This window comes from Saimiri boliviensis, chromosome 6 (genome assembly GCF_048565385.1).
Source record: "Saimiri boliviensis isolate mSaiBol1 chromosome 6, mSaiBol1.pri, whole genome shotgun sequence".
NCBI lineage: Eukaryota > Metazoa > Chordata > Mammalia > Primates > Cebidae > Saimiri > Saimiri boliviensis.
In genome coordinates this window covers 75,951,704-76,094,238 of record NC_133454.1, presented here as the reverse complement: position 1 = coordinate 76,094,238, position 142,535 = coordinate 75,951,704, and the positions used below count along the sequence as shown (strand labels likewise).

Sequence of the window (142,535 nt, the reverse complement as noted above, 5' to 3'; positions counted from 1 at the left end):
ATAGTGCTGAATTAGGATCTTATTTTCCCCTGCTCACATTGTTTATGATTATGGCACCAGGCAGTAGAAACACAGGTGTCTACTCCTGAGTCATGGACCTGACCTGCTGAGACCCCACAAGCCTTCTCCAATGCTCTTCGCCATGGAATATGACCAGTCTTTTTCCTGGATCCCATTCATTTTCTAACCTTGCAAAGATCCAAGTTTGCTTTTTTTTGGTAGGGCCTCCAGGCTTCACCAGATAGTACTCTAATCTGATTTCCTGAGGAAACTTCAAATCTCAATAAGTTCAAGAGAAATTTCTATTTTTCCTTTAAGGATTCACTTTTCAATCTTTGAAAGTACAGTACAATCTGAACATTTCATTTTTCTGCCTCCATAAATTTTTTTATTATAGATGGAGTTGTGTAAGTACATGGTTGCCTCAATATCATTTTTCTTTTTTTTGAGACGGAGTCTTTCTCTGTCGCCTAGGATGGAGGGCCGTGGCATGATCTTGGCTCGCTGTAACCTTCGCCTCCTGGGTTCAAGCGATTCTCCTGCCTCAGACTCCCGAGTAGCTGGGACTGCGCGTGCCACCACACCCGGCTCATTTTTTGCATTTTTAGTAGAGATGGGGTTTCACCGTGTTAGCCAGGATGGTCTCAATCGCCTGACCTCATGATCTGCCTGCCTCAGCCTCCAAAAGTGCTGGGATTACAGGTGTGAGCCACCGCACCTGGCCACCCCAGTATCTTTTTTTTTTTTTTTTTTTTTTTTTTTGAGACGGAGTTTCGCCCTTGTTACCCAGGCTGGAGTGCAATGGCGCGATCTCGGCTCACACAACCTCCGCCTCCTGGGCTCAGGCAATTCTCCTGCCTCAGCCTCCTGAGTAGCTGGGATTACAGGCACGTGCCACCATGCCCAGCTAACACCCCAGTATCTTTTACAAATTTTAGTGTGGAAGTATATATGAGTAAATTTTTTTCTTTTTCTTTTCTGTCCCTCTCTCCTTCCTCCCCTTCCTCCCTTCCCTCTCTCCCTTCCTTCTTTTCTTCTTTCTTCTTTCCTTCTCTTTCCTTTCTTCATTCTTCAAATCATCTTTAGCCCACATCAATTGGATGGTTTCAGCTACTTAATCACTCCTCCTCCTGCATTAGTTTCCTAACCAAATCAATCTCTGACAGATCTACTTAATTGGTGACGTGACTCCAAGGCCAGTTCTTCCCTTCTGGTCTCTTTTGCTAGGTCCAGGCACTACAGCAGTCTTCTGCATTCTTTATGGGGCGGGAGTGCCTTGCTTGCTGCTCTTTAGCCCATTCCTTATGTGACTTAAATGCCACTTGCTGACAAAAAGAGTATCTTAAACCCTAATCCTACCTATGACAATTAATATTTCCTTCATCCAAATCCACACAATACCAAGGAGCCAAGATTAAGCTGCAGTTCCTGTAGACAGGCAAGTTGAATGCAGGCAGTTTACACTGATTTTACACAGTATACTATCTCTGCAGGACTCAATGGATTATTGTGATATGATCAAACTTAACTGCATAGGGGTCTTAGTGCCAAAAAGCTGAGATACCGTTCTTAAGAACCTAGTCTTCTAGTCTCAGGAATCATTCTCACCTTTGGATTGAGTAAGCTTTTAGACCTATTAAAACATTTTAACTTTTTCAAATTCTTCTCTACTGCCATCACTAGCTGGCTTAACAAATGAACTGCTGTACGTATCGTTTGGTCCTGAGCAGTTTTCTGTCCTGCTTCTAAAATCCACTGCATCCAAACAAGATGAGAAATAATCAGTAGGGTAATTTGCGTTGTGCAATATTGCTAAACCGTGTCAATTACCGTAAAATGGCATGGGGTGGAAGAGCCAATGCTGTTCTTTGCCTAGGGTAGACTCACTTCTTTTCCTTCCTTAGTTGAATTGATTAGCAACTATCTGTTCTCTAGATACGAAACACATGATATTTTTCAAATACAATCTCTTAACTAAATACCATGTAACTAATGTACATGTGTCTAAATCTTATGAATCAAATTATTTCCCAATTGTGGTAGATACTGAATGGCTAATAATGACTTCTTTTCCCTTGGGCTCAGCCCCATATATGAAGGAGGATGTCTGTGCCAAGATAAAAGAAGTTGCAGGACTCTGGCTATATACAATAGTCTGTAAGTCACCACCCATCTGGAATTACTGACCATGGAATCATGGCCAAGCCCCTCTTCAGCAGTTCATTCTCTCTTAATCCAAATGAGAGGTAGGGCACACAATCCCCCAATGATTTGCCCTGTCCTTTATTATATGGGTGATAAAATATATTCCTGGATTAGAGGCTTTCGTTGAGACATGCAATATTAGCTCAAGGTGGAGGGCCGCAGTCCTCTGGTGGTGGCTTCTTAGTAATTTGCCTAAGAATGCAAACTCAAACCCAGGCAAGGCTTCCCTGCTGGCAGAGCCCATTGAATTCCTCAGATTACAGAAAGACACTCAATGGAGTCTATTTAGTAATTCCAGACTTTTTTGGCTTCTTGGAATGTCCCAGGGCATTTTTCCAGAAGGAGCTCAAACTCCTACATCCTGACAATTGACTTCAGCAGTAATTACATGCTTCACCGTCTGAGTTTTGCTAACCTTGTTCTCATTTCAGGGGTCTGGTGCTCTGATGCACGCACCCTTGGCCTTGGCCAAAACAGACATCCATGACACATTGATGGATTTACTGGCTTTTAAATTGTTTTTTCTATCCCTAATCTTTTTGGTAGGTGTCTATATATGTACTAGTTTTCTAGGTCGGCCATAACAAGTTACCACACATTAAGTGGTATTTTGTCAAAGTCCAGGAGGGCAGTAGTAAAAATCAGTGTGGTAGAGCCACTTACTCTTGGAAGGCTCTGAGGGAGAATCCATTCTATGCCTCTCTCTTAGCTTCTGGTCCTTGGTATTCCTTGGCTTGTGGCTGCCCTCCAGTCTCTTCCTTTATTTTCACAGCATTGTCCTTTCTGTGTCTCTGTGGCTTCTCCTTTACTTATAAGTACACCAGGCATTTGATTTAGAATAATCTCATATCAAGATTCTTAACTTAATTGTATCTGCAAAGATGTAATTATATCTGCAAAGGTCATATTTGCAGGTACTAGGCGTTGGGACGTGGACATATCTTTTGGGGGACACTATTTGCTATTGTTTAAATGTGCCTACCAAATTTCATGTGTTAGAAACTTAATCTCCAAATTCACATGTTGATTGGAAGTGGGGCCTTTGGGAGGTACTTAGGATTAGGTAAGGTCAACAGGGTGGGGTCCCCAAAAATAGGAATGGTAGGTTTATAAGAAAAGAGACCTGAGCTGACATGCACACTCTTGCCTTCTCACCATATGACACCTTCACCATGCTATGATGCAGCAAAAAGGCTCTCACCAGATGCCAGAACTGAGCTGTCAGACTTCCCAGCCTCCAGAACCATGAGCTAAATAAACCTCTTTATAAATTACCCAGCCTGTGATATTCAGTTATAGCAACGGAAAATGGACTAAGACACTATTCAACACACTAAAATATGAGATACAAAAATAGTTCATTTGAGTGAATGATATGCCTGTTTCTTGCTATAAAAGGCATCCCTAACTAAGCCTATTGGTCACAATACACCATTCCAAGATCTTCCATCCATTTGGAAATTTTGATTTCTGGAGTCAGTACAAATTCACTTCCTGATGCCCGAAACTTATAGCCATTGTAATTGCCAGTGACACAGAACTCCCTCATTGTGTAGAATGGCCTTACCTCTTCCGTGGACAGGATGTCTCTGACAAAGGGTGGAAGGTAGTACCTGTATACTGAGGCACATTGCCTGTTAAATGAGTGGTTCTGTCTGTGCCTTACATTGTTAATTTTGATTTAAAGGTTAGTCCCTGGAGGATGCACCAGTTTTTCTGGGTAGACGAAAGTGAGGGTCCTGGTCAGAGATGTTTCTTTTATAATGAGCTCACATAGACATCGCTCATCCTTTCTTAGATTTGGAGTTTTCTATTTAATAATCAAAGACTGTTAAGCTACATTGCTATGTGAGACAAAGGGTTCCAGTTCATAAAACCACTCAGCAACCTCTGCTGAGTCTCTCCACTAGTACTATTACTCCCCTCCAGTAATAAGCCAGCAACTGTTTTTTCAAAAGCAGTGTAATTCTCAGCTGCTAAAAGCATTCCTTAGTCAAAAATCCTAAATACTTATGCTATATTTTCCCTTAAAGGATCTGCCCTCCTCCTTCCCTGACAAATCATCTTGGGTGGAAGATGTAGAAGTAACAGAGACCTCAGGGTCTCATCTTTCTTTCTGATTTGTAGGACCCAAGGGATAGAAATGTCCATACTGTGGCTTGTAACTTGCCAGGGTTAGTCACTGAGGCTCCTCCCAATCCTTCTGAAAGTTTGTAGCCTTTTGGGTGACCCAGGATATAGAGTGTGTGAGAATACCAAGGTGAAGCATATGCTGACTCTAACACCTCCCACTATTCTTTGTTGCAGGAGGAGGTGTTACACATGTTTCACTACCTGTCATGAGTTTAAGCACTACTATTCTAGACAATCCCTGTCTGCTGGATTTCTGGTGGATGGTCTCTGAACCCCGTGGCACAGACTCATCCCCTTGGGTATGATGTTAAGAATGGTAGTGTCAGCCGGGCACGGTGGCTCAAGCTTGTAATCCCAGCACTTTGGGAGGCCGAGGTGGGTGGATCACGAGGTCAAGAGATCGAGACCATCCTGGACAACATGGTGAAACCCCGTCTCTACTAAAAATACAAAAAATTAGCTGGGCATGGTGGCGTGTGCCTGTAATCCCAGCTACTCAGGAGGCTGAGGCAGGAGAATTGCCTGAACCCAGGAGGTGGAGGTTGTGGTGAGCCGAGATCGCGCCATTGCACTCCAACCTGGGTAACAAGAGCAAAACTCCATCTCAAAAAAAAAAAGAAAAAAGAATGGTAGTGCCTTTTGTCACTTTTGTTTTAGGGAATCTTGGCAACTTCACATAGTGGGGCACCTGGCAACTGAAGGAAGAAGGAAAATAACGATGCAGAATGATGCCATCTAAGGCACTATGATCTGATCTGCCTTTTTCAGAGATTTCCTTAAAGTAAAAGGAACACCCAGCTGTTCTTTTTTTTTTTTTTTTTTTTTGAGACGGAGTTTCGCTCTTGTTACCCAGGCTGGAGTGCAATGGCGCGATCTCGGCTCACCGCAACCTCCGCCTCCTGGGTTCAGGCAATTCTCCTGCTTCAGCCTCCCGAGTAGCTGGGATTACAGGCATGCACCACCATGCCCAGCTAATTTTTGTATTTTTAGTAGAGACGGGGTTTCACCTTGTTGACCAGGATGGTCTCGATCTCTTGACCTCGTGATCCACCCGTCTCGGCCTCCCAAAGTGCTGGGATTACAGGTGTGAGCCACTGCGCCCGGCCTCCAGCTGTTCTTAATATAGGTAGAGATAGAGGGCCACCCTTAAGCAGATATTTGTTAGGCAGATATATTTCAGGCAGCCCCAGGCCTGATGAAAGGCGTAGTGGATTTTTTCCCCCTTAATACAGCCAACTCTTCCTTATAATATGCCGTGCTCTGAGGAGGAGATGGGCCAGTATATAAATGGGCCCCTTGACAGGCAGGATGGGCAATACCTTTTAGTGTTTTAAAGCATTCATTAGCTCAACTACCATAGTATTCCATTAATTTTTGCAAGACTCATTATATCTGGGAAACTATTGGTTTAATTGTCTATGTTCTACTGGGCGTCTTCAGGTTTTATTAACTTTGTCTACAGAGACGCTAATACTTTCATATAATTGGGGAGGTCATTTGCAGAGGCATCCTGGGTAATGGGATACTGTGATACTGATGTTGATTAATCAATGGTGTTACTAGTTTTCCAGAGCTACCAAAACAAAAAATCACAAACACAGTAGCTTAAAACAACAGAAATTTGTTGGGCATGGTGACTTAGGCCTGTAATCTCAGCACTTTGGGAGGTCAAGGCAGGTGGATCACCAGAGGTCAGGAGTTTGAGACCAGGCTGGCCAATGTGGTGAAACCCCGTCTTGTCTCTACTAAAAATACAAAAATTAGCCAGGTATGGTGGCAGGCACCTGTAGTCCCAGCTCTTCAGGAGGCTGAGGCAGGAGAATCTCTCTTTTTTTTTTTTTTAGAGATGGAGTTTCACCATGTTGGCCAGGATGGTCTTGAACTCCTGACCTCGTGATCCACCCATCTTGGCCTTCCAAAGTGCTGGGATTACAGGCATGAGCCACCGCGCCCGGTCCAGGAGAATCTCTTGAACCTGGGAAGTGGAGACTGCAGTGAGCCGAGATCATGCCATTGCACTCCAGCCTGGATGACAACAGCAAGACTCCATCTCAAAAGAAAGAAAAACAAACAAACACAACCCCCGCCCCCAAAACCCCAAAATTTATTCTGTCATGGTTCTGGGGGGCAGAAGTCTGAAATCAAGGTGTTGGCAGGGGCATGTTCCTTCTGAAGCTCCTAGGGAAGTATCCTCCCTTGCCTCTTTCAGTTTCTGGGTCATTCCTTGGTTTGTGGCAGCATAACTCCAATCTCCACCTCTGCCGTCACATGGTGTTCTCCCTGGGTATCTCTTCTCTCTCTCATAAGGACACTAGTCATATTGAATTAAGGGCCTACTATACTCCATTATGGCCTCATCTTACTTACATTAGCAAGACTCTATTTCCAAGTGAGGTCATATTCATAGGCACCAGGGGTTAGAACTTAAATGTATCTTTTTGGAAACATAGCAACTTGTGGCTATAAGCTTCCACTTTTCATGTCCATACCATAAGGTATGAGGGAGTAGGTACCAGCCACACCCCTAGTTTAGAGAATAGAAATTTTTAAGACCACTGCCTTAGAGGTATTAAACAACTTTTTAATTGGGAGGCCATCAGGCTGAGATGGCTCCAGAACTTTTTGATTCCTACATAAACAAAGCAAAGCTCAATGTAAACAGTGGAAAGAAACTAGGGACCTTACCAATCAGGAATCACCAACTAACCTCTAACTAATCAAATACATTTTCTTTGTCCTACTTCCATGTTCAGCCTATAAAAGCTCACTGCCCACACTGCTGCAGCTGAGCTCTCTGAACCTCTTTTGGTCTTGAGTGTTGCCTAATTTAGGAATCGTTTTTAGCTCAGATAAACTCTAAAAATTTTAAGGTTCCTGAGTTTATCTTTGAACAGAGGGCATCATTCTGCATCTTTGCTTTCTTCTTTTCTTACCCTGCTTGGAAACTGCAATATAGCTCTTCCTTGGCTCTATTATCAAGATCACTCTACTAAAATTTCTGTCAATCTCTGCTTTATTGACTCAGGCATTCTTCTGGTTGGCCCCAAGTTATTTTTACTTACCTCATGGGCTTCCATTTTCCACTCTCAGCCAGTTCATATGGCTTTTAAATTAGAGGTGTTGGGGAGACTGGGAGAACCATCACTGGTTCTATTGCTAAGCTTAAGGTCCTCTTGTTCCACATATCCAGAGAAGGAGTTAGTGCTATAGGAGATAGAAAAAAATTATTTAGGCAGAGAGTGAGGGTAAAAGAGTCCTCAGCAGAATTTCCCTTTTAACAAAAAGCAGCCCCCAAATTGTTTCTTTTTTAAAAAAGAATGCCTGAAAAATTGAGCTGCAAACTCGATTTTAGATAAGCAAGCTGGAAGCTTGCATGGGTGAATGCTGGCAGCTGTGTCAATAGAAAAGGGCTACTCTGGGGCCAGATACGTTCAACATGGAGGCTCCATCTTCTTTTTTCTTTGTCACCACGTGTACAGCAAAGAAACAGGCAATATGGCACTGGCCAGGTAGAGAACCTATCCGCAAAATAAAAGATTAGGGTGGGGGTGGCCACCTTTTTGTGCCCTATACAAATGGCATACCTAGCCCTAACCAGTTTTTCCCACTCTATGCAAATGGCACACCTGGTCCAACCGATCTTTCGTACCCTATGTAAATGAGACACTGCCTCCTTTTTTAAAAAATTTATTTGTTTATTTATTTGAGACGGAGTCTCTCTCTGTCACCAGGCTGGAGTGCAGTGGGGCAATCTCGACTCACTCAACCTCTGCTTCCCAGGTTCAAGGGATTCCCCTGCCTCAGCCTCCCCAGTAGCTGGGACTACAGGCACGTGCCACCACCCTGGCTATTTTTTTTTTTTTTTTTTTTTTTGAGACTGAGAGACACTCCCTCCTTAAGCTCACCTGTAAAATCCCTTGCATTTTACAGCGGAACCAGCAACTCATTTCTCCGGGATCCCTGTCTGCTGCAGAGAGCTCTTCTCTTTCTTTTGCCTATTCAACTTCTGCTCTGAACCTCGCTCTTTGGGTGTTTGTGTCCTAGTTTTCCATAGCTGTGAGACAACAAATCTCAGGTATTTACTCCACACAACGATGCCACTTCATTATCAGGTTTTAAAAAAAAAATCTGTCTAAGTACTTCTTACTCCCAAATGCACTGAACTCCCTTAGTCTCATTCCTCAGGGCTGGTGATTCTTTCACAGGCTTCCTGTAATATTAATATCCATTCCTAGTAGTACCCAGATTTTTGTACAGATAGCCACTTTTCCGCCCATACCACCTTAATACTCCTGGGGAAGCTGAATCTACTCTACTTCAGAAAGGGATCTAATTTGTCAAAAGACAATTATTAGTTTTATTGTCAGTGATTGGTTAGGGAACACAGGCCTGAACCCATCGACGCATAATATTTTTGTAGCCATAAAATTTGGATATGGAAAAGCCATGTAACCCAATGGAAGGCAAGTGTAAAAACTCTGGGAGGCTTCTGGGAAATACACGTCCTAAATTTTAAGCTAGTACCTTCTTTCTATTAGATCTTGTGCAGAGTTGTGAGGCCTGGAATGAATTGGAATGAAGCTGTGTGTATGTGGGTGCAGACACAAGGGTAGGGGGTGTGTGGGGGATGTGGGGAGCGTGAGAGGTGGGGGATGGGGCTCATAGTTGAGCATTTGAGAGAACTGTAGAGAATCAGATTTGGAGCTGTGAATGACTCACACTTAATCACCACTCTACCAATGGTCTTTTTCAATTATGTTTGAATTGGGTTTCCTGTTACTAAGTACTGTTTGAATTCAGCTATTGTTCCCTCAGTCTGAAAGCATTTTAACTGGTACATCCCTGATGGATCTCTCTGGGTAAACGTTTTTTCACTGGAAGAGATGGTGATTCCCACCAGGTTCCCAGAGAGCTTATTTTCTCTAGTATTAAGGAAAGGGGTCACACCTATGACTTTGTATTTGTAGAAACCAGCCATGAATTTAGCATCACCAGATTTCTGGTATTAGCTGCCCACTGTTTGGGGCACTTCAGGCCCATGTAACTATTTCCAGAGTGACACAAGTTTCTTCCACAGTTGTTATCAAACGGCCCTCACAGGTTCAGGGACAAGAGGAAGAGGGAGAGATCAGGATTAATGGATTACTTGGATTTGTGAGATGGTTTGCCAAGTATTGCTAAAAACAAGGCATGGGATTTTCTTTTTCTTTTTTTCTTCTTCCTTCTTTTTTTTTCTTTTTTGAGATGGAGTCTTGCTCTGTTCTCCAGGCTGGAGTGTAGTGGCACAATCTCGACTCACTGTAACCTCTGCCTCCCTGGTTCAAGCAATTCTCCTGCCTCAGCCCTCCCAAGTGGCTGGGATTACAGGCACGTAACACAAAACCTTGCTAATTTTTGTATTTTTAGTAGAGATGGGGTTGTGCCATGTTGCCCAGGCTAATTTCGAACTGTTTGCCTCACGTAATCCTCCCCGCTTGGCCTCCCAAAGTGCTGGAATTACAAGCATGAGCCACCGCGCCCAGCTAAGGCTTGGGATTTTTCCAACTACTGACACTACAAATTCACAATCCGTATCATTAACTGGATCCTCCATGCCCACTCTTTCCCTCTATACCAGCAATTCAAATCTTTACTTTCCGCAGTTCCACAGAATACAAGAAACAACATGGTGAAACCCTGTCTCTACTAAAAGTACAAAAAAATTAGACGTGCGTAGTGGCGGGCGCCTGTCATCTCAGCTACTCTGGAGGCTGAGGCCGGAGAATCACTTGAACCTGGGAGGCGGAGGTTGCAGTGAGCCGAGATCCTGCCACTGCACTGCAAGGCAGCCTGGGAGACAGAGTAAGACTCCGTCTCAAAAAAAAAAAAAAAAAGAAAAAAGAAAAAGAAAATCACCAACTAACCTCCACCAAAGCAAAGACCAGTGCCTACTCTAACCTTTTTAAGGGTTTTAAAGGAAGAGGTGTCCTGCCTGTCCTCCAAGCTTGAGTGCTGAAGCCAGGGGCGGCTGAAATTTACCGGTGAAACCCAAAGAAAGAGAGGGCAGAGAACTAGAGAAAGAAAACAGGGTAATGCTACCCAAGAGGACGAAATAGAGAAGCAGGAAACGAAGCCTGCGGCTAAACACTGGTGATGACTGTTAGGAAAATACCAGAGGATGCCCCGCCCGCCAGCCCACAATGCGCAGCCTGTCCAGTCACAAAGCGGGGCCTCGGGCCTTGACAGTTTGGTCTGTAAGCAGAACGTTCCAGGGCTTCCCTGTCACCTGTGTCCGGTCCGGGGTCCATTAAAATACAGTCTTCAGCGGTGTGGGAGGCCGAGAGTGGGCGGATAACAGAGGCCTCTCTGGTTATCTCTATGCCGTGCCAACATAGTTTCTGTACCCACTAAGATGCATGAAATAAAAATGTCCGTGTCTCGCCCTCTGCGGTGGAGAGACGTCCCAGAAACAGTCACACCAGGGAATTGGAGCGAGGGAGGGTAACTCAAACTCAGAATGAGAGGGTTTGCAGGGGACCGGTCTGGAGAAAACCTGCTTCCCAGCGGGTCTCCGGAGAGGCGAAGTGTAAGGGGAAGCTCTTCCAAAAGACCCCCGCTGCCTACAGCCCCACGCCCCCGCGCCCTCCCGCCGCGCCAGAAGGCCAACTCCGCCCGCCTGAGTCACAGCTGGAGTTGGGGAGGAGTCAGGGGAAGGCGGCCCCAGCCCTTAGCGCAGCCTTTGGTTGCAGGCAGAGCAGAGCGGTCAGGGATCATGGGGGAGAGTGCGTTGGAGCCAGGGCCTGTGCCCGAGGCGCCGGCTGGGGGTCCCGTGCACGCCGTGACGGTGGTGACCCTGCTGGAGAAGCTGGCCTCCATGCTGGAGACGCTGCGGGAGCGGCAGGGAGGCCTGGCTCGAAGGCAGGGAGGCCTGGCGGGGTCCGTGCGCCGCATCCAGAGCGGCCTGGGCGCTCTCAGTCGCAGCCACGACACCACCAGCAACACCTTGGCGCAGCTGCTGGCCAAGGCGGAGCGCGTGAGCTCGCATGCCAACGCCGCCCAAGAGCGCGCGGTGCGCCGCGCAGCCCAGGTGCAGCGGCTGGAGGCCAACCACGGGCTGCTGGTGGCGCGTGGGAAGCTCCACGTTCTGCTTTTCAAGGTCAGTGACCTCAAACGGTCCCCTATCCGGGGCCTTTTCCTGCCTTTGGGCCACCAGCTGGGGGCTCCCCGCTTCCATCTACCTTCCTCACCCACATTCCTAACCCCTCCCGCCGCTGTTGCTGTGGAACGCACTCCCAGAGCCGCACCCGCTTCCCAAAACCCAGCCCCATCCCTCCCTCTCACGCCTGAGCCCCGCCTGGCCAATCCAACCCCGCCCTGCTTTCTCTCAGGCCACGTCCGCAGAATTTGTTCTAAGTCCCAGCCCATCCCTGAAATAACGGTGGTTGGAAGGGCATTCCGTGACTGTGGGCACCATCCTCCTCTCGCCCCTCTCCGGGCCTCACCTACTTTACAAAGTTTTGCAGTTGGCACGCAGCTTTCCCCCTCCTTCCCTTCCCTCTTCTGCCTCCTCCCACCCCGACTCTGCGGGGGTAAAAGGTTTCCCTTGTGTAATTAAGGAGTGAGTTTCGGGCTGCTGGGGGTAAGGGACTGCCAGGATCAGTGCTGTGTCCGTCACATGCAGGAGGAGGGTGAAATCCCAGCTACCGCTTTCCAGAAGGCACCAGAGCCCTTGGGCCCGGCGGACCAGTCGGAGCTGGGCCCGGAGCAGCCCGAGGCCGAAGCTGGAGAGAGCTCCGACGACGAGCCGGTGGAGTCCAGGGCCCAGCGGCTGCGGCGCACCGGATTGCAGAAGGTACAGAGCCTACGAAGGGCCCTTTCGGGCCGGAAAGGCCCTGCGGCGCCACCATCCACGCCGGTCAAGCCTCCTCGCCTTGGGCCTGGCCGGAACGCTGAAGCCCAGCCGACACTGGAGCCCAAGCTGGAGCCGGAGCCCAAGCTGGAGCCAGAGCCTCCGCAGGACACTGAGGAAGATCCCGGGAGACCTGGGGCTGCCAGAGAAGCTCTGCTCCAAATAGAGAGTGCAGCCTGAGGGCTGGTGTTGCCTGCCTCCCTTGTGGCTGTGCCTTGTCCCAAAATAAATCCTTTCAGAATATAGCACTCGCGCCCTAATAAGGAGAGAATCCTGCATCCGCGGAGGCGGGCGCTCTGGCCCTCCCTTCCTTAAGCCCAGTCCTGTGTCCTCTGAAAGAGGTGCAGCCCCTCACACCTGCTTGTGCTCACCATCAATAAAAGTAATTTCACCCGATCCAGACTCCGTGAGAAGGGATGGGGAAAGGGGTTGGATGTGGGAAGGCAGATCAAGGAATAAGACAAATGTTGGGACCTGGAATCATTGTATGATTTTTCCAGTTCCACGGAGCCCTGGGTTTTAGACTCCAGTGGCGCATGGAAATATCCTTGTGACCACTTGCTCCTTAAACACTTTCCTCACGGGAACACATAGTTGCCTTTTTTAATTTTTAATTTTTTTTTAGCATCTAGTACAGTCTTTGCTGGAGGTGCTTACTCAGTGTCAACTAATGGGTTTCCTCTTAGTCTTTTCTTCCTTTAGCACCTCTTAGAAGTTGGGTTTTCCAGGATTTCTTTCTTGGCCCTCTTTTCAATGTGGGTACTTTTTGGTTGTCATCCATGCCTACGTCTCCCCTACCAGCTACATACACCCCATAACATTGTCTTGAGCTGCTGTTGAAAAATACTTCAGAAGTAGCAAGTATTGGGCCGGGCGCGGTGGCTCAAGCTTGTAATCCCAGCACTTTGGGAGGCCGAGGCGGGTGGATCACGAGGTCAAGAGATCGAGACCATCCTGGTCAACATGGTGAAACCCCATCTCTACTAAAAATACAAAAAATTAGCTGGGCATGGTGGTGCGTGCCTGTAATCCCAGCTACTCAGGAGGCGGAGGCAGGAGAATTGCCTGAACCCAGGAGGTGGAGGTTGCGGTGAGCCAGGATCGCGCCATTGCATTCCAGCCTGGGTAACAAGAGCGAAACTCCGTCTCCAAAAAAAAAAAAAAAAAAAAAACAATAACTAGCAAGTATCTTCTACTTTTTAAATTCCATTTCATTCAACAGCTATTTGCTGAACATCTACTATGTGGCAGGTCCTACTAGGTATGGTTCAGAATATTTCTCCCTCTTGTGTGTTCTTTACCAATGAATGGTACCATCATCCACAGAGAAACTTGGGAGGCCTTGTTGGCTCAAGGACTCTCTGTCATCCCCCTCCTACATGGAAACAGCTTTTCTATTGATTTTACCTCTTCAGTCTGTCTGCTTTCCTAATACAGCTGCTGCCTTATTTCAGGCTTTTCACTTGACCAGTGTTTGAACTGCCAATCTCATCACAACATTGTCCTGATTCAAAACATCATTGTCCTGATTCAAATATTTCAGTGTCTCCCCAGTATCTTCAGAATAAAGACCAAGCTCTTTATAATTATTTTCAAGGCCCTTTGTGATCTGGTCCTTGCCTATTTTTGTAGCCTCATCTCTCACCACTCCCCTCAGTGAGTCACACTGAGCTCTGTGCTCTCACTCTTATCCCTGCCGTCCTGCCAAACTCAGGAAAGCACACCTGTTTCAGGGCCAGGTGTTTCTCTTCCTTCTTTCAAAGCACCACTCGCACGCTTCTATTGCTAACTGCACTGATTGCGAGGGTTTATGGTTATACCTCGCAATCCACTCTACTAGACTGTGGCTTTCCTGCAGTAGGGACAGTTTCATTCATTTCTGTATTTCTCACACCAAATACTGTACCTGGCACATGGTAGACCTTCTCAAGGGGCTGAGAGTTCCTTGCAGCAGTAAAGCAAGAATGTCACAGGAGGGACTGGGCACAGTAGCTCACAGCTGTAATTTTAGCACTTTGGGAGGCTGAGGTAGGTGGATCACTTGACCTCTGGAGTTCGAATCCAGCCTTGGCAAAATGATGAAACCCAATCTCTACCAAACACACAAAAATTAGCTGGATGTGGTGGCTTGTGCCTGTAGTCCCAGCTACTTGGAGGGTGGGAGGATCACTTGAGCCCAGGAGGCAGAGATTGCAGTGAGCCGAGATCATGTCACTGCACTCCAGCCTGGGTGACGGAGTGAGACCCGGTTTCAAAAAAAAAAAAAGGAAGGGAAAAAACCCCCAAAACTAGAAGTGGGACTGGTGGGGTGGTTAAGGATGAGGAACACAGTCACCTACTCCTTCATTCAGCCACTATCATATAACATTTTCAATACCTACTTTGTTCCAGGCCTTATGCTAGGTCTCATGAACACCTTCAGGGAGCTCAGGATTTGGAGAGAGATATCAACACTGATTGTAATGAATGATAGTTACATGTAAGTTGTTTTGAGAGCAAATGGGGAAGGGGCATGACCCAACCTGAAGGAGGAAAAGTGGGAGATAGATAAAGAATTGTTCTTGGAAATGGTAAATAGTGAATGGAAAACAGGAATGGTAAGGGGCAGCAGAGGTCAGTGGTGGGTAGATTGGGTTCTCTGTTCCCTTATCTATAAAATGAGATAATTATAGCTCCCTATTTGGGCTGTTGCAAATATTAAGTGACATAAATCAAGTGCCCAGCACAGTGCTGGAGTAGTTTTTGCTCCATAGCTTCAGGTATATGGTTCATTTGTCCACTCATTCAACAAATATTTATTGAACTCTTAGAGTCATCCAGGTACTATTTTAAAATCTGAGGATACTGCCATGCGTGGTGGCTCACATCTGCAATCCCAGCACTTTGGGAGGCTTAGGCGGGCAGATGGCTTGAGTCCAGGAATTTGAGACCAGCCTGGCCAACACGGTGAAACCCCATCTGTACTAAAAATACACGAAAAGTTAGCCAGGTGTGGTGGTGCACACTACATTAGCTACTTGGCAGGCTGAGGCACAAGAATCACTTAAGCCTGGGATGCAGAGGCTGCAGTGAGCAGATTGTGCCACTGCACTCCAGCCTGGGCCACAGGGCAACACTCTGTCTCAAAAAATAAAAATAAAAATAAAAATAAAAAAATAAAGTAAATAAATCTGAGGATATAGTTACACGTAAGAAAGACAGGATCCATACCCGTGTAAAGTTAAATTCCAATAGGAAGAGACAGATAATAAATAAAATGTAAGCCAGATAAAAACAAGTAAACACATGAACCACAAGGGCATTCTGATTGTGAGCTCTGAAGAAGATAAAACAGACTAAGGATACAGATAAGGTTTTGTGGGGGTGCTCTTTAAATAAGGACGTTGGGGGTTAATATTGGGACCAGAGTTACACATATGAATTACTCCTTGACACTTGAGTTTGAGTGGTGTCACATTTTTATTTTCATGGGTTCAATAAGAATAATTTAAGCCCTCACCTGCCTGCCATGTTGTTGGGAAGTTGATGATTAGTAATTTTAGTTATCTTTCCATTTTCGAGATTGTGCAGTACCTGGGGGCTCACACCATCTCTCAGTCTTTGCATGTCTCACCTGCCCTTGCTCCTTCTGGCCACACGATGTCACTGTTGGGGAGCCAGTGTCCTAGTTGGTGCCTCTAATCGCCCCAAGGTCGGCCTGTCCAGCAAAATGCTGGGGACAGTTGGGGGTAGAGGAGGTATGGGGGGCAGGAGTCCTTCCATGGAGGACAGCTCTGCAGTAGCTCCATTTCATCTGGGGAAGTTCAGTGCTTCTCCTGCAGGCTCCCAACTCTGGTGCTCAGATTGTACCGCTTTCAAGGTGTGGCCATCTCAATGGGACTGGTATGAGCAGGCTCAATTCTTTCTCCTCAAGGAAAAATTCTTGTTTTTCCAAATTCCTGGAAATCTGCTTGATTTTCCCCTTTCGACCCACAATTACAATTAAGAACCTAAGTGTGCATTTTCCATATAAAACATCTTGACCCCTAGAAACCCAAAGGCTTGACTAATTTTGTAAGGGAAGGGAATATTACTTTTTATTTCTTCCTGAGTTGTCTATAGCAGCAAATAATAGTATCTAGTTAAAACAAAATTAGTTCAATTTGTTTATTTATTTATTTCTCTTCTTTTCTCTCTTTCTTTCTTTTCTTTCTCTTAGATGGAGTCTTGCTCTGTTGCCAGATTGGAGTGCAGTGGTGCTATCTTGGCTCACTGCAACCTCTGCCTCCCAGGCTCAAGCAATTCTCCTGCCTCAGCCTCCCGAGTTGCTGCGACTATAGGCGTGCACCACCATGCCCAGCTAATTTTTTGTATTTTTAGTAGAGATGGGGTTTCACAGTGTTAGTCAGGATGGTCTCAATCTCTTGACCCCTGCCCACCTCTGTCTCCCAAAGTGCTGGGATTACAGGTGTGAGCCATCTTGCCTGGCCTCAATTTCTTTTTCTTTTCTTTTCTTTTTCTTTTTTTTTTTTTTTGAGACGGAGTTTCACTCTTGTTACCCAGGCTGGAGTGCAATGGCACGATCTCGGTTCACCGCAACCTCCGCCTCCTGGGTTCAAGCAATTCTCCTGCCTCAGCCTCCTGATCAGCTGGGATTACAGGCATGTGCCAAAATGCCTGGCTAATTTTGTATTTTTAGTAGAGATGGGGTTTCTCCATGTTGGTCAGGCTGGTCTTGAACTCCTGACCTCAGGTGATCTGCCCACCTTGGCCTCCCAAAGTGCTGGGATTACAGGTGTGAGCCATTGTGCCCAGCCATCAGTTTAATTGTTTTACCCTAATTTTTAAATATCTCTAAGTCTGGCTGGTCAAAATGTATTTTAATACTCTCTAACTTAAAAAAATTACAAAAGCCGGGCACGGTGGCTCAAGCCTGTAATCCCAGCACTTTGGGAGGCCGAGACGGGTGGATCACGAGGTCAAGAGATCGAGACCATCCTGGTCAACAAGGTGAAACCCCGTCTCTACTAAAAAATACAAAAAAAATTAGCTGGGCATGGTGGTGTGTGCCTGTAATCCCAGCTACTCAGGAGGCTGAGGCAGGAGAATTGCTTGAACCCAGGAGGCGGAGGTTGCGGTGAGCCGAGATCGCGCCATTGCACTCCAGCCTGGGTAACAAGAGTGAAACTCTGTCTCAAAAAAAAAAAAAAAAAATTACAAATGTACCCTTCTTATGTTTGTTTGCCATTTGAAATTATTAACATCTGTTTTGACCAAAGCTCTAAATGTTTGATTCAGGTAACTTAATCATTATTCCATAATTTTATAAAGCTTATTTTAAAGGTATATATCTTATTTTTTTTAGTATGTTGTCCCTTCTCCCACCTCTTATTTTTAGAATAGTTATGAATTCATGGCTCTTTTTAAAGATTCAATTGGTACCAATTGCTGGCTGGTAGGCTTTCTCCTGATGCTTACCTGTCACTTCTTGGTATATGGGAGCTCTTTTCACCATGCTTTTTTTTTGGCTATGATTTGAGTGTGTCTCCAAAATTTCACGTGTTGAAAATGTAGTCCCCATTGCAACAGTGTTGAAAGGGACATGAGGCCTAACGGGATTTGTTTAGGTCATGAGGGCTCTGACCTGTCAACCTAAATAACGAATGAAGAGGAAGTCTCTCCAGAAGAAATGATGTTTATTTGAGAATGGGTGTTAGAGTGGAAATATGTACATCTTCCACAGGAAATCACGTGTATATTGAGGGAGGTAAAGGAAGACAAAGTTTTTTAAAGAAAAAATGAGTTGATTATATAATCATTTTGAGATAATTATTGTTGATTACAAGAATTAATAACAAAGGTGGTTTCAGTCCAAGATTGGACAGAGTTGCTAGGCAGATGTCTACCCAGAAGTATTTTTTTTTTTATGTGTAAGGTTCTGATGGCTTTTGTGATGGTTGTGGTTTTTCAAAGTCTTTTGTGATATCAAGAATTTATGCACAAGAACACCTCCTTCCTAGCCTTCTTCAGCTCTATTTGTCAGGATTTTTAATACAAGTGACTCTATTTTGATTTTGACAATTTTCACAGCCCTCATCAATGGATTAATTCTGCTATAAAAAGTGCTTGTGGGAGTGGTCTTACCTCTTTCTGCCTTCCACCATGTGAGGACATAAGAAGAAGGCCCTCACTAAATGCCAGTACTTTGATCTTGGACTTTCTAGGCTCCAAAACTGTGAGAAATAAATTTCTGTTCTTTATAAATTACTGAATCTCAGGTATTCTGTTATAGAAGCACAAAACAGACTAAGCTTTTTGGTCTTTTTTTTTTTCCTTAAATACCTGAATCATCTATGAAGATATTCTTATTTTCTTGTTACAACAGTCTATTCCAGACTTATCTTGATTTTCTAATATTTGGCCCAAGTTATCTGCTGATACCTTCTGTGGCAAATCAGCATAAGAGACCCAAGTCTGAGTATCAAGTAGATTGTTTCCCATGCTTCCATTGCAGGCAAGGTGATGTCAACGGCTGCTTGAAATGTTCTTATGACAATGAAAGTCTTTTAGAGTCATGGGTTAATTCTGATTTTTTTTTTTCTTTTTAATTGAGACAGAGTCTCACTTTGTCACCCAGTGGAGTATAGTGGTGTGGTCTCGGCTTACTGCTACCTCTACGTCCTGGGTTCAAGTGATTCTCCTGCCTCAGCCTCCCAAGTAGCTGGGATTACGGGTGCACACCAGGATGACTGGCTAATTTTTGTATTTTTAGTAGAGGTGAGGTTTTGCTCTGTTGGTTGGTCTTGAACTCCTGAACTCAAGTGATCCGCCCACCTCAGCCTCCCAAACTGTTGGGATTACAGGTGTGAGCCACCACTCCCAGCATTATTCTGATGTTTTTTATTTAACTTCAAATTCTTCCTTACTTTAATTATTTCGGGTTATTTTTCTTTTTTCAAAATAACTATTGTTAACTCTAATACAACGTCCTTTCATAATCTTTGATAAGCCAGTATTAGATATTCTCAGATTAAACCATTTGCTTATTATATTCTTGTTTAAAACATTAGAAACTTGTTATTTCTTTTTAAAAACACAATTTTACTTTACCCAAGCATATTATAAAAGAATGCCCATTTTGAGGCCAGGCGCGGTGACTCAGGCCTGTAATCCCAGCACTTTGGGAGGCCGAGGAGGGTGGATCACGAGGTCAAGAGATCTAGACTATCCTCGTCAACATGGTGAAACCCTGTCTCTACTAAAAATACAAAAAATTAGCTGGGCATGGTGGCGCATGCCTGTAATCCCAGCTACTCAGGAAGCTGAGGCAGGAGAATTGCCTGAACCCAGGAGGCGGAGGTTGTGGTGAGCCGAGATCGTGCCATTGCACTCTAACCTGGGTAATGAGCGAAACTCCGTCCCCCACACCGAAAAAAAAAAAAAAAGAATGCCCATGTTGGTCTTTAGGAAGAACTAATGTACTCCACAACATGGTAAAAATGCATAAGAATGCATGAGTGTGGCCGGGCGCGATGGCTCAAGCCTGTAATCTCAGCACTTTGGGAGGCCGAGACGGGTGGATCACGAGGTCGAGAGATTGAGATCATCCTGGTCAACATGGTGAAACCCCGTCTCTACTAAAAATACAAAAAATTAGCTGGGCATGGTAGTGCGTGCCTGTAATCCCAGCTACTCAGGAGGCTGAGGCAGGAGAATTGCCTGAACCCAGGAGGCGGAGGTTGCGGTGAGCCGCCGAGATTGCGCCATTGCACTCCAGCCTGGGTAACAAGAGTGAAACTCCGTCTCAAAAAAAAAAAAAAAAAAAAAAAAAGAATGCATGAGTGTAGTAAATACTGTGTGTAGTATAAACAGGTATTATTTCCCCTCCTATCGTTTAAGAAATTTAAATTGATTTTATAGACTATAGATCCAAACAGAATTTTAGCATCATCCGAACATAACACAAATCTCTCTGAAAGTTAAAGGAAAATATAATCTCATCCAGGGTAATGCTCTTTGCATAGGTTAAAATATGCACTTTCCTTATTCCTAAAATGCACTTTCTGTAATAATCTGCATGATTATACCAGAGATAAAACATGTGGCCACCTCTAAAAATTGAGTGATAGACACAGCTTATTTCACCAGTAAACATTTTTCTATTTTAATTAGCAGCATCTAATAAGGAAATGTCCAAATTGAGAGATATTATGTCTTTCAGTTTTACTATATTATATTATGTTATATAATATACTTTTACTGAGATATTTTTGTGTTTGAGACAAAACATTTAGTATAAAACTTGCCAAACTTAAAATTATACAGATTAACTTAAGAAACATCATGCAGAACTTTACTAAAATGGGAATTGTCTTAGATTCTTCCCCTTCTTGATTCTGAAGCATTGTCTCAAGGTGGAACTGGCCCAGAAGACTCCCTCCATGCCCATTTCTCCCGCTAGAAACTGGATGTGATATGTTTCATTTTTAGGTATATATTTTTTTCCCTCCTTGATATGTTGTTTAATTCAGCCTGTCAAGATCTTACTTATCTCTGAAAGTGAAGTTTCTTGGAAAATCCATTCTTGGAAAAAAAAAAAAGCTATGGCTTCAGACATATTTTAACTTACGGTGGCAAACACTCGCCTCATATAGAGTCATCTCACTTCACTATATTTGAAAACCATAGATCATTCTGGTGTAGACAAAGTTCATAATTTTTTTTAATGTCTTCACAGACAAATCACACATTTAACCAGAAGCTGATAATATTTACAGTTTTCCAACTCTGTGCATATATAATTTACACGTTCATTCTGGTCAAAATAAGTTTCACAATGCGATCCCACTTTACTCCTGCAAGAATGGCCACAATCAAAAAATCGAAACACAGTAGATGCTGGTGTGGTTGTGGTGAACAGGGAACACTTCCATACTGTTTCTGGGAATGTAAACGAATGCAATCACTGTGGAAAACAGTGTGGCGATTCCTTAAAGAACTAAAAGTAGAACTACCATATGATCTAGCAATCCCACCATTGGGTATCTACCCAGAGGAAAAGAAGCTATTATACAAAAAAGATATTTCACACACATGTTTACAGAAGCACAATTCACAATTGCAAAAACTTGGAACCAACTCAAATGCTCATCAATCAATAAGTGGATAAAGAAACTGGGATATATACATATATATATGTTGTAATACTACTCAGCCATAAAAAGGAATGAGTTAATGGCATTTGCAGCAATCTGGATGAGCTTGGAGACTAGCATTCTAAGTGAAGTAACTCAGGAATGGAAAGTCAAACATTGTAAGTTCTCAGCCAATCGTGGGAGTTAAGCTATGAAGGATGCACTACCTAAGAATGACACAGTGGACTTTGGGGACTCAGGGGAAAAGGGTGGGAAGGGGGCGAGGGATACAAGACCAAATAGGGTGCAAGGTATACTACTTGGGTGATGGGTGCACCAAAATCTCACAAATCACCAGCTAAAGAACTTTCTCATGTAACCAAATGCCACTTATTCCCTAATAACCTATGGAAATAAACAAAAAGAAGTTTCAAAAAGAAGTTTCTAATGCTTATGAATGAAAATTTCATGCCTCCAATTAAGTATTTTATAACATATGCTTAGAAAGCATCTGTTAAAACAAATATATTTTGGAAATACTGTCACATAATTTTGAGGTCAGAATACATCTCCTCTCCCCATACTCTCCACCCTTGAAAGACATTTCTTTCCACCATGGATGGAAAGAATAAACATCTACATTTCAAACAGAATATCAGAGTTAAAATTATCAACTTACAACAAGCAAAAGAAAAAGAGCTTATGATTTCAATGTTTTGGCTTGTTTCCAGTCTTTTATTTGCCATTCCTTTAGAGATGGTTGCTGAATTTGGAGAATGTACATATCTCCATTGTTACCCTCTTTCATGTCCAAAACCTTGACTTCTATCCAATTTCTTTTGCTAAATTAAGATTCTGCATTATTTCAGATCTTCTCCATTTTAAAGTTGACATTTTACATGCCAACTTTATGTAAAATGTGTAGGAACATTTTACTTAAAATAGAAACTATTACATGTTTAATTTGATAGAATTTGTCTTTAAAATTTGCAGAATTGGATACAGTGGTGGCTCACGCCTGTAATCTCAGCACTTTGGGAGGCTGAGGTGGGCGGGTCATCTGAGGTTAGTAGTTCAAGACCAGCCTGGCCAACATTGTGAAATCCTGTCTTTACTAAACACACACACACACACACACACACACACACACACACACACACACACACTAGCCTGGCAAGGTAGCACATGCCTGTAGTCAGCTACTCTGGAGGTTGAGGCAGAAGAATCTCTGGAACCTGGAAAGTGGAGGTTGCAGTGAGCTGAGGTTGCTCCATTGCACTCCAGCCTGGGCAACAAGAGCAAAACTCCATCTCAAATTTATATATATTTGAGATGATGTATATATATATATATATATATATATATACATATATATATATGTCTTTTTTTTCTTTATATCATTTTGGTTTTTATTCTTTCCTTTTTCTCTTTTAGCTATATATAGACACATGTATAGCCCAGGAAACTTTTACTGTAAAGAGTTAGGCAATCAGCATAGGAGCAATACCATAAAGAAAAATACAACAACCACAATAATAAAATTTCATGAAGACATCAAAAATAATTTTAAATAATTTTAATGTGACAAAATTCTAAAAATATAATGGTTACAAATACCAGAAAACAAAATCATTTGCATAGTATGATTCCAACTATGTTTTAAAATTTAAATGTGCATAAGAGGAAAAAGACTGGATCAAAATGTTAGCAGTGATGAGAGTTTGGGTCACATACTTCCTTCTTTATATTTTTTTCTCTATTTCCAAATCAAGTCATGTTTACAATGAATACATGTTCCTTTTATAAACAAGAAGAACTAAATATCAAAAAATGTTTAGTAACACTGAAAAATAGACCCAAGCAAATAAAAGCTGTTAGAAGTGAAAATGAAATTTATGAGCATACAGTAGTAGAGAAAGGAAGATTGAGGCAATTGTATGCTGACATGTGGAGAATTTAGAGAAGAACTGAAGAGTCTCAATTTAGTAAAAATGCTTCATTTGATTTATAGAGAATCGTGTCTTGAGACTAAAATTTATCATTCCAGCATACATATCAAGTTCTGTCAGACTGTACTGAGAAGCAAGAAAGACAGAGAGAGAGAGAGAGAGAGAGAGTGAGAGAGAGAGAGAGAGAGAGAGAAAGATGAGAGAGAGAGAGAGAGAGAGAGAGAGAGAGAGAGAGACAGACAGCCCCTGAGTTGCCACAGTCTGTCATTCCTCCCCTGACAGAGCTTTAATAATGGTGTACTCCTCCATTCCAGCTGAGCAGGCTCATCCCAATTATGTCAGCGTCAGCACATGTGGGAAAATAAAACCATAGGCATTTGAGTTACTCATAGGGAGCTAAGGCTAAATAAAGAGTTGACAGGGTAGAGGCGGTGGTGATAGGATGAATCCTAAGCACTGGCTTTCAAGGCATAAATGCTTATGCTTTGCAGAGTATCTTTAAACCAGGGGTGTGACTGTGAACAGACAGAATCGAAGACAGGAGTCCTCACCAGCGGAAAATAAGGCGAGATGACGACACTCTTTACAGTCACCAACTTCTTATGCGTGCAGTGTACCAGCCTGTATAATCACCAGCCTCTTGTGTACTCAGTGTCCTGTATTCACGGCCGCATCTCAAAAAGCAAGCTTGCCATCTTCCATCCAATCTCCCTTTTTCTTCCTTACTTCAGCTAACCCTGGCTCCATTGTCCCAATTCCCAGTGCTCGCTTGTCTCCCCATCTCAATCCTCTCCCACATGCAATTAGTCAACAAATCTTGAAGATGCTAGCTATACATTTCACAAATCCATTCTGTCATTTCTATTTCATTGTCACTATCCTAGCATAGAATCTCATTGACTCCCATATGGGCTCCTGAAATGATCTCTTAAATGTTTGTACTTGAATCTATTTTATATGCTCAGTTGATCAGAATGTTAGTCTTGATTTTTAAAAATGTATGAACATTTCTTCCTCTTAGTCAAAGTAGCATTCTTGTATGACATTTGCTATTATATATTCTGTTTGTTCAATTGTTCCATTCCTCACTGTGTTGTAAGCTCCCAGAGGGGTAAGAATGTATTGAGTTTATCTTTCAGAACTTCACGATGCTACATGTATATTCAGAAATCATAATATGCTTGCTCCACATCATAGTGGACCCTTGGTATGTAACTTAGCACCTTCTCTCTTCTCCCCCAAGCAACAAACAGCTCCTTCCAAAAGCATGTCTTAGGTAAACGAAATGGAATTGATGTGTCCTTTCTGAACCATGAAATCTACCTATGTAGTCTCTGTTTCTTCCCAAATCACCAACTAGTGATGGAATTACATTAATTCCCAGTCCATCCAAAATAGGCTGAGCTTATCATCCTTCTTTCATAATTGCCTGTTTGCTGGTAGGTATTAGTACCTCCATCTTTGTTGGGGATTGATGCCGATGAAGTGTTTTTTACTGGACACAAGTAGATGCCCTCTTGTACTTTGATAGACACAAGTTCCTGACTGCACCCAACTCTGACTGCTGTTACACTGTCACCACCACCCAGAATGCTCTGCTTAGTTTCCTGAAAGGAATTTGCTTTGTCACTAGGAATCTGTGTTCCTCAAGCTTTCTCTCACTCTGCCATTGCCTGTGCTTTGATATCCTGCTACAGAATGGGGCCTGTTTGCCCTTGCTTTAACTAGGTTTGGGGATGAATGATTTCCAAAGGAAATCTTGCCGATCTCACAATGTCTCTGTAAGCTATTAGCTCTTTCGACCATTACTATTTCAAAACAAAGTTCTCATGTTTTAGGATTTCTCTTCTGAGTTTCTCAAACTCAGCTTGCAACATTTCTCTTGAGGGAAAGGCTGAAATCTTGATCTTTTCTCTAGGTCAGTGGGTTGGGGGATCTAAGAAAATACTTCAAGCAAACTCATTTTGATGTTTAAGCTTTGATTACCCAGCCAGAATGTTAAAAACATTGAACTTTATGGTAATGAGGGGTTGTTCATCTAAGTCTTTTTCACCAGCTTCTAACTTAGCCCGAGACTTCCAAGGTTTATAAATAAGTGACCCTCAAATATATGGTTATGACTGTCCATGCTTAATTTCTTCCTGAAATACAGACACAATAAGACCCACACATTTTGCCTAGTAGATTTCAGGTTATACTAATGAGAGGGAACTAAATAGAAAAAAAAATTCTAACAGATTGAACAAAAATCAACTTAAAGCTTACTTGAAGATGACAGAATATTAAAAGTGTAAGGACAATAGAAATACCTAAAACAAAGGAAACACTTTAAAACAAATAAGAAATAATTACAGGCAAAATTTAAAAATAAATACGATAAAGAGCTTAGTAGCATGGTTTAGTCTGTTCTGGCTACTATAAGAAAACAAAATAAACTGGATAGCTTGTAAACCACAGAAATTTATTTCTCATAGTTCTGGAGACTGGGAAGTCCAAAATCAAGATGCTGGTAGATTCAGCACCTTGTAAGGGTCTGCTCTCTGGTTCACAGATGGTGCTTTTTCTCTGTGTCTTCACATGGTAGAAGGGCTGTGGAATCTCTCTTAGACCTTTCTTATAAGGGCATTAGTCCCTTTAATTCTCATGATCTAATCTCTAATCACTTCCCAAAGGTGCCACCTCATAATACCATCACCTCTTCTGTCAATATTTCAACATATGAGTTTTAGGGGGACACAAACATTCAAACCATAGCACAACTTCAACAAAGAGTAGAGCTACAAAAGCCAAACCTTAGAGGGAATCTCCGCAGTGTGGTAGACACTCACTTAGCAGATTGACTTTTCAGCATCTCTTAAAAGAGCAACTGTATAGGATTCAGATAGAATTATGCTGCACTTGACTGATCCTCGCTCCTTGATTCACCGCTAACTGACCCAGACCTATGCACTTTATCTAGGCTAGGTCAATTACAGTCTTTTCTCTAGAACAGTTGCTCTCAACTGCAGGCATCCCGTCTACCACCGACCCCAGGGGGAATATTTACCAATGTCTGGAGGCATTTTTTTAGTGTCATGACTGGAACCTACTAGGCAGACATCAGGGATGCTATTAAACATCTTACAATGCATTTGATAGTACCTCACAACAAATAATTAGCCTATCCAAAAGGCCAACATTGCAGAGGCTGGTAAACCTCACATGTGATTGATCCCTGATATGACTGTTAAACAGACTACTTCTTACTTGGGTACCTATAGTTAAGAACTGATCAAAAGTATTCTCCTCCTAGCATGTGATGAAGAGGGTGAGATGGTAGGGGGGGAGCTTTAAGTTTTTTTGTTTGTTTGTTTGTTTTTTTTTTTTTTTTTTTTTTTTTTAGTTTTACTTATTTTTTAAGTTAGAGAGGAGATATTTTCTAGAATTCATAAAAATATTTTAATGACACAGGTTGTATGTAATTCCAGATAAATTGTTTGATAAAGGGATAGTTGGATTTATTATTTTTTCTTAGTAAAAAACTTATTCTATGCCTCTTTCTCTACAGTACTCATTATAAGAGACTGTGTTGAAGCATTAATGTAACAATATTTATTGTTAGTTAGGATGAATCCATCACTCAATCTGGAGTCCTGTAATACAGAACAAGCTATTTCTGTTGTGAAGACTTCTCAATTCATGCTTCTGCATATGGTGCATACGGAAAAACATGCAAAGTTAATTTAGGATGACCTTTTACCTTGCTAATGATATTACATCAGACAAACTCTAGGAATGTGTAGAAGTATTTTCATAGGGATGTGGTGAAATTTTGTTTTTGTTTTATTTTCCAAAATACTAGTACTCATTGTCAGAACCCCTTTCTGTGTCTCTGGTATGATAGAACAGGGTTCTGGAATGTTCCCACAGAAAGGCACCAGTGAACATATAACAGCAGAGCCTCAGCAAAGTAAAATAAAAGGGAGTGAAAGCATATAAGATTATTTGCAAAAAGTAATTTTTAGGATAAGATACTAAAGAGTAGGAGTATGTATATGTGTGTATATTTTTCAGAGATATCTTAAAAATTAATTTTAACTGTGATTTTCTGATTTTGATCTAGGTGTAATTAAACAGAAAGGGGAAAGAAACATAGTATGGATCCAGTGCAGACGCACACCATCACCACAGCAGGAAGTTAAAAAGGGGTTTAATGATGCAGAAAAGGGCATTCGGGCCAGTGCATGCTGACCAGGCTTGTCAGCAGTTTGTCTGAAAGTAACAAGGAGGATTTAAAGGCAGAGATTTATGTCCGCTTAAGAGTCATGCCTCTCATAGACAGAACATCATCGTTATAGAAAGGGCACCTGTACAGCCAAGTCGCTGTCCATAGTGCCTGATTTGGTGATTTGTTCAGCTTAGCCAGGACGAAGTGGGGGAGGAGAGAAGGCTTCTGCCACAGGGAAAAGTACTCAAATGCTTAGGAGGAGCTGGGTGGTACCTGGGGACCCTTAAGAATGATTTGAGGCGCTAGATATATCTCTGGAACAGGTGAAACCCTGGCAAAGGCTTGTGGATCTTTAGGGTTGTTGAATATTTCCATAAATTTTGTTTCAGTTTAATTTAATACCCCAGAAGTTGGTCAAGAGGGGATATTCAGACTCCTGAAACAAACCAGAAGTGAGTCTTGAATATTTTATTCAACTCTAATGGGTGACAGAAAAGCCAAACAAATTACTACTCTCATTGGGTGGATGGCAGTTGAGTTGTATATAGGAACTTTCCTAGTGTACATTTCAAACATTACAATAATTCAAAGCTTATTGCAAATGTGTTATCAAAGTTAACAAGGACTATTAGAAAGAATAGACGTAGGCCAGGCACAGTGGCTCATGCCTGTAAACCCAGCACTTTGAGAGGCCAAGGTGGGCTGATCACCTGAGGTCAGGAGTTTGAGACTAGCCTGGCCAACATGGTGAAACCCTATCTCTACTAAAAATACAAAAGTTAGCTGATCGAGGTGGCAGGCATCTGTAATCCCAGCTACTCAGGAGGCTGAGGCAGGAAAGTCACTTGAACCTGGGAGGCAGAGATTGCAGTCAGCCAAGACTGTGTCACTGCACTCTAGCCCGGGTGACAGAGCGAGGCTTCGTCTCAAAAAAATTAAAAGAAAAAAAGAAAGAATAGAGGTAAACAAAGGGCAAAGCAAGCATTTTTCTGGTCAGGTAATGGGTACCAACATGTCCTGTGGACTTTAATTATCCGAGGTCAGGGGTTGGGAATAGGAGGTGGCTAACGTGATCTACAATGGGAAGTTGTTGGCCATGTGGGCAAAATCTTAAACAGCTACCTCATGGACTCTTTAATCTTCCCTAAAACTTACAGAAGCTAAGGCTTTTCTGGAAAATAAGGGAATACTCCTCACATCTTTTAACATGGCTCTGAGCCAGCATTATGTGGGTCCTGGGCCAGTTCTCAAAACAGCCCTGAGCAGATCAGGAAAATAAAGCACAAGACACTGATCTTTTTCAGTATGTTATGCTGCCATTCATCCTCATGCACTATATAAGCTTTAATTTTTACTAGCAAGACAGCTGCCTCTGTCAGCCCTCTCATGGAGCCTCCTCTCCATCCAAAGACTGCACAATTTTGCCCGCAGCTGTGGGATTATCTCGGAGGCTGTGCCTGCCAAGGAGGGAAGGGTCAGTCAGGAGCTACTTCCCAGACGGCTTTGCAGTGATCAAAGGAACCAGGGCCGCCTTTGAGTTCAGTGGTCGTTCTTCTCCAACCCCCTACGGCTGTAGAAGACTACAACCCTGCAAAACAAATCACCTTTGAGCCACATTGCAATGGAACTCAGATCAGATCTCGCCATGTGGACAGCCTCAGGTTTCTAGTATATTGCTCGTTGTTCATTTGGGTGGCACAATTACAAAAAAGAAGATAAATGACCAGGAAGTGGCATTCCCGAGTTTGGGTCTTTTCTGTGTGTACAATTTATTTTCTCTGGAACAACAAGAAGCAGCATGTGGATTTTTGCTTTTGTGGGGATGGTTTTACAAGTAATTCCGGTAGGTTACTCTGCTGCAGTGCTTGACAGCAGCACCCTGAAGGCCCACACCCCTTCCTCTGTGCTTCCTTGAGTGTTTGAGATGTGCACAGCCAGCCGAGCGGTGTGTAGGACTGATTCTCAGGTGGTGCTTGTCAGCAGAGGGCCTTTTCACACCTATCAAGAGGGTATCTTGTAGGGGCTCTTAGTGGTATATTCTCTTTCCAGAAAGAAAGGTGATGGGATGGGGGTACTTCTGTTGAGCCAACAGTTGTAATTAGTCATGGTAGATTTTAAAAGGAGCTACATATTTAGAATTCACATTTATGATGTGGTTTCTCTTGTTCTGAGAGGATACATTCTGAATGATGTAAAGGATTCTGAGATTCTGGATGTGTTTAATGTAAAAAAGCATTGTTCAATTACATTCTTATCATGGGCCCTATTCATTACACATCCACAATCGCCATGTCCACAGTGTCCATGGGAAGTGGATTTTCACGTTTTTCCACACTTTTTTCTAACTCGATATTCTGCAGACGATGCTGTAACTCCCTGTACCATGACTTCCAGAAGCTAAAGTCCCTAGGCAATTTTCTAAAGAAACATTGATGATAAATACTGGGGTGTTAGACGGCCCAATAAATGGCATCTCTTTTCCCTAATAAAGTTGGGGTAGAAGTACGGGGCAACAGTAGACTTCCCAATCCTGAACTCTACTGGTATCAGACAGATTTGCCAAGTTATAGTCTGACCTGAAAAACCAGAGTCAAGCAGCCGTCAGCACTATCGCTCTATAGATAGGAAGATTCCCAGAGCAAGAGAAAGAGGTCAGGAGGACAGGGCTGGGCCACACACACCCACCTCCCCTCTCAAGTCAGGCAACTCACTTGGGAGGCCTAAGACCTAGGGTCAGAGGGGTTAGGGGAAAAATCTGTCTCATGAAAACAATAGATACTGCAAAGGAGCCTTCCTATACTAACATTATATTTTCTCAATTTTCTGGAAATTTATTTTCCCCAGTCTGAAATAGCTTTGTCCTAAATTAGGTGATTCAGGAACAAAGGAATGAGTCATGATAGGTTATATATCAAACTGTTAACAATGACACACTTGTGGGAAAACTTTAATTTGTTTTGTTTTATTCTTTTTGCTTACTTTCACTCACCTGTCATAGAAGTCCTCTGCTAAACAAAGATGTTTGTGGATGTTTCTTCCCTGAACAATAATTAAACAAAGTGTTTTAAATTGTCAAAATCATTCCAGATTTCTGGGGGATGCCCTTAACCTTGGTGATGGACTTTCCAGCTACAAACTTGGGACTTTATGACTGAAAAACTTGACATGTTCCAAAGGTAGCATTGACTTTCGGGTTTGTTTGTTATTGTCCTAAGCAAAGGTCTCACTCTCTGCTGTTAGGGATACATGTCTTGATAATGCCAGTGGTCCCACATACATTCAAGCAAGCCATAAAGACCCAGGAGGACATATACGGTGGTGAAGGATGTGGGTTTTTTTCTGAAATGGGCAAGTATCCTCAGCATTCTTCTAGCAAGCTAGTATCATGCTGTCATCTACACATGGACAATAGGATCTATTAGCCATTTCTAAAGTGGGGTGCACAACCTCAGGGGCTACTCAGGACAGCCTTTTGAAATTTCTGTTTTGATGATGGGATACCTGATACCACTTCTCAGCACATTACGATGTCTGCCAAAAAAGTGTCAGGACACCTCAGTCAATAGAACAGAAAAAAACATCAAATGGCTTCTGAACAGGGCTGTCATAAAGCTTCTAGAAAGTTTCTGTGCTAGGTTGCTGTGAAGGTCGCCAAACTGGGCTGCTTCAAAATTCTCTGATACTTTGTCTTAAGGTCTCTGGGCCCTCTGTGGCTAAGGCAAAGACAAGGGCAAGCCATTAAATGATAATTTAGTTCTACGTGGGCAATAAAAGATAATTTTCATAAACAGGTAAGATCAGGACTCTCATATAGATATAAGAATAAACATGAGTTAAAGCCTTTATTTAACTATTTCATGAGGAAACCAGTGAAGTATTACGACCAGGTGAAAGGAGAATCCCAAGGACAGACATATTTATAGATCAGGGATATTAAAATGACTGTGCAAATAGAGCCAGATGGTTTTTTTTTTTTTCTGGTTGTTTTTCCACTGGACAGAATTCATTTGCATGTCTATGGACAAGAATGATTTAGTATTGCTGCCAGTTAGCTACACTTTATAGATCTGCAAAACAGCTCCCACAGAACTGGAATCAGACAGCCCAGGTGTGCTCTAGAATGACAACACATAATTTTCAATTTAAGCACTTTTTTTCCATATAGTCTCCTCACTATTACAAAAAAAAACCCTCAAAGATTCTTGATGACAAGATGAGTGTGGGCTTATTAGATTTGGCCTGGTTCTTTAAACAGGTGCAGCAAGAATGTTAACCATATGGGCCTTCTTTAAGTTTGTTCAGCTGGAGATTCTCTAAGAAATCTCAGCTTGGTCTTTTACAAACTTCTCTTCATTTGCTCTACTGAAGCTAAGAAGGTAAGTCCAAGGAAATTTCTCCATGAGATTTCATCTGTAGTATCTATACATTTTGGTCTAATTCCTGTCTTCTTGTATTATTTATTTATTTATTTATTTTGAGACAGAGTCTCTCTCTGTCACCCAGGGTGGAGTGCAGTGGTGTGATCTTGGCTCACTGCAACCTCTGCCTCCCGAATTCAAGCGATTCTCCTGCCTCAGCCACCTGAGCAGCTGGGATTACAGGCATGAGCCACTGTACCTGGCCTCTTCTTGAATTTCTCAAAACATCTCAAGGATCTTGGCCTGCCACAAAAGTGACCTCCCTTACCACCTCCAAGGCTGGATCCTCGATAAATCTAGTTACCAGGTCAGTTTTCCTCGGAGAGCTTTGCCAGGGCTGGCTCTATCAAATCAACCTTAGTTCCCTAAAAGGGACTGATCATGTGCAGGCTATGGCTTCCCCAGGCTGGTAGGAAGCTCCTCTGTAGCTGCTGTTCACAGGGCTGCAGCCTGGTGGCTACTGATGCCAAAGACTGGGGACCTGGAGCCGCTGGTGTGCCGGTCAGCAGAGGGCACACTCCCTGCTACCTGGGCGGAGAGGACTGGGGAGGGTGTGGTAGGGCGAGGTTAGGGGCACAGCTTTTGCTACCTTAATGACAACTCTCACAACTGTTTGGAGTTGAGCCCACCACCACCTGCCCCTGCTTGTCTCAAATCTTTTCCAGAAAGGACAAAAGAGGCTCACATCAGTTGTTCCTTGTGTTCCTGGTTAGAAATTATTTGGTAAAGTTTAACTTTCAAAAATCATTCAGCAAGAATATGAAGCACAAACAGAAGAACCTGCAAACCACCACATTAGTTTTCAAGACCTAAGAATTTTGAATCTGAGCCACTCTTGACCTCTACTCTGATTTCTAGGTATGAGCCAACATAAGATTGATTACTGCTTTTATGTTCTGCTTAAGAAATATTTGCACTTTAAGGAAATCTTCTTGTCAAACCTTTAGAGGAAACTTTAGGTTACCAACAAGAATATGGGACTCTGGCCGGGCGCGGTGGCTCAAGCCTGTAATCCCAGCACTTTGGGAGGCCAAGGCGGGTGGATCACGAGGTCAAGAGATCGAGACCATCCTGGTCAACATGGTGAAACCCCGTCTCTACTAAAAATACAAAAAATTAGCGGGCATGGTGGCACGTGCCTGTAATCCCAGCTACTCAGGAGGCTGAGGCAGGAGAATTGCCTGAACCCAGGAGGCGGAGGTTGCGGTGAGCCGAGATCGCGCCATTGCACTCCAGCCTGGGTAACAAGAGCAAAACTCCATCTCAAAAAAAAAAAAAAAAAGAATATGAGACTGTGACTCAGTCTCAAAATCGAGAAATTAAAGCAGTCAAAAGAAAGAGAGAAAGAGAAGGAAAGAAAAAATAAAGAAGGACAGAAAGAAAAAATAAGGAGAGAAATAAAAAAGAATTTAAACAGGAAGAAAATATTGCCAGCTGCAGTGGTTATTTGGACCAGTGAAAAATAAGGAATAAAGAAGGTGAATTATGGTGCAAGGGTTGCCCCCTTGTGTTCCTGGGCAAGTTTGGAGTCTAACTGTAGGAAATTAATGAAATATCATTCCTGACCTTCATGAGATAGGGAAAGGGAAAGAATAAACATGGAGATCGTTTTCCAGGAGGTCCCACTTTAGTAAGCAGGTTTCCTCCTAAAGGGTGTTAGGCTGCAGAGGGTTAGAATCAAATGCAGAAGCCTATGGAGTAAGTGGCCAGCAGGGGGAGCTGTTCCAGTCCAATGTGTTCAGTGGAGCCATCTGCAAGGGAGGGCCCCACCTAAGTGCCTATGTGAGGAGTTCATACTAAGTATCCGCAAAGATCATGGAACACTACCACCAAGTACTACTGTTCCCCGAAACGAAGGCCTCTTCTCCTCTCTTGCTCTTTCCTTCTCCCACCTCTGTCCCAAACCCTGTGGGATCCATACCCTAGAGAGAGTGGGGGAGAAGTAGAAGCGTTAGGTTGGAAAACAAAGAAGCTAGCTGGGCCAGTGCTTATGCCCTGCTCTGCCTCGCTCTCCTCACTTCAGGGTTCCTGAGTGAACCTCTGAGTAAATTCAGCTTCCAGCCTGAATCAGCCGGGGCTGGGGAAAGAGAGAAAGAAGAAAACATTGCCTTCAAGTTCAGAGTTTTGACTATTATATGAGACTGGACTTTTTCAGTGACTGAAATGAGACTGTTTTATGACTAAAAATGACTAGAGAACTTTTTCTGGAGAAGCTACAGGAACCCAGGTGAGGTTTCATTAAGGGGCAAGGAAGAAACTAGCCCCTGAGCAGAGGCAGCAGGTTAAAAAATAAAGTTGCCTTTTGATTGCATCCTATCAAATGCCACCCATCTTAGTCTTTTTTTTTTGGTATTGCTGTAACAGAATACCACAAAATGGGTAAATTATAATGAAGAGAAATTTGTCAGTTCGGAGTTTGGGAGGCTGGAAAGTCCAACATCAAGGGGCCGGCTTCTGGTGAGGGCCTTCTTGCTGTGTTAACCCATGTTGGGAGGGCAAAGACAATGTGACAGGCTGGGCGCGGTGGCTCATGCCTGTAATCCCAGCACTTTGAAAGACTGAGGCGGGTGGATCACGAGGTCAAGAGATCGAGACCATCCTGGTTAACAAGGTGAAACCCCGTCTCTACTAAAAATACAAAAAATTAGCTGGGCATGGTGGTGCGTGCCTGTAATCCCAGCTACTCAGGAGGCTGAGGCAGGAGAATTGCCTGAACCCAGGAGGTGGAGGTTGCGGTGAGCCAAGATTGCGCCATTGCACTCCAGCCTGGGTAACAAGAGTGAAACTCTATCTCAAAAAAAAGACAATGTGACAGAGAGAGCAAATGAGGGCCAACTAAGGAACCCAGTCCTACAGCAACAGCATTAGTGCACTTAGAAGAGAAGAACTTTTATGGCCTAATCACCTCTTGAAGATCTCACCCCTTAATCTATTACAATGGTGATTAAGTTTCCATCACTTGCTTTTGGGAGCCACATTAAAACCCTAGCACTACCCTTTTAACATAATGGCTATACAAGTTTGCTCCAAAGAAGACAGTCTCTCTTCCCTAACCTCTAGTGAGGAAACTACATTTTCTCTTGTGTAATTCAACAGGACTTGAGAAATTTTTATCCTGAGGATATTTGAGTCAGAAAAATACCCTGCAGTCTCTGAGAAATTTAACTACGAAGGACAAAATAATCAAGCTGGAAAATAACTTTCTGACTAGAGTTTTTTAACATTGGCTTCAATTTTTTTTTTTCTTTTTGACATAAGAGTCTTGCTCTGTCTCCCAGGCTGGAGTGCAATGGCATAATCTTGGCTCACTGCAACAACTGCCTCCTGGGTTCAAGTAATTCTCTCACCTCAACATCCTGAGTAGCTGGGATTACAAGTGTGTGCCACCACACCTGGCTAATTTTTGTATTTTTAGTAGAGATAGGTTTCACCATATTGGCCAGGCTGGTTTTGAACTCCTGACCTCAAGTGGTCTGCCTACCTTGGCCTCCCAAAGTGCTGGGATTATAGGCATTGCTTCAGATTTTTAATATATAATGGGATTTATCAGACAAAAAGTTCTGGAGATCAGCGTTTGTTAGAGGAGAAATAAAACACTATTGTTGGCTCATTCAGCAGGTTAAAACAGTAGAGAAAGCAAATTAGACAGAAGATGGAATGAATTCTAAAACCTTACAAGGCAGGTCTTTGTATTTTCTGAGACTTATGTCCTAGGAAGCATGCTAAAGAACCCCTGAATGAATTCTAGAGGCTTTGTACTTGAGTGACAGGTGGACACCAGCTAGAGCCCTTTTCCACCTCTCTGCTGAGAGTGGTACTATCCTTAGCAATCTCTAATACAAGGTATGAGCTGAAAAGAGAATTATCTTTAAGGACCATGTGCACGTACGATTTCAGTGTAAGCTGTACTCTTTATTTCTAAGCACAGTGAATGTTTGTGTGCATTTGCTAACAAGTAGTTGCATTATAATCAATTCCTTCTTTATAATGTATTCAAATATCTTAAAGCACATCTGAAGAAGAGGGTATGATGGAGTTACTGGTGGAGATGATGTCAACATTGCTTCAAAACGAACAGATGTAAAGCTGCCTAAGTGGAATCCTTGCAGTTCTACTGTGATAGACCCTGTAGGCTGACTAACTCATTAGCCAAAAAGTGCTTGCTGACAGTGAAGAGCATAGGCCAAAGGCGGGAAAATGGAGCTGTAGGGCTAAAAATGAACTTAAATATGAATAACTGGGATGGGAGAATCCAAAAATACTGTCCTACATATCAGTACTTTTCAACCCATAATCTGTACGGGAATGATCTGGGGGTGTTGTTAAAGTACAGGTTCTGATTTAGAAGGTCTGGGATGAGCTTGAGAGTCTTCATTTCTAACAACTCCCCAGGGGATTGATCACCTGCTAAATCATTTTTTAAAGAAGGAAATAACTTGGGGAAAGATAAAAAAAAAAAAGAGGGGAATGAAGTTGGAACTGAGCAATGTAAGCCCCAGTGCTCTCCCCAGGGCCATGCTCTGAGGCCACCTTCAGGGGAGGACCTTTAGATTCTTCAGCAACCAAATCTCCTTAGAGGAGTCTATTGCAAAATTCCCTTACAATAACTGCACCACCTTACTTATCTTGAATCTCTGTGGTATAGCTTTCTGGTGAGGAGGGGTGTTCCCTCTGCATTTGGAGGAAAGCTTCGCAGCTCTAGAGTAATGAGACCCTGGTGGTGGTGGAAACTGCAGTGTCCCGGGGCAGTTGAAGTACTCCAAGGAATGGAACGGATATCTCACTGAGACTGCGTACAAGAGAGGGCATGCAAGGGATCTCATGGAAGGCATACATGAGACATCACTGCGGATTCCTACAAATGCATTTCTGGTGGGGTGGCACCCTAAGAGGGCGTGAGAAGAATTAGACAAATACATGACCTCCAAATAACCACATATATGCTCCAGATGTGCCAGCATCTGGACACCTGCCTGACAGAAGCCATCACGCCAGTCTGTGTTAGTCAGAGAAACAGTAATCACCCACAGAGGAGGGAGCACAGCATCACCTGCAGAGGAAGAGGGCACTGCCTTTCTGCTTTTCTTTCTTCCCCAACACTAGTGGGCGGAACCGTAGGAGGAAAGTTATGGGAGTATTTGAGAGTCAGACTATACTTCTCTCCTTTTTACTCTGATAATAATATTACAATTTTTAAACATATTTCTTTCTGTGAATTTGCATGTTTATAATGTTTGCTCATTTTCCTATTGTGCTTGTATTTTCTTATTGATTTATAAGAACTCTTTATATACATAGGTATATATACCTATATACATTATATGTATACACACACACACAGATGTATATATATAATGAGAACTTTCTTGTGGAAAAAAACCCAATAGCTTGAATCTTAGAGATTGCCAGTTATTAACAACAATAATAATGGCAGGTAATCTTTATCGATAATTTTCTAGGTACTCTGTTAGATGTTTCACCTGGATTTTCTCATAATCCTCCTAATAACCCTATGAGGTAACTGCTACCATTCTCAGAAAACTGAAATTTAAACAATATAGACCATTTATCCTGTGTAACACAGCTAGTGAACATTAACACCAGGATTTGAATGCAGACACACACTCTAGAGAAGAAGACAGGACAGGCAAGAGACTCTTGAGAATTCAGGGGTTCCAGAATAAGGGGTATGCCAAGGCCGTGGGCTAAGAGCTATTAAGGTCACAATCCCCTCCTCCCTCTCTCTTTAAAATAAATGTTAACAGTGAGAGTGAGCTCTGGGCTAGGTACCGAGTAAAGGGTGGTGAAGGACATAGATAGGTCCCAGAGCTTACTGTGTGAAAGGAGAGAGCCACAAACAAAAATAAGCATGTAATCTTAAATATTTGTACATGCTATGATAGAAATTAAAAGGGCGTAACAGACAGTTTAGACTAAAGGAGTAGGAAAGATTTCTTGGAGTAAGAAATATTTAAACAGAGACCTGCCAAAGAAGTATAATAAGCTAGTCAAATGAAGAGGAGGAGAAAAGAAGAAATCGCTAATGAAAAGAGAGAAATCATTCCTGATGTAGTAATTGTGAAAGAAAAATAAGTCTCGGGGCCCCCAAATCACTAAGCCAAAGGGAAAAGTCAAGCTGGGAACTGCTTTGGGCAAACCTGCCTCGCATTCTATTTTTTCCTTTCACAGAACAAACAGGGCTTTGAACAAATGAAAGATGTCATACCAGTAGGCAGGGGTTAGAGCAGGCAGAGAAATGTTCAAAGTTTCAGGAGGGGACTTACAGGGTCCCTATTATTGGAATCAATTAGCAGAGGGTTTTGACGTTTTGAAGCTAAAGTCTCAGAATTTGCTGGTCAGTTATGGAGTCAGAAAGTGACCCTTGAAAGTGTGGGGATTGGGGCTCCTGAGGCAGGAACTAACCTTGGGCTTTGCCTGTCTCAGGAGCTCTTGGTCTCACTAGATTTTTCAGGGTCTACATTCTCTTCTCACCCACCATTCTCTCCCCTAATTTGATCAGACCTCTACAACGGATTTTCAAACACTCATTTCCACCTGGCCCTTTTCTACCTCCCCATCTGCTTAGCGTAGCATTTTCTCTTCGGGTATGGAAGAAATGGCTCAACTTTCTTGTTTTTACTCGAACCACCTCTGGCATTTTCTACCTTTCTTCCTTTGATCAAGACTACTTTCCATTCCTGGAATTTGACTCTCTTTTCGTATTCACCTGAAAAGAATTTTAGAGCTGTAGAGAGCAGCCTGGCTCAGAAGGCACTTGCTCCACAAAGCTTTCTCAGACCCTCCACAGTGAAAATCTCTATTTTGCCCATTATTGGCCATTCAAGGAGAGCATAGTTGGCTTGCAATGAAATTTTATTTCCTGTACATCTGTGTCTTCCAAAAGTGAGTGAACCTATCTAGGCATGGACCATGTTACATTCATCTTCACAGATGTAGCCCCTTGCCTGCAGTTTCTCCTCTCCTTTCCTATAGTGGGAAATATTTGTTCACTCAGATTGATCAGCAGTGTGACCAACTTTGTAATCCTCACCTCCTAGCCATATTCCTAATATTCCAAATACTTGGATGTTTGTCAAAAAGTCAGATTCCTGGGTTTTGCCCTGAACCTAAAGAATCAGATTCTTCAGAGAAGATAATCAAAAAGCGTATTTCTAACAAGTCTCTCAGTTAATTGTTACCACAATAAAATTTTTGAAAGTACTGCTGAGTACATTTCAAGTCAGGGAATTATCAGGTGTACCCTAAGCTAGGTATTTGTTCATTGACTTTTTTCCCATGCTGTGGCTGAGCAGGTGTTATTGCAATAAGACTGCTTTTGCTGAAGCTTCTTGCCCTTTATCCTGGAGGGAAATATGTGGTAGATATGTAGGTATTTAAAGATGACTGGAACTGAGAAGAAACCTGGCACAGAGACCTAGACTGGAGAGTAAGTTTGCACAAATCAAAAATCTGTTGGGGAAGGAATCTGCATAGATCAATAGTACCTAAATTATAGTAGAAACTGTCAGATGCTTTGTATAAAACTCAATACAAATTTAATCCTCACAATCGTCTTCATAAGATAGGTATTGTTATTGCATTTTGCAGATTAGGAGGTAGAGTTTCAAAGAGGTCAAATAATACAAGTTACAGGGAGAGTAAGCAGAAAAGCTTCCAAATGCAGTGTGATTATTTATTCACTTAACACATATTTATTAAGTGCCTCTCACATATTATATACCTCTCTTTAAACACAATTTATGTTTTCCCTTAGCAGCTTTTAAGCTTTTCTCTTTTTCTTTGATTTTCTTCATTTTCACTATGATGGCTCTATGTGTGTATTTCTTTTGTATTTGCTGGAATTCATAGTGTTATGGGAAAGGGATCTTGATCCAGACCCCAAGAGAGGATTCTTGGGTCTCGCACAAGAAAGAATTCAGGGTGAGTCTGTAGGGTAAAGTGAAAGCAAGTTTATTAAGAAAGTAGAAGAATAAATGAATGGCTACTCCATAGACAGAGCAGTCCAGTAGGTCTCAGTCTTATTTTACCCAGCTCCTATTCAAGATGGAGTCACTCTGATTCACATGCCTCTGACATGTCCCCCCTCCTTTTTATAAGATAACCTTTAATCCTAAGGGTTGCAGAGGGACAATGATCCATCTTCTGTAACTACTTCAGGTTGAATAGGGGTGATGATATTCCTGCCTAACTATTAGAGTCTCTTCTAGTATTTAGTATAGAGAAGAGCTCAGTCAGAAATTGTTGGTATGGCAGGGGCCAATCATAACTGAGTTCTGACAAAAGGTGATATCTCGAAGATTAATAAATATTTAGTTTAAGAAAACTTTCAGCAGGTTTATCCTGCATTCCTACACAAAGAGTACAGGAGCAACATATTCCACGACAGTGAAGCAAAATAAGTAAAACTATCCCAAGTAGCTAAATTAGAAGGCTTTCCATGAATTGGGCAGCTATTGGAACCAAACTGATACACGGTTGCTAGATGATTCCAGTCGATGCCCAGAGTTAGAATACTGATTCAGATTTTTACATTACCCCTCCCTTTTGTTTATTCTGAGCAACAGTCAGAGTTTACTGGTTGGTTCACAGGAATAAGCAGGGTTAGCCTAAATTGCAGAAACAAACTAACAACTGATGAGACTAGAATTTAATAATCAGTGTACCATAGTTCTTGAAACATAATTTCCCTCTCCAGTTTCCCATCTTTACTAAAGATAAATTGTGGTAAAACCAATTTGTTTTGTTGTACCTACCTGATTACTTGTATAAAGTGCAGCAAAAATATTTATTTTTTTACATAAGCTTTTTTTTTTTTTATTGGCTTTGATGGAACTCTGTTCCATAGAAGGAATCTTACGTAAGAATTTTTTAGAGCTGAGCCCTTCCATGGGTTTGTACTCTCAAATACCAATGAGTTGAGTAAATTCCTCTCCTCTTGGGGTCCCAAGATAACCTGGGGCTGGCTCCTGGACCTGTTAGAAAGTGGCATTCTTTACTTACCACAGTTCAGAAACCCTGTACAGGGACTGTTGTAGACAAGGTCTGAGGACAATTCTCCAAGGGGCTTTTATTGGCTTTACAAGTCAAGTTTGAGTCCTTGAAGGAAAACACATCATTCCAGTCAAAGCATTGGTAAAATAACCATTTTCTCCAATTGTGTCCTGTTTTAAAAGAAAACATTCTTATTTCATTTATGCAAATACCTATATTGCTATAAGTTAGGAATGTTCACAACTGGTTTCCAAATTCTGGAAATTCTGTCAGGTAGAGAGAAACAAATATACTCCAAATTTTGTTCAGAGGAGTGTACTTTACTTAATTGCTAAAAGCTGTAAATAGCTCAAAAGAAAAGTTTTCTTGACTGAAAAACAAAACAAAGGATTAGCAACGTTTTAAGCCAAAAGTTTAAAAGATTACTTGAGACTTCTTTAGTTTAGTCTACGCAGTTAACTTTTGTCTGATATTCATGAACAGTTCAGCTCCCAATGAGAGTTCTGAAAGTTTTTTTCCTCTATTCTGATGTCACAATCTCCAAAGTTATCAGAAAACCTGCATTTAAGAACACCTGCTAGAGCTATACAGCTGATTATAAACCACCTTCTAAAGAGGAACAAAATAAGACTACAATTTTTTTTTGTGGATGACACAAAGTTTTAGGACAGCCACAATTAAAGTCAAAATTGACTAGGAGATTTTGGTTACCTTTGTGGCACACAATGAGTTTATATAACAATCTTAACTATTAATAACATACACCAAGTCATATCAGAATTACAGGAGTTTTTAAATAATTTGGAACACATACCAATAATTCAGTTATGCAAATATAGCCCAAGAAAAGCCAAACACTATTTTATGTTTGACAATGCTTCCTGTATGATTTTTATACCAAATAAGCCAAATGTCATGGTTGCATTAGGGCATTATTGATATAAAACCCAGTTCTTAATAAAACTTTATAGACAAATCTACTCAATTTTAATGTTTGGCTATAAGGTAAGATTCTCACATACTTTTTTTTTTTTTTTTTTGAGACGGAGTTTCGCTCTTGTTACCCAGGCTGGAGTGCAATGGTGTGATCTCGGCTCATCGCAACCTCCGCCTCCTGGGTTCAGGCAATTCTCCCGCCTCAGCCTCCTGAGTAGCTGGGATTACAGGCACGCGCCACCATGCCCAGCTAATTTTTTGTATTTTTAGTAGAGACGGGGTTTCACCATGTTGACCAGGATGGTCTCGATCTCTTGACCTCGTGATCCGCCCGCCTCAGCTTCCCAAAGTGCTGGGATTACAGGCTTGAGCCACCGCGCCCGGCTCACATACCTTTTATAATCCTTCATAAATTTTTGTTAAATAGTAGATTATAAGCAGATCTTTGCTCTGAGAAAAACCTCTTGTTCTTTTGTTTCAATGTTCAGTTTACAGAAAAACTGAATAATGACTCTTTGGCCAACAGGTTTACACATAGAATTTCTTTTACAATTAATTTTTTACAAACCTTCTGTAACTTGTTCAAACCTTTAGCTTTGTTCTATTTAACTTAAAACAATCCTTTGACCCTTTAAGCTTAGGCAAGCAATCTACATTCCTCTGCCTTCTTACAATCTTTTGTCAAAAACACGTTTTACTTTTTTTACATGCCTTACATGTAGAACCGTTTCTTCAGTAGTCTCAATTACATGTTATAACATTAGCGCTTAGCAACTTTTATTTTTGGTGAAAACCTTGGGAAGTTTAGGATTTTAATTATGTATTAGGTGTGGAGCCTCTCCTAGGACATACCAGGTAAGAGCTGACTCTCCAGCAGAGCTAGGAGGCGTGGCTAACTCCACATGTCCCCGGGCCTTACCTAGAATCTAATGTCTCCAAGGTAGGTAAGTTGAATAATTTTCAAAAGTCAAAGAAGCAGTTTATGACCTTAAAGCATTTAGCAAACTTAATACCTAACCTGTATAATTTAGACAAAATGTTTACATTTTTGAAGATACTTTTATTTTACCAATAATCTTTAAAACTCTTTATTTTCCAAAGATTACTTAAGTCACATGAACTAAAAGGCATTACACTTTTTACTTTGCTGACAAAATATTTGATTTAAGCTTTTCTTATTAAACCGATTAATCAAAAGTCTTGTAGATATAAATGTCACACACATAACACATAAATACACAGACAGACAAAAGGTAAAGGACTCATCCCTAAGCCAGGAATTGGACCCTAAACTCGGGCCACCATTGTGAAAAGAGAACACACAGCCACATAGTTGCAAGGTCAGGCTCCCAAGGACATGACTGACCAGACGTAAACCTCATCCAGTTTACACACACACACACACACACACACACACACGGACTCTCTCTCTCTCTCTCTCTCTCTTGCTGACATGCCAGGTTTTTGGCTTCCCTTTCCCTTAGTGGCCCTAGTGACCCACCTGGCTACACCACAGCCCTGGGGGCCAAGCCATAACACAAAAGAAAATTATCTTTTTTTATTCTGTCCAGAGCAAAATATGCATAACAAAACATAGACATTAGCCACTCTGCTTAGCACCCAATAGCAGACTGACAAGGCTCAAACTTGCCCCCATCATTGTTAATTCAACCTCCGACCAGGTGTTTCAACATGTGTTCTCTGGGCAAGAGGGCCACCCTGAGTAATAGAAAAGAAAGAGAAAGGAGAGAAAGAAAAGCATTGCCTGTGGCAGGGTGGGGAAGGCGAGGCTCTCAGGGAGGCCAGAGAAAGACCCACCCATCGCAGCAAACTTGAAAAGTTCAGGTGTCTGCTTGTTGGTTGAGAAGAGATATTTTCCAGCAGTCCCATCAGCTTTCAAGTTTCCCCTTTTAGGAAGCAAAAAGCTCCCCATGTCCTATGATCCTGTACATGCCTAATCCTGTCACTCATAGCCGTCAGCAAAGAGTGCGAGGCAGATTAACCAAAAGAAAATAGCAGTTAACATCCCCTAGTGCCAAACCCATTCTTAGAGGAGCGGGACTTTACTGAGAGGGGCCTCTAACCCCCTAAATCTTAGAAGGGACTCTAACCTTCCTAAGTTGGGCCCCTAACCTAAGGTCGGTCAAGCGTTCTTGTCTTTTATTAAGAGGGGCTCTAACTCACTCTGTTTTAGGATCGTCTCTAACTCCCCTAAGTTGGGCCTCTAACTCAATCCCATTCTTTAGCTGGGTACTCCACCCTTACCCAAACTCATCCAATCAGTGCTGCAGTCTGTTTCCTTTGGGTTGGCAGGTCTCCTCAGTATGGTCCCGTCTATGGTTCATGAGAAAGATGCTACAGAACCCCACTACTTACCCAAAGTTAGCCTTCAGGTTGGGGGTTTTTTCACTGTGGCCCCTTCTGTGATCACCAGAAAGATTTTACAGTACCCCACCACTTACCCAAAGTTACTCTTTGGGCTGGAGATTCCGCACTATATTCCCCTCCGTGGTTGCCAGAATGATGTCACAGGAAAGCAATCCTGAGTCAGACCCCAAGAGAGGGTTCTTGGATCTGGCATAAGAAATAATTCAGAGTGAGTTCATAGAGTATAGTGGAATCAAGTTTATTAAGAAAGTAGAATAAAAGAATCGCTACTCCACAGACAGAGCAGACCCGGGGGCTGCTGGTTGACCATTTTTGTGGTTATTTCTTGATGATATGCTAAACAAGGGGTGGATTATTTATGCCTCCTCCTTTTAGACCATATATAGTAATTTCCTGACGTTGCCATGGCATTTATAAATTGTCATAGTGCTGGTGGGAGTGTAGCAGTGAGGATGACCAGAGGTCACTCTTGTCACCATTTTGGTTTTGGTGGGTTTTAGCTGTCTTCTTTACTACAACCTGTTTTATTAGCAAGATCTCTATGACCTGTATTTTGTGCCAACCTCCTATCTTGCCCTGTGACTTAGAATGCCTTAACTATCTGGGAGTGCAGCCTAGTAGGTCTCAGCCTTATTTGACCCAGCTTCTATTCCAGATGGAACTGGTCTGGTTCATATGTCTCTGACAGTAGGGTTTCTTGAGTCTGTGGCTTTAATTTCTTGCTAGAAGCTGCCCTAAGTTCCTTGCCATGTGGGCTGCTCCAATATGGCCACTTACTTTACAACAGTTTCCTTCTTCAAAGCTAGCAATGGAGCGAGAGTTTCCTAACAGGACCCAGTCTTTTATAACATAACTATTCTGGAGCCCTACGTTATCATCAACACATATTAGAATCAAGTCTTACCTAGGCCGCCTGCTACTTCTGGGTTCTGCAGCAACACCATGCCTTTCCTGTCCCTGCTGGAGCAAGTGAGCACACTGGCTTTCCTCCAGAGTTCTTTCTTTTCCCCAAGACAAATGTCCATTTTCGATGTCATTTTCGTCTTTCTCCTTCTTGCCCATCTATTTCCCACTCCCTCTTGATTACTCACTCAAACGGTCCATTCCTCTCACCCTGGGCCCCTTCCTCTCATTACCCCTCCTTGGTCCCATTCACCTGACAGGCTTTTCCCCAGGCCTTCCTCCTCCTAGCCCAGCCACCCTTCTTTGCACTTATTCCTCTCCCTTTCCTTGTCCTGAATGCCCATTTCAGCCTGACACAGTACTGTATGTTGGCCTCTTCCCCACCTCTTAGCTGATGCTGGCCTCAGCCATTTCCGTGCATCATTCAGATTCTCACAGTCAGGCGTTGGAAGTGAAAGCTCTCAGCAACACGCAGGCTTCAGCGTGTGGATGGCAGCTCCAGGGGTGTGGCCTGGGAAGGCACATACTTGACTTCCTTGGGGCTTGCCAAGGAAAGGCGACCTATAGGTCAGTATCCACAGGAACCCAAAGTTTTGCATGTCACGTGTCTTGGGATCTTACACTGAACTGCAACTGCCTTCCTTGGGCATGCATCGCATCTTTATATCTTCTCTTGACCTGTCTTGTGTAGGTCTTTCCTTCAGTCCTTCAGGCCCTATGCTTAAGACACTTGTTGGAAGGCAGCCTGAAAAGGCAAGGACCCAGCAGGCAAGATTCAGTACCGTTTGTGGGAGTATGCTCCTTGCCCACGCTCTGTTTATAAAAATGTATTTTTTTGAGGGAGTCTTGCTCTGTCTCCCAGGCTGGAGTGCAGTGTCATGATCTTGGCTCACCACAACCTCCATCTCCCAGATTCAAGCAATTGTCCTGCCTCAGACTCCCAAGTAGCTGGGATCATAAGTGTGTGCCACTACGCCTGGCTAATTTCTGAATTTTTAGTACAGCCAGGGTTTCACCATATTGGCCAGGCTGGTCTAGAACTCCTGACGTCAGGTGATCCACCTGCCTCATCCTCCCAAAGTGCCAGGATTACAGGTGTGAGCACCACACCTGGCCTAAAGGGGCTCTTTTTATAGAGGTATAAATCCTCAGAGACTGAGAGAAAAAGAAGAGATGACAAAATTTTGAAACTGAAAAATAAATGGACAGGTGACTACTTTCTTAGTAGTCCCATGTAAACAGAATCCTAACACTACAGGATAAGGGGAATGGGCAGTTTGAGTGAGTAACCACCATGATGAAATGAGAGATACTTCAAGAGGCCTGGGAATTGGTGGTCCAGGGTATTTCTGGAAATGGGAGTGAAAGAAAAATTTAAAAGCTTTTGAGAAGAAGGTAGATTTCAAGGTCCTCACCTTAACTCTCTACTGCTTCTTTCAACAAATAGACAACTCATGATCTCCTGTCTGAAGAAGGTAAAATAGAGGACGCTGCAGGCATAGTTGAGAGCAGAGATGCCATAAACCAACTACAAGCTTAAGTGTACTTCTGCACTTAAATGCCTCGTCAGCCAACCCCACTGCTCAGTCGACTTCTCCCACTGCTCCCCAAATGCTGGAACCAAGGCATTTATTCTTTTTTTTTTTTTTTTTTTTTTTTTTTTTTTTTTTTTTTTTGAGACGGAGTTTCGCTCTTGCTGCCCAGGCTGGAGTGCAATGGCGCGATCTCGGCTCACCGCAACCTCCGCCTCCTGGGTTCAGGCAATTCTCCTGCCTCAGCCTCCTGAGTAGCTGGGATTACAGGCACGCGCCACCATGCCCAGCTAATTTTTTGTATTTTTAGTAGAGACGGGGTTTCACCATGTTGACCAGGATGGTCTCGATCTCTTGACCTCGTGATCCACCCGCATCGACCTCCCAAAGTGCTGGGATTACAGGCTTGAGCCACCGCGCCCGGCCTGGCATTTATTCTTTACACAGGTAATTAAAAAACTTTTCCCTAGGAGATCTGCCCAGTCTCAGAGGAAAGAACTAAAGGTCTATAGATCTGGAGTTGCCCAGCAGTCTAACCAGATCACCCTATAATGAAACTCCAAGTTGACAAGCTCCATTCACTCCTCAGAACTTCCAATCAGCTTTTAGTCTTCTATTTTTAAAGTACCCCACCCACTTTGAATAGAGTTGACCTGTATAACCAACAGAACTTCAAAACTGACTACAAAGGTATACTGGTCATTAAGCAAAGCAAAGGATCAGAAGTCAAATTGTCAAAAATTTACCTTCTCAAGAAGGTAAATTTTCACCTTTTCTCAAGAAGCTGCTAGAATTTGTTAGGGCCAGGACTAAGATGAAGTGAGTTAGGTGCTTGCTTTGGGTGCACGATTTAATCTCATCATCCAAAACAAACAAACAAACAAACAAAAACACCAAAAAACCCTGGTAATCAATATAAAGAATACTTTAATGAATACTTTAAAAAATGGAATTAATGCAAAAAATCCATGGTAAACAAAATATCAAGATGTTAAAAACAGGATATAACAGGCAGGGCTTAAGGTGAGGTGAGTGAGGCTAAGTCATCCAAGTGCAGAGTTGAATCCTGTCTTTATTAAATATTTGGACATTTTACTGATTACACAAGTCAGCCCTCATTAAAGTGAGATGGCACCACATGGGGGCATAAATACAAGGAAGTGAGAGACTTATTGGTGGTCCCCTTGGAGTGTCTGGTTGTCACATAACAAAAGTTACAATATAATTAAGTTTGGAGGAAGGAGAGGATAGTAGAGTGTGTGGTGATCTGATGGTAGGAATGAGAGTTAAACCTTCATCTTCCATGGTGAGTAGTCAGTAGAAACTAACACTAAATAGAAAATCTGAGAAGTAATATTCACATGTTATACAAATAAATGGAGATAAATTTTAAAAAATGAATAAAATATTGAAAAGTGATTCCTTCTGGGGGAGAAGAATTGGGGGAGAGCAAGGCAGGGGACTGGGGCTACTATTTGTCTTAATATTGTAGAGCTAGTTGACTTTCTAAATTATATGCATTTATGACTAATAAAATAAATAAGTCAATGTTTGACATTTCAAAAAATTAGTCTGAAGTACTCATCAGGGGAAAGGCAGAAGATTATTGAACTTCATTGCATGGATGTTACACTTTGGTATCATTTTTACTTTGAATTACAAATGGGTGTAGGTGCCAGAATTGTCTCAGTGCTAGAGTCTCTATCAATCTTCCTAGCATTATACATTTTCCAGCAGAAACAGCTACTTCATCTCCCATAATCCTCATAACTACATAGCAAGCTATGAGATATGGGACAGACGAGGGAAGCTGGGCTTAGAAAGGAAAAATAACCAGTCAGAGCTAGTCTTTTACAGCTAGCAAGTGGCATTGGAGTAGACTGGGTACGAGAACCTTCTGTCAGTGAGACAGACCAGGGTTCATACCTTGACACTGGTGTTAGCTCCCTACACTGTAGCTGCATATTGGTTTCCTCTGGCCAGATCCCCACATTTGCTGTCTAGTTTTGATTTGATGTGCGTTAACATTCCAAGTCGGTGGGTGTGGCTGCTTCCTAACATATGTGAGGGTTCACCACCTCTCCAGTTGTGGTAGCTAAAAATTCCATGCTTAAAGTGAGATGTTTCCTGAATCAATTACTCCATTGCTTTTGCTCTTGCCTTTTTCTGGCCTGAATTGAGCTGGAGATACACATATCTAAGCAGCTTGGGGGCTGGCCTTCAGATGCTCCAAAGTGCTACCCCATTATTTCAGGGAGATGGATACTGCTAAATTTGAAAGGGCTAAGGACTTAATTCTGGTTTTAGGCATCATGAAATTTTTCCCCCTTCCCACAAGCTGGATTCCACCTGGAGGGATCTGCCCGTCTCCATACGGGGCCTTTCTGCCTGCCCCTACTTGCCCACATTCAGTGTTGTAGCCCTGTTCCTTGACCTATACTTGGGATCATATATCCTGGTAGGGAATGCCTCGGGTTTCTGCCTCTCCCACATCACTCAAAGCCTGCTTGTTTCAACCTGGGAAATTGGATAGCCTTATCACTCAAACCAGCCTTATCATTCAAATGTACATTCTTCACGAGTCCTCCATGTCCTGTCTCTCACTACTTATATGCCCAGTTAGGGTTCTGGTGCCCAAAACTGATTAAGCCAAAGTACTATGTCAATGGGCCTAATAGCTTAACTATTTCCTGCCCTCAAGATGTGGCTAAATGGCTAGGTTAGCATTTTGTTTCCAAAGGATTGAGCCCTATCCAGATGAGGTTCTAATCTTTGTGCATGTTGCTAGTGGTGAAGCAAGAGTCTGGCTGACCAAGTGCTTCCTAGAGTTGAGAGGCAGTGAATGAGGCCCAGAGAGCAGGAAGCAGCCAAAGGACCATGGCTAGCATCTGTAGTAAGGCTTACAGTCTCCAGGAGGGTTTCACCTCTAGGCATTGTGTCTCATCAACAAAGCTTACACAAAGTGTACCTGCTTTCTCTTCACTCCTTCTTTCTTTCCCTCTCTCCCTCCTGCTCTCCACTACAGATAGCTTGAAGGAACAAAATTTTTCCACAAAGTGTCTCTTGTTCTCTACTAGTCAAACAAACAGTAACTAACCAGAGTGTGTGGTCATTCAAGACTCTGATTGGAGGTGTTGTGAGAGGGGCCAGCTTCTGGCCTAAGGTTCACCCTGTGCATGTTTACTGTGACATCTCCCTTTCTTTGGTTTGTCCCCATATCACGCAGAGTTTCTGAATCTGAGCATGAAACCTGCTTTCTTAGAAGGTTGAGTGAGTGAGATTTCCAGTATGGCTACTCCCCGTCTTGTTTATGGATATTGATCCATAAATAAGATGAGGACTTCCCTGCAGGGTCAGGGAGAGTACACCTGGGGCTTTCTGAGGGATTAAAGTCTGCAGAGCTATAGACTTAAACCTCTTTTCTTCTGCATTGGTCTCAGGGAAGAGTCTTGAGTGATTCCAAACTGCCCCCATTTCTTTCCTGCCCTGACTGATCACTCTAGGTAAAGCCAGAATATATAGTGGAAAGAGCATGGCCTTTGGGATCAGGCAGACCTGGATTCAAATTCTGACTCCACCACTTAAAAATATCAATTTTTAATTTTTGTCGGTACATAGTAGGTATATATATTTTGATACAAGGATGCAATGTGTAATAATCACTTAAGAGTAAGTGGGGTATCTGTTACCTCAAGCATTTATCTTTTGTGTTACAAACAAATACTATTTATTTTCAAACATATGATTGAATTATTTTTGACTGTAGTCACCTTGTTGTGCTAGCGAATACTGTGTCTTATTCATTCTAACTATTTTTTTTTGGGGTACTCATTAACCATTGTCACTTCCCCTCTACTGCCCCACTACCCTTCCCAGCCTCTGGTAACATCCTTCTATTCTCTATCTCAGTGAGTTCAGTTGTTTTAATTTTTAGCTCCCACAAATAAGTGAGACCATGCAAAGTTTGTCTTTCTGTACCTGGTTTATTTTGCTTAACATAATGACCACACATCAGTGTTGTTGTAAATGACATGATCTCATTCTTTTTTATAGGTGAATAGTAGTACTTCATTGTGTATATATATTACATTTTCTTAATCCATTCATCTGTTGATGGACACTTAGATTGTTTCCAAATCTTAGCTATTGTGCATAGTGCTGCAATAAACATGGAAGTGCAGGTGTCTCTGATTTCATTTCTTTTGGATACATACCTAGGAGCGAGACTGTTGAATCACAGCTCGATTTCACTTTTCTGAGAAACCTATGAAGTGTTATCTGCAGTGTTTGTACTAATTTACATTCCCACCAACAGTGTACAAGGGTTCCCTTTTCTCAACATTGTTGCCAGCATTTGTTATTGCCTATTTTTTGGATAAAAGTCGTTTTAACTGAGGTGAGATGATCTCTCACTGTAGTTTTGATTTGTGTTTCTCTGATGATCAGTGATATTAAGCACCTTTTTGTGTGCCTGTTTGCCATTTGTACATTCTGAGAAATGTCTATTCAAATCTTTTGCCCATTTTTGATGGTATTATTAGATTTTTTCCTATAGAGTTGTTTGAGCTCCTTATATATTCTGGTTATTAATCCCTTGTCAGATAGGTAGTTTGAAAATATTTTCTCCCTTCTGTGGGTTGTCCCTTCACGTTGTTGATTCTTTTCTTTGCCGTACCGAAGATTTTAACTTGATGTGACCCAATTTGCTCGTTTTTGCTTTGGTTGCTTGTGCTTGTGAGATATTGCTTAAGAAATCCTTGCCTAGTCTAATGTCCTGGAGAGTTTTCCCAATGTTTTCTTGTAATAGTTTCATGGGTTGAAGTCTTAGATTTAAGTCTTTAATCCATTTTAATTTGATTTTTGTATACAGCAAGAGATAGGGGTCTAGTTTCATTCTTTTGCATATGGATATCCAGTTTTCCCAGCACCATTTATTGAAAAGACTGTCCTTTCCCCATTGTATGTTCTTGGCACCTTTGTCAAAAATAAGTAACTGTAGAGGTATAGGTTTATATCTGAGTTCTCCGTTCTGTTCCCCTGATCTGTGTGCCAGTGCCATGCCACTTTGGTTATTATAGGTCTGTAGTCAAATTTAAAGTTGGGTTATATGATTCCTTCAGCTTTCTTCTTTTTGCTAAGGATAGCTTTGGCTATTCTAGGTGTTTTTTGGTTTCATATAAATTTTAGGATTTTTTTTCTCTCTCTGTGAAGAATGTCATTGGTATTTTGATAGGCATTGCATTGAATCTGTAGATTGCTTTGGGTAGTATGGCTATTTTAACAATAGTTATTCTTCCAATCCATGGACATGAAATATTTTTCCACTTTCTGTCTTCAATTTTTTCATCAGTGTTTTATAGTTTTGATTGTAGAAATCTTTCACTTGTTTTGTTAATTCCTAAGTATTTTATTTTATTTGTAGCTATTGGAAATGGGATTACTTTCTTTTACAAATATTTTTCTTTTCTTCTTTTTAAAAATAGGAATCCTATTAACTGAGGGATTACTTTCTGGATTTCTTTTTCAGATTTTTCACTGATGGCATATAGAAATGCTATTGATTTTTGTATGTTATTTTTTTTATCCTGCAATTTTACTGAATTTGATGATCAGTTCTAATAGTTTTCTCGTGGAGTCTTTAGGCTTTTCCAAATATAAGATCATATCATCTGCAAATGAGGATAATTTAACTTTTCTTTTCCAATTTGGATCTTCTTTTTTCTTTCTCTTATCTGATTGCTCTAGGTAGGACTTCCAGCACTATATTGAATAACAGTGGTGAAAGTGGGTATCCTTGTCATATTCAGAGCTTAGAGAAGAGACTTTTAGTTTTTCCCCATTCAGGATAATACTAGTAATTGATCTATTATTAATATTATTATTTTGAGATGGAGTTTCACTCTCGTTGCCCAGGCTGGGGTGCAATGGCGCCATCTTGGGTTACTGCAATCTCTGCCTCCCAGGTTCAAGTGATTCTCCTGCCTCAGCCTCCCCAGTAGCTGGGATTACAGGCATGTGCCATCACACCTGGCTAATTTTGTATTTTTAGTAGAGACAGGGTTTCTCCATATTGATCAGGCTGGTCTTGAATTCCTGACTTCAGGTGATCTGCTCACCTCAGCCTCCCAAAGTGCTGGGATTACATACGTGAGCCACCATGCCCGGCAGCTATAGATCTGTTACATATGACTTTTATTGTGTTGAGGTATGTTCCTTCTACCCCAGTTTTTTTAGGGTTTTATCATGAAGGGAGGTTGAACTTTGTCAAATGCTTCTTTGGCATCAGTTGAAATAATCATATGGCTTTTGTCCTTCATTTTGTTGATATGATGTATCACATGGATTAATTGATTAATTTGTATACCAGGGACAAGTTTCATTTGGTCATGATCAATGATCTTTTTAATGCATTGTTGAATTTGGCTTGCTAGTATTTTGTTGAGACTTTTGCATTAATATTCATCATTGACATTGACCTAAATTTTCTTTCATGATGTATCTTTGTCTGGTTTTGGTATTGGGGTAATACTTGCTTCATAGAATGAGTTTGGAAGTATTCCTTCCTCCTCTATTTTCTGGAGTAGTTTACATAGAATTGGTATTACTTCTTTAAATGTTTGGTAGAATTCAGTAGTGAAGCTACTGGGTCCCGTGCTTTTCTTTTCTGGGAGACTTTTTATTATGGCTTCAATATAATTACTTGTTTTTAGTCTGTTCAGGTTTTGGATTTCTTTCCTGTTCAATCTTGGTAGATTTTATGTTTCTAGGAATTTATTTCATCTAGATTTTCCAATTTATTGGCATACAGTGGCTCACAGTCATCACTACTGAATTTCTGCAGTATCAGCTGCAATGTTTCCTTTTTCATGTCTGATTTTATATATTTGGGTCTTCTCTCTTTTTTTCTTTATGTGGTTAAAGGTTTGTCAATTTCATTTATTTTTTTCAAAAAGACTTTGTTTTGTTTCATTGATCTTTTGTATGTTTTTCTTCATTTCAAATTCATTTAGTTCTGCTCTGATATTTTATATTTCTTTTCTTCTGCTAATTTTGGGTTTGGTTTATTCTTGCTTTTCTAGTTCTTTAAGATGTATCATTAGGCTGTTTATTTGAAGTTTTTCTTCTTTTGTGATATAGACACAGCTATAAACTTCTCTGTTAGTACTGCTTTTGCTGTATGCCATAGATTCGGTATGCTGTGTTTCCAGCATCATTACCGTTTGTTTCAAGGAATTTTTCATTTTTTTCTTAATTTCTTCATTGATTCACTGTCATTCAGAAATGTATTGTTTAATTTCCATGTGATTGTATAGTTTCCAAAATTCCTCTTGTTTTTGATTTCTAGGTTTATTCCACTATACACCATTTTCTTTTCTTTTTCTACCCCTTATTTGCCTACACATATCACTTTCTAATATCATCTCATAGCAAGCTCTGAGGTTTCCCTTGGACTCAGAGTTCTGTCCCATTCAATCATGGGTGGCTCTCTCTCTACAGAAGGCATTGTTTCCTGGGGCTTTTGCTTCCTCCCAGTCTTGATGTAACACTAAGTCTAACTCTTCTTACACTATGTGCCTGGTACAATGATAAGCACTTTATATGCATTGTTTTACTTAACTTTCAAAATGGCAGTATAAGGTTAATATAATATTACCGTTTTACACCTGAGACTGAAACTCACTTAGACAATGTGAACAAAATCACACAACTTTTAAAAGAAAGAACTAGGACTGGAAAGACTTGAAAGAAGGCAACACAGTATAATGAAAACAGAAAAAGCTTTGAAGTCAGATACCCGAGCTCAGTTCTTGGCTGTATTCTGGCTGTAGGACCTTGTATAACTCCCTTAAGCTTTCTTAGCTTCACTTTCTTTGTTTTTTGAATGAGGAGAAATGTTCTGTAGAAGTATTCTGAGAATGAAATGAATCAGTCTATATAAAATGCCTATCATATAGAATTAGATCTTACCACTACCTTCCTCTATCACCTGACCAGGCTCAGTCATCTTCCTCCTGCATCATGCTGCTCTCAGGCTGATAAGAGAAATCAGGCAGGAACACAGATGACTATGACAAAAGAGAGAAAGCAATAAGTACCAAACAAGCTTTGTCAGAACGACAAAGTAGGACTTCATGGGGACAGTGATATTAAATCTAGACCTGACATGTTTTATCAGATTCCAAGAAATGGAAAATAGATGGAAGGAGCTCAAGAGTCCATATCTGACAACTGGATAGGGCATGGAGTGCAGTGATGAAGGTACAAGTTTCTGCAGACCCAGCACCCCCCCTCACCCAGCTCCTGGCTGCTATTTCACGGTCATTTGGAGACCAGGCCCCAGCTAGAGGGGGCTAACAGCTCAAGGCAGCCTTTAGAAGGGACAGTGGAGTGCTAGGGAGCCTATGGGCCAGCCTACTCCCACCCTGCAGAGAAATTGGCATGAGAGGGAAAGGCCCAATATCTGCCTGCAGCTTCTCAGACCAGCTGGGATTCTATTTTTAAGCATCCCTGTCATAGTTGACAGCTTGGAACGCCTTCTCCCTCCTTTTCTTCCTTCTTCCTGCCTCTTGCAGCCCAGAATCCTGTAGAAACGATAGATAGGAGCAAACCCCAGCACCGGTAAACAGAAGAACCACTCTCCTTTTTCACTGTTTTCTACTCCATCTAGCCTTCTCCAGGGTAGTTAGTGTATTTTAGAGGCATATTGGCTGAGAAGCTAATGAGGCTTAAATTTTAGGGCTCCTCGTTTTCTCAGGCCCCTTCCAAGGCCCTGGTCAGGGTCCCAGAAATTTTGCATCTGCAGCTTTGTATTATTCTTCTTTCTTAAACAAAGAGCACCCAATTTTGTACACTTTAAGTCCCACAAAACTTGTATAAGCTCCTCACGGGTGTGTTGTCTTCTTCCCCATCTCCAACCCAGTATCTACTTCAACACCATTATTCTATCTTGCTCTAACTCACTGTATGACCTTGGGCAGCTCACATTCCTGCTCTGGGCCTCAGTTTTCCCTGTCTGTTACAAGCTGAAGCATGAAAAGACCCCTCTCCAATATACTATGCCTCTGATTATCCACGAATTCCCCTTGGTGAAGTCCTCAGTTCCTGTTCCTTTTTTGTCATTGTCTGTGGAGAGGTGATATTGCTGGTCTTTGCCTGTCTCTGGGGCTAGATTATTCTTAAAGTCAAAGGAAGACTGGGTTCTCAGACTCCTATTCAGGCTTTTATTGTTGTAGCTACTTAAAGTGCATCCATTTGGCAGAATCGCAGCCAAGTTTTGACACTGGGGAAGAGTGTACAATAAAAAATCCCTACTCTTTAATTAACTTCTGTATATTTGTCATGGTCTGATCTCTGGTGTTTCAAACACACATTGAATAAATTTAGTCTTATTATACAGTGCTTCCTCTTTTATCTTTTCATCAAAATTTAATAAGCATTTACTAATATAGTACCTTAACAGTGGCCCATTTTGGGAGAATGTGATCAGGAATCATGGTGTGTCACAGATGTGCCATTTTCCATCCCCACTCATGGTTACTGCAACATTGGAATGTAGGTAGAAGATGAAAACCTAGAGGAATATGTGCAGCGTCGTTGAGCCTCCGAGGCTGGGCTTTCTGGCAAGGGGTTGCCACAGTGGCGTAAAACAGTGGGAGAGACCTGACAGAAGGATATTATCGTAAAATCCTGTGCCTCCTCACCTGCCCCAAAAGAATCCAGAAAGGAAGTTCAGGAGGCAGTCAAATAATTTATTATTTCTTGAAGAGTCTGGGTAAGGAAGGAGAGGGCAGGGCTACCATCCTTAACTGGAAAGGGGCGAAGAGCCTTTTCAGTGCAGAACAGCCTGTTGGTCAGAGGTATGAGATTAGGCCTGATGGTTCTTTCGGTGCTGATAGAGAAAGGGGATTGTGAGGTCAAACTGGGAGCATCCCAAAGTCAGTCCTGTGCCAGGCTCCACACTCCCTAAAACGATCAGTGCCATTAATCTATGTGTGTGAGAGGCAGGTCAGCCCTTGCCAGAGTTCCCACTGTGTAGAAACAGTTTACCGCTAGGGACGCTGTGTCTGTCTAAGGCGAGTGCCATGTTTCTATGGGGCAGGCTCAGTCCCATATCAGAGACGTGCCTCCTTTTCTGAGTAGGGCTCCATTCTTGTTTCTCTTGTGTCAGGTAAGCTGCCTTTTCCTGTGCTTGTGGTTAGGCCATGCTATTGGGTGTCGGTCTCCTGTGTCAGTTGCGGTTTGTGTTTTGAGTGTCTGGAAAGGGACAGTGAGTGTCATTTTCCCTGCCTCAGCCCCCACAGCCCCCCCACTCCTCAGCCAGGCCCCAGTGTGCTGATGGTGGTGTAGCTCAGCCTGGACAGCGAAGCAATGGAGGGAGTGGGAGGGTCATCATCGGGAAGAGGCCTGGGGCGAGCCCGTGGAGGCCGGGGGCAGAAGCGAGCACAGGTTTCCAGGCAGGCCTGGCGAAAGCGACGGTGCATGAAGCAGTAGACCAGGGGGTTGACACAGGCCGAGGCATAGCTCAGCAAGTGAATGAAGGAGATGGGAGCACCTGACAGGGCTCGGTGTGCACCTGGGCCATCAAAGGCGCGCCACGTGTTGGCGCTATAAACTGGCAACCAACACAGAAAAAAAAGCACGACGATCACCAGCAACATTCGCACCACGCGCTTCTTAGCCAGAAGCTTGGCCTGGATGGGCCGGGAGCCGTGTCCCGGCCCAGGAGTGGGCGCCACCAGCGCCGAGAGCTCCAGAGCAGGCCGAGAACGTGGAAGCTGCACGTAGCAGCCATCGCTGTCTTCGCCACCCGCGCCAGTCTCAGGCCGGCAACGCCCGTTCTGGTGAACAGCACCTGAGCACAGAAGGTGGGCAGTCAGAGAAAAAGGCAAGAGTCCTCCCAATCTCCAGCCCAATCCCCACCTCAGCTCGCTGATGCCGTAACTCCATTTCCAGCTTTCTTCTCCCATTATTTCAGCCCCACCCACTCCAGCAGGCCCCGTGGCCCTCCAAAGCTCCGCCTCTCCCGGATTTCGCTCACCTGGTCCAGCCCTACCCGGCAGCCCGCCTCGGCTTCGGACCCTGCTTTGGCTCTCGCTGTCACTGTCGCCGTCAAAGCGAAGCCCTAAGTAGAGCTCTCGGGAGATAAGCCCATAGGCCACCGCCATCACTACACCCGGGATGAAGAATAAGAGCAGGAGCAGCAGTACGGACCTGGAGGCAACACAGATGACTCGGTTTCTGTCCAGCCACAGTCACAGATGGAGAAAGGGCCAAGGACTGGTGTTTCTAGGGCTGTGGCCGGGTACCCGAGGTAGGGGTAGGATTTAGGGGTGCCACTGGGAAGGGAGAGAGAACTGGGGACGGCACCCAAATTGGAATTTCAGGCTGGTGGATGCAGAATAGGAATTGGCATGGTAATTCTCCGGGCAGCTGGAGGACTATTCTGGGCAATGGTCTTAAGCATCTAATGGGGGTGAGAAGGGAAATCCTAGAATAGGTTGTGGGCAACTCACCAGGTCTGGCGCACCCGTGCACTGGGCCAGCGATGCACGCACTGCAGCACACGAGGCCCCACTGGTTGCACGATAGTGTACACTGGGTAGGGCACCATGAGCAGTCCGGACAGCAGCCACGTGGCGATGATCACCCGAGCCGCATGGGAGCGCGTCTGCCACACTCGCGCCTGCAGTGGTCGGCAGATGGCGCTGTACCGCTCCAGCGCGATGGCCACGAGGCTTAGCGTGGACACACTCACAGACACCCCTAAGCAGAGGAAGAGAGAGGAAGGAGTCACCCAGGAAACTTGCACTACACACCCATCAGTGGGACGTCCTCATACCCCTCCCTGCCAACTGGGGGAGACTCCTACATCCACAAGGGCTTTAGGAGGGGAGAGTGGCAAGTGGGGATGGGGTGGTTGTCTCACTCACCCATGAGGTAGGAAACCGCCTTGCAGATGAATGTGCCAAAGACGAATGTGCCCATGAGATTGGGCAGGAGGGTGAAGGGCATGCAAGCCACAGCCAGCAGGAGGTCGCTGACTGCCAGTGAGAGGAGGAAGGCATTGGTGACCGTTCTCAGGCGTCGGCTCAGTCCCAGGACCATGATGATGAGCACATTTCCTCCAACACTCATCAGGAAGATCACTGCATAAAGAGTAATTCTAATGGCCAGCTCCAATTCTGGGTAAGAAAAGGGAGAGGTGGCAGTAGAGGTCAGCCTTCATTCAGCCAAACCCCTCTCCATCCTTCTTATCCCCAACCCTCACTGCCCTGCCAGATGCCTACATTCCCTACTCATGAGCTGCTCAATAAATGGTGAGCTTGAATCCTTTAGCCTTCTAACCCCTTGAACTTTGGTTAAATTGGCCCAACTCTACCTTTCCTTAAGAAAGCCTGTCTCTTCTCAAGGTTTGATCCAAATCTTTCCTTCCCTTTGCAGCCAAATTTCTTCTGAGGTTATTTGTGTCTTCTCATTCACTCTTCAATCCATTACAATATTCTGTACCCTATCACTGCATACTTCTTCCCAAGTATGCTTATCTTTAACTGCTAAATTCAAAGGTCCTTCCTTAGCCTATTCTATTTGACCTTCCTGGAGTATTCTACACTGTTGACAACCCACTACCTTTTGAACCACATCAGATCACGTCTTTATTCTCTAACAACAAAAGCAAAAATCCCTTCGCTTAATCTCTACTGTCTGCAACCCCTCAGAATGTCATCAAGATCCTCCCACAAGGGACATCTTCCTCCCCACTGCCCCCCCCCCACCCACAATGCACTCATTTAAGCAAGCCACTGGATGACTCAGTTTCTTGAATGCATCATTTGCACTTGTGACTCCCTCCCTGCTCAAGTTGATTTCTCAGCCCAGAATACTCTTTCACCAACTCTCCCCACAACTTCCACCCCCCATCACAAGCTTATTTTCTGTATCTGGTGAATTCCTATTCCTCCCTTGTTGGTCAAGACTCAAATCGACAGCTATTTCTTCTGTAAGGCCCTTCTGGACACCTCATTTAGTATTACTCTCCCCTTTCTCTAACCCATGCATGTTTCTTGCACAATGATTAAAACCTATTTTACTTTTTGCCTTGTATTTTAATTCTTTCCAAACATTCATTCTCACTCTATAAACATTAACAGAGGACTCCCTTTGTGCCAGGCACTGGGAACAAAGAGATGAACATGACAAACTCTTTGTGATTTGAGAGCTCACAGGGGAGAAGTAAACAGATGTGATAAGGAATGATGTTGAAGGATGTACAAGGTGCTGCTGGAGCTCATAGAAGGTACACCTGTTTAAGGCAGAGGGGCTGGGAGGCTGACCCCATTCTTTTGTGTCATTGTCTATTAAAAGATGGATTCATCTTTGGCCCACCATGTCGCAGCCAAGCATATTTAGACAACATCGAATTGCATCGAACAGGACGGAATCACTCACACTTATGGCCTCGGCTTGAGAGGGATCAGAGCTCAAAGGTAGAGAGGGCAGGGGGCAGAGCCTTCTAGGTTGCAGAGAAGGAAGGGCTCAAAGCAGCAGCCCTCTCTTCCAGAGTCCCATACTTTGGCTGACTCTCATTTTAGCTTCCAAATTGAAAACTACAGCCATGCACTGAATAACGATGTTTTGATAAATACAAATTTCACATATGATGCTGGTCTCATAAGATTATAATGAATAAACTGACACAAGAGCAGAAAATCAAACACTGCATGTTCTCACTCATAGGTGGGTGTTGAACAATGAGAACACATGGACACAGGGAGCGAAGCACTACACACTGGGGTCTATTGGGGGAAAATAGGGGAGGGACAGCGGTGGGTGGGGAGTTGGGGAGAGATAGCATGGGGAGAAATACCAGATACAGGTGATGTGGAGGAAGGCAGCAAGTCACACTGCCACGTGTGTACCTATGCAACAATCTTGCATGTTCCTCACATGTACCCCAAAATCTAAAATGCGATAAAATAAATTTTAAAAAAAGATTATAATGAATAGCTGGGGACAGTGGCTCATATTTGCAATCCCAGCACTTGGCGAGGCCAAGGCAGGAAGATCACTTGAGTCCAGGAGCTCGAGATCAGCCTGAGCAACATAGCAAGACTCCATCTCTGCAAAACATAAAAAATTAGCTGAGTGTGGTGACAGATTCCTGTATTCATAGCTACTCAGAAGCTTAAGGCAGAAAGATTGCTTGAGCTCAGGAATTTGAGGCTGCAGTGAGCTATGATAGTGCCACTGCACTCCAGCCTGCACAACAGAGTGAGACTCTGTCTCAAACAAAACCCAAAACAACAACAACAACAACAACAAAAGATTATAATGGAGCTGAGAAATTTCCATCACCTAGTTACATTATTGTAACACGGCAGCATGATGCATTGTTCATGTGTTTGTGGGAATGCTGGTATGAACGAACCGACTGTGCTGTCAGTCATGGAAGCCTAGCACATTCAATTACGTACATAGTACTTGATAATGATAATAAATGACTATGTGACTTGTCGATGTATTTACTATATTATGCTTTTAATCACTATTTTAGAATATACTCTTACTTATTTTTCAAAAATGTTAACTATAAAACAGCCTCAGGCAGGTCCTTTAGGATGTATTCCAGAATAAAGCACTGCTATTATAGGAGATGACAGCTCCATGTGTGTTCTTGCCCTGATGACCTTCCAGTGGGACAAGATGTGCAGGTGGAAGATGGCAAAATTTATCCTGACCCTGTATACGCCAATGTGTGTGTTTGTGTCTTAGTTTTTAACAGAAAGCTTTAAAAAGCAAAAAAGAAAAAAAATAGTTAAAAACAGAAAAATGCTTATAAGAATATAAAAAAGTTCCTCTGCATTGATTGAAAAAAAAGGAAAAAAAAGAACATAAAAAAGAAAATATTTTTGTATAGCCATACAATGTGTTTTTTGTTTTATGCCGTTATTGCAAAAGAGTCAAAAAGTTTATAAAGTAAAAAAGTTAACAGTATGGTAAGGTTAATTTTTAAACAAGAAAAATTTAAAAAATAAATTTAGCGTAGCCTAAGTTTACAGTGTTTATAAAGTCTACAGTAGTGTGCAGTAATGCCTTTACATTACAGAATGCCTTTATATTCACTTACCACTCACTGACTTACCCAGAGCAATGTGTCCTCCTGCAAGTTCCATTTATGGTAAGCTCCCTATACAGGTGTATCATTTTTTTATCTTTTATACTGTATTTTCACTGTAATAGATACACAAATACATAATATTATGTTACTCTTCCCTACAGTATTCAGCACAGTAACATGCTGTACAGGTTTGTAGCCTGGGAGCAATAGGCTATACCATATAGCTTAGGTATGTAGTAGGCTATACAATTTAGGTTTGTGTGAGTACACTCTGTGATGTTTACATGACAATAAAATCACTTAATGATGCCTTTCTCAGAAGGTATCCCCATCATTCGGTAATGTATGACTGTGTTTTCTGATAATAACCAATTTATTTAGAAATTGTAGACTTCAAATAAATGCTATTTATAAAAACTTCCAAACTGAACTCAGAAGTAACATTATTTGCTCAAGACCACACACCTGTTAAGGGGCTGAATCAGAATAGAAGCCAAGTCCCTGGATCCCTACAATGCTTTGCCTCCTACTGTTTGTTCCTTCGGTACTCTCATTCATCATACTGCCTCCTCTTAATCAAATCTCAATCTAAATGCCTCTTTCTGCCTCTCTCTATACTCAACCATGGCATTTCTCACTGTGTTAGCATGTATGTAATTCTCTGTCTTCCCCACTAGACTAGGAGCTTCTTGAGGACAGGGGCAAGGTCCATCTCATTCTCCAGTACATTCCTAGCACTCAGCATAATGTCCAGCACAGAGAAGGTAGTCAACACATGCTTGTTAATGGATCTTGGGTGATTCTGTCTTTCAAGACAGAAGTGCACCTGCTTTCCCCCTCCTCATCCATCCTTCATCTCTGCAGATGTGCTCCAGCATGCCCTCTCTTCTTCTCTGCCTCTGTCTTTTTGGACACGCATGTTGGAAGGTGCTTGTGGAGGTCAGTGAGAGGCTGTGATTTCAGATGTGTAACTTTTGTTTTTATATACAAACTATCTATGTTTCCTTTAGAAGCGGGCCTCTCTCTATAAGGAAGGGTTATAGAAGGCTTATAGGTGACATAATTTGAGGGGAGTGTGTATGGTGGGGAATAAAGGACCTTTAGGAGGGAGACCTCTGTCAGAGAGGTCCTTGGACTCAGAAAGAAAAGAGCTGGTGGTTTATCTTGCACTCTCTGTTTCTCCTCCAAATCCATCGTCCTCTCAACCCCCAGCCCCCATCTCTTGAATCTTTCTAGTTCCATTATCCTGCTTACATCCTCCTCTGGATGTCTTTCTTCAACTAATTATTGATGCAATTGCCACACCTCAAGTTGGTACAGTACTCTGAAGTATGAAAAGAAATTTCTCATTCATCTATCCAGCTGACATGTCCCACGTGTGTGCCCTTGAACTTGGCTGATTGTGTGTGGATATTAATAAAATGAAAGTGAGTCGTGTTTGATGGATGGGTAACACCAAAATGACTTCAGACAATATTAAAGTGAGTATGGTAACATTTGTCTTTTTATGGGTAGTATCTGAGCGAACATGGGTAACACTCAAGTCTGCATGGATTATATAAGAATAAAGCGGTACATGCGAATTTCTATTGGTAACATTTGAGTGAACCTGGGTAACATATGCATCTGTGGGGATAATATCTGAGTGAGTGTGGCTGACAGGGTCTCCGTGTGTAACATCTGACTGGCTGGGTAACATCCACATGTGTGAGCAGCATTTAGATGAGTGAGGCAAATTTTTGCACCTGTGCTCTGAATTGCTTCACATCTGCTTTCACAGGGACTCTTCTCTATTGATTATCCCCTTTCTCATCTGTAATTTCAATCTTCCTCTCTCGGCCCAACCACCATCAAATATATTAAAAAGCTCTTGTTTAAAAATGCACACACACACAGACACAGACACAGTCACAGACACACACATGACAAACCTACACACATGTCACCCCTCAATCTCATGCTATTTTCGGCTGCTTTGCTTTCTCTCTCTCTCTCTCTCTCCTCTCTCTCTCTCTCTCTTCTCTCTCTCTCTCTCTCTCTTTTTCTCTCCCTACCAAACTTCTTGAAAGTTTTGGCCATATATCCTGGTTCACTTCTCATAAGCCCCTCTCCCACCAGCCCAATCTTCAACCTACCATAGTTAAGCCTCAATACCTACAACTCCTATTTTCTTGTTATTGAATGTGAAGGATGCTGTTCTGACTGTCCTGTTTTTATTTATCTAATTTATGTCAATAGCATTTGCTATCATTTACTCCAACATGCTTGAAACTCTCTCTTTTTTTTTTTTCCTTCTGTAAGGGCATAGCTCCTGCCTTTCTGAGAGTTTCATCTGAATATCCTTCGTGGATTCTCTTGCTGCTGCCTAGCTTTTAAATACCAGTCTTCTACAGAGTCCTGACCCAGCACCAATTTTCTTTTCATTCTGTACAATGATTTATGATTTTAACTATTCTCATGGCTTCTACCTCTTGTAGGCAAAGACCTTCTTCAAGTCTTTATTTCTACCCCATATCTTTCCTATAAGTTCTAGACCCCTGGAATCAACAGCTTACTGGGTAACCTCACCTGAATATCCTACTAACATTTAAACTTAGTGGGTTCCAAACTGGATTTATAATTCCCTCTTCCAAACCTGTTTCTGTTGTTTTATCTTTCTCATTGTATACAATTGCTATAGCACCAATATCCATTCAATTGTCCAAGTTAGAAATCTGAATGTCATCCCTTGACCTCTTCCATCCTCTTTGCTTCTAATCTGTTGATTCCATTTCCAGAAGAGGCTTTCAAATATATCCACTTCTCTCCATCCACATTGCCATCACCTTAGTCTCAGCTAGTATCATCTTTCCCCCAGAAGAGTGAAATATCGTAACCTTCTAAAGTATCCCCCTGCCTTCCATCTCATGTCTTCCAATCCATTCTCTACATTAGAGAACTAATCCCAGTAGTGCTACTGAATCTTTTAGTAGTTCCTATTGCCCGTAGGATAAAGTCCACATTCCATGGTCAGGTCTAGCAGGCTCTCTGCAAACCCTCTAGGCTATTCTCTACCCTGTTCATTATTCCCCTCTTAAATTATATATTCTAGCCACTCAAAACTACGTCACAGTGGATAAAAGTGCCGTGAATTCAAACTTTGAGCTTTTCATGTATCTTGTCCTTTTCTTTTTTTTTTTTTTTCTTTTCTTTTCTTTTCTTTTTTTTTTTTTTTTGAGACGGAGTTTCACTCTTGTTACCCAGTCTGGAGTGCAATGGCGCAATCTCGGCTCACCGCAACCTCCGCCTCCTGGGTTCAGGCAATTCTTCTACCTCAGCCTCCTGAGTAGCTGGGATTATAGGCACGTGCCACCATGCCCAGCTAATCTTTTGTATTTTTAGTAGAGACGGGGTTTCACCATGTTGACCAGGTTGGTCTCGATCTCTCGACCTTGTGATCCACCCGCCTCGGCCTCCCAAAGTGCTGGGATTACAGGCTTGAGCCACCGCGCCCGGCTTATCTTGTCCTTTTCTTTGGGATACTTTCTGTGTCTCCTGCCTGTTTACATGGTTGGCTCTCCCATATATATGTGCATTATATATATTTGCCAACAGGAAGCTTAGAGTCAATCTCCCTAATGTTTTTGACTTTATAACTCATTTCCTCAAGAGGCCAATCTTAATTCTGAAGGAGGCTAGGCTGGGCTAAAGGTGCTCCTCTTGCATTCCCACTGTCTTTTTCCTATCAAGGCTCTTCTACTTTGTGATGCAATCAATCCCCTGCTTGTCTGTCTCACCCACTAAACTCTGAGCTCCTTGAAGTAGGGATTGTGTCAGTTTTGTTCAACTTACATTCCCACTGCCTAGCACAGTCTCTGGTTCAATAAATATTGGCTGAATGACAGAATCCAAGTGTGAGTGTGTAACAACTGGGCTGAGAAAGCATCGATTATTTCGTGGGGTAAATAAATATGTGGATTACAATTTATTCCAACTTTCCCTTCTTGAGTTTAAAAAAACTTCCTTTTGCTTAACATTGTTCCTTCACCTAGAATCCCACTCCTTCCTTTTCTGCCCACTCAACTTCAAGACCCAGCTCCAAGGTTCTGGCCTCTGTGAAGTTATTCTGGTGCCCACCGTTTAGACCCTTTCATGGGACTTCCATGGTGTCTGTGATTTTTCCATTTGCTTGTTTTCCCTCTGTACTTGGCTATGAGACATGAGGGTCCAGACTGGGTCTAGTTTGCCCCTGTGCCCCCAGCACCTAGTCTAGGGCTGGAGAGGGAGCTTGGAAGATAGCTGGAGACATTACTAGCAGACAAAGAGAGACCGCAGAGCCTTGAAAGCTCCAAGATGGGAGGCAGAGGGGTTTGAGGATGAGTGAAACGGAGACAGACAGCTCTAAGGAGCATCCCCTACTGTTCAGCCTAATTCAGATTCGAGGATCTTTTTTGGGAGGGCTGGGGGCTGGGCTGGGGTGTCAGATGTGATCACAACTTCGATTTCCCATTCAAGCTTTCCACAGGGCTCCCTCCCTCAGCCGGCCCCCTTCTTTCCCCAATCTTGCCTTCCTTTCTTGCTTTCCTTCTCTGTTGTGGCTCTGTGAACGAGGTGTAAGAGGGAAAGGAGGTCTGCAAGCGTTGGCAAGAGGAGGTCCTCGTCTTCTGACTGGTGTCTAGGAGGGGCTGCGTGCTGGGGAGGGGGCTGTGTTTTGGGGTGAGCAGGAGCTCTGGGCGTAAGCAGGGGACCAGGATGTGAAGGAGTTCCGACCAGGTGGTGTGAAGCTGTGATGAAGTTGTGAGCTGTGGGGGTGAAGGTGTGACGGGGGCTGTTTGGGGGCTGAGGCAGTTCTATGAGGGGCATGGTGTGGGCGTTTGAGGAGGTAGTGTGGAGCTCGTGGGGGGACTCTATTAGTGTTCTGGGGTACAGTGAGGAGGAGGTACAGCTGAGGGAGGCACCCACCTCTTGTCCCGGCTCCGCGAATGCGAGGGGGCTCGCAGCTGAGGTTTCCCGCACTGCTGCTGTTGAGGAGAGGCGCCCCTGGGCGGCACAGGGAAGCCCCCGGCCCTGGTCCGGTGCCCTGCACGCTCCGGTTCAGCTTCAGCAGCTCCATGGCCCCCGCCGAGCCCGCCGCCGTACTCAGCTCGGCCCGGCGGGCTCCCGCCGCGGCTCCACCGGCTCACGCTGCGATTCCGGCTCAGACTCCCGCCGCCCTCCTCCCCCGCCCCCCTGCCCCGCCCGGTCCCCGCCCCCAGCCCAGGCCACAGCCCTCCGCTCTCCCGCGGCGCGCCCCGCCCGGGTTCGCGTCCCACCAGGTGACTGCGCGCCCCCTCCCCGGCTCGGGAGTTCTGCCCCTGCCAGTGCGGCTGTCCTCCAGGCTCGCCCCCTCCCTAAATCTCTCCGTCTCCTCCTAGAGATTTCTCTCCTGCCCACCTCCCTTTATCACTCGCCCCCACCCCCGATTCCCGGGAATGAGAGAGGAGCGAGAGAGCCAGAGAGCGAGTGTTGGCAGCGCAGGGGGAGGCTGCGGGGAAGGGAGGGTAGGAGGCATTGTGTAGGGACGCTGCCTGGGATCCAACATCGTTCTCTGGTGTATCAGGGAACGTGGAGGTGGCGTTGGAGACCGGGTCTGCGTGCGTCACCTGCTGAGGCGCGGGTGCTTTAGTCTGCGCCTGGCCCCGCGTTTACCGTACTGTGTCGCAGTGGCCGCACTGACCGTGACACTATTGCTACCGTAGTTCCCTGCAGCTCCTCGCTGCGGGACTCGGGTAGCTCCTGCATGTGTCTCGGCGCCCTCCACCTCCTGTCTCAGGCTCAACACTCGGGCTTCCACTCAAGGTTCCCAAGGAGCCCTCCACAGCTGGGTGGGAGTGGGGGTGGGGTCCGGGGGGAGCCTTGCCCCGGGGAAAGGGCTTCCGGGAGGAAACGTCTGACTTGGGTGTTGAGGGCAGTTGGGGTGGTGGCGAGAATTGACCAGGATGAAGCCGAGTAAGGTGAGGACGGGATATGGTTCTAGCGCCAGCGCCGGGCAGGCAAAAGAGGAGATGGTTTTCTACACCGTCTCCAGGCAGCGCCCACGCCCACCCGACACGCTAACGCTACCTGTTTGCTTTCAGTGCAGGCAAAGCCGCCTGTGTAGGGTGTCAGGTTCCCACGAGAGGGGGCTGGAAGGAGACTGGGTCACTGGGGTGCGACAGGAACAGGGCTGAAGTGGGCAGGACTGTACTGGGCTCAGCTTCTCCGGCAGGATTTGTCTCTGTTACTGTTTCTGCCCTACTCCCTGTGCATTCTCCTATCCATTCCTTTTCTTCCCAAAGTCCTATCCATTCTTCGGATTCCAAATGAGCTCCAATACGTTGTGAAATTCCGTCTTCTGACCCCCAGCAGTAGCTGTAAGAGGTGGGCGGGGTAGGGGGGGCATCAGTAGAGAATGGAGTCTGGCTTTATGCGGGATTCAGCAAGCCCTTATCCAATTAATCTTTTGGAGAGGACCTGGTTCAGCCAGCCCTGAGTTTATAGGGGCTGAAGCATTGAAAGAGTTTATGCATGGGACGGGTGGGGACATCATCACCTGCTCCCCCTTCCCTTCCTCCTGGCACTGCCTGTCTTGCCCATCAAAGAGCCCTGGACCAGAGGAGCTAGATTTGCTATTTGTTCAACTCCAGCACAGGTGGGGCCTCAGATAACCGGCTCAACTTTTCCCACATTGGATGGCAGTACAATGAGGAGGGAAGGGAGCAAAGGAAATGTAGGGGAAAGGGGAATGAAAATAGAGGTAGATGAACATTCACTTATTTAGCAAACTATGCCAGTTCTAAAGGTGCACACTAGTTGTCAGATACAGTTTGTGCCTGAGTAGCACCTACTCTAATGGGGATTTTCCCAAGTAAGCCAATGATTGTAATATATGGTCGTTAAGTACATCCACCAGGATGTACAAATCAGAAACTTAGGAATTAACATTGATGCCTTACTTCCGTATGCTCTTTCACCCCTGTGCTGGATGCTGTGATGCTAAGCCCAGAACTCTCTTAAAAAACGAAGGATTTATTTTCCAGCTGCTGAAAGTGTTGCTGAAAGATGACCCTTAGCTGTAAGAACCCTTCACAAGTTGCCTAGGCAGAAGAAAGCCAGCTCATCCAAAGGTTACGCTTTCTTTCTTGGGCATTCCATATCCAATGGCCAATAGGCACAGAGGTGTAAAGGTTTAGTCCCCTCAACCCAGTGGTGGACAACTCTGAAAGATGCTCACAACCCCACAGCTCCTCATAGGGTTGACTGAGGTCTTTGTTGGGACTGAATTACTGCTCAGCTTCTCCTTTTGCCCAATCCTATTTTCATCTTTTCTCTTGCACAGGTGTTAACTCCAAGAGCACTTCTTAGTAAACATCCTCCACAGTAATCTTTGTTTGAGAGTCTGCTTCCTTTGGAACATAACTACATCACTCCCATATTGAATCAATCACCAAGTCCTGTTGATTTTAGCTACTGAGTGTTCCTTGAATCTGTCTGCTTATATATCCACTAATATGACCCTACTCTTGAACTACACTCCTAGCCTCCTACGTGGGCCACCACATTTTACTCATGCCTCCTTACACCTGTCCTCCACTTTATAGCCGAAATGCTATGCTCAGAATACAAATCTGACTATCCCGCTCTTTCAACCTTTGCTTTTGGGATAGAGAAAACCTTTTAACAGAATCTAGAAAGCCTACGTGGCCTGCCTCCCACTTACCGTTCTAGCCACATTATTTCAAGTCACTATGATTCTTGTTCTCTCCACTGTAGACACACTGGCCTTTCTTTAGTCACTCCCTCTTTTTTTCTCTACTTTTCTTTTTCTTGTTTTTCTATATATCCTCCAGTTACATGGCTTTTCCATATACTCTCTGGAAGCTTCTTCTTTCCTTCCTTACCTAATTAACACTGACTCACCCATCTGATCTCAGCTCAAGTTGCATTTCTTCAGGGGTATTTTCCCTGGCTTCTTCTCCTTGGGTAGGTAGAATTAGAAGATGACCCCCAATAACTCTCACCCTTATATAATCTTCTCTTGCATGTGGATGGACCTGCACATATGATGAAATACTACTCCCACCATGGTGTCATATGGCAAAAGGGATTTTGCAGATGGAATTAATTTTACTAATCAGTTAATCTCAAGAGAGAGTATCTGGCTGGTCCTAACCAAGTCACACGAGTTCTTTAAAAGCCAAGGATGCTTTTTTTCTGGTTGGGAGCAGAAGAGGAAATCAAAGAGATTGGAAGAATGAGAAGAAGCCAGCACACTGCTGATAGCTTGAAGATAGAGGGGATCATGTGGCAAGGAATGCTGGTGGCTGTTGCAAGCTTGAGGGTGAAGGAGGGCAAAGGGCAAGTCCTGAGAGTGGCCTCTACTTGACAGCAGGCTCTAGCTAATAGCCAGCAAAAGAACAGACTTCAGTTCTCTCCTGAGTCTGTAGAAGAGAATTCAGTCTGGCTGAAACCTTCATTTTTGATACCCTGAACAGAGAACCCAGCCACACAGTGTAGACTTCTAGCCAATATATCTGTGAGCTAATAAATGGGTGTTTTTTTTAGCCACTACATTCATGGTAATTTATTACAACAGCAGTAGACAAATAATACACCTTCTATCTCATGAGGCAGCAAATGCAGACCCTTGCAATACATGAAAGGAAGAATTTGGAAATTTGTTAAGGTTTAGAAAGATTTGGAAAGATTGCAGTGGCAGCTAGTGTGGAGAGCAACTTAAAAGGTGGGACCAATTGGGAGTCCATGACAGTAATTTGGGTGAGAGATGATAGTGGCTTGACCTAAAGTCATGGATGTATTGGAAATGATTAATCTAAGACCTATTTAGGAGGTAGAAACAGAATTTAAAGATCATTTGCATGTGGAGGATGAGAAAGAAGGATGAGATAAAAATGAATAAGTTCCTGGAAACTGAATATAAACTATTTGATAATCACCTACTATGTTCAAGGTGCACTACCTTTAAGTACATTTAATCCTCATGAAGAACCATGAATTTAGGTCCAATATTGTTGATCACTATGTTAGATGAAAAAACTATGGCTTAGAGAGAGTTTAAGTAGCTTGCCCAAAGCCACAAAGCTACTAGGTGAAAGAGCCAGAATTCAACGTCAGGAATTTTGGAAATTAGAATTCAGTTGTTCATATTGTGCTGCTTCCCAGAATGAGTAGATATCTTACTAAATTTCTCTGATTTCTTTCTCTCATTTTATACAATATTGTTTTCAAATTTTCTTGTCTCATAAAATCTCTAATTTCTTCTCCCACACTGACACACACACACACACACACACACACACACACACACGTGCACACACACACAACATTCTTCACTCTCAATATATAACCTGGACTTCAACTTCATAGAGAAAATAGTAACTGGCAGAGAGCAACTCCCACATCAAATCTGTTCTGTTTTGGACATACTGAGTTTCAGATGTCTATTAGACTTCCAAGTAGAATTCCAGTAGGAAGCTAAATATACAGATTGTATGAGAAGTAATGCAAACCACAGAATTAGAGTGTGTAGAACGAGAACAAATGAAGGATCAAGTCAGACATTTAGAGAAGGCCATTATTTAAAGACTGGATAGAGAAAGATGAGCCTGCATAAGACATCAAGAAAGAGTAGACAGAGGGACAGAAGGAATCTAAGGGAGTGAAGCATCATAAAAGCTAAAAGAGAATAGGTGCAAGAACAAACTGGTGAACTCATTCAAATGCTGCTCCTGGATAAGCAAAATGAGGAATGAGAAATGTGGTCCAAAATTAGTGACCTGGAGGTCTCTGGCAACCTTAGAAAGAGCATTTTAGTGAGATTGTTGAGGCAGAAGACAGAGTAGGTGTACTGAAAACTGCATGTGATGGGAGGAAGTGGAGTAAATGACTTTAGGCAACTCTTTAAGAAAGGTAGTTATTAAGGGAAGGGGATAGAGCTGGAGGAGGATGTCACATGAAAGATTTTGTTTTTTTAAGATGGGAGGACTTGAACTTTTTTCATTCTCTTTCTCTCTCTCTTTTTCTTTCTTTCTTTCTTTCTTTCTTTCTTTCTTTCTTTCTTTCTTTCTTTCTTTCTTTCTTTCTTTCTTTTTCTTCTTTTGGAAGATGGAATTACTCCAATATATAAGAAGATATAGGAGAGATAGAATGGTTAATGAATAATGCGAGGTTCCTGAAAAGTCAGGTATGTATGAAATCCAGAGCAGAAGTGGAGGGTCCTAGCTTTTGACAGCAGTAGAGACTCAATTGTAAGAGGAAATCAGTAGAAGAAGATGATTATAGATAAACAAGTTACGGCCAACAAAATAACAGCTACATTTCCTAGACTTTTTTTTTTTTTTTGTCAGCTAAGAAAAAAAAATGCACATTATGACTAAGTAGTGTCTATAGGTATAAGTGATATGTGCAGCTTCCACATCAAGGTCTTAAAGGAGAGAAATAGACCTTCTCTTCCTCACTGCCCCTTTGGGACGGCAATAGGAACGTAAATAGGAAAGCAAGCCACCTTCAATCATGCAGTGAGGGTAACATATTAGGGAGGGCACAGTGACAAGATGGAAGGAGTCTGGGTCTCCTATACTCTCAAACCATTTTATTATCCCTGGTTCTTCCATATGAAAAAGAAACTACAGTCTTAAGTCCTTACAATTTCTTTCTCTATTGTCATGGAAACCTAACCTGCATTCTAACTAAGACAGTGGTTTGTAGATTTGGTAGGGAGCGGCTGTCTGATAGTTTTTATTTTTATTTTTATTTTTATTTATTTTTTTTTTGAGACGGGGTTTCGCTCTTGTTACCCAGGCTGGAGTGCAATGGCACGATCTCGGCTCACAGCAACCTCTGCCTCCTGGGTTCAAGCAATTCTCCTGCCTCAGCCTCCCTAGTAGCTGGGACTACAGGCGTGCGCCACCATGCCCAGCTAATTTTTGTATTTTTAGTAGAGACGGGGTTTCACCATGTTGACCAGGATGGTCTCGATCTCTTGATCTCGTGATCCACCCACCTCAGCCTCCCAAAGTGCTGGGATTACAGGCTTGAGCCACCGCGCCCGGCTACGATAGTTTTTATTTTTGCTATGAAGTTGGAGATTTGGTTATTAGAGAGTGGTGTGTGTGTGTGTGTGTGTGATAAAAATTTTAGTAGTCAAGATGGTTTAAGAAAACAATACATAATGGGAGAAGGAAAAAGGAGACCTGAGGAATGTAGTGAGATAATAGGAAAGTATTGATGGCCCACTTAAGGGTTGATGAGCATGAATTTCTAGTGGGATCTGTTTCTCAGCAAAGCTCAGCTGGTTGGATGCAAGCAAGGAGAATGTTGCTGGTTCAGTTCATCCAAAGTTGGAATTTTACCAGATGAATGGAATGGAAAAATAAAGGAACAAGTGTGAAATAATGGGCCATAAAATCTCAGCTGGACATGGAGAAGAGAGAATTATATTCCAAGGGTCTAGCTCCTGCCCTTGTTACTGTATTTGGAGATAGGGTCTTGAAGGAGGTAATTAAAGTTAAATAAGTTTGTAAGGGTGCGGCTAGAACTGTTGTCCTTCTAAGACAGGGAAGAGACACCAGATATCTTCTGATCCACCACTTCCCTCATCCCCTCCCACCCCTGTGTCCTGCAAGCCACACACAGAGGAAAGACCATGTGAGGATGTGGTGAGAAGGCAGCTGTCTGCAGGCCAAGAAGTGAGCCCTCATCAGAAACTGAATGTGTCTGTGCCTTGAGCTGGGTCTTCTAGGCTCTAGAACTGTGAGAAAATGAATTTCTGCTCTTTAAGTCATCCAGTCTGCGGTGTCTTGGTGTGACAACCTGAGCTGACTAGTGCATGCCCCTTTCTCCAATAGTTTCTCAGACTTCTCGCCACACTGCTGTCATTACTTATTTTTTATCTTTTCTTTACTCTCACACCCAGACACTGGCTCCAGCTGGATAGTCATACTTGGCTTCAGGAGCCTGAAATATATTTTCCTTGTGCATGCCATATTTTTCATCATCTTTGTATGTTCTCCCCTCTAACTAAATGCAGATGGGTGATGAGAGGTGAGGGCTAGGAGATGATATGTTTAGATTGATTTCAAGATGTTTTCTAAAAAAGGAAAATAAAAATAATAGCTATAGTGAAGAAGGGAAGGACAGCAGAGGATGGAGGGTAAAGAAATGAAAATGCAGTGCTAAAAGGGTAGAACTCCTGTCTCAAAGTCAGGAAATTCCATCTATAGTTCCTACGCCAGAGATAAGCCAGCATTTGGAGAGAATGCAGTATCTCAGGGCCAGGAAGTATGGAGGCTTTAGATCAAAGTAAGGCGGGAATTTCAAAGTCAATAAGGGCAAAGCCATATGAAAGAGACCTGGACCCTTGTCGAACAAGTCAGAAAACCAGAAGGTCGAGGAAGCATGTGCAAGAGGTCCTGAAGCAGGCCGGGCTCAGTCCTAAGGGACCCTGCCTTTCTAACTCAAGCCTTGACCTGCCAAGGTTGTTCGTTCTTCGGCTTTAGTTTTGGTTTCCGTTTTTCGGAGGGGGATTTTGGACCACCTAGCTTGACTTTTGTAGCTAGAACAATTTACTTTCCCCTTTGGAAAGTCTCAGTCACCCATGGTACTGCCCCATTGGCCCAAACGTGGGCACATGATCCTTCTTTCAATACTCTATATCACAAATGAGATAAGAGGGGAACATTTAAATAAAACTTCAGAAAATATTCATGAGAAACAACCAAAGAGAGCAGAACATAGTGCCTTATGCACAGTGCCAGATAAGCTGCTTTATAAGATACAGCTTATTCCAGGCAGCTTGCAAGGTCCACAAAATATCAGTGCTTTAACCAGGAAACCCAGTGTTTACATTCCCAGCAGTGTAAGGGTCATGTAATAGGCTCTGCCTTCAGCACTCCTGGTTCTGACGCACACACGTGCATCTGGGGTCTGGTGCTCGGAGAGAAATCATTTGTAGTTTAGTCCTTGGGGTGCCCAGCTTGCCCTTTTCCTCATTTGTTCAGCCCCTCCCTTTGTTTTTTTTTTTTTTTTTTTTTTTTTTTGAGACGGAGTTTCGCTCTTGTTACCCAGGCTCGAGTGCAATGGCGCGATCTCGGCTCACCGCAACCTCCGCCTCCTGGGCTCAGGCAATTCTCCTGACTCAGCCTCCTGAGTAGCTGGGATTACAGGCACACGCCACCATGCCCAGCTAATTTTTTGCACCTTTAGTAGAGACGGGGTTTCACCATGTTGACCAGGATGGTCTCGATCTCTCGACCTCGTGATCCACCCGCCTCGGCCTCCCAAAGTGCTGGGATTACAGGCTTGAGCCACCGCACTCGGCCCCAGCCCCTCCCTTTGTGTCTGATTAGGCCACCTTCTCCTATCTTTCAAGGCCTTCTCTTCTCTGCATTTCTGTGATGTGCAGACTTGCTTCTGTGCTGAGATCCTGCCCACACATTCTCTGCCCATACAGGAGGCCCTTCTCTTGGGATGATTAAACAGAGGGAGCCAGCTGAGAAGGCAGACGGGCTAGAGCTAGAGCAGGCAGGGCTGTTGGGCAGACAAAAGAAACCAGGACAAGGACTGGCCTTTCAGATGCCTGGGGCTTGTGCTGGGGAAGAGCAGAGGCACCCATTCAGCATTGAGGGGCTGGCTCTGGCTGGACACTTGACTTCACATGTAGGCCCTCATGGGTAGGCCAAGAGAGGCCTTTATCTCCCAGGTCAGGGCCTTACTTGAAGGTTAAAAGAGCCAAAAGAAGATCATTCAGAGAGAGGGCTTCCATGAACGGATGCAAGTCAGTAACCTCTGGGGCCCTGTCTGTTGGACATACTGGTGAAGAAGAGGTTGAGGACAACGGGCCGAGGTACGGGAACCGAAAAGGTGAAGACAGACACAGAGAGGTTCCCTGTGAACTAGTGCTGGGAAGCACAAAGAACTTTCCATCTGTGGGGAGGGCAGTCTGAACGTTCCCAGCCATTCAGTGGTGCTGCCTGCACCCGGGAGGCTGACTGGCACATCGTTTTCCATAATGTCTCTCAGTATCACCACTGATATATTTCAGTCGTTGCGAAAAAGCCTAAACAAGACCACTTGAGATCACGATTCCCCAACGTTGTTCCCCTGTTCCTGAGATTCCATTTCTCCCTGAGGAATTAATTCTTCAAGCTTTTCAAGGCAATGCCATCCTAAGCCTGGGAGGGAGGTGGAAGGAAAAAAGGAAGACGTGCCTTGCGCCCTCTGCTGGCCAGACCTGGTATTTGCCTGCACAACCTGGAGGCCCCGCCAGAGGGCAAGCAGAGCAGGACAACCTGTGCCCAAGGCCCTCAAAGGCACAATAGCTGCTAGAGAGAGTAACAGCCATAGTTACTGTTAATTATTAAGAGATTATCATCTTCTAGGCACTAGTAGGCAGTTTACATTCATCATCTTGTTTAGATTTTAAAACTTCAGCATTTCTCTAAACAACCCTGATAGATTTTGAGGAAAAGGCCGAGAGTCCCCCAGCTAGGAAGTGATGTTTCAGAACTAAAATACAACTCTGGTTGCTGCCTAATGCATGCTGTTTTCCATATGTTGTACTTTAAGGCCAGCCTAACATTTGCACTGACTTAGGTCCCAGCTCTTACCCAGCTTGACCACTACTACCTCTGATCCTAGCCTCAAGACAAACTCCAGCTTAGTCCAAATTAGAATCCACCCATCCTGCCTCCTGCTCCTGGTGCAAACACTAGGAGCAAACACTCCATTGGATCGAATGGCCTGTCTCCCCAGGAATCTGATTTCCTCCAAGCTTGATACTTTATTTCCATCTGTCTTCTGGGTCTAGCAGCCAAATCCCAAGAAAGAAGGGGTAGGGTGTGGTGGGTCCAAGAAGATTCTGTGGAGGAGTAGCTAACTGGGAACACGGAGGAGGAGTCTACATCCCAAATCTTAGCCAGACTGAGGTTTTCCAAGGGTAGTGACCCAAGGAAAGAAGTAGGTGAGGCCCTAGGTCCTGTAGGAGGAAACAGAGCTAAGCCTGAAGCAATGAGGCTCTCAGAAGGAAGGCCCTAGAATAGTCTTGACACCTCTGTAGAAATGCAGCAGTGACTCCCAAACTCCTGCCCTCCTCTCACAGCTGTATTGTGTGCAGACCCTGGGGCTGGGATTGGCAGCTCTTATCCAGAGTACCTGGTGGTCCTTTATATTTGCCTGCAGGCAGCCTTGCCAGTGACTCATAAGCTTTGCTTGGCACAGCTGGCTCTGATGGGCACATCCAGTAATCTTCCCCCTGGTTACTGCAGTTTCTGCCCCTGACAATCATTCTCAAGAAAGGAAGAGCTCTTCTGGCCTTGGCCTCAAACCAGGTGATTCCTTTCCTTATGTCCCTAAAAGAAACAATATGACAGACCTGGGATTCATCCCATGTGACTTAGGGACCCTGTGATATTGGGCAAGTTACCTAATCCTAGAATCTTGGTTTTCTCATTTCAAAATGCGGTAATAATAACATCTTTCTCATATAATTGTAAGGAATGAGACAATGGACTTAACCCGGGATCTGGCATAAAGTAACTTCTCAATAAATCAGAGCTAATATCTTTAGTGGCTCTGTGGGCTTCAATTTCCTTATCTAGAAAGATGAGCATCATCATCACCATAGTATTAATAATAATTTAAATTTCCTCACATTGTTTTAAGAACCAAATCAGATAATATACGTAGAGCAGTTTGCAGTTTGTGAATTATTCCACAACAGTGTATAAAAAATTAGACATTTGATTCTCTAAATCAGATAATTCTCATCTAAACTTTTAAACACTTACTTTATAAAATATCTCTTTAATTTCAATAGTTTTTGGGGTACAGGTGGGGTTTTTTTACATGGTTAAGTTCCTTAGTAGTGATTTGTGAGATTTTAGTGCCGAAGCAGTGTACACTATACTCAACGTGTAGTCTTTTATCCCTCACCGCCTCCCAACCTTCCCCCGAGTCCCCAGAGTCCATCATATCACTCTTATGCCTTTGTGTATACTCATAGCTTAGCTTCTGCTTGTAAGTAAGGACATACAATATTTGGTTTTCCATTCCTGAGTTACTGCATTTAGAATAATGGCCTCCAGCTCCATCCAAGCTGCCAAAGACATTATTTCATTCCTTTTTATGGCTGAGTAGTAGCCCATGGTCTAAACATACCACATTTTCTTTTCTTTTCTTTCTTTCTTTTTCTTTCTCTTTCTTTCTTTCTTTTTCTTTCTTTCTCTCTCCCTTCCTTCCTTCCTTCCTCTTTCTTTTTCTTTTTCTTCCTTCCTTCCTTCCTTCCCTCCCTTCCTCCCTCCCTTCCTCCCTCCCTCCCTTCCTTCCTTCCTTCCTTCCTTCCTTCCTTCCTTCCCTCCCTCCCTCCCTCCCTCCCTTCCTTCCTTCCTTCCTTTCTTTCCTTTCCTTCCATCCTTCCCTCCCTCCCTTCCTCCCTCTCTCTCTCTTTCTTTTTTCTTTCTTTTTTGAGACAGAGTCTCACTCGGTTGCCTAGGCCAGACTACAGTGGCATGATCTTTGCTCACTGCAACCTCCACCTCCCAGGTTCAAGCGATCCTCTTGTCTCAGCCTCCCCAGTAGCTGGAATTACAGTTGTGCACCACCACCATGCCTGGCTTTTTTTTTTTTTTTTTTTTTTTTTTAAACTTATGGTAGAGGCAAGGTTTCACCATGTTGGCCAGGCTGGTCTTGAACTCCTGCCCTCAAGTGAACCACCCACCTCCACCTCCCAAAGCACTGGGATTACAGGCATGAGCCACTGTGTCTGGCCTTACATACCACATTCTCTTTATCCCCTTGTTGGCTGATGGGCACTTAGGTTAGTTCCATATCTTTGCAATTGTGAATTATGCTGCTATATGTGTCTTTTTTGTATAATGACTTCTTTTCCTTTGGGTAGATACCCAGTAGTGGGATTGCTGGATCAAATGGTAGTTCTACGTTTAGTTCTTTAAGGAATCTCCATGCTGTTTTCCCTTTATGGGAGATTTAATCTTGGTTATGTTTTGGGTTTTCTTCCCACTCGCTTTTCCAATTTAGGGCTTTGCAACAGTGTCTGGGGCTTTTATGTTGAACAGAACATCTAGGGCAGGGCCTCCGGTCTTTGGAGCATGCTGATAATGCTGGTATGTGCCTTGTTCAAGCCTGCACACTTGTAGGGGGTGCTGTTCTGAGGCTCCAACCCTTGCTCAGGCACAGTGATCATTCTCCAGCTCTTTCCAAAGACTCAACTCTTAGTGTTCCCTATTTTAGGCCCTCATTGAAAGTGCTGCCTAGGCTGCTTTTTTCCCTAGAAATCCTGTGGTAGAATTTTGACTTCTATTGCTTTTGCCCTCTGATGTTATTCCCAGGGTTATGACAAAAGGGACATCAAGGATGTAATTAAATTAGTTAATAATCAGTTGACCTTAAAATAGGGAGCTTACTCTGCATTATTTAGGTGAACCTGCTCTAATCAGAAGAACCCTAAAAAGTAGAGATCTTTTTCAGCCTCATAGAAGAAAGAAATGAGAGATTTGAAAAATAAGGAACATTAAGATGCCTTTGTTAAGATGAAGGGGCCATGTGTCAAGGAATGAGAGATCTTTTTCCTACAGTCAAAGGAGTTGAATTCTGCTAACAATTTGAATTAACTTGGAGGCAGATTCTGCCCTATAGTCTCCAGATAACAGCCTAATCCAGCTGACACCTTGATTTCAGACTTGGGAGGCCCCAAACAGAAGTCTAGTTGACTGATACTGTGCTTACATTTCTCACTCACAGAACTGTGAGAATAAATGGGTGCTGTTTTAGGCTGTTAAATATGTGGTAATATGTTACAGCAGCAAAAACAACAACAAAACTCCAAACAAACAAACAAACAAACAAACCAGGAAAAAACCACACACACACAAATGAAAAACTAAAAAACTAGCGTAACTCTCAAGAACGTCATTTCTTTTTCTTGTCTTGGGGAATCTCCCCTCCTCAGAAGAAACTTCTGCTTCTTAAACTCTTCTTAAGCTCTCACAGACAACAGTGCACAATGTACCCCTAAGTCCACTGTTTGTGAAAACCTAGGAGCCCTAATTTTCAAAAGCAAAATCTTGGTTGAGCATGGTAGCCCACATCTGTAATCCCAGCACTTTGAGAAGTAGAGTCAGGTGGATCTCTTGAGTCCAAGAGTTTGAGACCAGTCTAGGCAACACATGGCAAAACCCCATCTCTACAAAAAATGCAAAAATTAGTCAGACGTGGTGGTACACACCTGTGGTCTCAGCCACTTGGGAGGCTGTCATGGGAGAATTGCTTGAGCTGAGAGAGGAGACCCCCTTCCCTCCTCTTGCTTCCTGGCCTCCACCTCCTCTCCCCCTCCGGATGGGAGGGAGGGTGAAAAAAAGAAATAAAATACCAAAGAGCTGAGAAGATAACTCCCTTTTCGGTTCCCAGCATCCCTGCTATCTGTAAGCCTTGAAAGAGTTGCAAATAAATGTTATCTCTACAGGCTGGAGCCTGGCACTGGATCATGTCCCCACGTCTGCAAGGCCTAGGCTCCCTCCTGGAAACACCTCTGCCGACTAATAATTTACTACCTTTGTCTTGTTGCTGTAAGCCCCCTGCCCTGCCTGTTCCTGCTTGCACTGCATATGAAGTAGCAAATCAATAAAGCCAAAAGATTGTAAGGTCAGACGTCCAGCCAATGGACAATGACATAGTTTTCCTCAGTTTCCCCTTTAGTGTTGTAAGCCTATTAAAGGGGAGAGAAGCTGCTTCTTAGGGAGCTCGATGAATGAGGCTGAATAAAAAGCCACTTCCTTCCTCAGTTCGGTGTTCAAGAGGTTTGCTTCTCCTTGCTCCTGCTTCAGAGCCAGGGAAGTAGAGGTTGCAATGAGCCAAGATGGCACCACTGCACTACAGCCAGAACAACAGAGTGATATCTGTCTCAAAACCAAAACAAAACAAATCAAAACAAAACAAAGAAAACCCCAAGACCCCCACAAAATCTCTACTAGAAAGTTTCTGTCAATTTCTGTTTCTGATGTTGTAATTCAAAAACCTTTAAGTTTTAAGGGATGCAAAGATTTAGGTCCTTTCTTATGATGTGAGGAGGGATAAAATCAACAAAACCCAAATGAAAATTTGAATACAATTTTTGGCCACATTGATAAGTGTATAGCCTAGTGCTTGATACATATTAGTTAATGTTCTTTGGACTGAAAAAACATTATTTCTTGGTTATTCCAAGAACTTAAAATTGTATTCACTTCTGCACAACCTGACCTAATTCTACCCAGCTTGATCCCAAATTGTCCAAATATTGTCTTCAACAGAGTGATAAAAACAACCCCACAATTAAAGGACCTCAGTATGCAACTGATGATATTCCAGGTGTCTTATGATGTGGTGGCTCCACCATGAAGAATCTGATCTCCTCATCCTGGAACAGCAGAGGCAGAACAAAATGCAGAGCTGGACTTTCAGGAGTTTTGTTTCTGCAACCATAAAATGCCAGATAATCAGTTAACACCCTGCTAGTGCTGTAGACCAGGATTAAATGGCATGGCAGAGGCCACCTGTTCTAAGAGAGCCTTCACTGGGAACAGGTGTGCACATTGCAATGTGTCACTGAAAAATTTGTTCTCAACTCCCTAAATCCATCAGATGCCACCTAAATGGCCTTTACGATGTACTCACCCATTCTAGTTCAAGATGATATGAGGGCAAAGATGATTAAAAAAAAACAAAAAAACCTCTCAAGAAATTGACACACATCTCCTCCAACATTTGGCCTCTATCTGCTTTAACTCTCTCTTCTTTGGTTACCAAATATATATTTGGGTACTTACTATGTGCCAGGTACATCCCTGGGGACACAGAGATGAACAAGAAAAACCCAGTGTTGGTAATGTGGATCTTATATTTTGTGACAAAGACTTATCGCCAAATAACTACATATTTTAAGATGATTTAAAATGTGATTACCCTCATAATCTCTCCTGAGAGTAGAGACGCATCACTCAGTTATACCTACAAGTTAAATCCTGTCTATATTTTAAACTACCACTTACCACAGCTCAGGCTTCAAGACTGGCCAGGCACTGGAGGAGCTGCAGTGGTGGCTCAGGGTGAATCCGGTTCAGACATGACATCAGACTCCTCCCCATAGACCCTACGATACCTTTCTTGCCCTAAGTGCAGACTTCCTTCCAAGTACACCAGAGTTGACTCCAAAATTCCCAACACACTCATCTCTAATTACTTCTGACCATAATATTCCACTGCACCTAGTCTCTACTCTCCCCTGTGTTTTGGAATACTGTGCAAAGAGGGAGGGCTGGATTTCTACCAGCAACAACACCAGTTCCAACAACTATCATGGTAGGACAGGGCCAGGTGAATGGTCCCCTTGGAACTATTCACCCTCTTTCTGTTGGGAGAATGAAACTATTCTCTTCTTGGAATCAGCCCTGAACACACGGAAGCCCTGGCCCCAGGCTCCAGGGCTGGCAAGAGGGAAGAAAAAGAAGCAGAGGTATCTGCTCTGGTCCACTTAACTAGATGAAACCCTTCAGAGCGTATACATTGAGAACATATGCCCTAGTGTGGGATGCAAAGGCCAGTTGGGGCATTCTTACAGCAGTGTGATGTGACAGCCTGCTTTGCCTAGGCTGAATATTGATTCTCTATTCATCAGGTACCTCACTTCTGAATCTAACCCACTAGGTACTACACAGTTCATGCTAATCACCTCTGTGACTCAGAATTCAGGCAGAATCCACCCTGGCCCACCATTGACTTTGCCTTTTCTTTCCAGCTCCATAAATGCTTAGGGAGGAGGCAAATACCTTATTGAAGGGCAACTTTCAGGGTATACTTGTGAATAGCCCATATGGAAACCATTCAAAAGACATCTTAGACCTAGAAGGCTCAGGGTGTGCTTTTGTGTTTTCACACGTGTGTACACACCTGTGAAGTGCATCTGTGTCTACTGTAAGTAGATGTTGTATTTTAAGATGTTGTATCTTAAAATATGTAGATGGTGTATGACTGTAAGCATTTGTGTGTTTAGGAGGTGTATGACTGAATGTGTATATATTTGTGGGTATAAGACATATTGGTGCTTGTGGGAAAGCAAGTGTGCTGTGTGCTCTGAGAATGGAAATTTCAGAGCATTTTAGGTGGAATGCACAGTCTTGGGGCCAACAGGTCTATGAATAATCGTGTGTGTGTGTGTGTGTGTGTGTGTGTGCACGTGTGCGTTTTGGTGAGTGGGGGATGAATGTGCGCTATACTCCTACATCCCTAGCTGGGTGTCTATGGACCACTTGCTCCTGTGTCTGTGACCCGCAGACAGGATGACAGAGTTGCAGCAGTTAGGCTTTACTACATCTCCAGGTTCACTAGGAGGTGGGAATCCTGGGGATGTGGATGGGGTCACTCTAGATCAGGGCATCCCTTCTGGCTTGCCCTGCCTTCTCCAACCTTGGACGTTCCCTCCCCAGGCTCGCCCTCATCATCAGCCTCAGCCACGTCCTCGGGCATTGGCCACTCTCGAGTCTGCCACTCTAGCCGTTCAACGCGGTAAGCAATCTTAAGTGCACTGGACTCCAGCTCAGCCAGGAGGCGAGCAAACTTAGTCTGTAGATCATCCAGCTGCTGGTCTAGGCCTCGTAGCCGGGACTCTGTGGCCTCCTGTAGGGCGATCTCAGCTGCCTCAGCATTCACATCCAACTTGTTCATTTTCAGCAGGATCTCACGTCCCTTCTCCTCCATGACGGTCTGTGCTTGTGGATACTCGCTCAGCACCTCCTTCAGATCCTCCTTGCTCAGGCAGAATAGGTCTGAATAACCTAGGCTCTTGATGTTGGCTGTGCGGCGGTTCCCAGACATGTTCCCTGTGGCCCATAGGCAGATGGGAGGATAGTTAGCAGAAGGATGAGGAGGTAGCATTTCACTCCTGAACCAGGACCTCCACCTCCATATTTGTGCTTCTGAGCCTCTCCTTCTGCCTCATTAATTCTTTCACTTAGTTAAATACTGGGGAACAGGCTCTGTGCTATGTGGGTATCAGTGACCTGCCTCAAATAATTCACAGCCTAGCAGAGATAGACATATATTGGAATAGTTACATAGCAGTATGGTTGGTGCAGTGTAGACATATTCAGCAGGTACTGTGGAAAGGTGGGCAAAGAGACCCTACCAAACAGTAAGGCAGGGAATTTAGGGAAGTCTGGAGGAAGGGATGTCCTAAGACATGATCTGAATATTTGTCCCCACCCAAATCTCATGTGAAATGTAATCCCCGATGTTGGGGGTGGGACCTGGTGGGAGGTGATTGAATCAAGGGGGCGGATCATTCATGGCTTGATGCCATGAGATCTGGTTGTTTTGGTTGTTTGAAAGTGCATGGCACCTCCCCCTCCCCTGGCTCCTGCTTTCACCAGGTGACATGCCTGCTGCCCTTTTGCCTTCTGCCACAATTATAAGCTTCTTGAAGCCTCTTTAGAAGCTGAGCAGTTGCTAGCACCATGCTTCCTGTAAATCCTGCAGAACCGTGAGCCAATTAAACCTCTTTTCTTTATAAATTATCCAGTCTCATATATTTCTTTATAGAAATGCAAGAACAGTCTAATACACCTGAATCGAGGAGGAGGTAACTACAGGAAGAGGGGGACAAGTGGGGTTAAGGCAATCTAGCCAGAGGGAGGAGCATGAACAGAGGGAAGGAGGTAGAAAAGAGCCAGGTGGATGTAGAAACTAGTAAGCAGTTGGGAGTGTCAAAAGTGCAGGGTGTGGAGAGGGTGGAGAGAGGGAGATCTAGGTCACACTGGGTCTCATAAGCCATGACAGGAAGTTCAGATCTTATGCTGAGGGCAGTAGGAAGCTATTGAAATATTTTAAGCAGGGAGCTGTATGATATCTCTGCAGTTTAGAAAGAGGTTGGTGGAGAGTGGGTAGGGAGATAGGCAAGGCTGAATACTGCAAAGTCTTAGAGCTGGAAGGACCTTGGAAAAGGGAAAGGGAGCTACCGTTTGTTGAACTTGCTGTGTGCCAAGCATTGAGCTGGATGTCTCACTCACGTAGCTCATTTATTCTCACAAATAACTCTTAGGGTTTTTATTATTATCCTCATTGGATAGGTGATTACACTGAGGCTTAAGTAGGGAAATGACTTTTCCAAAGTCAAACAAACAGCCTCCTACCACATACAGGGTGTGGAGCTTGAGGGAATCATTGGAGGACAGATGTGAGGCTTTCAGAATCCCTGAGGGTAGAACCCTCATGCTGAGAGAGCCAGAGTACATCTAGCCTCTCAGCCCATGACAGTGAACTCATCTGCTTTGCAGGATTTCCAACTTGCACATGGCCTCATGCCTAATACCTGTGATTAAGCATAACAATTCCTACTGCACAGGGCTGATAAAAGGAAAAAGTGAGCCAGTAGGTAGTACCTGGCCTGGCCTAGAGGTGACGGTCAGTAAATGGGAACTTCTTCTCTTCTACCTTTCTTTCTGCTTAGCTGTGAAAAAGTTGTTCTTTCTACTCATCCCACATGTTATACCTGTGCAACCTTGGGCAAATTACCCAACTGCTTTGAGTTTGATTCCATTATCTTTAAAATTGGAATAAGAATAGTGATTATCTTATGGAACTGTTGTGGGAATTTAATGTTTCAATATCATGTGAACATGTAGTAAGCATATAATAAATATTAGCTATTACTATTATCTCTGTCACTTTCCACTAGGCTATTGGTGCTTCAGGTCAATACCCACAGAGCAAGTCTATTCTCGCTTCCAAGAACCCACCCTCTTCACTGGCCTTGGCTCAGCTTCTTCTCAGGGAATGGGTCCTCTATGTGTTTTTCTCCTGATCCATCTAGTGACTCAGAGAAGGGCCAGGTTTCCTCAATCAGAAGTTTAGACCTGAAGTACTATCTGATCCCAGCACTGGGCTCTGCTGTCCTAATCGCTCTCTCTGTCCTTGTCCCTGGAACAAATACTGGGATACCCACCTTTGATGTTGATGATGCTGATCTCCCCGAAGTAGAGCCCTGCACCGAGCACAGCATACTGTGTGATACCGTCATCTGCCACCACGGCCAGTTGACCCTCTCGGATGATGTACATCTCTCGGCCGACGTCCCCTTTGCGGCATACATATTCGCCTGGTGAGTAGGTCTGGGGCTGCAGCTTCAGCACCAGCTCCTCCAGCAGGCTGGCCTCACAGTTCTGAAAGATCTGCACCCGGCTCAGAGTAGACAGGTGCACGGACACAGCCACTTCTGCCCGCAGCCGCTCAGGCAAGTGCTGTAAGATGGCTACCTCATTGGTCATCTTCTTGTTGATCTGCAGGTGCTGATACCTGAGAGTAAGGACAGTGCCATTTCCCTCCCAGCTTTTTATATGCCTGCCTCCACTCCTTCCACCAGGGCTCAGCTCAGCTCCAGCAAAGAACCCCACCGTACTGAGATCTAACAGGGATCATGGGAGTACCTGACAGTTGGATAATCTGTTTTTGAGGGCATAGACACCTCTACTACTTTACAATAAATAAGGTAACCCTTCACCTCCTGTCAGGCTCTACCCTACCCACCAGTCAGTGCTGTCTTGTTCCACCCCTACCCTTAGCTACCTCAGCGACCAAGGCCCTCCTCTCTGGAGACCCTCTGCTCTTGCTCCCAATTTTGTGACACTTCCTTTTGTTCAGTCCACGCTATGAATCACCATAAGGTAGTCAACCATCTGTTTGCCGGCCATTCTCAGGGAGGATTGCCCTTCTCCACCCACTCCTTCCAGAGCCTTCTGAGCCCTATTAGGCAGTGGCAGTTCCCATTCTCTGGTCTCCATATTATCCTTTTTTGGGTATGAGCTCCTCTCCCTGTTGGTCTCTTACCCATCTCCTCCCCCCAAGTCCTGATTCCTTGTTGAAGACATCTCTTTCCAAGCCCCGCCCAACAAACCCACAGCTGAATGCTACATTTTGACTGCCTTGCCTGGCTCACCAGGCAGTAAGTACCCAATTACCTCCCTCAGGTTCCATCATGTACACTGGTTCCTGTCGTGGTCTGGAACCCCAAATTCTCACCAGTCAATAACTCTCCGCTCCAGCTTGCGGTTGACGTGCTGCAGCTTCATATACTTCTTCACCAGCGCGTGATCTGGGTAGAAAGCTGCACCTGCAGTGTTCATGTTGTAGATGACAGAGCTCATGCTACCCATGATAGTAGCGAAACCCATGACAGCCAGCAGGAAGTCACCCACCATGAAGAGGTACTCCTCCTCCCGGGCTGGCGGCGGTGTATCGCCTACCGTAGTCAGGATCAGCGTGGAGAAGTAAAAGCTGTAGAGGTACTGGCGCCGCAGGCGCTCAAAGCCAGGCTGTGCGGGGTCTGGGTACACCCATACGTCGCGCCCGAAGCCCAGATACCGGGATAGGGCAAAGTACAGGCAGCTGTTCCAATGGATGACGACAAAAATGTAAAGCATCAGCTTGGCAATGCGAAAGGCATTAGGGTAAGCTGTGCGGGTCTCTGTGCGGTCGAAGGCCTCGAAGAGGCGGGGCACGCGGAGAAAGCGGTTCAGCCTCAGGGTGGGTGTGTGTGGGCCCAGCCACAGGTAGACCACGTCTGTGGGCATCAGGGAAGCCAGGTCCAACAAGAAACTCCAGGTGCGAACGTAGCGACTTGAGATCCTACCCTTGTCCACCACCAGGATGCCCTGTTCTAAGAATCCTGGGGGGAGGTAAGAAGGCCATCTGCTGTAGTCAAGCGTGGCTGAGCGTGAGCAGGCCAGGGCAGACCAGGGAGCCGGTCTGAAGGACAGGGTGGAGTAGGGTATAACTCTGCTCCGGGGTTTCTGGGGTGAGCACTGGGATGCTGTCACGCATAGAGGTACAGGAAGGTGGGGATGCCTTTCTTGTTACTTCTTAAGTGGCTGTCTTTAGGAAGGGAACATGGAACAAAGGGTCATTCTTAGAAGCTCACTGACCTGTGTGGAAGCGTGCCACAATGTCCAGCAGGTACAGCAGGTCACTTGTGTAGTCCAGCACCAACCAGGCCACCAGATAACCGTGCTGCAAGTCAGGGAAGCAGGCTCTGCAGGGCAGGGTTAGGCATGATGGGATTAAGGGCACCCTCTGTGTGTGAGCCGTCTGCCCAGGGCCCTCAGCACTCTGCCTCAGGCCCACCCAGGGATCTGCCTCCTCCCTGCCCAACCCCCAAGGATCTGCCCTTCTTCTTGGCCTCACTCTTCAGTCCTCTTCTAGGCTTTCCTCCCCTCCCTTAGAGCCCCTGCCAAACCTGCATACGAGGATGATGAGGTTATACATGACTGGGAAGACCATTGTGTTCAGCCACCAGTAGTAGTAATCCCCAGATGGGTCCAGGACAGGCAGTGACTTCCTGTAAGAAGGAAAGTCTTGCTTCATTTATTCAACAGGCATTCAAAACTGTAGTTGTGACTCGGGCACCAAGAGGAATGAGGAGAGATCCCACACAGGGGACCAGGACTTCTCACCTGGCTTTGGATGGGGCTCGGGGATTGGACTCTGTTGTCTTCACTTTGGTGTCCTGGCTCATGGTTCTGTGCTCTCGTGCTGGGGTGTGAGATGTCCACACCTTCTCTGCCTGTAGGAGACTTTCCGAGTTGGGGGCTAGTGCCTGACTGCCTGAAGGAGGCTGCCCTGGGGCTCCCGCTGTGACTTCTTTGTCTTTGAGGCTCTTAGCAACACAACCAGAACTACTGAAGGGGTGGAGACAGTCTAGCTCCAGTACTCTGCCATGTCTCCCAGGGCCTGGGCTTACATCTGCCCAGCTAAACACCTCTAATGAGATCCCTGGAGAAGGTGGGGGGTGCATGACTCAGAGGGAAGGCTGGGTCTTGTCTGTTTTTCTCCTCCCCTCCCTTCACAGCAACTGAGCTACATAGGTGTCCTCTAAGTTAGAAGACCTGAGTTTTAGTGTAGGATCAAATACTCCCTGTGTTCTTTGCAAATTCTCTGTGTGGGCCTGACTGTTTATTTAACAACTATGTCTGAATGGCTCATCTATGTCAGATGCTAAACTATTCTCCAGGGACAAAGACATGCCTCTCACATGAGAAGTGAGTTCTATTTTCATAATCTACATCCTACCCATACCTACCTCCATATACACCTTCCCCCATCACACCACTATCACAGGTAGTGTGACAGGGGCCATCCTACGGTGCTTTTGTCCTCATTGCCTTCTTGTTACTTCTAGTGCCTGATCCTAGCAGCTATGCCATGTGTTTTACGGTCCCCAATCTTTCAACTTTTCTCTTCTTGTGAAACTGCTTAAATATCTCCTATATCAAAACAAACAAAACCCCTATGATTTCTCCCTCAACCTGATGTTCCTTTCACTACTATCATCCTTCTCAGTCAACAAATCAAAATCAGAACACCCATAGGCAGGTATTCTGTGTGCCAGGCCAATATTGTGCTAAGTACTAGGAATTGGAGATGAATAAGACATAATCCCCCCCTCCAGAAGTTCACAGTCTGCTAGGTGAAATAGTCATGAAGACAGGTAATCGCACATTAGGTAATTAAACAGTAGCAGTATTGCCAGGATGCTGATGAGTACTCTGTTAGGTGAATACACAGAAGGCTATTATAGTACTCAGGAAGTGTCCCTACAGAACCTGGGTTCTGTAGGATGAATAGAAGTTGGGTACAGAGATGGGAGGGTGAAGAGCACTAGAGGCAGAGTGCACAGAGTGGGCAAAGGCATGGAGACATCAAAAAGCATGGGTGACTGGGTAAACATCAATGGGTTTATTTTAGAGGACCTAGTGGGTCGTGGTGAGAGATGAGGCATGGTGAGAGATGAGAGATGAGGTAAATGATAGACAGAGGTCAGCTCAGGAAGAGTTCTGTCAGCCATGTTATAAAGCTTGGGTTTTACCCAACGGCAATAGAGAACCCGTGAAGAGTTTTGCACAGTTAAATGATAGAATCAGGTTTGTGTTTTTGGAGGGTTTTGGAAGAAAAACCTGTGGTCCCTGACTAATTTTTGTGAAACTCTCTTTTTCCATGGCTTCTTAATTTATTTAGAAGCCCCACATGTTAAAATGAAAAGACAATATTCAAAATAAAGCAAAAAAATGAATAGAATCCTTTGTGATGCCATAATGTCTTCATTTTCTGTTTATTTTTTTAGTCTCTTTCATAAGCTCCTGTCTATTCCTTCTATGATGGTGTTTTTTTCCCCCCCTTGGATTCTGTTTTAGGCTTTCCTCTTTTGCCATCCTCCTAACTCTTTCTGGTTGACGTCAGTCACCCACAGGACTTCCTTTGCTATATAGTGGCTCCCAAGAACTCTCTCTGAGCTGCAGTTCTCTATATGACTAACTGCTCACTGGATGTTCCTACTTGGATATCCCACAGTCACCTTCCACCCATTGGGTCTATAACTGAGCTCATTATCTTCCTCTATCTACTTTTTCTCCTAGAATTCCTATCTTTGCCTTTTCAGCAAGAAACCTAAGACAAGCATTTATTATTGTATAAGATTGTGGCAGTTAAAAAAAAATGGTCACAGTCCGGGCGTGGTGGCTTATGCCTGTAATTCTGGCACTTTGGGAGGCTGATGCAGGCAGACTGCCTAAGCTCAGGAGTTCAAGACCAGCCTGAGCAACGTGGTGAAACCCTGTCTCTACTAAAATACAAAAAATTAGCCTGGCATGGTGGCATACACCTGTAGTTCCAGCGACTCAGGAGGCTGAGGCAGGAGAATTACTTGAACTGGGGAAGCGGAGGTTGCAGCGAGCCGAGATTGCACCACTGCACTCCAGCCTGGGTGACAGAATAAGACTCCATCTCAATAACAACAACAACAGCAACCACAAGGCCACAAATTCTTTGACACCACTCCCTTGTGATAGTTTCAACCAATAGAGTATAGCAGGAGTGATGCTGTATGACTTGTGAGGCTAGATCATAAAAGGCCATGCAGCTTCCCTCTGGTTCTCTTAGAATGCTTATTGCCTGGTAGCTCCCTCTCAGGATGTTCCCTCTTGGAAACTACCCATCACACTGTGAAAAGTTCTGTTTGACAGTACCCCCAATGAGTTCAGTTTTTTTGTTGTTCCAGCCCAGGAATTAGATGTGTGAAGAAGCCTCCAGATACTTCCAATCATCATCCTCAAATCACCCCTAGATGTTCAAGTTTTACAGATCAGACCCCAGACATCGTGGAATAGAGACAAATCACTCCTGTTGTATCTCATCCAAATTCTCAGAATTTGTGCACATAATAAAATGGCTATTGTTTTTATGACACTCTAAGTTTGGGTTGGTTTGTCACACAGCATAGTAACCAGAACAAACAAACATAGACAAAGGTATACAATCCTTAAGTATATAGCTTGATACATTTTCACAAAGTGAACACACTCATATAACCAGCATTCAGATTAAGAAACAGAACATCACCAGTGCCTCAGGAGTCCCATTCTGCCCCTTTCAGTCAATGTTTTTCCAAGAGTAATCGCTATCCTGAATTCTAATATCATAGTTTAGTTTTACCTGTTTTTGAATTTATATAAGCTAAGCATTAGTTTTTAATTCTTCCTCTTATTTTCCTCTTATATCCACCCAGTCATCAAACTATGGTGATCTACCTTCTAAAAGTCCACATGTCTGCTTCTCTGCATTTTTACTGTTCTAGTTTGGGCTTTATAAGCTTGTTTGGTCTTTGCAAAGGTCCCCTCATTATCAATCTATGTATAAAATTCTTTGTAGCCATCATCCCAAAAGTAAAATTGAAATTCCTTAACATGGTTTATAAAGTTCTTTAGTCCATGTCTTCAGCCTCATCTCACAATGTTTCCTCACATGTTCCCTGGGCTCCAGACACTGTACTGATTGCAGTTCTTATAGGACCCCCAACATGTTCTCCATTTTTCCTTTCCCTGGTATATGCTGCTCCTGTGGTCTGAAACTTCTATTTATTTTTAAATACTTTTTATTTGAACTAATTTTAGGCTTACAGAAAAGTTGCAAAAATAATACAGAGTTCTTATCAATTCCTTATCCATGTTTCCCTAATGTTACGATCTTACATAAACCATAGCACAATGATAAAAAACCAGGTATTTAATATTGGTAAAATACTTTTAAAACTACAGACCTTATCTGAAACTTCTGTTTTTCTATTTTAGTTTATCATATTCTTGCTTGTTTCCCAACACTTGGCTTAGACAGCATCTCCACCTGGAAGTCTTCCCTAAGCTCCTTCACCCTACCTTCCTCTCATCCTCTATACATGCAAATCATGCTAAGTGTTGCTCCTAGATGGCCCCCGTAGTATTGCACTTATTACACTACATTGGAATTCTCTGAGGTCCTGGAGAGCAGAGACCAGTTCTAATTGATTTGGAATCCAGCTGGACATGCAGGCACTTATTCCCTGTTTCTTAAGTGCTCAAGGGGTCACGAAGCAGCACAGCACAAAGATGCTGGGGGAGCCAGGGGCAGTCACCGCTGGGGTACTAAAGTAGAGACCAAGCTATGCACCACGATGGAGCAAAAATGAACTAGATTGCCCGCAGTCAGCCCTCTCTAGGGCTCCGCTTTTCCGCAGGTCGGACCCACCTACCGATTCCTCCCCTCACATCTAATCTTTCCTGATAGCCACGCCCTCCACACCCACTCTTCCACTCCAAGCTTCGCCCGGAACCCGTGGCCCCACCCCTTTCCTGTACGTCTTTCTTCCGGCTCCATCTCTCCCAAGCCCCGCCTTTCTGACTTTTCCCTGCCTCTAAAAGTCGCATCTCTCCTTAGGTCCCGCCTTCTGCCCTCTGGTTCGACCTTTACTTCCCGGGCTCCGCCTCCGCCCTGCCGGCCTCCACCTTCCCAGAGGCCTTCCCGGATGACAAGCCGGAGTCCTTCTGAGGGGCGGGGTTTACGCACGAATGGGGCGGAACCGGGAGGAGAGGCGGTGCTCCTCACTCGGAATGCGGAGGGTGTCCCCGCCCCTGCGTTCGGCCGTTGCCAGGAAACAAGCGACCCTGCTCCGGTTTGGTCTGGTTCAGCCAATGAGCTGGCACGCCATTGCCCAGTCGTGCGTCGTCGGGCGGTTACGCGTGGTGCGCGGGGGTGCGGGCTGCGTGTGGCGCGGGGCGGGGCGCGGATGGTGCGCCTGAGAAGCGATGGCGGCGGCCTGAACTCACCTAGCAGCCGCGGCGACCGGGCCTGGCCGGGGTCGGTGTTCCGTGAGTGAACGGTACGCACGGGCCACAGGGCCTGGAGAGGCGCTTGGAGGGGCTGAGAGACTGGGAAAAAATGGTACCGGGTTTGGTTACGGTACTGGTTGTGAGGGATTGGCAGGTGGTAAGGGTCCGGGAGTAAGTGTTCAAGATAGGGGAGAAGGGTGGGAGCTTACAGGTGAATGGACAGATGAGGGTCTGTGAGGGACTGGGGTGCTTTCGGAAGTGCCAAGTTGAAGGGACTCCTGAACGCGGTTTACTAGGGCTGGGGCTGGTGGGGTGAGGGATACCCGGGCACTAGAGTTGAGGGGGTAAGGCCTGCGCGAGGAGAGGGAGAGTCAAAGGCGAAGGTGGGAGCCAGTGGGCTGGCGGCAGATTGGTGAGGGAGTTGAAGGCGGGCCATGGACGGGGGAAATTAGGGCTGTGAGACTTGGATAAAGGTGAGAGGTTGGTTCTGGGCCTCCTTGATGATGGACTGTCCTGCCCAGTGAGAGTAATAGTTTTAGACAGGGTAGAGCAGCTTGGGTGGAAGTGTTGTGCACTTGACTCCTCTGTTCCCATGGACTTCCCATATTCTGTCGGACGGGAAAATGAAGGTGTCATGGGCAATAGTCCTATGATAATGAAAATAATATCTGAGGCTCAGTCTTTAACAGAGTAATCACTGAAACTTCAGTTCCTTCGAGTTTCTCCTTGGGACTGTGTAGTTGAAGATGGGCCCTCTCATGAAGGGTTTTGCACTATAACAGCTTGTGTTTTCTCTCTGCCTGCTTCTGGACAACCTTATTCAACTGTTGCTCCTTACCTATGCATACCTGTGTGTCTTTGATTGGATTGATCATTTTCAGTTGCTAATTCTACCTTTATGGAGGTCGTATGGCTTGCCTAATACATCACTATATTTAAGGCTCCCAAACAGGATGGCTTTGCACTCCTTTCTTACAGTTGAATTTTTTAAAAAGCTAGTTTATATTATATTTAAAATGTACGTTTGATGAGTTTTGACATGTGTACACATCTGTGAAACCATCACTCTCAAGATATTGAACATTTCAACCACCTGAAAATTCATCTCTTTCTCTCCACACCCTGTAATTGGGTTCATCTTGCTAGGGATTTTTTAGGTCCCCTTCTCACCACCAACCCAAATGCACGTGGAATTCTGGAAAGTTGGGTTGGCATTCAGTGATAATGGCCACGTTCACACTAGTAAATTTTCCTTTCTACTGATAGTCTGCCATGGGGTTGGGACATCCTGATTATTTCCAGACTCAGGAAGAGCTAAGTCTTTCCTCTCCAGACTATTCCCTGAGAATTGGCCTCAGTCCCCATTCTTTTCCAGAGTTGTAGCTTCAGAGCCAACTCTTCTATCCTGTGGTATATTCTCATTGCTTCTTTCTGGAGACCAAACAGGCCTCCATACTGGTGGAACCCTTGGCAACTTGCCCAGACAGAACTGTGTAGGACCTAAATGTATAGTTCAGAGTTTGGAGTAGTGGTTCCTAAACACTGGGTCAAGGACCTGTACATGATAAAATTGTCATCCATCCAAGATGGAAGGAGAGAAACAAAGACACCATAGTTATTCATGCAGATAAATTAGAGATTATCATTCCTATTCTTTTGGTCTTGAAGTGCTCTTTCATTGATGAAGTAATGGTGACAGTAGATAGTGTTTTTTTTTAAAAAAAGATCTAATATACCCAAATGAAAAGTGACAACCCAATTTTTAATTTAATTATAGCTTTATGAACTCTAGAAATTTAGAGTGTTGATGGTGTGGCTGTTGTATTAGGTTAAAGAAGCATACATTTATACAATGATTCTGTATAATTTGACATCTGAGCAGCATTCATGCTTTACATAGCGATTTCAAATTTTATTATACCGATTTATGTAGATACTTGTGAAGTGACAAAGACAGGAATTTTCATTTTATAGATGAGAAATTAAATTCAAAAGCCAGAGGTCACATATCATACAGTGGCAAAGTTGAACCCAGAATTTTGTCTCAGAGTAAGAGAGACTTGGGGAAAGAAGATTTATAATAGACACTGAAAGGTAATGTGAGAGAATTTTTTAATGATTTGTAATTGTTCTATTTCCAAAAGACAGTAAAGGAACTGTGAGGGTGACATAGGGATGAGGATTATATTTAATATTGTGGCAGTGACATTGGAACAGGTATATATAATGCATGGATCACATCTTGATAGTGGATCATGTGATAGTCATAGGATGAATCAAGTCAAATATTAGAGAGTTTTAGGAACTAAATTATTGGTTATAATGGAGAAACCACGTGATTTGGTAAGCTTATTGTTTGCTATACCAGACTGTTGAAATAGTAGTGCATTAAGTATAATGGATTTTGATTTGTGTCATATAGCTGAGTGGTAGGTCTGAGAAGATGAAACATACAAAAGGATTATGATATAGAGATAATAGCATGTTTAGGGTACTGTGTTAATTAATCATTTATTCCATATCTGCTCTGTGTCAGGCACTCTACTAAGTGCTGGGAGAATGAATTCATTTATTCATTTAAGAAATACTTCTTGAAGATATAGTTTGTACTTGTGATGCTCACATTTTATGGGATAACAAGATGAATAAAACATGATTATCTGAGCTCTCAAGGGGTTTTTGGTCTCATTGGGAGAGATAGACACATGAAAAGATAATTTCAATTTAGAGAGATAATGTGAAATGTGAAAATATAATAGACTGGATGTGGTGGCTCACACCTGTAATTCTAGCATTTTAGGAGGCCGAGGCAGACAGATCGCTTGAGCTCAGGAGTTTGAGACCAACCTGGGCAACATTTTGAAACCCCGTTTCTACAAAAAAAAAAAAAAAAAAAAAGTTACCACCAAATAAAACATCAAAGATTAGCCAGGTTGTGTATGCTTGTGGTCCCAGCTACTCCATAGGCTGAAATGGGAGGATTGCTTGACTCTGGGAGGTAGAGGTTGCAGTGAGACGAGGTCAAGCCACTGCACTCCAGCCTGGGTGACAGAGTGAGACCCCATCTCAAAAAAAAAAAAGAAAAGAAAAGAAAAGAAAAATATATCATGAATTGATTACTCCTCTGTATCTAGTGTCAGTCTTTCCCTATATTCCAGATATACATGTTTATTGATGTATTGTGTATCTCCACAGTTATCTCAAAATTAACATGTCCAAAACAGAGCTCACAGTCTTTGCCCCAAAAGATGAGCCCGCCTTTGGACTCATCTCCCCTATCTCATTCCAGGCAAGGACTTCATTGTCATCTTTCATACTTTCTGTTCTTTCACTCCCTGCATTCAATCATTTGCTAAAATCTTAATACATTTCACTTTATGTTATCTTTCTTCTCTATGTCTTTATTGCTACATCTTCACTGTTAAAGCTTTAGTTTAGTTCCCCCTTAACTCATGTGATTTTTTTAAAACAATTTTTGTCTTAAAACTTGATCTTTTCTAGTCCAGCCCTAGAATGATTTTTCTAAAAATATATATCTGATCACAGAACTCTTCTGCTTAAAAACTTTTGGCTCTTTGTGTCCTGTAGGACAACATCCAAATTTCTTAATATGGCATCATTGGGCTTCAGCTCACCTCTCCATTCTCATCTGCCACTCCCTAATCTGTGTTCTAGTTTGAATAAATTGTTCACAGTTCCCTAAAAACATGTTACTTTTTTGAGCCTTGAAAACTTTGTAATAGCTGCTTCCTCTACTGGGAATGCCTTTTCTTCTCTGCCCAGCAAACTGTCTTTATCCTTTAGGATCTAGTTCAGTTTCACCTCCTTTTTGACATCTTTGTCAGGGTAGGGATAACTGTGTGTGACATGAGGATTCCTTGTTGTCAAGAGGAGTCATTAATAGAAGTTCGCTTTTGTGAATTACAAGGGCCCTGCTGGAGTCAGATGAGGGGATCCCCACAAGAAGAAGTGTGGGAGGAGGGGAGGGAATGAGTTGGGACCATACGCTGAGATCCCATTTGTCTGAGGATGGAAAAGCAGGAAAGATATGTGTAAGCTGAGCTCTAGATTAGTAAGTTCTTAGTAGGTGGTGTTTTTTGTTTGTTTTTCCCTTTGTAGTCCTATGAGATTTTAATTAGGTCATTCTACTTTCAATATTTAGGGTAACAGCCCATTTATCCTTTTTATGTCAGTAATTAGTTTTCTTGCCTAGGAAGAGCCATAGTAAGGAGGGAGAAACCACAGAATTTTACTGACCTGTTCTTGGAAGATCATTTTGGTCTCTCCCTGTCCAGTGTAGGTATTGCAGGTATATCCCTGCCCCCAGCTCCCTCCTCTTTGCCTCTCGCCGGGCAAAGGTTCATAAGTGAGGCTGAGCCACTTCCTGTCCTATGCCTGCTGTTCTGAGGTTCCTTGTCACTCTTGCTGTGTGTGGCTGTAAGGCTGTATTTTGGGGTGTAAGGTGAGTGCCTGTTCTTCGCCATTTTGGGTTTGAGAGATCAGCTCCTTCTCCTTTTTACTCTGTGGCTGAGCCTGAAGGAAGGTAGGGGGTTGTGTTTTTTTTTGTTTTGTTTTGTTTTTTGTTTTTTTTTGTTTTTTTTTTTTTGACTTTGCTGTGGGAGGAAAGGGCACCATAAGAGGTTGGTGATTTTAACCTCTTCTTTGTCTTCTTCTGAACGTTGCAGAGTCTAAGTTGGTGATGGGAATAGCAAACTGTGACTTTCATTTATCCTTTTGTTGTATGTGAACAGGGCCCAGTTTAAGTGCTGGCTTTTGGAATCTGAGATGCTGATTCCAGTATCTTCTCTTGAAGGCTTTGAAATGGGATTGTGGAACTGGGGTGGGCAGGTGGATGAGGAAAGGTCCTGGAGGCTAATATTCCTTGGTTCCGTGACAGTGCCCTCTGTTGGTCAAGTGGTGGCGTAGTAATGGGTACCCCAGGTATATTGCAAGGTAGGAGCAGTTAGTGTTTGGAATTAAATTCCAGAAGCTGAAGGCAGGTTAGTTTTGGACATGTTAAGACCTTAATGAGATTGAATGCTTGGCCTTTCTTTAGCTGACTGAGGTATATCTGGGAGGCCATAAGGATGTTGTATCTCTTCTCTCAGAGATATGGGTACCTGCGTCAAATAGGATCAGGAGAAGAAAGGAGGAAAGGGATATATAATTTACAGAGTACCTACTTTATGGTTGAATGCTACATAGGATATGATTTAATTTTTAAAACTAGCAGTAGTTATTCTGTCAGGAATTTATAGATAAGGCTCAGATATGTGAAATTATTTATTTAAGGTCATACAGCTGGAAAATTGTGCACTGAGATTTAAACCATTGAGGGACCCCAGAGTTCAGACTTTACCTACTACTTTGTATTATTCTTGTTTGACTGTAGGATCTCTCTCTGTTTTCAGTCTTCAAATGAGTTATGATTGAGAAAAGTGCATCCCTGCTGCTGATGGCTACTAGTCTTTGTGGCTGTGTTGATGATTTATTAAGAATCCATGTATGCAAGACTGAGCATTGCTTCTGTGGCTTTGCCACTTTCTTACCCATTTTCTTCCCCCTCATCCCTATTCTTCTAGGTGAGTGAGAGAGGGAAGGTGGGGTGGGGGTTGATTGTGGATCTTAGCTTCTCTCTTCACTTTCAGATTTGCCTGAAGTAGCACCCATCCTTTATTTTTGACTCTTTTCTTCCTCTCTCAGAAAATGTGGCATGCTTATTTTTCTGAGTATACCTGATTTTTCTGTCATTTATCTCTATCTTGTTTATTTATAACTTGTCATTTTCTTCAGACTACTTCTGTCACTTGACAAACACCCTTGAGGCTCTCCATCCTAAAGCAAAGCAAAATGCTTTTTCTTGACTCCCCTTACCACAACTTCTTTAAGCTATTGCCTTATTTTTATCCTTTCTCATTTCACTGAATTTCCTGAAAGTGCATCATACATTTCGATTCCTATTCTTTAACCAACTACTTGTCTTAAGTTTATAAAAAACTTGATTGCACCATTTTCAGTCTTCATTCTACTTGATCTTTCTATAGAACTATACACTATGGGCAACAACCTTCAGTTTCGTGAAACTTCCTTTCTTTGATGTCTAGATTATCGTTATTTCTTGGATTTCTCCTTTTATTTCTGGCTACCTTCAAACTCTTCTTTAAAAAGGCTCCTCCTTTTTAACTTTCCAACATCCTGGTTTTTCCCCAGATTTTCCCCTTCTTTCATAATCTGCTGTTCTCCTTGGGTAATTCCATGTATTTCCACAGCTTCATAGTTACCTATAAGCTGCTGACTCTTGAATTTGTATCTCTAGTCTTGATTTTATTCCTTATTTCAAGTGTGATACATCATGAATATCCTGTAGATGTCTCAAAACTTAACATGTTCAAAACTGTACTCATCCTCTTTTCTAAAACACTGTCCCTTTGTTATGTGTTTCTAGAAGTCTGTTAATGGCTTTATCTTTTACTGAATCTCCTATCCTTCTTATGAGAGTCATCTCTTATCCCTCATTTATTTGCCAGGTCTTGTTGCTTTTACTTTGTGGTTAACTTAAATCTGGAGGCAGATAGTCTGCATTTGCATCTTAATCCTGTCACTTACCAGCTGGGTAACATTGGGCAACTTATTTAACCTCTCTGGGCTTTGATTTCCTCATATGTAAAATGTGGATAATAATACTTAATGGATTTTTACGAGGTTTAAAGTAGCTATTTCATGTAGTGCTGGAATGGAACCTGGCATGTAGTAAATATATGTTTGCTCTTAAAATTATTAATTCAGCATTCAATTTCGCAAGAATATTTGAGTTCAGGCTCTATGTTTGCACTGGGGTTTCAAAGAAAAATGAATGATGTTTTATATTTTGTCAAGGAACTTGCTATTGATTGGCAGAGGTGTTACAGGTATAAATACTTTCAGTATTGCATGGAACATGTTAAGAAAGAGGTGAATCTCAGATTTATCTTTCCTAATATTTCTCTTACTACCATAGTTCATGTTGTTACTTTTTTTTTGTTTTTGAATGGACTATGGAAACAGCTTCTTATAAATTGTCCACTGCAATCCATCTCTCTCTGCTCCACCTTATACTGCTATCTGACATATTTTTAAAGGCCAATTCAGTCTTACTATTTTCTTGTTTAAAAACCTCCTTTGTTTCTAGGGTGTCAATAGATAAAACCTAAACTCCTTAGCATAATATTTAGTGATATTTATAACCTTCACCCATATTTACCCTTCCACTAATGTTGTGCTTCTCTTCTCTGAATAGTGTGTGATTAAGGAACACTCAATTTGCAACTGTTCTTTGAATTTGTCGTGTTCTTTTACAGCACCATAGTTTTGTACATACTGTTTCTAGTATGAAGAAAACCTCTCCCTCTGCTCTCTACTTAATCAGTATTTCATTATTAAAGATCTGTGTTCAGTATTACCTCTGTGGAACCCAACCCTCTAATAGCACCCCAGGCAGAGTTAGTTGCTTTCCTTCTTGCCCCCATGACACGTTTTATAAATACCTCTATTTACAGTATTTGTTGGATTTACATTTATGCTATCTCAACTGTTTTTATCCATCTTTGTTATTTCCAGTGCTTATTTAGAACAGTGCCCAGTACTTTATCCATATGGACGTACAGTGAGTTAATGAGTAAGCCTTACCTGCTCTTTAGGACTGACCCCTCCCTTTATAAGACTCACCTATTCTTAGAAGTTTTCCTTAAACATAGTTGCTACCTTCCCTTAGTTGTGAACTGGAAATTGTGTGAGAGAGTATCTGGGTGTAGGGAGATGTTGTTAATATAACCTTAGGGCAAAATGTGGGGCTGGGCCAGATCTCTGGATTCCTTCAGCCTTTGTTGAGTATAAAGAGGAAGGACAACTGAACCACACCTTTCCTCTCAAGGTTTTTTGTTTATGAGAGACTGTACTGATGAGGGTGTGGTGGCTGTAAAGGAGAAGGAAACTATGGGCTATGGCCTAGGCCAATAGCTACTTGGTACTTTTTTCCTTTTTCTTGTGAGGATGTCTTATCATTTTCCTGGGAGCAAGTTTTGGATATGTCTGGCAGGAGTGGAGACGGGAATGTGTCTGTCTTCCTTACTGGAAAGAAACCAGCTCTGCTTTATTGGTTGGCTCTGAATTCTTCCTCTTAAGAGTATTCAGTCACTTAGGGGTCTATTTGCTCATCTCCCATAGGTCACTGGATAGGTTTTTAGGGAAGCATCTGTGATAGACAGAAAGAAATTTCTTCTTCAGTAGTCCCAGAGGGTTAGAGTCAGATCAAGACTGGATTTCTTGATTGATCATTCGTTTGTTCATTCATTTGTTTATCCATCCATCCATCCATCTATCCATCCATTTATTTACTTCAGCATTCATACACTTAACAAATAGTTATTGAGTCCCTAGGTCCTGGGGACACAACAGACACATTAAGACAAACCCTGCCCTCAAAGAAGCTACCTAAAGTGGGGAAGATAAACAAATAAATAAATAGTTTCAGGTAGTGAAAACTGCTAAGAAGAAAGGATTAGGAAGCTAGAGAGTGAAGGTGAGAAGATGTGCTATTTAGATAGAGTTGTTAAGCAGGGCCTCTCTGGGGAGATGGCATTTGAAAAAAAACAAACTGAGCAATGACAGCAATGTGAAGAGCAGGAGAAGGACATTCTAGGCAGAGGGAACAAAGTATTCAAGAAGGCCTGTGTCATTAAAGTGTGAGTGAGAAGAGTGGTAGGAAGTTATACGGATTAGATTATTTAGGCTCCTATAGGCCAAGCTAAGGAATTTGAACTATTATCATGTGATAGGAAATTATTGGAGAGTACTCAACAGAGGATGGGTCATATAATTTAGATTTTAAAACTATCACTCTGATTGCTGTGAAAACTCTCAGGGGGATAATAATGGAATCATGGAGACCAGATTGGAAGCTACTGTAATAGACATATTTTGAAGGTAGAGATGATAGGGTTTGCTGATGAATTGGATATTGGAAGTAAGGAAAAGAACAAACAAGGATAATGTGCACATTTTCAGCTTGAGCATTTAGGTTAACCTTGGTATTTTTTTTTTTTTTTAAATGGAGAAGGTTGAATGGGGTAACAGGTTTGGTGGTAGAAATCTGCGTTCTGTTTTAGACATGTCAGTTGCTGATTGTGTGTGTGTGTATGTGTATGTATATATAAGTGTGTGGAGTTTTCAGTGGAGTGGCGGTTCTGAGTTCTGAAAAGTGAGCTTCTGTTTATCCCTTCCATTATCTCTTCTCTGAATTAGATACATAAATCTGGACTGGGCAGTGACCTTTGGGCTTGCCATTCCAGCCTGGTATAACCTCTGGCTCCATGGGCAGCTACTGGCTCCTACAGACCGGATGAAGCAGATTGCAGACACAGGTGGAGAAAACCTCCAGCTGGCAAATCCTCAGATTGTAGACCTCTGGCTGCTGGCCCTGCCCAGCCTGCCTCATGGAGAGGATGAATTGGCTGAGCAGACTGGCCTCCCGGGGCCCTGGGCACCGTATACCTCAAGGGGCCAATCTGCAGACCCCAGTCATGGCTGACCCTGAGACCTGCCTCATGGTCTTCAAGAATCACTGGTCCCAGGTAGGAGACTGTATGCCAAAGGGCCTTGTCTGCTGACCACCTGAGTTCTCCCAACCTTCTGTGTTCTCACCATCCCATTTAGTCACTTTATCATCTTAGATTCCTTCCATCTTCTGTCCTTTTTCCCTAGGTGGTGCGAATCCTGGAGCGGCAAGGTCCTCGGGCAGCTCCTGGGGGTGCAGATGATCTCAGTGCTGTTCGCAACCACACTTACCAGATGTTAACACTGCTGGCAGAGGATCGTGCAGTTCCCTCAGCCCCCACAGGCCCTGGGCCCCTGCTGGAGTTTGCTCTGCGGGAGGATCTGCTGACCCGTGTGTTGACATGGCAGCTGCAATGGGATGAGCTTGGGGATGGGGTCGAGGAACGGCGGGCTGAACAACTGAAACTATTTGAGATGCTAGTGAGCGAAGCTCGCCAGCCGCTGTTGCGGCATGGTCCAGTTCGTGAGGCTCTGCTCACCCTGCTGGATGCCTGTGGCTGCCCTGTGCCCAGTAGCCCAGCATTGGATGAAGGCCTGGTGCTACTTCTCAGCCAGCTGTGTGTTTGTGTGGCCCGGGAGCCTTCATTGCTCGAGTTCTTCCTGCAGCCACCTCCTGAACCTGGAGCTGCTCCCCGTCTTCTTCTCTTTTCTCGCCTTGTCCCTTTTGTTCATCGAGAGGGCACCCTGGGCCAGCAGGCCCGTGATGCCCTACTTCTTCTCATGGCTTTGTCAGCTGGGAGCCCTACTGTGGGCCGCTACATCGCAGATCACTCGTACTTCTGCCCGGTTAGCACCCCCTGGCATGGAGGGTAGGGTATGGCAGGTAGATGCTAGACAGTACCTTCCTATCCAGGAGATGGGAGAGGCTATGTACCAGGGCCCTTTCCCCTAAGCAGTAGTTCCTGGGTTTGAAAGCAGCCCCCTGGAGTTGCAGTGGGGATGAATCATGGGCTTAGGTGGATAGAGCAGATACTAAGGCTCCTCGTAGGCCCATGATTCTAGTTGAGTTTCTGGCATATTGGGTGGCCAAATGCTTACTTTGGTAATAGCTTATACCCCTATTCCCATCAAAACTCTGGATTAATAGCTCCCCTGTTTCACTTTTTATATTTTATAAACATATTTTGTGTATGAGCCTTTGGTAACTTCTCATAGGTGCTGGCCACAGGGCTCAGTGCTCTGTACTCATCACTGCCTCGAAAGATTGAGGTTCCAGGGGATGATTGGCACTGCCTGCGACGGGAAGACTGGCTGGGAGTGCCAGCCCTTGCACTCTTCATGAGTTCCCTAGAGTTCTGCAACGCAGTAATTCAGGTAGGACTGGAGTTTCCTGGAGGCCTGGCCCTTGGTCATTCTTGAGGTAGGAGGGGCTGCATTCCCTGGAGTTCTGTGATTTTTCCATCTTGGAAGTAGGATGCCTATCTGTAGTGTACCGTTCTACTCCCTTCCAGGCAGTGGTCTCCTCGTAACTCTCCCCCTTCTCTCTTGCAATCCTACAGGTGGCTCACCCCCTGGTGCAGAAGCAGTTGGTTGATTATATTCATAATGGATTCCTGGTGCCTGTTATGGGTCCTGCCTTGCACAAGGTGAGAATCGTGGGTGGCAAGGCAGATAAGGGGCTAGACTACAGTGGTAACCTCAGTGCCAGGACTAATGTAGGAGGCAGTGGGTAGAGTACTCCTCTCTTTTCCCCTGTCTTCTCCTGATTTCTCTTAGTATCCAGAGAAAATGGCTCTGTATGTACAGGAAAGCTATGCACTTCCAGACTTTCCCTTCTCTTTGTCTAGACCTCTGTGGAGGAGATGATCGCCAGTACCGCCTATCTGGAACTTTTCCTACGGAGTATCTCAGAGCCTGCTTTGCTCCGTACCTTCCTGCGATTCCTGTTGTTGCACCGACATGACACCCATACCATCCTCGACACCCTCGTTGCCCGTATTGGCAGCAACTCCCGGGTATGGCCCTTACCTCTATCCTGGCTTACGTGGATGAGCCATCTTCTCTCTCTGATCTTTGTTCTGGGAGGGTGTTCCTGCCTTCTTTGACCTTTATCTCTAGCAGTCACTTCAAATTAAGTGGCATTAACTGTCCCGCATTAAACTTTTAACCATTTTTGGTACAGATTTTAATCTACTCCCCTGCTTTTATAATACGTGAATCTAGAACACAGTCACCTTTTCTGGATGACTTTGGCTGTTCATTATGACTATAGGTTTTGCTACTCTGCAGTGTTTGTAATGTAGTATTGGCCTAAGTTCTCTAAAAACTGTTTATCACTCTGGCCTGCTGTGGGCGACTTGAGAGCACTTTAGGTTGTGTGTCTGCTTTGGTAGATGATCCAGGTGCTACTGATATGCTTACCTTCTTTCTCCTTTGGATTTGCTGCATTTTAACTATAACTTGGAACACTGATTCACCCACCTATCTACTTTTGGTCCTTTCTCCTAAACATTTTTATCGAATGTTCACTGTGTGCCATACTGTTTGCTGGTGCTGGGGATAGAATGTCAGGTAGACATTGTTGCTGACTTCATGGAGCTTACTTTGTAGAGAAGATAGACAAGCAAACATATTAATAAGTTGTGGTTGGGGTTATGAAAAAACTAGAGTGCTTAGAAATAGTAGGGTGGTCAAGGAAGACGTCTCTGAAGAGATGACAAACTGAGACCATAAAGATCATAAAGGAGTTAACCTATTGATCAAGTAGAAGAACAGGAAAGCAGAGGAAACAGCATGCAAAAGAGATCAAATGGGGGAGGAGCTTAATGTGTTTGAAGAAACGAAAGACTAGAGGTGTAGTGAGCAAGGGGAAGAAGGAAATGAGGTAAGAATAGAGGGGGTAAAATCAAGATCATGCATGACCTGGAAGACCATGGCAAGAAGTTTGGATGTTAACAAATAGAAATATATATAACACGGGAGTGACTAGTGTCCAAGTTATAAAGACTTAAGGCTTTCTAGGAGAATAAAGCAATTGTTTAGCATTGGACTTCATGGCATTTATTTTGGCTCTGGGACCATTTTTGGTTCCTTCTTTTATTACAAGTTGAAGTTGCCTGGATCTATGTGTTTAAAATAGAAATTCCTTCATCACTAAGGGCTCTTGAAAACCTCTAGATAATAAGGTACTTGGTAGTAGGGTTCCAGATTAGTTTCCTGGATAGCTGTGTTTTGTATAGGTACAGTTTCTGAAGCTAAGTTATGGTGTATTAAGAAATATTCCAGACTAACTGATTAAACCAGTGTTTCTAAACCAAGTGTATACTTCAGAAACATCTGTGAATCTTTGAAGATGATGACTAACAACTATAACAGATTCTGAGCTCTACCTCAGATTTCTTGAATCTTTGGGAATAGGCTCAGGGCATTAAAATTTTCCAAAAAGTAATCATGATAGATGCCTTGGGTTAAGATTTATTGGAACCATTAGGGAATAGATACTAAAGCTTTAATTTTACGAAGATACCAAAATTATTTTTTTCCTCATTATGCTGAAATTAGGCCATGATTGGCCTCAGGTTGTCCTGTTCATGTTTAGAGACAGTTGAGTTTCTTTGTGAGGTTTTATCTGTTGTTTCTGTCTGTCTTCCCTTTGTCTTAACTTATCCTAACTTGGATTCTTCCTCACTATCTTTTATTTTTAGTAGTTGTTTCTATTAGTTTTCCATTTGGTTCCCTGGTCTTAGGAGCCTTATGTGTTGTTGGGATGTTTCTTCTTGGTTCCTGGTTCTTGGAAGAACCAGATCTCTTCTGATTTCAGGATGCCCATGTTAAACATGTAGATGCTCTCCTTTGCACTGTCTGGTCCTTTCAAGCTTGATTTTTTGGCTTGACTTTATAACTTAGCCTGTCTGTGTGCCTTGAAGTGACTAATTTTGGCTAACCAGCCTGTGTTAATTTCCTATTGCTGTCATAACAAATTATCAAACCTAATGCTTAAAACAGATTTATTATCTTACAGTTTTGTAGGTCATACATAAGACATGGATCTCACCAGGCTAAAATCAAGATTTTGGGGGGTGGGGTGTATGTTCCTTTCAGGAGGCCATAGGGGAAGATTTATTTCCTTGCTTATTTCTATTGTTGGCAGAATTAATTTTCTAGCAGTTGTGGGATTGAGATCTCTGTCTGCTTGCTGGCTGTCAACTGAGGAACATTCTCCGCCTGTAGAGCAACCAGATTCCTTGGCTCATGGCCCCTCTTCATCCATAGGTAATAGATATCTGTGGATCTCTATTATCTGTGGATATCTAGGAGAATTTCTTCTCAAATTCCATAATCTTAATCACATCTGTGAAGTCGTTTCTGCCACGTAAGCCGAAGTATTTTTAGGGTCTGGAGATTAGTTTGTGGTCACCTTTGAGGGACGACTTTTCTACCCACCATACTACTTTTCAGTGAGTCTGAATTTTTTCATTGCTAGCTAAAGTGGTCATTTAGGATAGCCTCCTGAACATCCATGCTATTCAAAATGTGATCTGTTGTTTCATGTTTTTCTTGCTGTGTGGTTGACTTTTAATTCTCCCATGGTCATTTAGCAAATAATGCCTAAATGTTCAGATAGTGCCCTAGACCAAGACCTATTAAGTTATCTTCAGGGAGCTCAAGGTGTCTGACATACTTGCTATAAGGGAAGTATAGAGAAAGTGCTAGGAAGATTGAGAGGAGTGAGGGAGAGGTTATATGTTTGTTTTTTTGCTTAGTCAGAGATGAACCAACCTTCTTTCTTTCTAAAATAAAAGGTTTCCCCTAAACTTGACCCACCTACTTTTTTTCCTGTCAGCTGCCCTTGAGCTGTTCTTTATTCTGCCTTCTGAGTGATACACTAGTGTTAAGAGAGGTGACTCAGACTTCATCTTGGCAGCCCAACCTACTTCCCAGTTGGGAATCTTCCCAGTTCCCTCTAGTTTCTTATTGGTAGGTATTCAGTTACTGTGTTGCTACAGTCCCTTCTGGCAGGCATTCACTTAATTACCATGTTTCTGTTGTCTCCTGTTAGTCGTTCACTCAATCACAGTATTTCTTAGTCTCTTCTCATGGATTTTCATTCAAGTATTGCTGGAGTCTCTGCTGACCAGGTATATGTAGCTAGAGAATCTATAGAAGTCCACTAGGTCTATGATGCTTCATTTGTGTGAATAGTAAAGTCTTGCTCACAAAGATCTAGTGGTCATTTAGCTAATACTTGTGTAACTAACGTGCCAGGCCTGGTGCATGGGCCTCTCGGAATTCCTCTAAGAATGGTTGGTTGGGCTTGGAGTTCGGGGGTTCCTGTTTGGTGAATGGCTTGGAAGGCAGAGAGCGCTTAAGGTGACTCCCTTCCTCCCTCCTTCCCTCCCCACACTAGCTCTGCATGGTCTCTCTGAGTCTCTTCAGGACCCTCCTGAACCTCAGCTGTGAAGATGTCCTGCTGCAGCTGGTTCTCAGGTATCTGTGGGGGCAGGGCTGAGGGATGGCTGACCCTGAAGCTTCAGGGTTTTGTGCATTGCTGGGGCAATAGGCTGTATTGGGGTTGCTCATGAATTTTTACTTGGAGCCTGGCTTAACCATGTAGTTTCATTGGCCTGATGTTCTCCTAGGTCCTGTCCTTCCTTCCTGATCTACCCTGTGTCCCCTTTCTGATGTCTTCTCAGGTATCTTGTTCCATGTAACCATGTTATGCTGAGCCAGAAGCCAGCTGTGCGTGATGTGGACCTATATGGAAGAGCAGCTGACAAGTTTCTCTCCCTAATTCCACGCTGTTGTCGCCACCATGCCCCCAGCCCACCTCGTCCAGAGCATGCCTCGTGGGCACGAGGTGGGCCTAGCAGAGAGACAGGGAGAAGGGAGGACATCACGGGTATGGCCTGTGTTCTGGGGAAGCGTAGCAAGGGATTGCTGGGGTGAGGGGAGGAAGGTGACCATGAGTGACATTCTGTCTTTGGGGAGGTTGATGAGGGTGTCTTGCAGGGAGGATCCTTACACTCACCAAAGAAAATTAGAGTGGAACTTCTGGCCAAACTATTCTTGTTCTTCTCTTTAGTTGTATACTCTTCCTGTTTCCATTGTTTCTTCGGTGGTGATGGTGGTGAGTGGGGGTGGTGGATTAGGATAACGTTAATTAGGAGGTTGGAGAGTTAGCTGTCTGAACAGGTTCCATGTTTCTGCCTCCCAATTGCCTTCTGTCTTAGTCTCCCTAGGTGTCTTATCTCTCCTCCTGAACCTCTCCTCGATTTCTCTTATATTTTTTCCCTCTGCAGGTCCTGGAAGCCCAAGTGTGGACTCCTCTTCTGTGGTGACACTACCCCGACCCTCCACACCATCTCGTCTGGCTCTCTTCCTGCGACAGCAGAGCCTGGGTGGCTCTGAGTCTCCAGGCCCAGCCCCTTGCTCACCAGGGCTTTCTGCATCCCCAGCCTCCAGCCCTGGCCGGCGGCCTAGCCCTGCAGAGGAGCCTGGAGAGCTGGAAGACAATTACCTGGAGTATCTGCGTGAGGCACGTCGTGGTGTGGACCGCTGTGTCCGAGCCTGTCGTACCTGGTCTGCCCCCTATGATGGCGAGCGGCCCTCTCCTGAGCCCAGTCCTTTCGGCTCTCGGACTAAGAAGCGCAGCCTACTTCCTGAGGAGGACAGGAACAATATGGGGGAAGGGGAGGAGGAAGAGCTGGGGAGTAGGGGGCTGGCTGGGGCTCCAGGGGAGGGCCCTGGCCACCTGCCCCCTCCCCAGCTCAATGGAGTGCCAGGATCATGGCCTGAGGGGGCCAAGAAGGTTCGTCTGGTGCCAAAGGAGGGAGCTGGGGAACTACTAGAGGGTACCTCTGAAGGCATGGCAGGACTAGAGGGCTTTGGGCAGGAGCTCCGGGAGCTAGAGGTGGCGTTGAGCAATGGGGGAGCTGGCTCAGAGTTTCCCTTAGAACCTCCACTACCCCTTGAGGAGGAGGAGGCCTACGAGAGCTTCACCTGTCCCCCTGAGCCCCCTGGCCCCTTCCTCAGCAGCCCTTTGCGGACTCTCAACCAGCTGCCAAGCCAGCCCTTTACTGGTAAGCTTCTTAGCCTAGGTCTTCTCTTTTGTGTACTCTTTTTGCATGTTCTTGACATGTTTGTGCTGGTTTCTTAGACCTCTTGGCAACGTCATTTCTGTGTACATGCCTAGCCCCTCATCCATCCTGCTTGCATCACTTCCAGTTACATGTCATGTCATACTTGTGTCCCTGTGTCTGTCTGTCTGTCTTCCATGCTTGTGCTGGTTTGAATATTTACTTATATTTGAGCCTTGTATGTCTGTCCTATGTGCATGTTCCTCCTCTTTCCCTAGTCTGGCCATTTCCTTCAATTCGTAATTAGGATATTCTGTGTTTGGTGTTCCCTGGTGAATCACAGCAATATTTCCGAATCATATCGAAGTTATATATGCTATCCTCTATGAGAGGCACCTGTAAACACTCTCTATGCCATTCCCTCCAGTTTATCTGTCTGGGTATTGGATTTTCTGTCAGCTCTCCTGGGGCCTAGGGTTAACCTTCTGTTTTTCTCCCTACTCAGCTCCTTCCTCTCTACCTTTTCAAAGAAGGACTCGATTTCAGATTTTTCCTGTTCACTGTCCTTGTACCTTCTTGGTTGCCGTGACTGCCCAGTACCACTAAGACTGTCTTAAGCAGATAGAGTGCAACCTCCTTGAAGGCAAATGACAGAGCGTGACCCTGAGCTCCCCGACTGAGTTCTTTTGGACTCTCAAGGATGGCCTGGAGCTAGACTCGATTTGAGTGGTTGGACTAACTCTTCTTTATTTTTCTATGAGAACTAGCTTACCCCGCCATTCCAAACCCCAGGCCAGGAAAACCAACCAACCAAACAAACAAAAAACAAACCCACCTCTGAGAAGTAATGTAGTGGCTAAGGCTAAGATCACAGGCTTTGGATTAGGCATACCTAACAGCCTCCCATCTCTGCCATAGATGCATATAAATCACTTAACTACAATTATGGCACATTGTGAGAATTTAGCAAGTGGTAGCTTTTCACTATCTCTGGGTGCATGGCAGATTTCAGTTGACTAAGGCAAACATTCATCTTCCAGTTGTTCATAGTCGGATTGTCATGCCTTGATAAGTTCATGTCCTGACTGGGCCTGGGAGATGCTGGCCATCCTGCTTGTACAACACCAGGGCCTCTGCCCTGGAGTTGTGCCAATTCCCTCTTCTTGCCTCCTACAGAAAATACGTCTTTCCATTTATTCAGCCTTTGCTCTGTTCCTTTCAAAAGCTCAATACCACTAGGAGATGATGTGCAGGTTTTACCACAGTCTTGAAGTATTAATTGAAGCTTTTGCCCTTTTTCTTCTCTTTAAACTAATCTGAGCTTTTTGAACTGTTTTTTTTGTTGTTGTTTGTTTGTTTTTGTTTTTGTTTTTTTTGCAAGAAACTTCCAGGAAATGAAAGGAAAAGGACAAAGTTATGGGGTATCTTAGGACCCTGTTAAGCTAGAGTTGTTTTGAAGCTAATGCTAGTCATGTGCACCTGGAGTGGAAGATGTTTCAGGATCTTTTTCAGGATTCACTCCCTCCTGCCCTCCATCATTCTCCTGTTTCAATTCATAGTACAGTTCTTAGATACTCTCCCTTCCCCCACAAAAAATCCCTGATCAGAAGGACTGTGATGGTTATAGAGACCTACAGCTGGTGATATGGCTTAGCTGAGGTCAGTTTTCCTAGTAGATAATGCTGATCCTTTTCCTTACCTTCTCTCCCACCAAAGAGTCTGTCCTCAGTCAGTTTCTTTGCCCCTGCACTATGCTATCCTTTTACTACATATTCTGTTCCACCTTCTTGGTTCCCAGCTTCTGAAAGACAAAACCGATGTCTTCTCTGGCCCTCCAACTTTAAATGGGCTCACATAGTTACTTTGTCTTTGCAACACCATCTTCTTGCTTTCTTTCTGACCAGGTTTAGTGTTCTCCGGTTTTTGTGGAACCTAATTCTTTTCGGTCAGAACTACTTTCTCTTAGCTGGGCATGGTGGCGCATGCCTGTAATCCCAGCTACTCAGGAGGCTGAGGCAGGAGAATTGCCTGAACCCAGGAGGCGGAGGTTGCGGTGAGCCGAGATCGCGCCATTGCACTCCAGCCTGGGTAGCAAGAACGAAACTCCGTCTTGAAAAAAAAAAAAAAAAAAAAAATCTCTAGAACTACTTTCTCTATTGTTCTTCTGTTGTCCCTCTTGGGTGAATTTTTTATAAACAACAGATTTTGTAATTGTGGCTTATGGTTATAACTGAACACTTAAAATTTGCCAGATCTTAGGCTAAATGCTTTATATTGATAATACTTTGATACTTTTCATCACCTTATGAGGTAGGTATATTTTCCATTTTACCAGCTAACAAACTAAGACTTGGAGAGTTTTGACTTGTCCAATAATGTAACTAGTAAAGGGCAAAGCCGATGAAACCAGATCTCTCAGACTCCAGAGCCTAAGACATGGCTCTTCAGCTTGAATGTGTGTAAAGCTGGCATCTGGACTCTGGTGGGTCCATATGGTGTCTGCCATCTTATTTTCTCCAGAATAGGTGGCCACAGGATATTTAAACATACCCAGAGGCTGACATACAAATACTTTTCATCTGGTGGGGGTCTCTTGTTTTGGGGAGGAATGCGTGCGATGTGCATTGTGTTCAGGCCTTGTATCCTTGTGCCCACCTCCCCCCCAACCCAGGCCCCTTCATGGCTGTGCTCTTTGCCAAACTCGAGAACATGCTGCAGAACTCCGTCTATGTCAACTTCCTGCTGACGGGGCTGGTGGCCCAGCTGGCCTGTCACCCCCAGCCCCTGCTCCGCTCTTTCCTGCTCAACACCAACATGGTCTTCCAGCCCAGTGTCAAGTCCCTGCTGCAGGTGTGCGATGCATGCATGCATGGGTGCGTCCAGGCTCCATGGTGGGCCAGGCCCACAGCTAGAGTGACCCTGGGTGGGCTGGGAACAGGCCCAGTGGGACTAGAAAGGACTGTATCGGTCTAGAGCTGCTCAGTAATGTCATGAAGTTGTGCTTCATAGGTGCTGGGCTCTGTGAAGAATAAGATTGAGAACTTTGCGGCTTCCCAGGAAGACTTCCCAGCACTGCTATCTAAAGCCAAGAAGTACCTCATTGCCCGTGGCAAGTTGGACTGGGCTGAGGGCCCTGCAGGAGGACCTGCCCCGCGCCGTTCTGATCCCCTAGGTGAGGCCTATCCCACCACACCCATACCTGCCTTCCCTAGATAGCTTATTAACCCAGGTTAATTGAGCCTTATTAAGAGTGAAATGTTGTGCCAGGACCTGGAGAATTGTAGAAAATTGAGTCTTTATGTTTGTCATCAGGTCGGAGGATAGAACATAGCTCTATCTATTAAAAGCCAGATCAGCAGTTCTAGCAAAAACTACTCTCAAATTTGGGGACAAGAAAGAAAAGAGGACAGAGTAGTCTGTAGGTTGTGATACTATTACAGCTTAGTAAAGGACATGACATTTGACATGGGCCTTGAGAGATGGGTAGGACTTAGGTAGGCAAAGGAGTAGGGAATCTTTTTTTTTTTTTTTTTTAAGGAGAAATTCTGGACTGTTCATTTGGAGTAGGGGATTTAAAAGGTGATAGAATAGTTGGTAGTAGGCTGGAGAGATTTGGCTGGAGCTGAATTTCTCAGAGTAGAAGTTGTCATGTTTTAGGTAGTGAAAAACCACTGGAAGTTCTAAATGTGGAAGTGGAGAGATTAGTATGTTAGCTCAGACGAAGTCAAGCTAGGAGAAAAGAGTCAGGAAGCATCAGGAGGCTTCTGTCATAATGTAGATAGTATGAGGGAGGCTTGAGTTAGAATTAAGTGGACATGGAAGGGAAGTGTTGGTGCAGTTTGGTGAGTGATATAAGGAAGGAGGAAGAATTAAGTATGAGTATGAAGCTTTAAGTCTAGACTTTTCACTTAATAAGTATCTAAAACTTTTGCCGTACGTGCCAGGCATTGTCTTTGGTACAGGAAAATCAGGGAGTTACAAGATATAATTTCTGCCTTGAAAGAATGTACAATCTGGAAAGTGACTAGAGCAGGCATCCCCAAACTACGGCCCGCAGGCCGCATGCGGCCCCCTGAGGCCATTTATCCAGCCCCCTGCTACACTTCAGGAGGGGGCACCTCTTTCATTGGTGGTCAGTGAGAGGAGCACAGTATGTGGCGGCCCTCCAACGGTCTGAGGGACAGTGAACTGGCCCCTTGTGTAAAAAGTTAGGGGACGCCTGGACTAGAGGAATGTAATACCAGAGGGAGCAAGGTCCTAAAGGTGTTGGGAGTAATGGGATCTAAAGCAATAGAAAAGGGTTAACTTTGGACAGGAAAAGGATTTTTGTTTTTCTCCCTATGAGGCAAATGAGCAGAGAGCAAGGAGGAAATGACATGTGTCAGTGGAGTTGTGAAGTGTAGAGGAGAAAGGGATTTTGTATCATTATTTACTAATCGAAGCAGAAGGCAAAATGATATGCTGAAAGCAGAGATGGAGGCTTAATGAGAAATGTGTATGGGTTGGGAAGAGAATACCACAAAAGTTACTGCACAGCTGTGAAGTCTCAGGTAAAGTTCTTTAGCATGATTTCTTCATGGTCTAGTATTGTGAATATTTCTTCCTTCTACAGTTCTGGTGCTGAGGTCATTGTAGAGGGTCCAGGTAGACAAGGTAGACAAGACAAAGTCTAAGCTCACAGGTTAGCGTATGAGGTAGAAGACAGAGAAATAAATTAAGTATGTTGAGATAAGGGGAGAAGAATTGGGAGTCACTGGAAGACAAATCGGAGGAGGTTTTCTACAGAAGCAGGGATAGTAAAATTAAGCCTGGAATGATGAAAAAAGTGGGGAGAGGAAAATTTAGGCAGAGGGAGGTACAGGGCATGAAAAGTGCCTGGAGGGTTTCAAGAAGATAGATGTGGACACAAAAGCAAGATGGGGTGTGGAGAGTTTGAAAAGAAGTTGTAGAAGGAGTGTGAGCCTGGTTGTGAAGGGCTCTGAATGCCAACTTTAATAGATCTGTATAGTACTTCTGTAGCCAGTATTAGAGGTAGGAAATGGGAATCATTATTAAGATCTAGGCCTTTATAGTAGATACGAATCCAGACCCAGAAATCTAGGCAGAATGTTAGAGGCAAGAGGACAGTGTTTTAAATGGCTCACTTGAGTCTAAGCTGACTTGAAATTGGCCACCACCAGTGGGAGAGAGGCTTTGATGTAGGACAGGGACTGGTGAATGGTGAAGTGGTGGTACAGGAGAGCAGATCTTGGAGGGATAGCAGAGTATGACAGAAGTGAAATTGTCACTGAACTATAACTGCATATATAGCACTTGTGGATACTGTAGGAGCAGAGGATGTGGGTTGGGTATTACAGATAGGCTGGGGAAGATGGAAGTGGTTGACTAGTTAGGGAGGGTGATGGGAAGCATGAAATCAGGGCATGCTGTGGACAGGAGAAATAGCTTGGTGGTGGTAGAATAGTGATTGGAAAGAGGAGGATTCATCAGGGTGAGAGGGCATGGAGAAGGAAGCAATCTTGACTGGGAATGAAGTGGCTGAAGTGTTGATTGATTAAGACTGAGAAGGATGGTTGGCTGGGTTGGGAGGCTGGACGGAGGGAAAAAGGCTAGGCAGGCAGTATTTTTTGGTGTTAGAGTGAAAAAGAACTCTTTTCCACTCTAGTCCTGAGTCAACTTCAGGGATGGGACAGGAAATGGTACCTGAGGTTCATTTCTGGTCCATTTTGTCCTTTTTTCCATTTCCTCAGAACCCTAAAGGAGAAGTCCAAGAACCTAGGGGGTGGGGGAATCTCCCCTCTCAGTCCAAGGGAGGTTCCCTGATCCCAGCACCTTCATGATACCCCTGTTTATTCCCAGTGAAGAGCCGGAGGCCATCCTTCGGGGATTTACTCCTGCGGCATGCACACAGTCCAACCAGGGCCCGGCAGGCGGCACAATTGGTCCTTCAGCCTGGGCGAGATGGAGCAGGACTTGGCCTAAGTGGGGGCTCCCCTGGGGCTTCAACTCCAGTTCTGCCCCCTCGGGGCGGGGCCCCTGAGCGCCAAGGTGATGCTCTTCGAGTCAAGAATGCCGTCTACTGTGCAGTCATTTTCCCTGAATTTCTCAAGGAGTTGGCTGCCATCTCCCAGGCTCATGCTGTCACCTCACCTTTCTTGTTGGAGACTTCAGAGGAAGGATCTGGCCCTCCCATTTCAGGCTATGGGCCCCTCAATCCTTAACTTTCTTCCATGGACAATCAGGGCCATGGGTGGCCCGGGCTGGGGCTAGGGCACAGGTTCCTTTTTATGTTTGGAGGCAGTGGCAAAAGGACTTTTTAATTTATTTCAGATGAATGTTTTATGGAGAACTTGTTGCAATATGTATAAAAGGGAAATCTCTATTCTGTGCTCATTTTTCTTTCCCATTCTTTTTTCTATGGGGCCGGGGCCCCAGGAAAGTTTGTATATAGTGGGGGAGGTGGTCAGGAGTATTTTCTCTTTGGTAAGGACATTGATGCCAGGGTTTCAAGATACCCCTTATGTCCTTAGAGGGTGAAGGGTCTCTTCCCTCTTCTCTGGACCTCAGAAGAAATAAGCAGCATGGGCCCAGGATGGTTTGGGGGAGCAGCAGCTGATGTTTATTAGAGACCAGTACCCTTATACCAGATCTTGGAGGCTTTGCCCCCTGAACCTTGCTTCAGCTTCAGTCGTCGCTGTCGAACTCCGAGGACAGACCCTGCAGCAGGGGCAGGGACATGGAGTGTCCGTCGGGGTCCCCAGGGCCCCCAACCTGGGCTCCTGGTGGAGGGCTGCGGGGGCTGAAGAGCCAATTCTCTGCCAGGGTTGGGGATAGTCACAGCTTGATTCATGCCTGGTCTTTTTCCTCCCTAGATTTTCCCTCTGGTCCTCTGTGCCATCCCACTGCCCTTACCAGGGCCTCTTCATTCCATCTCAACCTCCCCAGGCTCCCTCATTCCATCTCTTTCACCAGAGCCCTGTGCTGAGTCATGGATTCCCCACAGATTTACCCCCCATGCCTTCTTCCTCCACTTTGTCCCTCCCATTTATCTTATCATTCCCCTAGTAGTACCTGATAGTATCTGGGACCCCCTCTGGAAGGGGTTTCGGCCCTTGTAGGAGAATCTGGTGGGTCTACCCTCTGGCCCTTCCCGGGGAGGTGGTATAGGTGGGGCTGGAACAGGTGGGGGCACATTGGCAGCTTCAGGAGTATCAGCAGGTGCTGATATGGAGGCCAGAGGTGGCATGATGCTGAGGTTGGGTCTGACCCAATTGGCCCCATGGGGCAATGGATCTTTAGTCAGAGGCTTCTGTGGTCCCAGCACACCCTTGGGCTGCAGTGAAAACTTGAGGCAGGAGAAGGCAACAGGTAATGACCGATGTAACCGGAGCAGCTGGGACTCACGGTCTGTAGGCGTCAGCCCCAGCTGCAGCCAGGAACAAGAGAAGACCTGGTAGATGACATAGATGCTATGGGTGCTTCGGAGCCAGGGAAGAGTCTGCTGTAGGCTCACCTGCCCTGGTGGCAGCAACAGGAAGGCAACCTTCTTGCGCAGGCCACCCATATGTAGGTGGATCCTGCAGGGCTGCCCATCCAACATTCGTATCTCTTCGTAGGTTATCTCTGCTTGGCCATTTGGTGAGTATTCCTGAGTGCAGTGGGCGAAGGTACCCTCAGATCCTGCTTGCTTCAGGAGGTTTGGTAGTGGCCCCACTGGTTTTAGTGCCCTCCGGCCCTGCCGACCTGGCAAAGCCAGGCGGGTATGGGCTGGGCGGGACTGTTTTACCAGCACACCCAGTAGGTCATAGCAGGCTGCATCTGATAGGAAAGGTACTGCTACTGCGTTGGACCCAATGTGTTCCTCGATGACCTGCAGGTGGCCAGTTTATAGGTCAGGGACTTAGGGTCAGGAGTTAACTCGTTGCCTACTCTAGATCGACTCTACCCTAGTGGTCACTGTTCAGTTACATCTCTATAATGTGTTCAGATTTATGCTTTCAGCTTATCTCCCAGCTCTCTCTTGCAGCAAAACCTTGAATATCTATGTGCCAAACTATGCTAGATACTGGGAAAACAAAAGAATGAGACTTCCTCTTTGTCCTAATATAGTTTACAAAAATGTAAACGGCTATGTAAAATATTAATAGAGGAAGGTGTGAAGGAGACAAGAAGTGATTCAGCAGTCTTTATCTTTCACAGAGGATCAAAGAAGGTCTCTAGGTGGTGATACTTGAGTTTTGAAGGAATTATCTAAGTAGGAGAATGGTCAATTCAGGAGTAAGAGTCACCAGTGAAAAAACTTGAATTTACAAACCACGAGGGGCACATTTAGGAACACATAATATTATATTGCTTGTATGTAGGGTATGAAGAGGTAAAGATACATAGGAACTAGATTATGAAAGGCTTATGTGTATGCCAAGTGATTTTGTCCTGAAGGCAGTGGGAAGCCACTTGAAGGGCTCTGGGTATGAGGAACAGGATCAGATAGGTGTTTTAGAAAGCTATTTTTTTTTTTTGAGATGGAGTCTCCTGTCGTCCAGGCTGGAGTGTAGTGGCACTATCTCTGCTCACTGCAACCTCTGCCTCCTGCATTCCGTTCGAGTGATTCTCCTGCCTTAGCCTCCCAAGTATCTGGGACTGCAGGCACCCACTACCATACCTGGCTAATTTTTTTGTATTTTTCTTAGAGATGGGTTTCATCATGTTGCCCAGGCTGGTTTCAAACTCTTGAGCTCAGGAAATACGCCCACCTCAGCCTCCGAAAGTGCTGGGATTACAGGTGTGAGCCACTGCTGCTGGCCAGAAGGCCAGTTTTTAACAGGAAGGCATAAAATAAGAGGCGATAAATCAGCGAAAAGTATTGCAATACTCCAGGCAAGGCATAATAAGGTCCTGAACTAAAATAGTGGGAGAAGATAATAGAGATTTAGGTTATAGAATTAGAACTTGGTCACTTAAGAGGTATGGAAAAAAGAATCCTCAGCCATGCACAGTGGCTCATGCCTGTAATCCAAGCACTTTGGGAGGCTGAGGAGGGTGGATCACCTGAGGTCAGAAGTTGGAGACCAGCTTGGCCAACATGGTGAAACTCTGTCTCTACTAAAAATAGAAAAACTAGCCAGTCATGGTGGCACATGCCTATAATTCCAGCTACTTGGGATACCGAGGCAGGATAATTACTTGAAGCTCAGAGGTGGTGGTTGCAGTGAGCCGAGACAGTGCCACTGCATTCAAGAGTCTCAAGAAAAAAAAAAAATCTTCAAGGATTCCTCTTAGGTGACTGGTTACATGGGTGATGTCTTTAATCAAGAATAGGTTACACAGAAATAGATTTGAAATGTCCATTCTTATACTATATCTATTACCTCTTAGTATGTACCTTCTACCCTAGCTGCAAGGGGTAGTTTTTGTAGCAAATTTGAGACCTCATTTTTATAATGCTAGTTACACTATGCTTTCAGGGATTTTATTTCCTCCTGTGTGTGTGGTTTTTTTGTTTTTGTTTTGTTACGGCCTTTTTGGTGTTGGTAACCTTGGAAAGTTGACCTCCTGACTAACTGGGAGATCCTATAAGAGACCCTCTAGTAATTATACCTAAGTATTACGGTTTCAACCCATTCGGGATTCTGTGGCTGACGTTTCTGGTTCTCTGCTCTACTAGGGAGCAAGGGCACATAGAATTTCCTCTTTGGGTGTCTCTTATATTTGAGCCCAGTGCTTAAAAGTGTTGTACTCTACTCCCTACCTCCAGCCCCAAATTCCACATATCTATGCCCTTACTGATGTCATTGCCCTCTTTGCTGGCAATCTGGTAGAATTCACCAGTGGCCCCTTAAGGCTGATGTGCTTTTTGCTACAAAGCTGTTTTGGAAGTACTGCCTCCTAGCATAAGAGGAAGGTAGCTAACTATGGAGTTGCATCGGCACCTTGGATAAGCTGAGGTAGCTTGTAGACTAATGTCTTGTCACCTGGCCAAAGGAATAACTGATGTTCTTTTGTGGTCTGCATGGAACACTTACCCATTATTCCCTCTCCTTTGCTTCACTGAAACTCTTCCTTTTGGGTGGGGCTCTGAGAAGGACCACTTGAGTTTCCAGGGGAGAGAGCAGGACACTGGTGGGTTAACGTTTTTGGATGTAATGTTTTGCCCCATGACTAGGAACTCAGAGGCACCAAGCATGACGTCAGAATCTCACCCTAACTGTTCCTTTGGTGTCAAGGATCCTGCACAACTAAGGCAAATGAGAGTATCTCCAGAAGAGGTCCCTGTGATAGGAGTGTGACATTTAAAATACGTGGTGCTTATTATCCAACTTTTCTGCTAAAAGGGTGAATCTCTGGTTTAGCTGGAGGCTCTTTATTCCCCATATGCTCTTCCTCTATGCTGACAGGCATTAAGTTGCCTAATTCTAACCCTGCCTAACCTTGACAGCCCCAGTGGTTATCCTAAGTATGAAAAATAAGGAGCTCAGTTTTTTGTGAGGGAGACTCTGTTCTTGGTAGAATCACTATTTAAGACTACTATGTGCTCCTATTGATATTCTGCTTCTGGTTAGAAATTACATGGACCTTAGGCCCACATATTTAGGTTTTCCAGGGGTGTCCCAGAAAAGTAATGATGGAATATTGTCTTCCTAGGTGTCTCTTCGTTGCTTTGAATTCTGAATGTGGAGCTCTTGAGCCACATTCTGTTTAGCCAAATGTTTTACCATATGTTCAGTAAACTCAGTGGCTTTGGACACAGAAAACCAGGTCACTCAAAGGTGACCTAATCTTTGAATTTTCCCTGTAACGCCAGTGATTTGTCCTGCCAATTTTCCTAAAAAATTTTAATTCAAATAAGGTAAGAAGTAAGTACTTTTGATACTCAGAGATGGTATAGCTTTTTAATAATGGGGGACTGTTTATTTTCACTCTAATTCTGCTTGATCTAGTCCAGGACCAACCTTCTACACTGCTGAAACCAGTTGATCTAATACTTGAGAAACCTTGAGCTCTCCTTTTTTGATTCCCTGGGAAGCTGGCCTTTGTGGTAAGCAGCTGCCCTATTTGGAATGGGAGCAGCATGCCATTAAATCTTCTTTGAGTGTGGTAAGCACTGCTTTAAGGTGTTTTTTTTAAAATCTTGGTAGGCTGACTTCTGTGAATGTTTTAAATTCACCTTCCTTCAAATCACATAGTCAGAACCTGCTTTCTTAAATTCTCCGATCTGAAATTTCCTGCCATCAGCCTGCAGCTGAGAAATGATTTGGTGGGATTTGTTGGATACCTGCAACCCAGATACAGCTGAGATCTCCTTGCTCCTTAAAATAATACAAATTTGCCTTGAACCCCAAATTTCTTATTTTGTGAAAGTTAAGATGGTGGAGATCTGTGAAAGAGTTGAATATAAAGTTCAGATTCTATAGGAATCTGGTTCTATAGGAAGTCCAGGTTCTAAGATTAGCCCCTATGTATCTTTGGCCTTATTTTTACCACTGCTTCTTTGAACTCTGTCCTAGAAGATTATTAGGAGTTCTCAAATATGAGTTGTTCTTTTTCCTCTCCTTATTTTTAAAAATGCTCTACATTTAATTAATATACTATGCACTCATCACCCTCCTTCTCATTAACTAATTTAGATACTAAGCATCTTTTGTCAGGTTCTCTTCTCCCTCTTTGTGTGAATAACTTGTTTGCCTAGCTAGAATGTCACTCTTTCCAGGAAGCCTTCCTGATCTCCTGTCTTACCCCTCATTTAGCATGTTTCCTTTTTGCTCATAATTCCCTATCCATTGCTTTTCAGTGAACCTTTTTTACTGTTTTTGCAGTTGTCATTAAATAGGGCAGTTTGTGCCAATAACTTTACTGCAGTGCCTGGCACATATGGAAACACTGAGTAAATGTTATTGTTGTCTTCAGGCTTCCCACCCCTTCCTACTCGCAAGCTGCTCAGACCCATGCAGGTCACACTTTGTTACTTCCTCTTTAGCATCCTTACTTTACCTACCTTATCCTTGATGAGGGTCCAGGTGGCATCAGCTTCACTTAGTGTCAGCAGGTGGGGGGTACCAACCAACATGGTGGGGTATGGGAGGGACTGGGCAGGGCAGTGGCTGCTGCGGGAACCCCAAGCTGCCCAGGGAAGTGAGACCTCAGGCCTTGGGCCCTAAGCCACTGCATGACGTCATAGAGGTCCTGATAGATAATTGTGCCTGGGATAGGGAGAGGACAGTGACAGTGACTTTCCTAGCTTCACCACAGCCTATAATTCATACTCTTGAGTCACCTATCCATCCTTCTGCATTAGGGGCAGAAAATGCAGGTGTCTGTTAGGGTGTGTTTGTATATGTGTATATGTGTGTATAGTTCTTGGTCTGAATTCTTTAGGGAAACAGGATCAGGCTTCTCCTCCCTTCAGCAGCATCTCTGAAGCAATTTACTATCTTCTTAGCTGCAGATGCTTCTCTCTGAGGTTGGATTGGGGTACTAAAGGACATGGAAGAAGTACAATCATGAGCCACATAACAGTGTTTTGGAAAATGATACATGACTGACAGTGGTCTGACACCATAAGATTATAATACCATATTTTTACTGTACTTTTTATATGTTTAGGTATGTTTTGATATACAAATACCATTGTTTTACAATTTCTTATAGTACTCCCTACAGTAACATGCTGTGCAAATTTGTAGCCCAAGAGCAATAGACTATACCTTAGAGTCTAGGTATGTTGTAGGCTATACCATCTAGGTTTGTGTAAGTACACTCTACAATGTTTGCACAATGATAAAATTGCCTAAGGATGCATTTCTTGGAACATATCCTGTTGTTAAGCAATGCATGACTGTATAGATAGGGTTTATACTGAGAACCAAGCGGTGGTTCCCAACCTTGGCTGCACTGTGAAATTGCCTGGGAGCTTGAAAATTACTGGTGCCTGGATCAAAACCCCAGAGATTGTGATTTAATTGGTCAGGGGTGTGCCTGGGCATCACAGTTTCTAAAAACTCCTCAGGCAATTTTAATGCATAGCTTAGGTTGAAAACCATTATTAATGGGTGGGCTCCAATTGCAATGAAAACCAGGTTTGTGTAGGAGGTTGCTGTGCTGAGCAGTGTGACAACGTGGAGGGTAAGAATATAATTGGGATAATGTTGCCTTGGTAACGAGCGAATTTTCAGGAAGCCAGAATTACCCAGGTAAATTTGAGGAAAAATTTCTTCATGTTCCACTCCCTGTCCTAGTCTGATTTGTGCCTAATAGCTAGATAAGAGCTGGAATATTAGCTATGTGTTATCTCCTTTTGCATCTTTATTCAGAGACCTCAACTGTGTTTTGCTTTTGCTAAAGAAGAATCCTTCTAGAGAGCCTTTCCCGTAGTTACTTTTCCACTTCGTACCTTATCTGTTCAAGGAGTTCTTTCTCTGAGTCCCTCTGGAGAGTCTCCTTTGTGCCCAGGAAGACCTCTTGTGTGTAGGAGGTATCCTCCCCTAGCCCAGCCCAGCGTAGCTCTGTAGAGTAGTCCCACAAAATTGGCTGTCATCTGAGCTGACTGAGATGATATGAGTGGTAGCATAGGGAAAGGTCCTGCAGTGGTGGGGAAGAATGTTAGGAACATTTTTCTAAGGAGATGTAACTGGCTTCAGGAGGGCAGGTCTCCTTAGATAGAGCTATAGATCCAGGTGCTGGGTCTTTGAGCAAAATTTTTACAGTGGGTGTGGTCCTGTTTTCCAAGAGAGGGATTAATATCAAATATTTCTAGGAGAGAAATTATACCAAATATTAATGTTGAGCTCTTTTGTGCTAGGGGCTGTGCCAGATACTTTAAATTCATTATCTTAGTTAATCCATTTGGTATACTCTTGAAGTAGTTATTACTATTATCTCATTTTACAAGTAAAGTAACAGGCTCAGAGAGGTTAAGGCATATGGTGTGTTTATAGAGGATCTAGGATTCAGGTAGAAGTCTGCTTGACTGCACCTTTAACCTTTTGCTCACTTTAGTGTGTGGTGGGAGGGGTGTCTGCCAGATGGAAGGCACCAAGTGGTTTAGTGAAAAGGAAATGGTCAGGATAAGAGAGGAGCCATGATGGACCAAATCAGAAACCCCAGGTTTCTTACTAAGACAAGTGAAACCAAGTTTTTTCCTTCTATTGCCCCTTTAGCACATTTTTATGGTTGACAAAAAGAGGTCACCTGGTATAGCATAGCTGCACCTCTCTTCTTTCTAGGAAAGAATTCTGAGTGAGGCAGGTGGAGATAGAGAAAGAGAGAGACATACACGAGGACAAGAGACACAGATATGTGACAAAACCGACAAATGGTGCAAGGAGACAGAGATGCAGCAGTACAGAGACAATGAAAGTGACTGATAGAGAATGATGCACATCCAGATCCTGAGGGTATTCAAGAATGAGAAGGGGAGGGATGAAGTCGGTGCAGGTATGGTGGACTGCGGTCACTTTACCACTATGGAATCTATGCATATAACAAAATTGCACTTGTACTCTTTGAATTTATACAAATTTTTAAAAAATGAGGATCTCTTTAGGACTTTTGGGAGAGGGGCTCAGAGGGGAAATTGTGACTGAAAACTTCTGACTAACTGCTCGGTTAGAAACCCATACCTTCTTCTTCTGCCATCTTTCTCTTGCTGTCTGATTTTCATGATTCCCTAGGATCCCAAAATTCCATACTGATCTACCCCAACACTAAGTAAGTCTGACTTTTGTTTTGACTCAGAGTGATTGAGACTAAAAGTTACTGAAGGAAAATGGATGACAACTGGGTCCTGGATGGAGCTGGTAAGCCTAAGGGCTGGGCTCTTTGGGCCATATCCTGCTTATACGATTTGCCTCTGGTGTGGCATGAGGGACAGACCATTTGCAGGATATCTGAGGGTGGTCTGAATGGAGAGGATGAGAATGGAGAGGATGAATGCATGAGAGGAACAAACAGATGGTTGTTTTTAACTAGAGAACATGAGGTTCTCTGTATGAACCTGTAGGGCAGTATAGAATAGTGTTGACAACAAAGACTTTAGAGTGACGAAGAGCCCTAAAAAGTCTCTTCATGTCTCTCAGACTACAAGGATAATCACACAGACCCCCTCATATCTTACTTGAAACTTTTAGGGACATATTTTGGAATTCATATGTTTTCAGATTATAGAAAAGGAATATGATACATATATCATATATTAAGGACTACTCCATTGGGATTCAGGACAGTGCCCCATAATCAAACACATCAACATTTCTGCAGTTAGATGTATGAATATTCACACTAAATAAGATAAATAAAGATAAGTAAGATCATGATAGTTGAGGTGTCAGGTTTTGGGCCAAAGTTATAAAAGAAAATGGTTTCTTCAGAGGTTTTTAAAAAAAAATTTTGGGAATTATGGATGAGGGATTGTGGGCTTAGAATTAATTCTCAGGTTGTTGTGAGGAATGAGAGTGTGGTAAATCTCTTGAAACACATCACATGGTAGGTATGTATGAAATCTCAATTTGGAACAAGATACAAATGTCCAAGGGAATGGATTTTTAGCTTGAAGTAAGAAAGTTGCTACAATGGACAACGTACAGCTCAGGAATCGGCTACTGTGGAAGTTGTGCACAACCAGAGGTTGAAGGTGCCTTAGAAGAGAGTCTTCCTGTGGTGGGAGGGTGACAGAATTCATTGTTTATGAACGTTGGCTGTGGATGATTTCCCTTTCATGTATCAGAGGGGAAGGGCAAAAAATGGTATACCTGTATGTATGTAAGACAGGATTATCAAACATATATATTTATAATCAATAAATACCTTACTGCATATATCCTTGTTCACATCTCGATTATTTTCTTAGGATAGATTTATTAAGGAGGAATTTATTTATTTTTTGAGACAGTGGTGCGATCATAGCTCACTTTATTGCAGGCTGAGTGGTGCGATAGCTCACTGCAATAAAGGGGAATTTATGAACATCTTCAAAACTTATGACTCACTAGGATTAGAATTGGCAGTTATCTGCAAAATCATTGCTTGGAGGCCATTTAAACTGAGAACCTCATGAAAAAATTAGTCTTGAAAATGAATGAGCCCACACTTAGGTTGATTTTAGATTTTCTCTGTGTCTACTTGTATGTATACAGTGTGATGATGCCTCTGAAAAATCATACAGAACTTCTGGGCTCTTTAGTCCTTGTTACTGATGAACTGGTAAGACTCAATGTGGCACCAGAGATAGCATCATCTGCTTTTTCTGATCTGCAGCTTCCTCATCTGTGTGGTGTCCCATGGTGCTTGGTCCAGCTATCTGTGCTGAGTGGACTGGGTTGCTCCTGGCTTCAGGTCTTCATGGCTAACTCCAGTACCTGTGGTTGTGATTGATTTCCTGGAGAGCTTGGGTTTGCCTTTGCAGTCTGCAGCTTTTTCTGATTTCTTAACAGCGACTCCCTGCTTTCTGTCAGATTATACTTATTCTGAACTCCATGATGGCATGAAAGACCTTTTGTTATGTAATGTCCCTGTCAGTGTGGTGTCTTAGCTGGAAATGAATCCCCTGTTGGGCAACACCACCACACTTCCTGTTCTTGCTGCTCTGGCAGTTACAGAAGTGTGAAATATTTGATCATACTGCACTAACATCACATGCTTCTAGTGATGTTGGCCAGGACAAATGGAGGTGCTGATGGGGATTTTATCTGGGTATTGTACCTTCTTGTTGAGGGTGCACAAAAGGGCAGATTGACAATAAGCCATAGTAACAGCCTCAAGCAATCAGATGTGATTGCAGTGATTTTTCTGGGATATCAACATTTCTTTCAGTTGGATTCCTGACCTCTGAAGCTGCAGTCACAGAGAAGCTTTTGGGGGCTTTAGTGGGAGTTGAGGGAAGGAGGAATAGTAATTACACATGAGACCAAAAGAGGATTCTTTGAATTCGAAGTGGCCAGACTGGTACCACAGGGCACATTATTTAGATTATCAGAAGGTGGGAGATTAGCCTGTGTAACTCACTTCCTGAGAGCAGGCTGAAAAAATCTGGCTCCAGGAATAGAGAGGGCTGTGATTCCAGACAGTTACCCAAGCACTTGACTCCAGAGACAGTGCCACTCTGCAGCAGTGCCGTGCAGTTCTCTCAAATTTGGAATCTGTGGAGGAGCTTTTGTATGGGAACATGGGCAGAATTAGGTTGAAATAATGGAGGTGGGGAGCAGGAAAGGGAGTTAAGTTAGATTTTGTTTATTATGATCCTACACTAATTTTTCCTGCATGGTAATGTTTAAGTCAAAGTCTACAGATGTCAGTATTGTACATAGTAGGGACTCCACAGCAAGTACCTGTTAAGTGATAACAGTCTTAGGCTGACCGTGGATGATGATAACAATCCACACCCCAGAATCCCCCTCCAAGTGTCTCCCCTCCTTCACCCTCAGGCTCCGTTGTTAGCACTGGTCATCACAACAGGCTTTTTCTGAATCTGAAGGTTTCCAGGAGTCGGTTCCTAATCTGCTTGGTGCGGGCCCCGCAGATGAGGGGGTTGAGGGCAGGTGGCAGCAGCAAGTAGAAGTTGGAAAGAAGAATGTGCACAGGCTTTGGGACAGTGTGATGACCAAAGCGGTGTGTGAGGTAGGAGAAGAGACCAGGTATATAGAAGGCCAGAATGACACAGATGTGAGAACTACATGTACCAAAGGCCTTGGCACAGGCCTCCCGGGTAAGCAGCTGCAACACAGCATGGGCAATGAGTCCGTAGGAACCAGTGATACCCAGAATATCCATACCTGAGATGGCCAGTGAAAGTGCCAGACCATGTAAGTTGTTGGCCCGTGTGTTACCCACTACCAGCTCTACCACAGCCATGTGTGCACAATAAGTATGGCCTATGGTCTTGGCTTGGAAGTGCTCAAATTTTGCCACCAGCAGTGGGAAAGGCACAACAATAGCCACAGGTTCAGTGCCAATGCCAGGGCTGCATAACCCACACGGGCTTTGGTGACCAGGACAGGGTAGTGCAGTGGACACCCTATTGCCACAGCACGATCACAGGCCATGGCCAAAAGCACACCGGATTCCATGGCAGTCAGTGCATGTACAAAGAACATCTGGACCAGGCACATAGCATATGGCATAGATCGGGGCCCAAGCCACAGTACAGCCAACAACCCTGGAGCTATAGATGTGGCTAAGCCCAGATCTGTGGCTGCCAACATGGCCAGGAGTAGAAACATGGGCTGGTGCAGTGTAGAGTCTATCCACATCACTGCCAACAGTGCTCCATTGCCCAGCAGGGCTAGCAGATAAATGGGTCCAAAGACCAGTGTCAGCCAAGTCTGGTACTTCCTAGCCCTGGAAAGCCAGTCAGTATGAAGAAGTTTGGGCGTAGGAAGGTGGAATTGAGTTGTTGAGTTTCTGCCATTCTGTGGTGGGCACAACTTGAGGGCTCATGGGGGCATGACTCCTGATAGGAAAGACAAGGAGAGAGATTTTGGGGGTGTCACAGTGGCGCAAACCTATCCATGGCATATGTGTAGGAGCAGTGCAGGGCTGGGAGGATCACAGGGTTATAACTTCTGGTTAGGGGAGGTTCAGATAGATAATTAAGGTCACAATTCTAGTTAAGGTAGGAGAACCCTTTGCTCCTAAAAGGCTATACATGTTGTAGGGGGAGGAAGCGGTAGGGAGGAAGAGACTGACTGTTGCAGTGGCTGGTATAGATAGCCAGAGAGAGCCTTCTAATTGGATGTCAGCAAAGGATGGAGCTGAGATGAATGCTTTTCTTCCTCAGAGTCCAAATGGAGTCAGTCTCAGTCTCTATATGCCAGTGCTAGGTGGGGATCAGGCTTCCAGCTGTCCTGTCCCTGCCTGTGTATCCTTAGATAAGACCTCTGAACCTCACCTTCTTCAGCTGTGTAGAGATTGTGGGTACAGTGATATTAAGGTTTGCCCAGCTCTAGCATTCTGTGCACCAACCATCCAAGAAGAGAGGAGGCAGAGTAGAAAGAAAGGGAGAAACTGGTAGGAGGCAGGTGGAATAGGGAGTGAATCTGGGAGGTTGGTGTGGCAAGAGAAAACTTGCTGGGTTTTTGGGGTTCAGGGTGCTTACATTCTGAACTTGATGCTGCACACCAGCTGCAGAGTTGAAGTTGGGGCTGAGGAGCAATGGAGAGAGATGGCAGTATGAAATGGGTCTTTTCTTCTCCATTTTCTTTCCTTCTTCATGATATAAAAGTGGGTCCCACTAGAGTCCCATTCCTGGCATGCCAGAGGGAGGGAGTGGAGGTGACATAAAGGGAGAAAATGACATTCAGCTCAGAGTAACAGCCTTCTGAGGAAGAAGCATCTCTAACGTTGGAGGAGGCAGGATGAGTAGACTGACTTCTCCCAGGATCTAGCCCACCTAAGAAGCTTAACACATGTTGAGTGGATACATGAATGAGGAAGAGATTACCAGCAGAAAGCTTGACTGGAAAAGATCTCGAGCACTGTGTGTTGGCAGCTTCTTTTTGCTTTAACTGGTGCCTGTGGGGCTCTTTATGTGGCTGTACTGCCTGCTTCCCTCAGGGCCCTTCTCCCTCCTGCCTGTGCCACATTAACTCTTTTTTAAGCTCTTTGCTCAGTGCTGATGGACCGGTGACTCAGGAAGTAGATTAAGGAGGCAGGGATGGGGGCAAGCCAGGAAAGAGACTCTAGGGTAGAAAGATCTGCGAAAGGAACACTTTCTCAGGGAGGTCTTTGCTGGCTCACTGAAGTCCAGGAGAAGATTCCTTGCTTTATTCTTTAATAGCATCTATCCCACTCTGTTGTAATTTCTTGTCTCTCACTTCCCCACTAGACCAAAAGAGTTGCAGATACTGCTTTTTATTAGCCACAGCATCTCCACTGCTCACCACAATGTCTGGCATGTAGTTGGCTATGAATAAATATATATAGCTTTTAATTATGGGACAGAATGCTAGCCCAAACAGCCTCTGCTGACTAGTAGGGGCTCCTACAGTTTCAGGAGCCTTAAGTATCCATGAAGAAAGTGTTATTTACCATCAACCACAAGTCTACTGAATACAGTTCTTTCTATTATAAGGAAATATATTCTTAAACTAACCACACTATGTGAAGCCATACAATAAAGACCACAGGGCTTATTAGAAAAATGAAGATGGGGCACAACACTCAAAAACTTCATCAGTGACATATTTCAAAAAAAGATGGACTGGGTGCAGTGACTTACACCTATAATCCCAGCACATTGGGAGACCAAGACAGGAGGATCACTTGAACCCAGGAGTTTGAGACCAGTCTGTGTAACACAGTCAGAGCCCATCTCTACAAGAAAATTTAAAAATTAGCCAAGCATGGTGACATGCACCTGTACTTCTACCTACTGGAGAGGGGAGGCAAGAGGATCACCTGATTCCAGGAGTTCAAAGCTACGGTGAGCTATAACCATGCTATGTGCTCCAGCCTGGGTGACAGAGTGAGACCCTGTCTCTAAAAAAACAAATAAAATGAAATTGGACAGAAAATTGTAATACCAGGTGTGGATGGGTGTGGCTCATATCACAAGTGGTGAACTGAAGTAACTGATATATGTTTGAGGTGTGGGCATGTGTGCCTGTTGAGCTTTTTAATTCAGCTTCATTCATTTAACTGGGTTCAGTTTTCTGTGTTTACCTAGTTTCTTGAAAGTGGAGTTACATACAAACAAACATGAAATTCACATTATTATTAGTTCCCTAATATATGTATCAATTGTCTTTGCACAAATTTGTATTTCAAAACTACTATTACAGCAGAACTAGTTGAATCTCTTTTCTGCTTGGCTTTGTGTCATGTGTTGAGGATACAGTGGCAATAACAATACCCTGTTGCTCTCAAGGAGTTCACAGTCTATTGGACACAGTGACATAAATAGTTGTTGAAGGATGATTAAGGTAATTGCCTTAACTCAAGTCAATACCGGATATGATGGCAGCACAGAGAAAGAAGACTTTCACTCTTCCTGGGGGAGTCAGGGAAATCTCTGAATCATAGTAATGGTTAAAAGTCCTGAGGAGTTTCCTGTGTACATGCACTGCTCTAAGCCCTAACCTCACAGCAGCCACTTGAGGTGGGTACAATTCTTTCTTCCATTTTACAAAAGAAACTAAGAGATAGACATTAACTTGGTCAAGGTCATACAGCTGGTAAATAGCAGAGTTAGGATACTAACTCGGTCTGGCTCTAGCATACTTGCTCTTAGCTACTAGCTCAAAAATTGCAGCTGAAGTTTAGGACATGAGAAGGAATTTTTAGAATAGTTGGAGCAAAATGCACCTATTCCTGGGAGAAGGAGTTCAGGAGGCTTTGCGATTGGCAGGTGATCCTAGGATTGCTGAATGGAGAGATATACAAAGAGCTGTAATTATTTGGCAGTAAATTGTGAGCTCTCATTCATTCAGGGAGGAGAGGAGCACTGAGCAGGTGGGAGCAGTGGGTTAAGAACCATGAAGGAGAGGGTTGAGAAAAAGTGCTCTTGTCTCAAGAGAACACTAATGGAACATTTGGCTGTCTTGGACACTTGCTCTTTATGCAAAGATTGTTTGTAAGATAAATTACAGAATCCATATGCCCAACAAGTCCAAATTTGAAGTCATTAAGTTCTTGGAATCTACTGTATTATGCATTTCCCATTCTCCAGTAATCCAGGATACACTGGGAGATATCATTGACTTTGTCTTTAGAAGATTCCTTAGTTAGTCTCCCAAACTCCAGTTCATACTTACAGAAACTATCTAAGCACATCTTGGGAGCCAACTCGCTGGTCTTTTCTTGTGTTTTTTACCATTAGAGGAGGAGGTTTGACACCTGTGACCTTGTGGTGGCTGTTTGCCAGAGCTACTCTCCAGAGCAGACTGCCAGCTCTCTGTGAGGAGTAGGGTGGGGTGGGGAGAGGGGAGACTCATTGGACTTCTTAGTTGCTGTTAGACTGGCATGGAAAAATAGGATAGGACAGTTCTGTTTGGAGATTGACTGATTTTCTCACATTTTTGGCTAATGCAGCTACGACCAAAACAAGATAATAGCTGTGTCCATGTGGGCCTGTTCTATTGTTTTACACTTAAAATGATCCATGAGCAATAACACATATGAGTAGCTTATCACTTTACACAATAGGTTACAGATCAGAAATCTTGGGTTTTAGTGGTGTCATACAGCAGTAAATCCTGTTATAGAAACCTACTAAAGCAAACTCAATTGTCAAATCCCAGTTCCTAGGTCAATATGAGATCCTTCTGTGACTACTGGCACCATAGTAGCCTAGACCTCCTTCCCTCAGTTTCCAGAACCCATAAGCCCAACAAGTCCAAATTTGAAGTTAAGTTCTTAGAAATCTACTGTGTTATGCATTTCTCCAGTAATTCAAGATACACTGGAAGATATCATTAACTTTGCCTTTAGAAGGTTCCTTGGTTAGTCTCCCAAGCTCCAGTTATAGAAACTATCTAAGCACATCTTGGGAGCCAACTGGCTGGTCTTTTCCTGTGGCATTTACCATTAGAGGAGGGGATTTGATACCTGTGACCTTGTAGGAGATAGATTATAGAGAGACCCTGTAAGATCAGGTTGCTCTACCCTGCGGAGATGTGGAAGGAGTGGTGGAACCACTATGCCCATTCTTCTAGCTTTAGTTTTCCCCCTCTACCTCATGCTTTCCAGTCCTTCCATGACCAGGTCCTTAGTATTCCATAAGGCTCTGGAGCACTGGGCATCCCTGGTTCCAAGGAGGATAGTCGACGTACTTGCATTGAAGTTGTAGATTTGAGAGGGGAAGTGAGTGTTCTCTTTCTCCATTATGATAAGAATCTTCCAGAAGTCAGGTTATGGTAGCAGTATGGAATAGATCACATCTAGTTTTTAATCAAACCTCTTTTAATCTTGTCTACTCTCTGTATCCATATCTCCTTCCTCTGCAATAGGGTCATTCCTTCCAGTCCCAGAATATCTGGGACTGACTTTGACCATATATAGAAGTGACTCTATGCATGCTGAGGTCACAGTTGCCATGTTTGTTTCCAAGGCAACACTACCTGCAAAGTTGGGTTAGGACCCTGAAACTCCCTTAACTTAGCAAATCATTCTATTCCTTCAAGAAATGTTTCTTGACTAAGCCTCTCTGACTAGTAATGGCTGAGGAGAACACTGCTGGGATGGTCTTCCAGTGACTTTTAAAAATAGAAGATAAGTAGTTTTCTGTAAGGTTTCTCTAGCATTTAGAAGAGGGCTTTTGAAATGACTCACTTTGTTGAGATTGGGTTGAAGTTATTGCTCAGGAAATTAATTCCCTGAAGTTGTTCTCTGAGGTAGTAGATAATACTTTTATCTTTTCCCATCATTATCTCCCTCTCTCTGAATCCATGTGGCATGGGTGACTCTTACAACCATGAAAAGAACGAATGTCATTCACAGAATTCAACAACCATTGTTAAGAACTCATGACATATCAAGCACAGTACTGAAGATGGGTAAACAGCCTCTCTTATCATTATATTTATTATGTTGGTGTCCCCCCACTAAATTCACATATTCTAGCCACAACCCCTAGGGTTATGGTAGATAAGGCCTTCGGGAGGTAATTGTGGTTAGATGAAGTCATGAGGGTGGGCCCTCATGAATGGGATTATTGTTTTTATAGGAAGGGGAAGAGAGAGGTACTCTATCTCTCTCCTCCAGTAATGTGTGAGGACACAGTGAGAAGACAGCTGACTGTAAGCAGTAAGAGACCCCTCCCTAGGAACCTAATCTGTTGGCAGCTCGATCCTGGACTTGCCTGGCCTTCAGAACTGTGAGAAAGAAATCTCTATTGTTTAAGCCACCTAGTCTATGGTATTTTGTTATGGAAGCCTGAGCTAACTAAACATCCAAACAGCCACTAAGACCTGTCTCCTTAAGAGCTGTGTATCTGACTTCTCCCTGTCTCCAATGGAATATGACCTATTTTACAACCTATTCCACAACCTTATTGTGGAATGAGGCAGCAACCTCATGACTGATCCTCTGGTCTGTGATGTGCTTCTTTGTACTTTATTTTTTGTCATACTTTTGAGAAGTGACAGGTATGAAATAATTATTAAGAATAAAAACATGCACATGTATCAACACAGCCAGAATTGACAGTTATTAATGCTTTTTCCTACTTGCTTGCAGTTCCTTTTTAATAAAGTCAGTAACAATTACAGGTAAAATCATATCTTTTTAATCCCCTGTACTGTCTCATTCTCTCATCTTAGAAACAATAATAATCATGAATTTATACTCTTCTGATTTAGTTTTTAATGTGTTTGCTATAATACTTGGTGGTTTTAAGTATTTACATAAATTATTTACTACTGTGTATAGCCAGTTAAGATTTTGAGTTCTTTTTATGTGAATAAACAGATCTTTATTATCCCTTTGAATTGCTACATAGTTTTATAGCATATGATCTGGCCAAATATTTACCTTTGATAGACTGCAGATTGTTTCTGGTTATCTTGCTATGTTCATTTCTATTGATATCTTTATACAATTTTATAAAAATCTTTATACAATGTGTCTCATTTTTCACATATGTGAAAATTTCTCTTGAGCATATATTTAGAATTGGAATGACTAGGTCATAAGGCATGTACATTTTTATCTTTAGCAGATATTGTCAAATTACTCTTCAAAATAGTTTTTCCAATTTGTATTCCCACTAGCAATTTTATGAAGATCCTGTTGTTTAAACATCCTTGAAAACACTATATTATCACTTATGCTTTTGCGAATCTGATTTATTTTTATTTTTCTTTCTTTCTTTTTTTTTTTGGTTCAGGTGCTCAGGTGAATTTAATTAATTAGAAATGTTGTCTTGTTTTAACATATTTTTTCATGTATTTGTTAGTCATTTAAGATTTCTCTCCCCTGTATTTATTTGTAGAAATTCTCTATGTATTCTAGATACTGACATTTTGTTTTATGTTGGAAATGTCACCTTCCAGTTTGTTGCCTTTTAATTTTATGTATAGTTTCATTTGTCTTACAGAACATTTTAATTTTAATTGAAAGTACATCAAGGACATATGCTTTTTGTATATTATTTATTTTTTCTTACCCTGAGGTGTAAATACAGCATTATATATTTTCTTTTTATAGTGTATAGAACTTGACAACACTTAGTATTGCCTCCCAATTTATGATATATTGAACACTTACTGTGAGTCTGGCACTGGGCCAGGTGCTCTATGCATATCATCCCATTCGATATAATATCCCCATGAGGCAGATGCTATTATTATTTCCATTTTACAGATGAAATAGCCGAGGCATAGGTGGCTTACTTCAGATCATAAAACTTTTAGTGTGTCTTAATTTGAATTTAGATGTAAGCTCAAAACAGGTTTTCTTAATGATTATATAGTATCAGGGTTATGTGGGCTTTATAAAACTGAATCAGGTTGTTTTTCACCTTTTTCTTGTGGGTAATTTCATTTCTCCTTAGTCTGTATTTCCCCCTCACTTCCCTTTACAATGCACCCCTCCAGGTTGAAGAAACAGCCACATTGCTTTTCCTAAAATCTGTAGGGAAATAAGATGGCTTTTCTCTTGACCTCTGAATTTATTTGAATATTCTTGCATCCACCCAAATAATTATCTTCTTTATTTTTTCCATTACAGTTTATTTTGTCCATGATGTAGCTGGGACTTTCTGCCTCCCTTCTCTAGTTGCTATTGTGAATTCTATGTCATACGAACCTCTCTGCCAAAGGTGTACAACCGTGATATCCAGCTTCCCTAAAGACACAATGAAATGTTCTGTAATTTCCTGGCCAGCATCCCTTTTCTCCTCTGACTTCTCTTGTGTATTCACAGTGATGTAAGACACTCTATCGATGTTGCTGTACTCCAAGTGTGTCACTGGCCAGGACTGAGAATTTATTGCAAATGTCAGTTTTGTTCGTTTTCACATTACTCAAGTCTACAGTGTGCCACTGCCACTTCCCACATTGGTCGGCCACCTTTGTGTATGTGTTCCTGGCCCATCTTTCTTCATTTTTGTGTGTAGAAAATAATATAGAGTTTTTTGGTAGTGTATGGAGCCTGAATATGGACTCCATAGACTCTTTCGTTCTGGTCAACATTTCATCACAGAGTTTTCATTTGGATGTTTGTTTCTTGTGCATCATCTGTTGTCATGAAACCTCTCAGCTTTCTTCTTTCCTTGGGCCCTCACCACAACATCCCTGAAGAACTGCACTTACCTCACCTTGCAAATTTTGTTACATTTGACTATCACTGTGCTAAAATCATTCTACAGTCATATTCATACCATTCATTTTTTTTTTTTGCTTTTCATCTTATAAGGTTCTTTGCTTTTTCCCAAATCATTTAAATATATTTTAAAAATATTTCTGCACATGGCTAGCCAGTTTTTCCAACACCATTTATTAAACCTGGCATCTTATACTAAAATTAACTCCAGATGGATTAAAGACTTAAACATAAGACCTAACACCATAAGAACCCTGAAAGAAAACCTAGGCAAAACCATTCAGGACATAGGCATAGGCCAGGACTTCATGACTAAAACACCAAAAACAATGTCAACAAAAGCCAAAATAGACAAATGGGCTCTAATTAAACTCCAGAGCTTCTGTACAGCAAAAGAAACACTCATTAGAATGAACTGGCACCCCACAGAATGGGAAAAAATTTTTTCAATCTACCCATCTGACAAAGGGCTAATATCCAAAATCTACAAAGAATTGAAACAAATTTACAAGAAAAAAACAACGCCATTCAAAAGTGGGTGAAGGATATGAACAGACACTTTTCAAAAGAAGACGTATATGAGGCCAACAAACATGAAAAAAATGCTCATCATCACTGATCATTAGAGAAATGCAAATCAAAACCACACTGAGATACCATCTCACTCCAGTTACAATGGCGATCATCAGAAAAAGAGACAACAGATGCTGCAGAGGATGTGGAGAAGTAGGAACACTTTTACACCGTTGGTGGGAGTGTAAATTAGCTCAACCATTGTGGAAGACAGTGTGGCGATTCCTCAGGGATCTAGAAATAGAAATTCCATTTGACCCAGCAATCTCATTACTGGGTATATACCCAAAGGATTATAAATCATTCTGTTATAAAGACACATGCACATATATGTTCACTGTGGCACTGTTTACAATAGCAAATACCTGGAACCAACCCAAATGCCCATCAATGATAGACTGGACAAGGAAAATGTGGCACATATCCACCATGGAATACTAGGCTGCCATAAAAAATGATGAGTTCATGTCCTTTGTAGGGACATGGATGAATCTGGAAACCATCATTCTCAGCAAACTGACACAAGAACAGAAAATTCAACACTCATAGGTGGGTGTTGAACAATGAGAACACAAAGACACAGGGAGGGGAGCATCCCATACTGGGGTCTGTTGGGGGGAAGCTAGGGGAGGGACAGCATAGGATGGGGAGGTTGGGGAGGGATAACAGGGGGAGAAATGCCAGATATAGGTGATGGGGGGATGGAGGCAGCAAACCACATTGCCGTGTATGAACCTATACAACAACCCTGCATGATCTGCACATGTACTCCAGAACCTAAAGTACAATTAAAAAAAAAAGGAAAAAGAAAAAAATTGTTTATTTTCTATAAAAATAAAAAGTTTACAAATATTTACTTCAACCAAATATAAAGATATGTAAAGAAAACTTTAATAATCTCTTTTCATCCTGTCCTCTTTCCAACCTCTCCTCTACTACTAATTTTTATTAACATCTTATGCATCTTTTCACATCTTTCTTCATGCTCATATGTACTTATGCAAACACTCATATTTTTAGTTTTTAGTTTTATAATTTTGCAATTAAATAATACATATTTTCCATAATTTTCTTTTAGTTGTTCAATAAATAAGGAGCACCTACTTTATACTGAGTACTATACTTAAATATTTAACAGTAATATAGTGCATATATACTTTAGGTCAATAGATACAGTTGAAATGTGTTCTTTTAAAATACAGTTATGTGTTAGTTAGTGATGAGGATATGGTGTAAGAAATGCATCATTAGGTGATTTAATTGTTTTGTGAACATTATAGAGTGCACTTACACAAACCTAGATGGTATAGCCTACTACACACCTAAGCTGTAGGGTATAGCCTATTGCTCCAAAGGTACACACCTGTATAGCATGTGACTCTACTAAATACAGCAGGCAGTGGTAACACAATGGTAAGTATCTAAACATAGAAAAGGTAAAGTAAAAATACGATACTATAATCTTATGGGACCATGATTGTATAAGTAATGTCTTTGACTGAAATATCATTATGTAGTGCATGACTGTAGCCAAATACACATACACATACATTTTTTATTATAAGTTACATATATTTGCATGCAGTTGTAAGAAGCAATACAGAGAGATCCCAGGGAATATTTATCTCATTTTACCCAGTAATAATACCTTGCAAAATTATAGTACAGTATCCACAACCAGTAAGTATAGTGACCAATGTCAATCAAGATGTACAATCAAGATGCAGAATAGTTTCAGCACTGCAAAGATCCCTCTTTTTGCCCTTTTATAGGCATAGCTACCGCATTCCATCCCTCCCACACCGTCAGTGATAAACCCTAGAAACCACGACTTTTTTCTCTTTTCCATTTCTATAATTTTGTCATTTCAAGAATGTTACATAAATGCAATCATACAGTATGTAACCTCTTCGAATTGTTTTTTTTTTTGACTTGGCATAATTCCATTGAGATTCATCCAAGTCATTGTGTGTACAAATAGTTTACTCATTTCTACTACTGAGTGGTTTTTCTTTCTGGTTTTTTTTTTTTTTTTTTTTTTTTTTTTCAGGCGGACTTTTTACTCTTGTTGCCCAAGAGTAATGTTGGAGTGCAATGGCGCGATCTTGACTTACTGCAACCTCTGTCTCCCCCAATCCCTTTCTGGAGCACTTTTCATCTTGTAAAACTAAACTCCATACCTACTAAGCAATAACTCCCCATCTCCTTTCCCTAAGCTCCTGGCAACCGCCATTCTACCTTCTGTCTCAATGACTTTGATTACTGTAAGTAGCTCATATGAGTGAAATCATACAGAACTTGTCTTTTTGTGACTGGCTAATTTCACTCAGTACAACGTCTTCAAGGCACATCCATATTGTCACATATGTCAGATTTTCTGTCCCTTTTAAAGTTAATATTCCATTGCAGGTATATCATATTTTGCTTACCTATTCATCTGTCGATGGACACAGTTGCCTCTGTGTTTTAGCTATTATGAAAAATGCTGCTGTGAACATGGTTGTACAGTGATCTTTTCAAGACTTGGCTTTCAATTCTTTTGAATTTGTGCCCAGAAGTAGAATTGCTATATCATATGGTAATTGTATTTTTAAGTTTTTGAGGAACCACTCTTCTGTTTTCCACAGTGATTGCATCATTTTACATTCCCACCAATACTGCACTGGGCTCCAATGTCTGCACATCCTGGCAAAAACTTATTTTCTGTTTTTATTTTAAATTTTAGATTTTTTATGGTAGCCATCCTAATGTGTGTGAGATGGTATCTCATTGTGATTTTGATTTGCATTTCCCTGATAACTAGTGACACTGAGCATCTTTTTATGTGCTTTTAAATTTTGCTTTGAATGGTGCAAACATTTTAATCAATCTTCCATTTTTCTGCCTTTTTTTTCTTGAACTTATTTTCAGTGATTGACCCTGTAGGGTTGCTTCAAAATTACTCCTCCAAAATTATAGTTTCTGAGGAATTAATTAGTGTTTTCAGACTGAGTCAGAACACTTTGACATGTTCACTTGAGGGCTTTTGTCTTTCCTCCTTATCAGCTACTTAGTCTTTCTAAGCCTCTATTTTCTCAACTGCAAAATGGATATGTAATAATAGTGCCTTTTCTCATTGGGTTGTTCTGATAATTAAATGAGATAATTTATGTTAAAAACTTAACATAGTGACAGGGACGTAGTAATAGATCAACAAATGTTAGCTGTTATTATTTTATTGTTGAGATTTCTGTCACTGCTCTATGCTATGTCTTGTAATACTTTATGTGCTTTTGTCTGAAGCTACCAATTATCCCTAGAGTTAGTGTTCCCTCTTGGCACTATGGAAAGTGTTTTTATGTCTCCCTTTGTTCATTGACCCCATGCTCAATGATCCCAGGGGTGACTCTGACATCTGCCTTCAGAAGAAAAAAGCATGTAGCTTCTCTCTGCAAATATAAGGGTCCTGTACAGGGCAGGCGCAATGACACCTCCTCATGCCATCATTAACAGTCTCCAGCTTTCTCTTTTCTTCTCATTCTTCTTTCCTCAGAATAAGCAAAGTGAGTTGTTGTTGTTGTTGTTGTTGTTGTTGTTGTTTTCTCTTTCCTACTATTTTCTCAATTCTTTAGCTGATATTGTGATATAGTAGGTGAGTTTAAGAGCATTGGTAGTGGCAGAGGGAGGGATTGGCAGGGGTTTGTGTGTGTGTGTGTGTGTGTGTGTGTGTGTGTGTGTATGTGTGAGGAGAGAGAGAGAGAGAGAGAGAGAAGGAGAGAGAATTTAGGAGTATCTTAAGGACAAAGACAAGTTGTGAGGAAAGAAATAGGTATGTGGGAGAAAGACAGGGGGTCAGTAAGACAAAGGATAAGAGAAGGATTGCTGCATGACAGCACAGAATGGGGAGTGTGGGCACTGGGAAATACATGAGTGGGTTTAGATGGTAGACACTGATGAGAGATAGGAATAGGAATGCAAAGAAGCACCAGGAGCATGTGAGAAAGAGAAAACCTCTTGTTTAAGGGTTTGAAGGCAGTTTATAGAGCCATCAGAATCAGACTATACCAGGGAAGGGTATATCAGTGGGGGGTATTCGTGAAAATGCCACCTTGTTTTGGGGAAACAAGCAAAGCTACTGGAGAAAGATTAATTCACTAATTCCATGGCTTATTTTTTTCAAGTATTTCCTAAGAACCTACCACGTGTCAGGCTCTGTACTTAGTGCTTAAAACCTCAGTCCCAAAGTCTTAAGGAAACTTTCTTTTGGTAATCTGGGTGTCAGATGTATCTAAAACCTGAAAAAATCCTCTTTCTTCTGTTTCTTGTCCTGCATCTTGTGGAACAGATATAGACATTGGGAAGGAAGGGGTGGTGTTTTGGAGCTGGGGTTCTTCACATTTTTACTACTATATCACAAGAACACAGAAGATATTTACACATGATACATCACCATATGCTTACTCAAATTCTGACAAAATATCAAAAACGCTTAGAGATAGTAAAACAAATCGATAGGTGGGAATTTTTCTTAAGATGTTTCTTCATTAAAAAAGTAAATCATGCTGATTGTCAGAGGCTTGAGGTTCAGGGGTGATTAGAGAGATGTTAATCAAATGAAAAAACAAAACAATAGGAGGAATATGTTTAAAAAATCTATTGAACATCATGCTGACCATAATTAATAACAATATATTATATATTTGAAAATTACTGAGAGTAGATTTTAAGTATTTTAACCACAAGAAATAAATATGTCTGATAATAAGCATGAATTAGCTTGATTTAGCCATTTCACAATGTATACATATAGGAAGCATCATGTTATACAACATAAACGTCTGTCATTTTTATTTGTCAACTAAAAAATAAGTAATTAAAAAACCATGAGTTACTATTAAGGGTTATCCAAATTAAAGGACTCTCAGTGCCTCTGCAGCATGGACAACACTAGCTTTAGATTATGAAAACGTCTTACAGGCTGGCTTTAAGTGCATGTGGGCAAGAATGAGCTTATTAAAGGTATAAATCTGAATTTTCCCCAATATATTAGAAGAGTAAATTATTTACAAATTTTGAGACCTTATATGTTATTAGAAACAAATTTCTTATGACACATATTATAACAAAGCCTGCAATATATTGTGCTGCAAACAGAGACCATCCTTAGGAGCAGAGGGCAGTGGGGTAGTGAGGTTTGCAGCTGTCTCATCCATTAGGGACATGATTTTAGCATACAGAGATTCTGTATTTTGAAGAATCTAAGAGTGGTGAAAAATGCTTGACATCTAAAACACACATAACAAGGAAAATGGAAATGTGAAATTAATACTTGTACAAATAAATATCTAGATAATACAACTAGGCAAAGAGGTAACTCAATTCCTATATAGTTACCTAAAAATTATATCACGTGGTTTGTGAGCACGTTTTAATACAATGTAATGATGGTAGGAGAGTCTTCTGAATTGAGATTGCATAAAGACATAAAAGACCTTTATATAATCTCCAAAAGAGGAAATGGTTATTATCAAAAAATAGAACTGGTTAGGAAATCTGGTCAGGAGCTGCAGAGAAGTGGCTCCATTTTTCCTTTAAAGTGTGGACCAAATGTTCTTTATGATCCCCCTTCCAAGTCTCCTTAGTTCTACAGTTGAAGCTGACTCCCATTGTTCTACAGTGTTCCTGGGGCTTCTGTAAATGATGGAGATAATTTCTCTTTGTATTGAGACAGATGGGTGTTTTTCAGAGCATTTGAAGGAAGATGGCCAGGTGGTTCTCACCCAGGCTAAGTCCATCACTAGTGGACATGCCTGATGCACCACCTAAAGCCCTTGGGTCTGGTTTTTGAGACACCAGTTCCATCTGAGAGGTCTGATCTCAGGCTATTTTCCTTTCATTGGGCATTTCCTTCATTTCTTTTTCTCCTCTTTCTTCCTGGGAAAGGAGTTTTCTTTGGTCATATTTGAACGAAGAATAAGACTTTAATGTTGCTAAATATTCATTAAGATGTTTTGCCTACTGGAAAAAACACAATCGAATGATGACCAAACAGATTTAATAATAATAATGATGATGATGATGATGATATAAACAAGAATAATCTACTTTTCTGAGCACTTAATATAGATTAGTATATT

At 43.3% G+C, this 142,535-nt stretch overlaps 6 protein-coding genes across 9 annotated transcripts; 2 read left to right on the top strand and 4 right to left on the bottom strand.

Moving 5' to 3' along the window:
* Positions 1-11,015: 11,015 nt before the first annotated feature.
* CAVIN3 (caveolae associated protein 3) lies at positions 11,016-12,622 on the top strand. Its single transcript, XM_003923337.4, has 2 exons — positions 11,016-11,473; positions 11,999-12,622. Exons 1-2 carry the CDS (start codon positions 11,090-11,092, stop codon positions 12,404-12,406), a joined length of 792 nt encoding a protein of 263 aa, XP_003923386.2. The 5' UTR covers positions 11,016-11,089; the 3' UTR covers positions 12,407-12,622.
* Positions 12,623-56,412: 43,790 nt separating this feature from the next.
* On the bottom strand, positions 56,413-66,994 carry CCKBR (cholecystokinin B receptor). The gene is made up of 5 exons (XM_010334212.3): positions 66,741-66,994; positions 58,615-58,866; positions 58,198-58,447; positions 57,723-57,895; positions 56,413-57,536 (listed from the first exon to the last, which is right to left on the bottom strand). The coding sequence occupies exons 1-5, from the start codon at positions 66,889-66,891 to the stop codon at positions 56,998-57,000; spliced, it is 1,365 nt and encodes a 454-aa protein (XP_010332514.2). The 5' UTR covers positions 66,892-66,994; the 3' UTR covers positions 56,413-56,997.
* A 14,631-nt stretch (positions 66,995-81,625) lies between these two features.
* Positions 81,626-89,745, bottom strand: CNGA4 (cyclic nucleotide gated channel subunit alpha 4). Its single transcript, XM_010334213.3, has 6 exons — positions 88,310-89,745; positions 88,093-88,194; positions 87,782-87,888; positions 86,880-87,525; positions 85,807-86,156; positions 81,626-83,686 (listed from the first exon to the last, which is right to left on the bottom strand). The coding sequence occupies exons 1-6, from the start codon at positions 88,648-88,650 to the stop codon at positions 83,226-83,228; spliced, it is 2,007 nt and encodes a 668-aa protein (XP_010332515.3). The 5' UTR covers positions 88,651-89,745; the 3' UTR covers positions 81,626-83,225.
* Positions 89,746-92,857: 3,112 nt separating this feature from the next.
* On the top strand, positions 92,858-115,981 carry FHIP1B (FHF complex subunit HOOK interacting protein 1B). 4 transcript variants are annotated; one of them, XM_003923340.4, is made up of 12 exons: positions 92,860-93,042; positions 102,272-102,600; positions 102,731-103,369; positions 103,739-103,897; positions 104,083-104,169; positions 104,371-104,538; positions 107,931-108,010; positions 108,217-108,380; positions 108,823-109,602; positions 112,271-112,449; positions 112,609-112,771; positions 115,459-115,981. In XM_003923340.4, the coding sequence occupies exons 2-12, from the start codon at positions 102,463-102,465 to the stop codon at positions 115,818-115,820; spliced, it is 2,919 nt and encodes a 972-aa protein (XP_003923389.2). In that variant the 5' UTR covers positions 92,860-93,042; positions 102,272-102,462; the 3' UTR covers positions 115,821-115,981. The 4 variants fall into 4 exon arrangements, with proteins under 4 accessions (XP_074257127.1, XP_003923389.2, XP_074257126.1 ...); XM_074401025.1 differs by lacking the exon at positions 115,459-115,981 and adding an exon at positions 115,350-115,452 and having other exon boundaries at positions 108,217-108,422; XM_003923341.4 differs by having other exon boundaries at positions 92,861-93,042; positions 108,217-108,422.
* A 211-nt stretch (positions 115,982-116,192) lies between these two features.
* Positions 116,193-121,663, bottom strand: C6H11orf42 (chromosome 6 C11orf42 homolog). The gene is made up of 3 exons (XM_003923342.4): positions 121,592-121,663; positions 116,671-117,469; positions 116,193-116,414 (listed from the first exon to the last, which is right to left on the bottom strand). Exons 1-3 carry the CDS (start codon positions 121,661-121,663, stop codon positions 116,284-116,286), a joined length of 1,002 nt encoding a protein of 333 aa, XP_003923391.1. The 3' UTR covers positions 116,193-116,283.
* A 5,372-nt stretch (positions 121,664-127,035) lies between these two features.
* Positions 127,036-127,996, bottom strand: OR52W1 (olfactory receptor family 52 subfamily W member 1). The gene is given in 3 exon segments (XM_010334216.2): positions 127,036-127,529; positions 127,532-127,915; positions 127,918-127,996. Coding segments are annotated over 3 exon segments (957 nt in total).
* Between the last annotated feature and the right edge of the window lie 14,539 nt (positions 127,997-142,535).

Excerpts from the sequence above, each read along its gene's own strand:
- CCKBR (XM_010334212.3), bottom strand. The coding sequence starts at position 66,891 with ATGGAGCTGCTGAAGCTGAACCGGAGCGTGCAGGGCACCGGACCAGGG. Across the intron at positions 58,867-66,740 it reads TCGCGGAGCCGGGACAAGAG|AATTGGAGCTGGCCATTAGA; the intron begins GTGGGTGCCTCC and ends TTTCTTACCCAG. Across the intron at positions 57,896-58,197 it reads GCACGGGTGCGCCAGACCTG|GTCCGTACTGCTGCTCCTGC; the intron begins GTGAGTTGCCCA and ends TGTTGCCTCCAG.
- FHIP1B (XM_003923341.4), top strand. The coding sequence starts at position 102,463 with ATGGAGAGGATGAATTGGCTGAGCAGACTGGCCTCCCGGGGCCCTGGG. Across the intron at positions 103,898-104,082 it reads TCTGCAACGCAGTAATTCAG|GTGGCTCACCCCCTGGTGCA; the intron begins GTAGGACTGGAG and ends GCAATCCTACAG. Across the intron at positions 104,170-104,370 it reads TGGGTCCTGCCTTGCACAAG|ACCTCTGTGGAGGAGATGAT; the intron begins GTGAGAATCGTG and ends CTCTTTGTCTAG.
- CAVIN3 (XM_003923337.4), top strand. The coding sequence starts at position 11,090 with ATGGGGGAGAGTGCGTTGGAGCCAGGGCCTGTGCCCGAGGCGCCGGCT. Across the intron at positions 11,474-11,998 it reads TCCACGTTCTGCTTTTCAAG|GAGGAGGGTGAAATCCCAGC; the intron begins GTCAGTGACCTC and ends CGTCACATGCAG.
- C6H11orf42 (XM_003923342.4), bottom strand. The coding sequence starts at position 121,663 with ATGTTGGTTGGTACCCCCCACCTGCTGACACTAAGTGAAGCTGATGCC. Across the intron at positions 117,470-121,591 it reads GGACCCTCATCAAGGATAAG|GTCATCGAGGAACACATTGG; the intron begins GTAGGTAAAGTA and ends GGCCACCTGCAG. Across the intron at positions 116,415-116,670 it reads GGGGTCCCAGATACTATCAG|AGAATTGGCTCTTCAGCCCC; the intron begins GTACTACTAGGG and ends CAACCCTGGCAG.
- CNGA4 (XM_010334213.3), bottom strand. The coding sequence starts at position 88,650 with ATGCACCCCCCACCTTCTCCAGGGATCTCATTAGAGGTGTTTAGCTGG. Across the intron at positions 88,195-88,309 it reads CGAGCCCCATCCAAAGCCAG|GAAGTCACTGCCTGTCCTGG; the intron begins GTGAGAAGTCCT and ends TCCTTCTTACAG. Across the intron at positions 83,687-85,806 it reads CAGCATCATCAACATCAAAG|GGAACATGTCTGGGAACCGC; the intron begins GTGGGTATCCCA and ends TATGGGCCACAG.